The sequence below is a fragment of the Salvelinus fontinalis genome, chromosome 8 (genome assembly GCF_029448725.1).
Source record: "Salvelinus fontinalis isolate EN_2023a chromosome 8, ASM2944872v1, whole genome shotgun sequence".
Taxonomy (NCBI): domain Eukaryota; kingdom Metazoa; phylum Chordata; class Actinopteri; order Salmoniformes; family Salmonidae; genus Salvelinus; species Salvelinus fontinalis.
Window position 1 is genome coordinate 10516584 of NC_074672.1, and position 144179 is coordinate 10660762.

At 43.5% G+C, this 144179-nt stretch overlaps 4 protein-coding genes across 8 annotated transcripts in view; 3 read left to right on the forward strand and 1 right to left on the reverse strand.

Moving 5' to 3' along the window:
• Positions 1 to 2103: 2103 nt before the first annotated feature.
• On the reverse strand, positions 2104 to 14815 carry LOC129860520 (ceramide kinase-like). Its single transcript, XM_055930969.1, has 13 exons — positions 14335 to 14815; positions 13039 to 13137; positions 11790 to 11927; positions 11313 to 11441; positions 11032 to 11095; positions 10610 to 10755; positions 10278 to 10352; positions 9448 to 9600; positions 7185 to 7290; positions 6212 to 6315; positions 5736 to 5932; positions 5242 to 5528; positions 2104 to 2593 (listed from the first exon to the last, which is right to left on the reverse strand). The coding sequence occupies exons 1-13, from the start codon at positions 14459 to 14461 to the stop codon at positions 2473 to 2475; spliced, it is 1746 nt and encodes a 581-aa protein (XP_055786944.1). The 5' UTR covers positions 14462 to 14815; the 3' UTR covers positions 2104 to 2472.
• A 23235-nt stretch (positions 14816 to 38050) lies between these two features.
• LOC129860521 (N-alpha-acetyltransferase 10-like) lies at positions 38051 to 41497 on the forward strand. Its single transcript, XM_055930971.1, has 8 exons — positions 38051 to 38240; positions 38643 to 38741; positions 39334 to 39392; positions 39477 to 39522; positions 39712 to 39827; positions 40105 to 40149; positions 40421 to 40504; positions 40887 to 41497. Exons 1-8 carry the CDS (start codon positions 38220 to 38222, stop codon positions 41071 to 41073), a joined length of 657 nt encoding a protein of 218 aa, XP_055786946.1. The 5' UTR covers positions 38051 to 38219; the 3' UTR covers positions 41074 to 41497.
• A 4539-nt stretch (positions 41498 to 46036) lies between these two features.
• LOC129860522 (SLIT-ROBO Rho GTPase-activating protein 3-like) lies at positions 46037 to 67109 on the forward strand. The gene is made up of 22 exons (XM_055930972.1): positions 46037 to 46213; positions 51480 to 51563; positions 52029 to 52200; positions 52464 to 52629; positions 52905 to 52967; positions 53157 to 53261; positions 53365 to 53493; positions 55846 to 56067; positions 56161 to 56262; positions 56434 to 56667; positions 56836 to 56920; positions 57338 to 57365; positions 57477 to 57576; positions 57662 to 57722; positions 57844 to 57921; positions 58463 to 58591; positions 58727 to 58832; positions 59560 to 59787; positions 59895 to 59932; positions 60094 to 60250; positions 65597 to 65645; positions 65897 to 67109. The coding sequence occupies exons 2-22, from the start codon at positions 51503 to 51505 to the stop codon at positions 66059 to 66061; spliced, it is 2478 nt and encodes an 825-aa protein (XP_055786947.1). The 5' UTR covers positions 46037 to 46213; positions 51480 to 51502; the 3' UTR covers positions 66062 to 67109.
• Positions 67110 to 125596: 58487 nt separating this feature from the next.
• LOC129860523 (vasopressin V2 receptor-like) overlaps positions 125597 to 144179 on the forward strand; it is a 51559-nt gene continuing 32976 nt past the window's right edge. For 4 of the 5 annotated variants that reach the window (XM_055930976.1, XM_055930973.1, XM_055930975.1 and 1 more), the window contains exons 1-2: positions 125597 to 126081; positions 126808 to 126848. The gene's annotated coding sequence lies outside the window, so the exon portion shown is untranslated. The remainder of the gene's footprint in view (positions 126082 to 126807; positions 126849 to 144179) is intronic. The other variant, XM_055930974.1, reaches the window with a different exon arrangement.

The window sequence follows — 144179 nt, forward strand, 5'->3', positions numbered from 1 at the left end:
TCCTGGGGCTGGCTGAGGGTCAATCTCATCCTCTTCTTCCAACTCACTGTCAGACTCCAAATTGAGAGACATGATCCTCATATTCTGAAAATTCTTAATCTTCCAGATTGGAAGATGCTCCTTCCACACTAGCTTCTCTCTCTGACAAAATTATTTCTAAGGCCCTCTGAGCAGAGATTATTTTTGCCATACTGATTGATTGTGGTAAGGAAGCACACATGCAAAGCTATGTATTTGTTGTGTCCCTTGCCCAATTTGCATCTGGCTGGGGTAGTGTGGGAAAATACAGATTTTTTATACAATGTATCAAAATAATGTATTGTAATAACATTGTGCAGGTTCCCGCAAGACATTTTGTAGTTTCACACACTACAAAGGGTAAAGAGTGCGAGAAACGCAGGAGACAGGCAGACAGACTGTAAAAGGTATGGGTGTACCTGGTGCAGAGGAGTCAGGCACAGGACAGCGGAGATGATTAATAATAGTAACTTTACTCAAAATTACCAAATACATGTAGTAATACCAAGCCCACACAAAAGGACCGAAATACATAAAACAAACACGCACAAAAACCATGGGTAAAACAGAGGGTTACATAATGAACATGTAATTGGGGAATTGAAACCAGGTGTGTAAAACAAAGACAAAACAAATGGAAAATGAAAAGTGGATCAGCGATGGCTAGAAGGCCGGTGACGTTGACCGCCGAACGCCGCCCGAACAAGGAGAGGGACCGACTTCGGCAGAAGTTGTGACACAGACAGGTTCTTGGTGCTATGTTGAAACAGCAGGCCCAGGGAGGAGGAAGACAAGAGCACACAGCAAACTTTTTTCTTATTTTCAGCTACAGTGGACCTGAACACCACATATGTAATATAAATGTGTAGGGGGTGCACAGTGTGTACTCAATGAAAATGTGTTCTTTTACACGTTCTTCACAGAAAATGAGCCAAGGCTCAGGTCTCAGGTTGATTTTTTTTAAAAATTGTATCATTTTTCTTTTGGTAAACATTGAAAATGGGTCCCACAGACCCGAACACCACACAAGGGTTAATGCCTGTGAGGCTGTGTTCCAAAACACAGTGGAGAGCCTGAGCAGAGGAGATAACCCACTGGGAAACAACTGGTTGAATTAACATTGTTTCCATGTAATGTCAACTAAATGAATTTATGTGATGACGTTGAATCAATGTGTAAAACTGATTGGATTTGCAAAAAGTCATCAAAGTAAAGGCATTTAGATTTTTTATCTAACTTTTTACCTAAATCCTATGGTTTTGTGAAATGTTCAGTTGATTTCATGTTGAATCCACATTAGTTGACAACTCAACAAAATTTGTATCAAAACTAGACATTGAACTGACGTCTGTACCCGGTGGGAAGAGTGCAAACCATGACCCAGCAAGGTAAAAAGTTCTCCACTGTCTACTCAAATCCCCCCGTTGAAAATCACTTAGTTGTCTTTAACCAAATAATATATTATATATAATCAGATAACACCATCCAAATTTGCAAACTCTCTTTTCTAAACTAGAAACCTGACTATATATATTTCCATCTACTGTTCCTACATTCATATCACTCAGTCCAGGCTTGGTCTAGGCGTAAGTTGCTCCGCTGTGATTGGCTGATGACTGACACCATTTTCTGTTCCTCTCTCTCCAGGTATATGGCCCAGCTCTGAGTATTCCTTCACTCTACAGCCCACACACAACACACACAACACACACACACACACACACACACTGCTCCAGTCATTTCACCAATAAACAGACACAGACAGACTGACTGACTGACTGACTGACTTCTGGGGCTGGAAGCGCCAGAGGAAGGAGAAGGACTGAAAGACCCCAAATGTATGTTACTGACTTAACAATGACAATAGCTGATTCATCAAGCTGCACTGAATGGAATGTTTGTTTGTTGGTTCATCTGCCCTGCTTCTCTGCTAGTTAGATCAACACTGTGCTTCAAGGAGATGATCTTAAGATTCAAGAAAAACAGGTTTGTCCTATTGTATACATACAAAGCCACAAATTCCTCAGGTAAATGTCATTGTTAAGCCAGAGGGATGTCAGTTCTACCATAAACAATAAATCATGTGGAGGCTCAACATTCTGCATAGTAAAAAGGTGTGTACATTTATTAGGTTTTCAATTGTGTGTGTACAACATTTTCATAACTGCAAAAAACTGCTCAAGTGAACATAACACATTTACAGAAGACAATGTCATAGAAGATGTCATAGGCTACTGGCATCGAGGCATTTTATGTAGAAAAAAGTATTCCTTGAACTGCCTTCAAATTCAAATCTCCATCTTAAGACTTAGGTATTGAAATATTTACACTGGAAACAGAAAGGAAGCCATTTCATTGGTCGGCAAAATCATTGATACCAATCATTAATGTCGTCATCTCTGGCATAGTGTTTTTCTCTGCAAGTAGTGTGAACGGACCCTAACTCAGCCTTCCTCAGTAGTTGAGGACACATCTCCCTTTGCAGTTCCTGTGTCCGTCTTGGCACTTCCTGGTGGGCGTGGCTGATCCGTCCTCAATGCCCCGGGCATACAGACGCACCAGCTGACCATGAACCCTGGGAGGGAAGGAAGGAACAGGACAACAAGAGAAATGAGGACAGGGTCAGAGTTGGAAAACGTGGCATTGACACTTCAAACTATCGTGCTGATCCTAACAATACTGTGCTGGCTCCAATTTATTTTTCTCACAAAGTCCTTTCCAGCACGATTTCAGCTACTATGGTGTATGTATTACCAGGCCAGAGCAATACAACTCTGCTCAGCTCAGTAGTGCCCTCAATAGTGTCCTGATGTAATAATGTTTTATTACATAAAACTAGCAGGGGAGAGGCGATTCTGGAATATGTTCCTGGATTCATCCGATGGCATTGAGGAGTTTACCACATCAGTCACCGGACTCATTAATAAGTGCATCGACAACATAGTCCCCACAGTGACTATACATACATATCCCAACCAGAAGTCATGGATTGGCAACATCTGAGCTAAAGGCTAGTGGGGTTGGGTTAAATGTGGAAGACACATTTCGGTTTAATGTACTCAGTTGTGTAACTGACTAGGTATATCCCTTCCCTAGAGCTCCTGCTTTCAAGGAGCGAGACACTAATCTGGACGCTTCTAATAAATCCTGCTATGACCTCTGACGAGCCAATAAAACTGTCAAAGCATCAATAGAGGACTAAAATCGAATCCTACAACGCTGTCTATCACGGATTACAAAGGGAAACCCAGCCGCGAGCTGCCCAGTGATGTGAACATACCAGACGAGCTAAATTCCTTCTGTCGCTTCGAGGCAAGCGACACTGAACCATGCATGAGAGCACCAGCTGTTCCGGAGGACTGTGTGATCACGCTCTCCATAGCCGATGAGAGTAAGACCTTTAAACAGGTTAACATTCACAGGGCTGCAGGGCCAGATGGATTATCAGGATGCGTACTCAGAGCAAGTGCTGACCAGCTGGCAAGTGTCTTCACTGACATTTTCAACCTCTCCCTGACCCAGTCTGTAATAACTACATGTTTCAAGCAGACCGCCATTGTCCCTGTGCCCAGGAACGCCAAGGTAACCTATCTAAATGACTTTTGCCCTGCAGCACTCACATCTGTAGCCATGAAATGCTTTTAAAGGCTGGTCATGGCTCACATCAACACCATCATCCCAGACACCCTCGACCCACTCCAATTGGCATAACGCCCCAACAGATCCACAGATGATACAATCTCTATTGCATTCCACACTGCCCTCTCCCACCTGGACAAGAGGAACACCTGTGTGAGAATACTGTTCATTGACTACAGCCCAGCGTTCAATACTATAGTGCTCTCTAAGCTCATCATATGCTAAGGATCCTGGGACTGAATACCTCCCTCTGCAACTGGATCCTGGACTTCCAGATGGGCCGCCCTCAGGTGGTAAGGGTAGGCGACAATACATCCGCCACCCTGACCATTAACACGGGGGCCCCTCAGAGGTGCGTGCTTAGTCCCCTCCTGTACACCCTGTTCAACCATGACTGGGTGGGTGAGCAGGGAGTACCATCATTAAGTTTGCTGACGACACAACGGTGGTAGGCCTTATCACTGACGACGATGAGACAGCCTATAGGGAGGAGGTCAGAGAACAACAACCTTTCCCTCAACGTCAGCAAGACAAAGGAGCTGATGGCGTAGTGGGGTCGAGAGATTTAAGTTCCTCGGTGTCCACATCACTTAGGATCTATAGCGGTCCACACACCCCAACACAGTAGTGAAGAGGGCACGACAACTCCTCTGCAACCTCAGGAGGCTGACCAGATTCTGCATGGGCCCTCAGATCCTCAAAATTCTACAGCTGTACCATTGAGAGCATCTTGACTGGCTGCATCACCGCTTGGTATGGCAACTGCTTGGAATCCGACTGCAAGGCACTACAGAGGGTAATGCGTACGGCCCATTACATTACCTAGTCACTTTATTCCTAATTTTATGTACATATCTACCTCAAGTTACATCGTACCCTTGCACATCAACTCAGTACTAGTACCCCGTGTATATAGCCAATTTATCGTTACTCGTGTATTTATTATTACGTGTTATTACTTTTCTATTACTTTTCTATTACTTTTCTATTATTTACTCCGTAAATAAGCATTTCACTGTTTAGTCTACACCTGTTGTTTATGAAGCAAGAGCCAAATCAAATTTGATTTGATTTTAAGCAAGGGACAAGGGATTTTAAGCAAGGGACTGTCGAATTTGGTCAAGATAAAAGTGAATTACTATTTTGATAGGTTAGGCTTATTTTATTGGATAGAAGTTTTATAATGCTTTGTTTGTTTTAGAGTGGTCAGTCTACCATCTTGTTAATATAATAGATCACATTTTATAAAACCCTGTTTGTTTACTCTAGAGACTTCCTGTTTTTTTGCATGGGCTGCGTCACAGTCCACTGATAACTCCTTTATCGGTCATTCACATATGCGGTAGATAGGCTATTGTCAGCCCCTCGTGTTTGTCAGACATGAGAGGATGCCAAAATAGTTACTTTTCACGTAATTGTCTGTCTAGTCTGAACAGTTTGAGCTAGACTTTGAGTCAAGAGGGTTAAAGGGTTAGTAGAGTCTCCAGATAATGCCTAAAGCAGACTACTAAATGTACACTGAATCTTTAATGTCAGGTAAGCCAATAAGTAGTGATTGACATGATCTGATGAGTCATCCCTTACCTGCAGGAGATCTCAGTGTGAGGCAGTATCTCTCCGTCACAGTTCCACACAGACACTGTAGGAGCCTTACTGCAGCACAAACCACACAGGAAGTCTTTCTGCCCTCGCTCATCTCCTCTTTCTACCAGGTGCTTGTGGGAACTGCTTCGGCATGGTCTCTTTCCTTCCTCCGTCATCCCTCCATCATTCACTCTCTCCCTCTCTTCATCCTTGTCCTCCTCTTCTCCGGTAGGGAAAGAAAAGCGTACTGCCTTCACTCGGTGGACGTCCACGAACGGCAAGTCAAACTAAAATACAGCAGATAGGAAAGATAATTTATGCATCTATTGAAATATTTCTGTCTCAGATGACTGATATTTCCATACTGCTGTGCAGTACTTGAAGCCTGGCAAGCCAGTCCACGTACGATAGAAATGTAGCTAGCAATCATGGCTGCAGGGTTTGGATTTTGAGTCTGGCTACATTTCTTGTGGCCTCGCTGAGGTGGTCTTCACCTGGTCCTGTGTGCTGGTGTGTCTGTGTAGGAAGGTGAGGAACCCTAACGGGTGTGTGTCCCGTACGATGATCAGGTCACCTGTCCCATCGGCCAGGTGTGCGGAGGGGGACAGACCCAGGGGACTGCGAGGACAGGAGCTGGACATACAGGTGAGCGACACAGCCCTGAACCGGCCCTCCACACTCACCCACTCACCTGCAGCACGGGGCAGAGAGAGCAGAGGAAGTTCTGTGACACACCAGGTTTTGAACTCTGCTCTCCTGCATGCCACAAGACTGTTAGCCCACTGAGCTAAAGCCTAGGCATTAACTCTGAGAGCAAACATAAGACTTCCGGTCTCAGGCAAAGTTACCCACCACCACAGTGTGGTTCATTGAACCACCTCCATGCATTACATCGGATGTGTGTAGACTGGGTGTACACTGTGTAGACTTTACAGTCGTCTGTGTAGACTTTAAAAGGTAAGGGCCTTACCTTCAGTGTCGCTGCTAAATTGACTAAAGTGGGAGCTGTAGAGGGAACTAGCACCTGGAGACTGGGGGAACAGTCTCTCTGTGCCATTAGAACACACACTGCACCTGGAACACACAGATTGCCAACTATTACTTGTTTTACACATGATTTAGGTATAGTGTAATATACCCAGTGATGTAACAACAGCACATGTTCCTGACAGCCATACATTCCATTCATATGTGTATCATCAACTCGCAATCCCTCGTAGACCCTTGGGGGTAGCTATCCATCACATACAAAAGATAGGTACAGTCTGTCAAAGACACCAGCGTCCTGTACTGTAGCATCTCACAGTCCCTTACACTCCCTCACAGACCGTGGGGCAGTTATTTCAGACAAAAGACATTGGGTATAGTCTTTCACAGAGGTAGGCTACGCTCTTCTTTCACAGACACCAGCGTCTCTATCCTCTCCCAAGGAGGTGCTGTCTCTCCTTTCTTCCGGATCAGCTTGCTCTACGTTGGCATGGGAACTGCCCTCCTTAAGGTACAGATGTACACCCAACACCTGGGTCTCTGTTGCAGGTGGAAGTGACTGTAACTGAGGCAATTGAGGCTGTGTCACTTTCGCCTTCTGATGATGTAACCTAGCTCCCAGAACAGTTTCTCTCCACTGGACTGGGATGGTTGAGGTACCATGAAATCGAAGGCAATTATTTTCTTTCAGGACCTTATATTTGAGATAGGTAGCGATATCAGAACCCCCTCTGTTACCATCAGTGAGTTGTTAATGCTGAGCTTTTCAATATGCGGTCAAGAGTGCACTCTCCCAATCAGAGGAGCATGTGCTACGTCTTTAACAGGTAAAGAGGGCCATCCTTTCCTTCGTCCCTTGATCAGCCTCATCTGATGTAACTACCAGTTTGTTGTTTTGGATCTTTGTACCAGGCAGTGAGTGTCTTTATTCTCTAAGAAATATAGTTAGTTGTTACCCAGAGAGGCAGCGTGTTTTGTCCCTGGGGTTGGAGAGCTGGGAGTCTGCTGGTAGGTACTGAATTACGCCTGCATAGCTCCTGTTACTTAGGTACACCATAGCACCTGGGGGAAGAGTGGTGTTAGCAGCCATCATATGTCTCGAACTCATACTGTTAACACATGGAGACCTAAACACACAGAGGGAGAGAGGATGTATTTTCTCTAATAATTATTATGTAACATGTATACACAGTACCAGTCAAAGGTTTGGACACACCTACTCATTCCCAGGATTTTTCTTGATTTTTTTACTATTTTTTACATTGTTGACTAATAGTGAAGTAAAACATATAGAATCATGTAGTAACCCAAAAAGTGTTAAACAAATCAAAATATACACTCTTTGGCATTCTCTCAACCAGCTTCATGAGATAGTCACCTGGAATGCATTTCAATTAACAGGTGTGCCTTGTTAAAAGTTCATTTGTGGAATTTCTTTCCTTCTAAATGCGTTTGAGCCAATCAGTTGTTTTGTGACAAGGTAGGGGTGGTACACAGAAGATAGCCCTATTTGGTAAAAGTACATATTATGGCAAGAATAGCTCAAATAAGCAAAGAGAAATGACAGTCCATTGTTACTTTAAGACATGAAGGTCAGTCAATGTGGAAAATTTGTACATTTGCAAAAACCATCAAGCGCTATGATGAAACTGGCTCTCATGAGGACCGCCACAGGAAAGGAAGACCCAGAGTTACCTCTGCTGCAGAGGATAAGTTCATTAGAGTTAACTGCACCTCAGATTGCAGCCCAAATAAATGCTTCACAGAGTTCAAGTAACAGACAAAACATCAAGTGTTCAGAGGAGACTGCGGGAATCAGGCCTTCATGGTCAAATCTCTGCAAAAAAAACACTACTAAAGGACACCAATAATAGGAAGAGACTTGCTTGGACCAAGAAACATGAGCAATGGACATTAGACCTGTGGAAATCTGTCCTTTGGTCTGATGAGTCCAAATTTTAGATTTTTTGTTGCCATGTCTTTGTGAGATGCAGAGTAGGTGAATGGATTATCTCCGCATGCGTGGTTCCTACAGTGAAGCATGGAGGAGGAGGTGTGATGGTGCTTTGCTGGTGACACTCTCAGTGATTTATTTAGATTTCAAGGCACATTTAACCAGCATCTCTACCACAGCATTTTGCAGCGATACACAATCCCATCTGGTGCGCGCTTAGTGGGACTATCATTTGTTTTTCAACAGGACAATGACCCAACGCACCTCCAGGCTGTGTAAAGGTTATTTGATCAAGAAGGAGAGTGAGGGAGTGCTGCATCAGATGACCTGGCCTCCACAATCACCTGACCTCACCCAATTGAGATGGTTACGGATGAGTTATACCGCAGAGTGAAGGGAAAGCAGCCAACAAGTGCTCAGCATATGTGGGAACTCCTTCAAGACTGTTGGAAAAGCATTCCTCATGAAGCTGGTTGAGAGAATGCCAAGAGGGTGCAAAGCTGCCATCAAGGCAATTTTATTTCATAGTTTTGATGTCTTCACTATTATTCTACAATGTAGAAAATAGTCCAAATAAAGAAAAAACGTGGAATGAGTAGGTGTGTTAACTTTTGACTGGTACTGTATATATTTGAATATTATGTCTTGATACAGCTTGACATAATAGACGTGACTTACTTCTTAGAGCTTGATAGTAGTGATACATATAAAGACATTTCAGGTTTATGTGGGACACAGGTGATGTGAGATATTTGTTTCTGACTGAACATTGATTTAAGATGTAATTAGTTTGTAGGTTGTGGTCGGGTAAGAGAGGTATTATCCTCTGACCTCCACCTTGGTCTAGCAGACAGTGTTAAAGGGATACTTATGGATTTTGGCAATGGGTCCCTTTATCTACTTCCCCAGAGTCAGATGAACTCATGGATTCTATTTTAATGTCTCTGTGTCCAGTATGAAGGACGTTAGAGGCAGTTTCGTGAGCCAATTCAAAGAAATCCCGAATTACCAATCCCTTTAAGAAGTATTGCAGTAACAACTCAATATAATGACATGTCTCTGCTTTAGGTTCCATTTCATATACTTGAGTCACATTCCATATACAGTTTAATTTAGTAGTCCTGTCTGTGAGGCACTATCTATGATATGTCTGCAATATTAGACCATTCGCCTCATACATAGTGACCGCATCACATTGTGCCAATAATTACATGAATGCAAACCTCCTCGGGTGTTATTGCTTTAATTTTCCATTACATATGTACCTGAGTAGTCATATCTGAGAGGCCCCATCCAGCGGTGTCTCTCGCTCTCAGCCAGCACGTCACCATAGAACCCGTACCCCACCAGAGACACAGAGTAACGCACCAGAGACGAGCGATGGTGGACAGAACACACATCCAGAGGCTGAGAGTCTCCTGCAATGGTTTGCGGGAAGGTGAAGAACAAGGAGGGTTTAGAGGGGCGTCAAACTCATTTTGCCCCGGGGCCCGCATTTGTTCTTCAACGAGGTCCAGAGGGCCGCACTGAAAATGCGCTATATTGCATTATATTAGTCAATAAAATAAAACTAGTCCTCTATCCATCATTTTGAGAGTTTTCTATATTCCCTGACTCTCTAGCTTTCCTTTCAGAGATTATTAGCGAGCTGGACAGTCAAACTGTAAGGTCAATTATCATTTCTGCACAGATTCGATTTGGTTTTAGTCATTTAAAGGATATTGAGTTTGTTTCCCCTCCCCTAAAAAATATTTCATAAAAAAATATGTTTTACTCAAACGACCGCGGGCTGGTTTGGACCCCCTCGTGGGCCGGATCCAGCCAGCGAGCCTTATGTTTGACACCCCTGGTTTAGATCATGATTTTGAATACTGGCATGAACATCACAACTCTGCCTTTGTAAAATTGTGTTGCTGCTTATGACTGCCAAAGTGGTTGCATATGGCTCCAGTAAAGTGATTCTGTTAAGTTGGCTAAAATGATTTTAAGCAACACCAGAGTTGTAGATGATACTGTATAACAAAGTCAACTACAATGTCATCTAAAATGTGTTATTATGTTTTAATAAATGTGTTCATTTATGATCATATCTCACCAATGATAATGTGCAGAGCAGAGGTCACTGGGTCGTTGACTCCCACAGTGGCGAAACACACACAGTCTGTAGAGCCTGAGGAGAGAACACACAGACTCATATCGGACACAACTCTATAGTCAGGGTGAATCTCAAGTCTTTCACGATTCCTTGTGTCCTCCCTCCTCACCGCCGCCTCAAAACTTCAGAAGGACACGAAGAGAACATACACTTCCTTCTGAAATTTTGAGAAGAAGGTGGGAGAAGATGTGAGGAGAGAAGCAAAAAATTGAGTCAGAAATTTTTATATCAACCAAATGACTTTAATTTTTAACCAATAATGTCTATCTCACCCGCAGGAATGATGCCAATGTGAAGATCACATGACTGTAGCGTTAGGGAGGGGTCATGCTCCGATAGCCCTGCCTCCTGCTGTGTTCGGCCAATCACACCGTGCAGCAGCTCACTGAAAATTCCGTCCCCGCCCACACACACCACACTGAGGTAGAGACAAACATTAACAGTCAGTGATGTGATTCAATCCAATCCCAGGTATGTGCGAAATGGCCTCCTATTGCTTACACAGTGCACTACTTTTGACTAGAACCCACCATAGGGCTCTTGTCAAAAGTAGTGCACTATATAATGAATAGGGTGCCAAATAGTATACTTTTGGGACAAACGCCCAGTTTAATATTATTAACAGATTGTTTTGTGTGGGTCTGACTGGCATAGTGTTACTGTTTACATGACAACATTGTAATGTCTGACGTACCCATCGAAACCAGTCAGGTCTTTCTTCAGTATGTGGTCTCTCGCCTGGTTGGCCCGTTCTGTCACTAAATGACAAAAAACAATCAGAATTTGTTTTACTACTAGAAATACAGCAATAGACCATGTTAGTATGAGCATAATCATGCCAATATCAAGCCAATGTCAACACACAATGCACTTTCAATGCGCCTTCTATAGACAAAATACACTTAACTACCAGTTATACCAGTTTAAGTAAGTCACAGGATTGTCGGCATTACTATTGTCTCACATGGGTCTCACCTACAACATGAGAGCTGATACCTGCCAGCTCAAACAGTGGGGCCACTAGAGAGTGATAGATCTGCCTCCCTTGTTTCTTTCCTCCAAACGGGTTGATGAACACCAACAACCTGTGAGGACGAGAGGGGCCTGAGAGAGGAGATGAGAGGATGGACAGATCGGTAGAAAGAAAGCAAATTAAAGGAAAAGTAGAGGCAGAGAGGAGGAAACATGAGAAACGACAGAAGGCAGACATTCACACTACATAAGCACGTGTAAATAAAAGTATGCCTGTGTTTATGGGCCATAAAGTCAGGCTGTATAGTATATTATATGTAGTGGATAAGTACGAATGCCCACAAGGGACATCCTATTACAATGTTAATACTGGAGGACATGATCTTGCATTGCCTTTAAACCTAAGGGAATAAATACAGTTGAATTGTTACATTTAATTTAATTGGTGTCTTATCTCAGGACAAGTGAAGTTATCCTTACTGTGTGTTTTGAGGGCAATCCTCAGCTGGGTCATCCACTGGTCTCTGAGGTCCCTACTGGGACAGCAGAACTGGGTCCTGCCCAGGCGCCATAACAACCCATAGGACCTACTGCTGCTGCTGCGTTTCACATAGAACACTGCAGAACAGGACACACAGTCAGGAGGGGAGAGAGGGGGAGAAAGAGAGAGAGATTTCCCTCAGAATACATAGAACCACAATGAATTTAAAAACAAATCCAATTTTGATAAAATCCCATATCTATTAGGTGAAATACCACAGTGTGGCATCACAGCAGCAAGATTTGTGACCTGTTGCCACAAGAAAAGGGCAACCAGTGAAGAAAAAATGAAAACCATATTTATGTTTATTTTCCCTTCTGTACTTTAACAATTTGCACATTGTTACAACACTGTACATAGCCATAATATTTTGTGGGTCTAATGTTTACGGTTCATTTCTGATTGTTTATTTAACTTTTGCTTATTATCTATTTCACTTGCTTTGGCAATGTAAACATACAGTATGTGTCCCATGCCAATAAAGCCCTTTCGATTGAGAGTCAGCGAGAGAGATCAATCAAAATAAACCTAATTACAACACAGTCAAAATATAAGTACCTTACCGATTGGGAGACACAAGCACAAAGCAAAATGCTGTGCTATCTGGCCCTAAATCGACAGTACACCATGGCAAACCATTTGACTGATCAGAACCTTTAGAAAAACCTTACAGTACAGGCTCAGTGAGCACAACCTTGCCATTGAGAAGGATAGACACAGGAAAACCTGTCTCCCTGTAGAAGAAAGGCTGTGCAACCACTGCACCACAGTAGAACCTGAGATAGAGCTGCATTTCCTGACAAAACAATTTGTGTAATTTCCCCAAATTTGAAAGCTTTATTCAAGGTTTCAAAGACCTCTCTGATGAGAATAGGTTACCTGTCCTGTTGGGGGAAGACCCAGAGAGCTGTGCATTGGCAGCGCCCTACATTGCTGCCTGCCATAAAATGAGGGACAGTGTCTGACAGACCAACCTGCACATGTCCTCTATGCCATTATTATTGTTATTGTCCATTGTCTGGTTATTTTTACCCTTGATTATTGTTGTTACTGATTATCCCATTGACTCTTTATATGCACATTTCACTGACTTTTCCCCCTACAAATAACTTGTTTTAGTTGGATTTTGTATTGTGTTTAATATTGGCCCCGCTTATGTCTCTGACCTGGGGTAGTAACATAACTCACCTGTGAATTCTCTGTCTGTGTCTTTAGCTACTGACCTCTGGGGTAGAACCTGCACAAGCCCCTCCTCCACACCAATAACCTCCGATACTGGTACTGAAACTGTGATCACAGACAGACAGACAGACACACACCATTATGATATTTTGCCTTTAAAGGTGCAATATGCAGAAATCGCCTAGTTCACCTAATTTTAATTTGTGACAAAACAAGCAGTAATTGTGTAGAGAATCATTTTACCATCTAAACCGCTGTGAAATTACTTTTACATAACCAAAAATGTTGTATTTTCAGCTGTTTGAAGCTGGTGTACAAAACTGAAAGTAAAAGAGCAAAAAACTAAACTTACTGCAATAGGTAACTTTTTGAGCGACCCTACCAAATTCACGTGCTTATTGAAAATATATTTCACAATGGTTTAGATGGTACAATGAACTGAAATTAGGCAAACTATTAGTATATTAGCAACCAGGAAATGGCAGAGCAATTTCTGCATATTGCACCTTTAAGAATGGGAAGCAAAGAAATATCGCACATAGAACATATAGAACATACACTTCTTAGACTTGCTTTCAATGAAAATGACAGATCTATAGCTCATATTTCTATGTACATTTGGTCGGGTCACCCAAAAAGCTTTAACCTAATAATGCTCTGTGACTCTTGATTTGTGTGTGTGTACTGTGCGTGTGCATGTGCATGTGTTTTCTTTGTTTTGACTGTGTTAAGTTATCTGTAAGTTGTGTTTCGTGTTGGTGCTGTATAACTTGTTATTCACCTTTACTGGAAAAGGAACATTCTTCATGAGTACAGTGACTAATAATGTCTGTTTATACAATTTTTTATATAAAAATTTGGGTAAAAAGACGCACTACTTACTAACTTACTAACTTACATACAAAATTGATTGATTGATTTTTGTTTGTTTAAATAACTCTTTACATTTTACCACTAACATGTAGCCTGTCTACATCAGTCTCCACTTGCATGTTGTCTCCAAGACAGGTTTGGTGACTTTCTGTTAGTGGCGCATAGAACACATTCGCTCTACTTACAAGCACTGGTAACGCTGGTGTGATGGAATCATACCATATGAGGCTACTCAAGTGTTTCTTTTAATTTCCTTTAATCTCAGAGTGAAAGAGATTGTTATGCAGTTATTACCAGGCAATTTAAGATTAAATCCTATATAAATCTTATATAAGCCTTGCCTATATACAAGCCTATATACAAAGAGAGCGAGTCGCATAGATGCCGTGCATGATGAAAGTGATCGATTAAAGGATAAAAGGCACTCACCGGTCTTCTTATCGCGGTTCTTCTTATCAAGCTCAGTCCAGTTGAGGTGCCAGCCAGTAAGTGCTGCCCGGTAACGTTTCTTACCGACCCATAGACTGGACTCCAACCATACTGGATCTACGTCCATACTGGATCTACGTCCATAAACATATATAGAGAACTACAATCCTGTCTATCTCACTATCGCAGAAGAATGTCGGCAAGGGTAAAACAACGTATTCTACACATTACTCCAATAATTCCATGCAACTGATGAACTCTCAAGATAACAGCTCCATTCTGAGAACAATGTCTCGTTGTCTTTTTTTATTTAAATGTAACCTCTATTTAACTAGGCAAGTCAGTTAAGAACAAATTCTTATTTACAATGACGGCCTACATCTTAAGTGTTGTTCAGATACCATAAAGCTCTGATAAGACCAAAAAGATAGGGAACTAGACCCGCCAGCAAAACTTTTCAGGATCTGTAAAGTCCCTCCCTTTACAGTAACACGTTTGTCAGTGAATGCTGTTCTAAAAAATATGTTGTTTTCCTTATATCCCTCCCTCCATCTCACCTGTCTGCAACATTTGCATGCTGCTCTCTGATTGGATGTTGAAACCTGTGCTGCAGGTTAATTCGCATGAATTCTCATGTCAAACTATTGGATTCCTTTGACTCTTTAGTCACTTTTAAATGCTCTGTATGAATTAATACATTTCATAAGCCTTGTTTTCTTTCTAAAGCCAGGTCTAGTCTTTATTGCCTAATCTGTCTGAACTTGAATGCACATTGAATTGAGAAGTTGCCTATGATGTTGACTTAATAAGCCTATTTATATGTTTTAATCAACATAATACTCTGGTATTGCACTGATTATTGCCAATGCTAGCAACATTTTTGAATGAGCATTGTGCATAGATTGCGGGGAATTTTGATTTGCACTTGATTTATGGTAGCTCATCCTGCTTGCGCCAGGTAACACAGTTTTCCCTGTTACATTCAATAGCTATATTTCCATTACATTAACCACGGTACATGAAAGCTTAAGCTAAAAATTACATTTTGTGTGTATTACTTCATCACACACAGATTTTTTGTTGTGAGTGGAAACACATCACTGGCAGGAACATGCATATTTTCTTTATCCCTCCCAAAAAAGTATAATTAATTTGTTTGTACTTTCTCTTGTTTACTGTGTCATTTTTCTCACCTGTGGAATGTTGTAGGTGCCTACAGGGTAAAAAGAGCAATTCAACCAGTTTTGATACGAGAAAACAACATTTGGCTCCATTGCACTCCATTAGAAAAGGGCCACGGTACCAATCACGGCCTGCTCTAGCCTTTAGTGCACCCGTTCTTGACAGCGGAGAGAAAAATGTCAGTTTTAATGAAAATGTTCTGCAATTCTACACATTTTGCCATTGGGCGGAGAGAACATTTAGCAATTTTATAATGAATTTCATGCAATTCTACTCATTTTGCAATGGCACAGAGAGACATTTGCGCAGTCTTAAAGCAAATGTCCTGCAATTCTACCCATTTTGCCATGACTTATGCCATGCTATCTGAGCAAGAGTGACTAACAAAATCAATGGGGGGCCCCTGAAGGGTCGGTATTTGGCCATGATTACTACAAGTTTAGATAACAGGCTAGACTAACTTACCAATCTAAATATTGTTAACTGCTTAGCTGATTGAGTGATTATCAGTGACTGACAAAACACGATAAAAACTGCTGATGCACAGCCACATTTCCAACTTGCACCTTGTGTATTCTACTATTCTAACTCTCAACGGTAAATTGAGACCCTGACGGAGTTCCCACCAAAAGGATAATAATAATAACAAAACAAAAAATTGGGGGTTGGGGCCGGTTACGTTTCTTATGCCTGGAGTCGGCCCTGATGCCAATATATTTGACCGTCTGTACTCTAGTACTACCACGGACTACCATGTGAATTCTGTAGTTCCTCTTACTGTTCCTAAGTAGTGTCTAGCAACTGTTGCTACCATATGCGCCTGCCAGTGCAACAAGGATGAGTGAGTCTTAGGAAAGGACTGTATAGAATGAGGGTTCAGATGAATATATTTTTATCATATAGCATTTCCAGAAAGCATGGACTATTGAGTCATTATTAGTTTTACACTTAAGACATGACTCTGCCTTTGTGCTGGAGAATTTGTGAATTTTGTCTCTTGCATTATAAATTCTATACATTAGTTTATACTGGATTAAGCGTACATTTTCGTTAACTGTAATTTCGTTAGTTATGCTCCAACTTTTCCTCCATCTTGTGCCAACATCAGTTACTTTTAAGTAATTTCAGTATTTTTTTTAATGATTATTATAATTTTATGACAGGACAAGACAACCATAAGAACTGAGGACAATGTACTTAACAATACATAAACAGACAGACAAATACACACGATACAACACATTTGGAAAAGACAGTTATCATCAATGCAATGATGTAGCCTAATACAAAAAGAAATAAGGGAAAAACTTTGTTAGCTTACACTCCATGGCATTTGGAACATTTGCCTTTCTAATAACATATGTTTGCTTGAATTAATATTGTTCAATAGAACTCTAGTCGACTTAGTTTTTAAAAAATGCCGAAAGAGCAGAGGTGTGGACTTGAGTCACATGACTTGTACTCGAGTCAGACTCGAGTCACAAATATGATGACTTGCAACTCGACTTTGACTTTAACACCAATGACTCGTGACTTACTTGGACTTGAGCATTTTGACTCAAACTAGCTTGATACCCTCCCCAAGTCCAAATATTAAAAATTATGCTATTAAAAAAAGTGTGCAGCGCATCAACTCTTCATTTAACAGATTACAGTTTGAATCAAACAGCAGCCAATCAAATTGTGCCAGCTGAGAAAATGTTGCGCGTGGCAGTGCCGAGTGAACGTCATCGGGTGAATTCAGATGGAGCCCTTGGAAAGATGATACCCAAAATTATTATTTTCGGATATAAAGACTACGCTGTATCAACAAAAAAACAGATTGCAACTTGCAAAACATGTGGGAAGAAAATGACAGACGGAGGTGCAACTCTGTTCGACATTTGAAGCTGGCCATAGAACGCTAAGTAGTTGCTGATATAGCCAACAGCTATATCATTCATAACTTTGCTAGTGTAGCATGTTGGCTTACGTAACGTTAAATCAAGGAGCATCCACACAGTCAGTCAGTGCGGGAACGTGATCATTGCACCCAAGATTGAGCTACAACTGGTTATCTTATTAAATATCTTATTTGTTTACATGACCTGGTATGATGATGTGTTGATCAGTAAAGAGTTTAAAGTCGTTATTTTTTAGTTTCTGCCCAAAGTCGACCTTTAAGAAGAGAAATTGTAGAAATATGCAGGTTTAGCCATAATTCTAACTTTGTGGCTGTGGGAAGTATTGATGCTTTAAAGGTTGCTGTTTCGAATAGAGCCCTACAGTGGGCGCCTCATAATACCCATAAAACCTAGCGGTCAAACACAGAAACGGTTCGAATCATCTTTCCACCATTCATTTTTCACATCGTGAATTTTACAAACACTTCAAATGAAGTATGTGTTTGGTGTAGGCTTAACTTGGTTTGACGTTTTGATAACTGTGTAATTCTCTCTCGGACAAGGTGAGTTTTATTAATATACACTGCTCAAAAAAATAAAGGGAACACTTAAACAACACAATGTAACTCCAAGTCAATCACACTTCTATGAAATCAAACTGTCCACTTAAGAAGCAACACTGATTGACAATAAATTTCACATGCTGTTGTGCAAATGGAATAGACAAAAGGTGGAAATTATAGGCAATTAGCAAGACACCCCCAAAAAAGGAGTGATTCTGCAGGTGGTGACCACAGACCACTTCTCAGTTCCTATGCTTCCTGGCTGATGTTTTGGTCACTTTTGAATGCTGGAGGTGCTCTCACTCTAGTGGTAGCATGAGACGGAGTCTACAACCCACACAAGTGGCTCAGGTAGTGCAGCTCATCCAGGATGGCACATCAATGCGAGCTGTGGCAAGAAGGTTTGCTGTGTCTGTCAGCGTAGTGTCCAGAGCATGGAGGCGCTACCAAGAGACAGGCCAGTACATCAGGAGACGTGGAGGAGGCCGTAGGAGGGCAACAACCCAGCAGCAGGACCGCTACCTCCGCCTTTGTGCAAGGAGGTGCACTGCCTTATGTTAACTACCGTTGAAGTCGGAAGTTTACAAACACTTAGGTTGGAGTCGTTAACTTGTTTTTTCAACCACTCCACAAATTTCTTGTTAACAAACTATAGTTTTGGCAAGCCGGTTAGGACATCTACTTTGTGCATGACACAAGCAATTTTTCCAACAATTGTTTACAGACAGATTATTTCACTTAGAATTCACTGATTCACAATTCCAGTGGGTTAGAAGTTTACATACACTAAGTTGACTGTGCCTTGAAACAGCTTGGAAAATTACAGAAAATTATGTCATGGCTTTAGAAGCTTCTGATAGGCTAATTTATATAATTTGAGTCAATTGGAGGTGTACCTGTGGATGTATTTCAAGTCCTACCTTCAAACTCAGTGTCTCTTTGATTCAACAAGTTAAATCACAAAGGCTGGTCACAGTTTCATTCAGTAGTACAACACAATTCACATTGTATTTTATCATGGGCACAGTGGGAATTTATATATTTGATGTTTAAATGACGTCTTACTCCCAGAGTAAGAGAGAGAGAGTACACCACTTCCAGCAGATCTCCTTGCTGAGGGTGGCGTTGATCATGCACTGCTTCTCGTGGGGTGAGCCTGACGTTCCGCATGTCACGCCTCATATCTAAAACATGGAGAAAAAGGGACATAAAGTAAACATTTCGATACATCTACAAATTCAATGTTTTACACAATATTGTATCATATTTGATGAGTTACTGACCTGTTACCGTCTACAGGCTCGATGTTGGACAAATTCAGGTATGTTTATGCCCGTTTTGTTCGGTTTGCTTCCGTTTAAGAAAGGTTTTTCAACAGAATCGTCAGAATGAATACACCCCTGATCACATGGAAACAGTTCACTTTCATAGCAGCCACATACAAACAGCATGATCATTTTGGTCATTGTAGAATTGCTTCTTGCATCTACGTGCTCTCCTCCTCTCACCTTTTACCTTTGCTTGTGGACTTCACTCCACAGCACATCAGCTGCCTGTGACCAGGCAAAAAATATTTTCCAAGCCAAAACGTCATATCATAACCACTAACCACTACACACAGCTTACATCGTTAATGTCACCATATTAGCTAACGTCATAGCTAGTCAACATAGCTACGATAACTAACGCGTTAGTAAACATGCTACAATCATGCAATACCATGTACAGTCAGCAAGTAGTTTAGCAGTTACAGCGGCGGGCCCACGTGGCAATATATTAATAAAACCGAAAGCTTACCATGTCTAGCTAACATAGAATCCCTCTAGCAGCGAATGCAGGTAGCTAACATAGCATACCTCTCTGTTTGAACAGGGTATTTGAGTAGGCTAAACTAGCTAGCTGCATTCACTAGCTAAGTGAAAGTGAAAAGAATACAACAAAATATAGCTAGCTCTCTCTCTCTCTTGCTTCTCCTTCATTTTTAAATAAATACATTTGTTCAAAACTGTTATTCTAGTATCTTTCTCTCTCTGAGTCAACTACTCACCACATTTTATCCTCTGTAGTTTTAACTAGCTGCACTGTATCTTATGCTTTCAGAACTAGATTCATTCTCTGATCCTTTGATTGGGTGGACAACATGTCAGTTCATGCTGCAAGAGCTCAATAGACATTCTCCGGAAGGGGGTGAGAACCATGAGCCTCCTAGGTTTTGAACCCAATGTACCCAGAGGACGATGGAAACTATCTGTCCTCCAGCTACACCATGGTGCCACCATGGAGAGTGCTGTTGAGGCTACTGTATACCTTCATTGCAAAATAGTATGTTTTCAATTATTTGGTGACATGAATATATTTAGTATAGTTTTATCTGAAAAGGATAACTTTTTTAATTTTCCACTATTTCAATTTTTATGAAATTCACTGAGAATGATCCTCCCCTTCCTCCTATGAGGGTCTTCCACTGATGTGAGTGGGACATTTCTGCTGGGATGGAAGAATTATCTGGAATGCTCAACTAGATGATCAGGACAGTCTAAGGTACTATTTGCCTGAAGAGGTGAAGTATTGAAAGGAGGTATACGATTGTACTTTTGATCCTAATTCTCAAGAGGAAAGTAAAAACTGTCAGCCTTCAGATCACTGAGGAGAACCAACAGTGATAGGGGGATCGTTTGAAAGGGACTGACATGCAGGGATGGAACATAAGGATTTTGTGCACAGCAGATCACTATTTATACTAGCCCAGGTAACATTCAGGTCATAAATCTGTGGCATGCAATGTTTGTAAAGGCAAAATTTCACTGCTGTGTCAGGCTAGTTTGGCACATTGTCTACTAGCCCAGTCTGAAAAGTACTAGCCTTGGGATAGCTTAATTTCCATCCCTGCTGACATATATAACTAACTTCACAGGTCATTTGATTAGTCATGTACAATAGATGCACTCGTGAAACAAAACCTTGTTTTGTATGGGAAAACATTGAGCCCACAAGTCAGGTTGCTGAATCGAATCCCCAAACTAAGTAAAAATCTCTCGTTCCACCCCTGAGCAAGGCAGTTAACCCACTGTTCCCCGGGCGCCGAAGACGTGGATGTCGATTATCGCCTGTAGGGAAAGTCTAACTACACCACGGTATGAGAAGGTGCAATGTTAGCTAGCTAACGTTAACTAATGTAGTCAACTAGCCAAACAAGTTGCATAACCAGCTAGCCCACCAGGTGAAATTTAAGTAGCTATATCCCTGCCCTGGTAGGCTAACGTTAGCTAGCATGTCACCACGTGAAAAAGTATGACTACAAACCGTGAGCTAACGTTAACTAGCTGGCTAGCTCACAAAGGTCACAAGTCATTATGCTGGTTTTCCTTTACTTGTAAGAAAGGTAGCATGGGCCTCCCGGGTGGCGCAGTGGTCTAGGGCACTGCATCGCAGTGCTAACTGCGCCACCAGAGTCTCTGGGTTCGCGCCCAGGCTCTGTCGCAGCCGGCCGCGACCGGGAGGTCCGTGGGGCGACGCACAATTGGGCTAGCGTCGTCCGGGTTAGGGAGGGTTTGGCCGGTAGGGATATCCTTGTCTCATCGTGCTCCAGCGACTCCTGTGGCGGGCCGGGCGCAGTGCGCGCTAACCAAGGGGGCCAGGTGCACGGTGTTTCCTCCGACACATTGGTGCGGCTGGCTTCCGGGTTGGAGGCGCGCTGTGTTAAAGAAGCAGTGCGGCTTGGTTGGGTTGTGCTTCGGAGGACGCATGGCTTTCGACCTTCGTCTCTCCCGAGCCCGTACGGGAGTTGTAGCGATGAGACAAGATAGTAATTACTAGCGATTGGATACCACGAAAATTGGGGAGAAAAGGGGATGCAATTTAAAAGAAAAAGAGAAAAAAAAAAAGAAAGGTAGCATGCATTGTACATGTAACTACTGTCGGTGGTTATCTAGCTAATTTAAAAAGCATCTAGCTAACCACAGATCTTTGGCCTAACCAAAATAGCTTGTTAGCAACTAGCAAAGGCCTTATCTTATCACACAGCTCCAGCGACTCCTGTCACTTAGAGGCCAGATTTGTTTACAAATCAGTACATAGCACAGAACCATCCTCGCTTCTGATCGATGGCGAGACCTGAAGTTAGCTTGTTAGCAACAAAGGCCAGTGTAATTAAAAACATTCTAATAATTTTAAAAATGCTAAGGTAACTCGTTAGATAATTTGAAAAATGCTAAACAAGAATACACACAAGAAATAAAAGCTATCAATTATTTACACGATAAATTAAAAAGGCTATAATATCTACTTGCTACTTGTCGATGAGAGTTTGCATTAGAGAAATGTGGAGATTTTTCCCACCCCCTGCCTTGAGTAATTACGTCAAAGCTTGCGAGTATGACAGCCACATGAGCGGCTAATTAGCATTTAATTTTTGGTGAATATATTGATAAAAGTTACCTCGTTTGTGTAACGCCCTGATCTGTTTCACCTTGTCCTTGTCTCCACCCCCCTCCAGGTGTTGCCCATCTTCCCCTGGGTACTTATACCTGTGTTCTATGTTTGTCTGTTGCCAGTTCGTCTTGTTTGTCAAGTCAACCAGCGTTTTGTCTCAGCTTCTGCTTTTCCCCCGTCTCTCTTTTTCTCAACCTCCTGGTTTTGAACCTTGCCTGTCTTGACACTGAGCCCGCCTGCCTGACCTCTCTGCCTGCCCCTGACCCTGCCTGACATCCTGTACCTTTGCCCCTACTCTGGATTACCGACCTCTGCCTGAGCCTGCCTGCCGTCCTGCCCCACTATCTCTGGATTTTCAGTTTGCCTGCCCCTGTTGCTGTAATTAACATTGTTACTTCAACACCGTCTGCATTTGGGTCTTACCTGCATCGTGAAAGTCCGAGAGAGATTTGTGTGGTTATCAAAACGCCAAGCCAGGGTAAGACTACACAACACAAACCTTATGAAGTAGTTCTAAAATCCCCTATGGAAAAATCTATGATGGAAAAACTATTGGAACCATTTCCGGATTTTACCGCTAGTTTTAATGGGTATTATGACTCATACTGTGGTACTCAATACCTGAGCCAATAAGGTAGAAAAAAATGGTTGCTGTGTCCATGAGCAAGACACTTAACCCAAATTATAAACTGGTTGGTTCGAGTGCTGATTGGCCAACAGCCGTGGTATATCAGACTGTATACCACAGGTATGACAAAACATTTATTTTTACTGCTCTAATTACGTTGGTAAGGCACCTTGGGGATTTGTGGTATAGGGCCAACATACAGTACCACGGCTAAGGGCTGTGTCCAGGCACTCCGCAATGTGTCGTGTTTAAGAACATCCCTTAGCCATGGTATATTGGCTAAGGGATGTTGGGCAAAACTAAACATGGCGGTGTTCGCCTTAGCAATCTCACTGGAATAAAGACTTCCTCCATTCCTGCCATTATTGAAAGAGATTGTGATACCTCACATCTCAAAATAGGGCTACTTAATGTTAGATCCCTCACTTCCAAGGCAGTTATAGTCAATTAACTAATCACTGATCATAATCTTGATGTGATTGGCCAGACTGAAACATGGCTTAAGCCTGATGAATTTACTGTGTTAAATGAGGCCTCACCTCCTGGTTACACTAGTGACCATATCCCCCGTGCATCCCGAAAATGCGGAGGTGTTGCTAACATTTACGATAACAAATTTCAATTTACAAAAAAAAAAACGTATTTGTCTTTTGAGCTTCTAGTCATGGATTTATGCAGCCTACTCAATCACTTTTTATAGCTACTGTTTACAGGCCTCCGGGGCCATATACAGCGTTCCTCACTGAGTTCCTTGAATATCTATCGGACCTTGTAGTCATGGCAGATGATAGAATTTTTTGGGGTTACTTTAATATTCACATGGAAAAGTCCACAGACCCACTACAAAAGGCTTTCGGAGGCATCAACTCAGTGGGTTTTGTTCAACATGTCTCCGGACCTATTCACTGCCACAGTCATACTCTGGACCTAGTTTTGTCCCGTGGAATAAATGTTGTGGATCTTAATGTTTTTCTTCATAATCCTGGACTATCGGACCACCATTTTATTACATTTGCAATCGCAACAAATAATCTACTCAGACCCCAACCAAGGATCATCAAAGTCAAGCTATAAATTCTCAGACAACCTAAAGATTCCTAGATGCCCTTCCAGACTCCCTCCACCTACCCAAGGACGTCAGAGTACAAAAATCAGTTAACCACCTAACTGAGGAACTCAATTTAACCTTGCGCAATACCCTAGATGCAGTGGCACCCCTAAAAACAAAAAACATTTGTCATAAGAAACTAGCTCCCTGGTATACAGAAAATACCCGAGCTCTATAGCAAGCTTCCAGAAAATTGGAACGGAAATGGCGCTACACCAAACTGGAAGTCTTCCGACTAGCTTGGCAAGACAGTACCATATAGTATCGAAGAGCCCTCACTGCTGCTCGATCATCCTATTTTTCCAACTTAATTGAGGAAAATAAGAACAATCCTAAATTTATTTTTGATACTGTCGCAAAGCTAACTAAAAAGCAGCATTCCCCAAGAGAGGATGGTTTTCACTTCAGCAGTGATACATTCATGATATTCTTTGAGGAAAAGATCATGATCATTAGAAAGCAAATTACGGACTCCTCTTATATATAAAAAAAACTTTCGACCTATATCGAATCTCCCATTCATCTAAAAAAAAAAATGAAAAAGCTGTTGCGCAGCAACTCACTGCCTCCCTGAAGACAAACAATGTATATGAAACGCTTCAGTCTGGTTTTAGACCCCATCATAGCAGTGAGACTGCACTTGTGAAGGTGGTAAATGACCTTTTAATGGCGTCAGACCGAGGCTCTGCATCTGTCCTCGTGCTCCTAGACCTTAGTGCTGCTTTTGATACCATCGATCACCACATTCTTTAGGAGAGATTGGTCTACACGTACAAGTTCTGGCCTGGTTTAGATCTTATCTGTCGGAAAGATATCAGTTTGTCTCTGTGAATGGTTTGTCCTCTGACAGATCAACTGTACATTTCGGTGTTCCTCAAGGCTCCGTTTTAGGACCACTATTGTTTTTACTATACATTTTACCTGTTGGTGATGTCATTCAGAAACATAACGTTAACTTTCACTGCTATGCGGATGACACACAGCTGTACATTTTGATGAAAAATGGTGAAGCCCCAAATTGCCCTCCCTGCAAGCCTGTGTTTCAGACATAAGGAAGTGTATGGTGGCAAATTGTCTACAGAGATGCTTGTTCTAGGTCCCAAGAAACAAAGAGATCTTCTGTTGAATCTGACAATTAATCTTGATGGTTGTACATTCGTCTCAAATAAAACTGTGAAGGACTCTCTCTTTTGACGAGCATATCAAGACTGTTTCAAGGACAGCTTTTTTCCATCTACGTAACATTGCAAAAATCTGAAACTTTCTGTCCAAAAATGATGCAGAAAAAGGAATCCATGCTTTTGTCACTTCTAGGTTAGACTACTGCAATGCTCTACTTTTCGGCTACCCGGATAAAGCACTAAATAAACTTCAGTTAGTGCTAAACACGGCTAATAGAATCTTGACTAGAACCCCCAAAAATTATCATATGACTCCAGTGCTATCCTCTCTGCACTGGCTTCCTGTTAACCTGTTGGGGATGGGGGCGCTGTTTAGACTATTTATGCTAATGTGGCTAATTTTTTAAACGGCTTCCCACAAAATCCTTGATCGTACAATATGCATATTATTATTATTATTGGATAGAAAACAGTCTATAGTTTCTATAGGAGTTGAAATTTTGTCTCTAAGTGGAACAGAGCCCATTCTACAGCAATTTCCCTGACATGGAGTCAGATTTGAGAAACGTTGGCCACTTTTCTGAAGTCATTTAAAAGGGCTCTGTCGTTGCTATGACTATACGGACACTTCTTACGTCTTCCCCTGGATGCCTTTACGTGATGACGATTCCAACGGGCTCGATTGCTCGTTCACAGGCCCTACAAATGAAAAAAACCTTTAGCTAGCAAGTCTTTTCTTGCTGCGTAACGCGCGTGGAAGACACCGACCCTCTCCTGTTCCAAGCGTTAGTTTAGCCTGTTATATTTCTCCGGTCATCTTTTCACTCGTTATAGGAGTTACAAACATCACAAAGTAGTTAATTTAAAGCGTTTTATAGCAATTTATATCCGTTTAGTGCGATTTTGGGACATTTATTTTTGCAACGATGTGAAAAGTTGGGTGCGCTTTTCAGTTCATCCCGAACGTAGTTGACATTTCCACATGGCAAGAGGACAGCTTTCCACCAAAAGACGATTTCTCCCAAGAAAGGATCCTTTGCCCAAGATACTGATGGAAGAACAGCTCAAGGTAGGACATTTTTATTATGATAAATCGTGTTTCTGTCGAAACATTTTAGTGGCTTAGGACGCCATGTTTTTTGACGTAGCTTCGCTTGGCGCAAACTGTATTGAAAAGTAAGGATAAATTAAAAAATGTAATAACGCAATTGTATTAAGAATTAAATTGTCTATCAATCCCTGTCCACCCTATATTTTTTAGTCACGTTTATGAGTATTTATGTATAAGAGTAGATCACTGTCTAAGTGGCGCAAGGACGTTTTCTTTACCAGCTTGTCTACATTTCACATTGTCTAACCATGATTTTGGTGGCTAAATATAAACATTTTCGATCAAACTGTATATGCATGTTGTAATGTGATGTTACAGGAGTGTCATCGGAAGAATTCTGAGAAGGTTAGTGAAAAAATTAATATCTTTTGGCGATGTTGACTTTTATCGCTCACTTTGGCTAGAATCAATGCTGGGCTGCTAATTGCTATGTGCTAAGCTAATATAACGATTTATTGTGTTTTCGCTGTAAGACACTTAGAAAATCTGAAATATTGTCTGTATTCACAGGATCTGTGTCTTTCGATTCGTGTATGCTGTGTATTTTTACGAAATGTTTGATGATTAGTAGTTAGGTAAACACGTTGCTCATTGTAATTATTCTAGTCCATTTGTGATGGTGGGTGCAATTGTAAACTATGAAGTCTACCTGAAATATGCACTTTTTTCTAACAAAACCTATCCCATACCATAAATATGTTATCAGACTGTCATCTAATGAGTTTTTTTGTTGGTTAGGGGCTATAAATATCTTAGTTTAGCCGAATTGGTGATGGCTACTGGTGTTGGTGGACAAATAAAAGATGGTGGAATATGCTAATGTGTTTTTAGGTAATAGATGTACATCTTTACATATTGTGTCTTCCCTGTAAAACATTTTAAAAATCGGAAATGTTGACTGGATTCATAAGATCTGTGTCTTTCATTAGCTGTATTGGACTTTAATGTGTGAAAGTTAAATATTTTAAAAAAATATTTTTTTTGAATTTCGCGGCACTGGTTTTTCAGTGGGGGGGGGGGGGGTGTGCCGCTAGCGCCACGCTGATCCTAGACAGGTTATGGCAAGGGCTGATTTCAAGGTTTTACTGCTAATCAACAGAGCATTACATGGGCTTGCTCCTACCTATCTTTCCGATTTGGTCTTGCCGTATATACCTACACATACGCTACGGTCACAAGACGCAGGCCTCCTTATTGTCCCTATAATTTCTAAGCAAACAGCTGGAGGCAGGGCTTTCTCCTATAGAGCTCCATTTTTATGAAATAGTCTGCCTATCCATGTGAGACACAGACTCGGTCTCAACCTAAGTCTTTATTGAAGACTCATCTCTTCAGTAGGTCCTATGATTGAATGTAGTCTGGCCCAGGAGTGTAAAGGTGAACGGAAAGGCACTGGAGCAACGAACCACCCTTGCTGTCTCTGACTGGCCGGTTCCCCTCTCTCCACTGGGATTCTCTGCCTCTAACCCTATTACAGGGGTTGAGTCACTGGCTTACTGGTGCTCTTCCATGCCATCCCTAGGAGGGGTGCGTCACTTGAGTGGGTTCAGTCACTGACGTGATCTTCCTGTCCGGATTGGCGCCCCCCTTGGGTTGTGCCGTGGGGAAGATCTTTGTGGGCTATACTCGGCCTTGTCTCAGGATAGTAAGTTGGTAGTTGAAGATATCCCTCTAGTGGTGTGGGGTCTGTGCTTTGGCAAAGTGGGTGCGGTTATATCCTGCCTGTTTGGCCCTGTCCGGGGGTATCGTCGGACGGGGCCACAGTGTCTCCCGACCCTCCTGTCTAAGCCTCCAGTATTTATGCTGCAATAGTTTGTGTCGGGGGCTAGGGTCAGTCTGTTATATCTGGAGTATTTCTCCTGTCTTATCCGGTGTCCTGTGTGAATTTAAGTATGCTCTCTCTAATTCTCTCCCTCCTTTTCTCTCTCTGAGGACCTGAGCCCTAGGACCAAGCCTCAGAACTACCTGGCCTGATGACTCCTTGCTGTCCCCAGTCCATCTGGTCGTGCTGCTGCTCCAGTTTCAACTGTTCTGCCTGTGGCTATGGAACCCTGACCTGTTCACCGGACATGCTACCTGTCCCAGACCAGCTGTTTTCAACTCTAGAGATATTCTGAATGATCAGCTATAAAAAGCCAACTGACATTTACTCCTGAGGTGCTGACCTGTTGCACCCTCGACAACCACTGTTATTATTATTATTTCACCCTGCAGGTCATTTATGAACATTTGAACATCTTGGTCATGTTCTGTTGTAATCTCCACCCGGCACAGCCTGAAGAGGACTGGCCACCCCTCATAGCCTGGTTCCTCTCTAGGTTTCTTCCTAGGTTCTGGCCTTTCTAGGGAGTTTTTCCTAGCCACTGTGCTTCTACACCTGCTTTGCTTACTGTTTGGGGTTTTAGGCTGGGTTTCTGTACAGCACTTTGTGACATCAGCTGATGTAAGAAGGGCTTTATAAATACAATTGATTGACTTGTGCACAAAATCTCTTATAGGGTATCTCATGAATCTTAACTTTATATGAGAAGGGAGAGACTCTTCATCAAAGAACAGTAGCATGGATGAAGTGATCTTCTTTTCTCCGTCCACCATACAGGTCAATTAACATGCACCAACCACTCCATCAATTTCTTTAGTTATATCCCCTGCCTTTTTCTTGCGCCACCCGAGAAATAACCTCCTTGATAGGCGCCCTGCTATGAAAATCCATGCAGGAAACATTTCACTTGGTTATCTTTTTGAGGCTTAACACACGCTTCTTCTGCTCCGCAGACACACATTTAAAATAAAATATATATTTTTTTTTAAATACCACATCTTGTGACTCTCACCGACTCCACACTTTCTTCCAACACATTCCAGATTTTCCTAGAGACGTTAAATGGATTTGCCAAGTAGCATTGATCCAAAACCCTGACTCCGACCAAAAGCGAGTCTAGTGGTTTTGTAACGTGTGCGCTGGGAGTCGGGAAGCAAGTTCAGGGAGTGAATGATTTAATGAATAAATGAAAACATAATACAAAACGAACAACGCACAGGCATGAAACAGAAACACTGACGCCTGGGGAAGGAACCAAAGGGAGTGACATATATAGGGCAGGTAAGCAAGGAGGTGATGGAGTCCAGGTGAGTGTCATTATGCGCTGATGTGTGTAACGATGGTGACAGTCACCTTTCTCCATAACGAGCAGCCTGGTGACCTAGAGGCCGGAGAGGGAGCACACGTGACAGGTTTCCTATTTTCCAACATATCTTTACTTCTCTTGTTTCCCTTTTTCTTCGCCACTGTAACCCACTCATTCTCACTTTCTGTACTATTAGCTTCATTTGACACATTAGCAGTTTCAAACAAAACCTCAGTTTCCGCCATCTTCCATCCCACTACTTCCAGCTAATGTAATCTGGCTCCGGTCACTGATTTCGTCCGCGAAAAGAGCATGGAGGTGAGGAGGAGCATAAAGTTATTCTGAAGTTTAGGGAGGAAGGAGCAATTGGGGTGTAGAGTCCGATAAGGTTGATGGCTGTGATAAAAAATTTGATTGGGGTAGTTGTCAATACTAAAGTGTTAAGAGATGGGAGCTTGTTGGTGTTCTGTAAGGACATGGCGCAGAGGGAAAAAGCTCCCAGAGTGAAGCAAATAGGGAAGTGTAAGGTGGTGTGGAGCAGCTGGACTGATCAATGTCCATCCCTAACTATAACATTTTCTGACAAGATAGAACTGCCAAAGGGGGCGGAGTGGCAATCTAGAGCAGAGATAGCCTGCAGAGTTCTGTCTTACTATCCAGGTCTGTGCCCAAACAATTTCAGCTTCTACTTCTAAAAATCCACCTATCCAGAAACAAGTCTCTCACCGTTGCCGCTTGCTATAGACCACCCTCTGCCCCCAGCTGTGCCCTGGACACCATATGTGAACTGATTGCCCCCCCATCTATCTTCAGAGCTCGTCCTGCTAGGTGACCTAAACTGGGACATGCTTAACACTCTGGCAGTCCTACAATCTAAGCTTGATGCCCTCAATCTCACACAAATTATCAATGAACCTAACAGGTACAACCCCAAATCCGTAAACATGGGCACCCTCATAGATATCATCCTAACCAACTTGCTCTCCAAATACACCTCTGCTGTCTTCAACCAAGATCTCAGCGATCACTGCCTCATTGCCTGCATCCGTAATGGGTCTGCGGTCAAACGACCACCCTCAGAACTGTCAAACGCTCCCTAAAACACTGCAGCAAGCAGGCCTTTCTAATCGACCTGGCCACGGTATCCTGGAAGGATATTGACCTCATCCCGTCAGTAGAGGATGCCTGGTTATTCTTTAAAAGTGCCTTCCTCACCATCTTACCCCATTCAAAAAATGTAGAACCAGGAACAGGTATAGCCCTTGGTTCACTCCAGACCTGACTGCCTTTGACCAGCACAAAAACATCCTGTGGCGTACTGCATTAGCATCAAATAGCCCCTGTGATATGCAACTTTTCAGGGAAGTTAGGAACCAATATACACAGGCAGTTAGGAAAGCTAAGGCTAGCTTTTTCAAACAGAAATTTGCATCCTGTAGCACAAATTCAAAAAAGTTCTGGGACACTGTAAAGTCCATGGAGAATAAGAGCACCTTCTCCCAGCTGCCCGCTACACTGAGGCTAGGAAACACTGTCACCACCGATAAATCCACGATAATTGAGAATTTCAATAAGCATTTTTCTACGGCTGGCCATGCTTTCCACCTGGCTACCCCTACCCCGGTCAACTGCCTTGCACCCCCCACAACAATTCGCCCAAGCCTCCCCATTTCTCCTTCACCCAAATCCAGATAGCTGATGTTCTGAAAGAGCTGCAAAATCTGGACCCCTACAAATCAGCCGGGCTAGACAATCTGGACCCTCTCTTTCTAAAATGATCTGCCGAAATTGTTGCAACCCCTATTACTAGCCTGTTCAACCTCTCTTTCGTATAGTCTGAGATCCCCAAAGACTGGAAAGCTGCCGCAGTCATCCTCCTCTTCAAAGAGGGAGACACTCTAGATCCAAACTGCTACAGACCTATATCTATCCTACCCTGCCTTTCTAAGGTCTTCGAAAGCCAAGTTAACAAACAGATGACCGACCATTTCGAATCCCTCCGTCCCTTCTCCGCTATGCAATCTGGTTTCCGAGCTGGTCATGGGTGCACCTCAGTCGCTCTTGCTGCTGGTGATTCTCTGATCCACCTCTACGCAGACGACACCATTCTGTATACTTCTGGCCCTTCTTTGGACACTGTGCTACCTAACCACCTGACGAGCTTCAATGCCATACAACTCTCCTTCCGTGGCCTCCAACTGCTCTTAAATAAAAGTAAAACTAAATGCATGCTCTTCAACCGGTCGCTGCCCGCACCTGCCCGCACGTCCAGCATCACTACTCTGGACGGTTCTGACTTAGAATATGTGGACAACTACAAATACCTAGGTGTCTGGTTAGACTATAAACTCTCCTTCCAGACCCACATTAAGCATCTCCAATCCAAGTTAAATCTAGAATCAGCTTCCTATTTCGCAACAAAGCATCTTTCACTCATGCTGCCAAACATACCCTCGTAAAAGTGACTATCCTACCAATCCTCGACTTCGGCGATGTCATTTACAAAATAGCCTCCAACACTCTACTCAACAAAGTGGATGCAGTCTATCACAGTGCCATCCGTTTTGTCACCAAAGCCCCATATACTACCAACGACTGCAACCTGTGCGCTCTCTTTGCTGGCCCTCACTTCATACTCGTCGCCAAACCCACTGGCTCCAGGTCATCTACAAGTCTTTGCTAGGTAAAGCCCCACCTTATCTCAGTTCACTGGTCACCATAGCAGCACCCACCCGCGAACGCACTCCAGCAGGTATATTTCACTAGTCACCCCCAAAGCCAATTCCTTGTTTGGCCGCCTTTCCTTCCAGTTCTCTGCTGCCAATGACTGGAACGAACTGCAAAAATCACTGAAGCTGGAGATTCATATCTCCCTCACTAACTTCAAGCACCAGCTGTCAGAGCAGCTCACAGATCATTGCACCTGTACATAGGCCATCTGTAAATAGCCCATCCAACTACCTCATCCCCATACTGTATTTATGTATTTATCTTGCTCCTTTGCACCCCAGTATCTCTACTTGCACATTCATCTTCTGCACATCATTTACATACACTTAGGTTGAAGTCATTAAAACTATTTTTTTCAACCATTCCACAAATTTCTTGTTAACAAACTATAGTTTTGGCAAGTTAGGACATCTACTTTGTGCATGACACAAGTAATTTTTCCAACAATTGTTTACAGACAGATTATTTAACTTATAATTCACTGTATCACAATTCCAGTGGGTCAGAAGTTTACATACAAAGTTGACTGTGCCTTTAAACAGCTTGGAAAATTCCAGAAAATTATGTCATGGCTTTAGCAGCTTCTTATAGGCTAATTGACATCATTTGAGTCAATTGGAAGTGTACCTGTGGATGTATTTCAAGGCCTACATACTCAGTGCCTCTTTGCTTGACATCATGGGGAAATCAAAAGAAATCAGCAAAGACTTCAGAAAAAAAGTTGTAGACCTCCAAAAGTCTGTTTCATCCCTGGGAGCAATTTCCAAAGGCCTCAAGTTACCATGTTCATCTGTACAAAAAACAGTACGCAAGTATAAACGCCATTGGACCACGCAGCCGTTCTGTCTCCTAGAGATTAACGTACTTTGGTGCGAAAAGTGCAAATCAATCCCAGAACAACAGCAAAGGACCTTGTGAAGATGCTGGAGGAAACAGGTACAAAGTATCTATATTCACAGTAAAATAAGTCCTATATCGACATAACCTGAAAGGCCGCTCAGCAAGGAAGAAGCCACTGCTCCAAAACCACCATAAAAAAGCCAGACTACGGTTTGCAACTGCACATGGAGACAAAGATCGTACTTTTTGGAGAAATGTCCTCTGGTCTGATGAAGCAAAAATAGAACTGTTGGGCCATAATGACCACCGTTATGTTTGGAGGTTAAAGGGGGATGCTTGCAAGCCGAAGAACACCATCCCAGCCATGAAGCACGGGGGTGGCAGCATCATGTTGTGGGGGTGCTTTGCTGCAGGAGGGACTGGTGCACTTCACAAAATGGATGGCTTCATGAGGGAGGAAAATGATGTGGCTATATTGAAGCAACATCTCAAGAGATCAGTCAGGAAGTTAAAGCTTGGTCGCAAATGGGTCTTCCAAATGGACAATGACCCAAGCATACTTCCAAAGTTGTGGCAAAATGGCTTAGGGACAACAAAGTCAAGGTATTGGAGTGGCCATCACAAAGCCCTGACCTCAATCCCATAGAAAATGTATGGGCAGAACTGAAAAAGTGTGTGCGCGCAAGGAGATCTACAAACCTGACTAAGTTACACCAGCTCTGTCAGGAGGAATGGGCCACAATTCACCCAACTTATTGTGGGAAGCTTGTGGAAGTCTACCCGAAACGTTTGACCCAAGTTAAACAATTTAAAGGCAATGCTACCAAATCCTATTTGAGTGTATGTAAACTTCTGACCCATTGGGAATGTAATGAAAGAAATGAAAGCTGAAATAAATCATTCTCTTTACTATTATTCTGACATTTCAGATTCTTAAAATAAAGTGGTGATCTTAACTGACCTAAGACATGGAATTTTTACTAGGATTAAATGTCAGGAATTGTGAAAAACTGAGTTGAAATGTATTTGGCTAAGGTGTATGTAAACTTCCGACTTCAACTGTATATCGTAATTACCTCGCCACTATGGCCTATTTATTGCCTTACCTCCCTTATCTTACCTCATTTGCACACACTGTATATAGACTTATTTTCTCTACTGTATTATTGACTGTATGTTTGTTTATTCCATGTGTAACTCACCGTTGTTGTATGTGTCGAACTGCTTTGCTTAATCTTGGCCAGGTCGCAGTTGTAAATTAGTACTTGTTCTCAACTGGCCTACCTGGTTTTAATAAAGGTGAAATAAAATACATTTTTAAAAAGCAGGGAAGCAGTGGATTAAAGGGGTGATGGGTGTCAGCAGGCCTGTGGGTGTCAGCAGTAAAGAGGTAAGCAACAATTTGAGAGGTGTTCTAGTGGATGTTCAAAGATTGCAAGCAACAAGGGGTGGAGTTAGTGTAGATAGCCCGTCTATTTTGTTACACTTCAAGGACCGGGTACTGACAAATAAAGTAACCATAGGATATATGAGTTATTATGTGAGGGCTTATGTGAGGGCTTATGTACCAACGCCTTTAAGATGTTATAACTGCCAGAGGTTTGGGCATGTGGCAACAGCCTGTAAACAGAAAAAGAGGAGTGCAAGATGTGGAGGGGAGCATGAGTATGGGAAATGTGAGGATGGTGTACGACCAAAGTGCTGCAGCTGTGGGGGTGCTCATAGTGTGGCATATAGTGGGTGTGAGGCAATGAAGCAGGCAGTGGAGGTGCAACAAGTAAGAGTGGAGAGAAGGGTGTCATATGCTGAGACAGTGAGGCTGGTCCAGGTAGATACAGGTTCAAGGGAGAGATGGGTAGGAGCATCTAGACCGGGGGATTACGGGGCAGGTGGGCGGCGATATGGTATACATTGATAAGAGAAAGCTGGTGACGTTCATAGCAGGAGCTATCAATAGCACTGCTAAAGTAGAGTCTGAAACAGAGAGGATTCAGCTAATAGTGAAAGCTGCTGGGAGGGATCTGAGTATGACAGGGTTGACATGGGAAGAGGTTTGAGACTACCTCAATCAGCCGAGGGTGGAGTCATGTATCACTGGATCTTAGTTATGATGGTAATACTACAATGGAATGTTCGAAGCCTGTTGGCTAATGGGCAGGAATTCAAGCAGTTCATTGTAGATATGTCAGCAAAGGTTGATGTGATTTGTGTGTAGGAAACATGACTCAAACCGACTGTGGAGTTTATCATACAGGGATATGTGGGGAGGTGGAGTGCCACCCTCATAAAGCAAGTACTTCCCTATAGGATTTTAGGCAAAGGTATTGAACAGGAATATGTGGAGGTGTGGTTGAGAGGAGGGATGCTAGTGGTAGTGAACTACTATAATCCCTGTCAGATATTGGACCTGGAAGTGCTGGAGAAGGTGGAGGGCCAGGATAGAAGTACAGTAATGTGGTGTGGAGATTTCAATGCCCACAATATGCTCTGGGGGGGAAACAGATGGATGGAATTGGCCAAGTGATGGACAATCTGATAGTAATGAAAGATATGGTGTGCCTGAATGATGGCAGAGGGACCAGGATTGATGTAGCCACAGGGAAAGAGTCTGCCTCGGAACTCACTCTGGTATCTAGTGCGATGGCAGGAATCTGTGAGTGGGAGGTATGGGAGGAGTCGACAGTATGGAGTGATCATTACCCCATAGTATGCACAGCAGGCCAGAGGGAGGAGGAGGTGTCAATGGGTCAAGGAGGCAGGTGGGTGTTTGGAAGGGCAAAGTGGGATCAGTGTCAGGAGCTGAGTGAGCAGGTGATGGCTTGGGTGGATATGAGAGAGGATGTGGATAGTATGAATAACTGGGTGAGAACAGCGTTAGTGGTGGCAGCTACTGAGACTATACCTAAGAGTTCAGGGAGGAAGAAAGCAGTCCCATGGTGGACGGATGTGTGTGGGGCAATGGTGAGGAGTAGGAACACGGCATTTAGAGTACTGAAAAGGACGCATAACTTCCAACATCTGATTCTGTATAAACAGGCCCTGGTGAGGAGAACTATTCGTCAGGCAAAGAGGTCAAAGTTGGCATCGGGTCTATGACATCATTGAAGGGCGACACCTGTAGGAGAAGTATGGGGGATGATTAAGAGGATGAGTGGGGTCAGAAGGGAGTGGGATTATCCAGTGTTGACGAGTGGGAAGGATGTGGTAGTAGCAGATGAGGAGAAGGCAGAGGTGATGGCCTAAGCATTTGTCCAAGTGTATAGCTCGGGCAAATTTGTCAGAGGAGGGGCAGAGGGGGAGAAGGAGAACGAGAGAGGATTATCCTGGAGAGCTGGATAGGAGGGAGGAAGTAAATGATGCGTTGAATGCACCATTTACCATGGCAGAGGTGAAAAGGGAAATAGGTAAGGCTGGGTTAACTTCACCTTGGAAAGATGAGGTGTGTTATGTTGGCCCATCTTAATGATGAGGCACTGGATAAGGTATTGGTGTTGTACAACAGAGTGTGGGAGGAGGGGAAACTACCGGGCAGCTGGAAGGAGGCAGTAGTGGTACCAATCCGGAAGCCAGGGAAGGACCCAAGGAGGCCAACAAGCTATCGGCCAATAGCTTTAACATCACATGTATGTAAGATTATGGAACGTATGATTTCGGAGAGGTTAACTTACTTCGTGGAGAGCAGAGTGCTAGTATTGCCACATCAAAGTGGGTTCAGGAAGGGTAGGGGAACTATGGACCCAGTGCTCTGCATAGAAGCAGAGGTCAGGAAGGCGCAGGTGAACAAGGAGACTTGTAGCTGTCTTTTTTTATGTGGAGAAGGCGTATGATATGATGTGGAAGGAGGGGTTGCTAATCAAGCTTGATATTATGGGGGTAGGAGGAAGAACGTACAACTGGATAAAGAATTTCTGGTTTGGAAAGTCTATCCAGGTGAGGGTGGGGGAGGTACAGTGGCAAGAAAAAGTATGTGATGGCCATACTGTTGGCCTTGCAGTGGGTGGAGGAAGTCAAGCCAGACAGAGTAGTTATTTGCTCTGATTCATGTGCAGTGTTAATGAGTCTCCAGTCCTTTAGATCACGTAGCAGACAAGACCTGCTATATGAGGTGCTACAAACCCATGGCAGGATTAAACACATGGGTATACAGATAAGATTTACTTGGGACACAGCCATGTGGGGGTGGAGGGGAACGAGGCAGTTGATGTACTGCCTAAACAAGCACTGAGTAGTGGTGATGTTGATGTTGTAGTTTCAAAGAATAGTCCCGTGTAGCTCAGTTGGCAGAGCATGGCACTTGCAGCGCCACGGTTGTGGGTTTGATTCCCACGGGGGACTAGTATAAAAATGTATGCACTCACTACTACTGTAAGTCGCTCTGGATAAGAGCGTCTGGTAAATGAATAAATGAATAAATGAAATGAAATGAATGAGCAATGCAGAGGCAAAAAGCCTGATATGGACAGTGATGGTGCAGAGATGGCAGGAGCAGTGGAATATAAATACTAATACTAATTTATTTAACGTAAAGAGGCAAGTCGGGGAGGGGAGAAGGGACAGAAGAGGGGAGGCTATTTTTTACAATATTAAGGGTGGGACACAGCCGGTTAAATAAGTGCTTAAATGTGATAGGAAAGCATCCAACAGAAAAGTGTGATTATTGCCAGGAAACCGAGACCGTGGAGCATGTATTGTTTGGCAGTATCATAGGGAAAGAAAGAGGCTGACAACTGATATGCGGGAGAGGGCATACAGGAAATTAGTTTAAAGAGTATATTGAATAGAACGTCATTAGATATTGTCCCAAATATTTTATATTTTTTAAGAGTAAAAAGGGGCTGGCAGGAAGTTTGTACAGTAGTTTCTCCTTGTATCTGGCTCACACCCCAGTACAGTAGGTGACGATAATGCACCATAATGCTAGATGCCAACCGCCGATAAACCCCACCGAAGATGAAGCTGGATTCCTTCAACCCATGACCCTAGAGGCGGGACTTACCTTTCATTCACTTCCGGTTAAGCGCATGCTTCTTCTTCGGTTTAACTAGCTAACTAACACTCCTGAAACAGAATCTAAGACAACGTTAGGAGTTCATAGCTTGAACACGTTACTTCCATTATTTATAATTTTCATAATCTGAACGTGTGACGGTCGAAGAAAACATGAATATTCGCAACGCAAGGGTAAGTGAGAAGCACTGTCGACCATGCAACACTGTGCTAGTTTACCATCTTAGCTAGATAGCCACCCATCGCTAATAATAACAATCAAAGGATTCCTGATAGCTCCACTTATGCATGTCATGTCCAACTGTGAGCCAACTAGCCTATTTAGCTAGCTACTATTTAACTAGATTGCTTATATGGTAACTAGCAACAAAGTAAACAAGAGAAGTGTCACTTGAAGTGTAGTTAACGTTAGCCTACTATAGTCAATAGTGATATTTTGACTGAATCAGTGTCCCCACTCCAGACATCTCTTCTTGTAGTCTCTTTTCTGACGTGTACTAGCTAACTAACGTTAATGTAATGGTTTCAGTCAGTATCCATACCATTGACAGGATATTCCCGGTTCTGTTTCCTCAGCCAGAGGACCTTATGAACATGCAGCACTGCAACCTGCTGTGTCTCCCAGAGAACTACCAGATGAAATACTACTTCTACCACGGACTGTCCTGGCCGCAGGTTAACATGGCTTCCTCTTCAGCAGACATCTCCATCACCACTTGACTCAAGTCTTTGTTTGGCATTCAATCCGTCACAAATTTACATTTACATTTACATTTTAGTCATTTAGCAGACGCTCTTATCCAGAGCGACTTACAGTAGAGTGCATACATTTTATTACATTTACATACTGAGACAAGGATATCCCTACCGGCCAAACCCTCCCTAACCCGGACGACGCTATGCCAATTGTGCGTCGCCCCACGGACCTCCCGGTCGCGGCCGGCTGCGACAGAGCCTGGGCGCGAATCCAGAGACTCTGGTGGCGCAGCTAGCACTGCGATGCAGTGCCCTAGACCATTGTGCGTTGCCCCACGGACCTCCCGGTCGCGGCCGGCTGCGACAGAGCCTGGGCGCGAACCCAGAGACTCTGGTGGCGCAGCTAGCACTGCGATGCAGTGCCCTAGACCACTGCGCCACCCGGGAGACCCAATTTAATCTAACTCATCAAAAGGAATGACGAGTTAGATGTAGGCCCAGTTGTTACCTGATGTCTGTGTAACTAAGTGTATCTATCTCTAACATCACCTCGTCTTTGTTCGTCTTTCAGCTCTCCTACATCGCAGAGGATGAGAATGGCAAAATAGTGGGATATGTTTTGGCCAAGATGTGAGTATACCTGAACTACAGATCTTATCTCATGCCATTGTTTGTCAGTCTCTATCAAGCCCTCACTTTTTATGTGGTATGCAGGGAGGAGGATCCAGATGATGTCCCCCATGGTCACATCACATCCCTGGTGAGTCTTGGTTCTGTATTGTTCATTGTAGTACTTAATTGAATCAATATGGGAGAGGCAGAAGAGGGGGGGGGGGGTGCGCGCGCACACGCGCGCTATCATCTGCAGCACTTGTCAGGTTCTTTAGTTGCGGTTGTTGAGTAACAGAAAGGATTATTAACAAAGGTTTGGATTGTCTCTGTCGCTCAGGCTGTCAAGCGCTCTCACAGACGTTTGGGACTAGCTCAGAAGCTGATGGACCAAGCCAGTCGAGCGATGATTGAAAACTTCAACGCCAAATATGTCTCACTTCATGTCCGGAAAAGGTAGTGCAGTGTGCTGGATACCTGTGTTGAACTTCAATGAGATGGTTCTATTTCGAGTCGCTTTTATATGACTCTTCGATAAGAATTTCTACATTAGTTGTTGTAAAGGAATGCTGAATACATATCACTCTTCGGTTCTCTAGAAGTGTAGCCAGAAGATAATTTAACTACAGGGAGACGTTGTTCGTTTCAGATCATTCTTAAATGGTATATTGAATGGTGTTTGTTTGTTCACAAATAACTTGAATTGCATCCATCTAATTTTCTCCTACTGCAGTAACCGAGCGGCCTTGCACCTGTACTCAAACACACTGAAATTCCAGTAAGATCTCCTTCTATCCTTGTGAAAACAAACCCTCTTAAAGCAAATGCATATGTAAATACAGATGTTCCATGTCAGCCTCCTATTCAAACAGATGTTTATTCAGGATCTGTGGGTCATATTCCCTCATATTCCCTAATAATACTCTTTGCATTCAAATTCATTTATTTTCCCCCTTATTTAACCAGTGATACAATGTACATGTATAATATGTTGTTGGTCCTATTCTCACTCATTCACTTGAGTGAATCATTTCCTTTCTCTTTCATAGGATTAGTGAAATAGAGCCCAAGTACTATGCAGATGGGGAGGATGCATATGCCATGAAGAGAGACCTAGCCCACATGGCTGATGAGGTGAATTTTTTTTTTTACTCTTTCCCTTTACCCAGCAGCATGGCTTTTATGGGTGTAATCCAGCCACCTTCGACTCACCCAGTGTTTTGCATACAGTCGCTTTGATCCAATTCTTTACGCTTTTCCCGAGTGGTGCGTCCTACATTCTATTCTCCCTCATGGATTTAAAAGTAATAGACTGGTGTGAGCAGTATGGTGCAAACTCCCTCCCGCCGGGCTTGCTTTTAAATGCATGAACTGTAGTGAACAAGTGCACACTTCTGGATGAAGGGTAGCGAATCGTAACGCAGTCATAAGACACTCTCTTTACCTGAGGGTTAAGGTCATCCTTTCCTTTTTGTCAACTGCATTTTGACCGTTTGTCTGTTGTTTCTGTCTATGGGTCCCACAGTTGAGGAAGCCAGGAATGAAGGCCCTGGGTCAGGAGGCACCTACCACTACGACCACACCTGGTGACCAGGAGAAAGAGGGAGAGGGGGACAGCGGAGGAGAGAACAAAGACCTCAGTGAAGTTAGCGAGGCCACAGAGAGCACAGACGTCAAAGATTCATCCTCTGATTCACAATGACTCAGCCATCTTTAGTAGCCATTTTTAAATTCGCCATCAAAGTTACTTACTACACTTTTTATCTCACAGAAAGGGAAAAATGATACCCAGTGGCAGTCAGCTTCTCCATTCACTTTTGTTACTTTTACAGCGTAAAGTCAAATAGATTTTTTTTACTAAAATATAATTTCTTTCTCGACATTAGTGATACACTGTGATTGAAAGAAATGATTTTGCAACTGGAATGAAAAGTTGATGTTGAGCTCAAATTCACAACTGGTTCTATAAAGGTGGTTTTGGGCTTGATGCTGTCACTACTACTGTTTTCGACCCCCCCACTCACCCATGAAATCAATACATTTTGAAAATATAACCTTTTGGGTGTGACTTAATGAGATCTGTGAAGTATTCTTCAAAATGCTGAAAATAAAAGTTTCAAGTAATACTTTTTTGTAGTGTCATTCTTTTTTTCTAGGTTTGAAATTGCAACTATTTAAGGTTGAAATTCTAAGAATGACCACTAGGTGGTACTATTGTGAGTATAATACATACAACGCTTACAGTAGTGAGACTTTACAACTAGTAAAAAGACTAGGCATATTTAGACCAGGGTTTCAGTTACCTGGCTAAATTAGGCAGTAGGCACTTCGAAAACATACGGAATTGTTTGAAACCTGAATATTTATTTAATGTTATGAGGCAATTCTTCCCTTGCTTCAAAGTCGCCTATAGGCAAAATATGACCATTTAAACATGGAGGCAATTATTTTATCGACTGCATAGGCAACACGAGTTTCAATTTTGGGGAAGCTTACAATTTATCCTTGTACCATTTATGATTTTCATATGCACATTTTCATAGAACAGTTTAATTTCAATAATGTTTTTGTTTCTCAATCATTGTCATGAATTAAAATTATTTAAAAAAACAGACACTCATTACTCACATGGATCACTCCAAACAAAAGACAATGAAACAAATTGACAAATATTGTAAATGATAGTTATGAAATAAACCAAAACTTGTTTCTCACATATGTAGCAGGTTGTGACCTCTGCAAACAATGTTTCCACTCAGAATGAGAACAGTAAATGACTGTAATTAATACATGCATTAACAGAAATGTACTGCATGTAACCAAATGACTGTGATTAATGGTACACTTACTACTGGGGACATATGTAATGGAGAATTGATATGAATAAAATGAAAGGGTAAACAATACACACAATTAAACAATGAATGTGAAAGCATTGGCGGGAGACAGCTAAGCCCTTCTGGAGAGAGACTCCTATGTCTTCGCCACATACTCCTCCCCTTCTTGTCTCAACATTTTTGTTCGTGGATGCCAAGGGAAGCCAGACTTGCCCAAAGAATTGACCAAGAAAAAAACTCTGCTTCATAATTTTCTTTCAATTCGCAAGAGGCTGAACGCTTATCACCTGATAAAGCATCCGAGCGAGCAAAACAGCACCCCTCTGTCTCTGTGTGTGTAGCCAACCTGATTGATGCTGTCTGCTCAAAAAGAGTATGACATTGTTGCCACCCGTAGCAGACCGTTTGTTTCATCAAGATGAAAGAGCGGAAGATGGCATTGGCATTTCTCTAGAAGCAGACCTAGGGTGAATCAACATGTTTTTTCTACTTGCACACACACAGACATAAATATGAAGATAGATAGGAGTGATTATATAATTTGGGCAAATTTATTTCCAATAACTTCCCTATTGGACCCACAGCTATGCCACTTCTCTCCTGTTCTATTGTTTTTCATATCAACTTTCTTTCGTTTTCCAGAAGCCAAATGCACAGTCCTAAAAATATTAGCAACCCATTCTCGTTGTGACATCTTTAGACTCCCTCTTCCTAAATTTCGAACAGAGATTTTCATCTCCGTCGCAAATGGAACCGCGTTATCAGGTGCACTTTTTAGAATGGTGTTTTTCCGCAAATTGCATTTTGGCAAAAGTTTGAAAACTGTCTGCTTCCTTACAGGAGTTGCATGTTCTGTTAAGATACATTACCATAATCTAAATGTGATTTCTGTCATTCTGAGCACCGCGGGTGGACGCCCTAATGGGATATGCATATGGGTCCGGCAAATTTCTCAAATGGCCAGTAGGCTAAATTAAAATCTGTTGTCCAGGGCCACATTTCCTTAACGAAAACCCTGATTCACACTAGTGATGTTTTAAATGTTGCAGATGGAAATGTAATATATAGAGCTTACAATTCACTATTCTATCTGACAGTCATTTCTGTTGTACACATTTCTATCTGAATTTTCTGTAATGTTGCGATCTTATAAATGAGCCCCTGAGCCAGTAACTCTGTTCCTGTCTTCATTACAATTGACAGCACAGACTGATAGATACCATGGTAACGTCATCAGAAGAATTGACCTCCAGGACTGGACTGATACCATGGTAACATCATTATCATCATTAGAAGAATTGACATCACAGACTGAACTGATACCAAGGTAACACATACCCGAAGCATCTATCACCCTCACGCTGTTGTATTTAGCCTGCCTTGTGGTACCATCTCTCTCACATTCTACAAGGTGTTGAAGTACACCAACATGGTGTCTTAAACAGGATGTCCTGAGATACATATTAACAACAGATACAGTACCAGTCAAAAGTTTGGATACACCTACTCATTCAAGGGCTTTTCTACAAAGTAGAATAATAGTGAAGACATCAAAACTATGAAATAGCACATATGGTATCATGAAGTAACCAAAAAAGTGTTAAACAAATCGAAATATATTTTATATTTGAGATTCTTCAAAGTAGCCACCCTTTGCCTTGATGACAACTTTGGACACTCTTGGCATTCTCTCAGCTTCACCTGGAATGCTTTCCAACAGTCTTGAATGAGTTCCCACATATGCTGAGCACTTGCTGGCTGCTTTTCCTTCACTCTGCGGTCCGACTCTTCCAAAACCATCTCAATTGGGTTGAGGTTGGGTGATTGTGGAGGCCAGGTCATCTGATGCAGCACTCCATCACTCTCCTTCTTTGTCAAATAGCCCTTACACAGCCTGGAGGTATGTTGGGTCACTGTCCTGTTGAAAAACAAATGATAGTCCCACTAAGCCTAAACCAGATGGGATGGCGTATCGCTGCAGAATGCTGTGGTAGCCATGCTGGTTAAGTGTGCCTTGAATTCTAAATAAATCACTGACAGTGTCACCAGCAAAGCACCATCACACCTCCTCCTCCATGATTCATGGTGGGAAATACCGTTCACCCACACCACATCTCACAAAGACATGGTGGTTGGAACCAAAAATCTCAAATTTGGACTCATCAGACAAAAGGACAGATTTCCACCGGTCTAATGTCCATTGCTCGTGTTTCTTGGTCCAAGAAAGTCTCTTCTTCTTATTAGTGTCCTTTAGTAGTGGTTTCTTTACAGCAATTTGACCATGAAGGCCTGATTCACACAGTCTTCTCTGAACAGTTGATGTTGAGATGTGTCTGTTACTTGAACTCTGTGAAACATTTATTTGGGCTGCAAATTCTGAGGCTGGTAACTCTAATGAACTTATCCTCTGCAGTAGAGGTAACTCTGGGTCTTCCTTTCCTGTAGCGGTCCTCATGACAGCCAGTTTCATCATAGCACTTGATGGTTTTTGCAACTGCACTTGAAGTTCTTGAAATTTTCCGAATTGACTGACCTTCATGTCTTAAAGTAATAATGGACTGTCATTTCTCTTTGCTTATTTGAGCTGTTCTTGCCATAATATGGACTTGGTATTTTACCAAATAAGGTTATCTTCTGTATAGCACCGTCACACACGTGTGTATATAGTATGTCACACACAACTGATTGGCTCAAATGCATTAAGAAGGAAAGAAATTCCACAAATTAACTTTTATCAAGGCACACCTGTTCATTGAAATGCATTCCAGGTGACTACCTCATGAAGCTGGTTGAGAGAAACCCTGGCCAATATAAAATACATTTTGATTTGTTTAGAAAGAAAAAGAAAACTATGGAATGAGTAGGTGTGTCCAAACCTTTGACTGGTACTGTACATTTTCTCAGAAAACTGGAAAAAAAACTCTCTACTCTCTTTCATGGAAATAAAAAGCATTTTAAGAAGTTTCATTAATGGAATTGTGCACAAAAGGAAAAATGTGTTTAATGTTGCATAGCTTACAGTTTTAGAATTAAACTCTAAAGAAGGTTGGACTTCTTGAGAAAGGGGAAGAAATAAACGTAGCAATGCGTCAACATTTAAACCAACATTTATACCATATAACATTTATACCGAAAACTACAGTCAAAACAAAATATAGATCAGTTAGAAGCCACTTTCAGTTAACAGTCAGCTATTTAATGTGTCTTAGTTGGAAGGGAGGGAAGGAAATACACAGGAAGTTAGAAGTGAGAAAGAAGTTCTCTGCTCGTACAGCAATATTTTTAAGACATTCAGTCAAACTCTTCCCTTCTCTTAACCACAAGCATACAGTTCTGTTTTCACGCATTATCTGGTATCTTCACACCTTGCAAAGGCATGACAACACAGTCACTTCACTCTGCACCGTTGTTTCTGGTAAACAATATTAGCTAACTACTGCTTTCTAGTCATGTATAGTATCAGCATTATGTCATGTTATATGTGGAGAACTCGTTCAGTGAGATGATATGAATGTGTTTTGTCATGACATGGTGGGTGGATTTGGCACCACCATTTTAGGACGTGTTACACAATTAAGTGCAATGCTCTCATCAAGTATATTAGTTACTCAAAGTAAGAGATCGGTGGTAAGACTTAATACGGTAATTATAGATGACAGCGCTTACTCTTACTCAGCCTATGTGTGTTACTTCTATACACATGAACTCATAGGGGAAAGTGGATGGATGACGAGGGAGGGGAGAAGAGGGGGATGATGAGGAGGAGAGGGTGTGGCTTGAATTAGAAGCTTTCACTCTTCACAACTCTTTCACAAGCTGTCACAGGATGTCTCAGAGAGTGTGTCAGAGGGCAACAGAACAGAGTGTGTGTGTCTGTGACAGAGAGAGAGAGCACCCAGGTTTAAGTATTTAACGTAAGGAGGAGGAGGAGAGAAGTTATCGTTTGGAGATAATTAAATGTTACTCACTGTGGAAAAGAAGAGTATTAAAACTCATTTCAGCCAGGTAAGAATCACATTTTCATGACAGAATAACTAGGCTATTTATTTCACATTTTGTGAGGTTACCTTTTCTCTACTTCCTGTGAATGTGGTTTATTTACTGTTTGACAGTTATGAATACTGTATTTCTCAATTTGTATCTCACCCCACTGTGACCTTTATGTGTGGTTGTGGTTGGACCATAACTTGGGAAACACCTTTAAACTGACCAGTGAATGTCAGTTAAGAATTGGTACCCTGCCTATGTCCTGATGATTATGGCAATACACTCCAATTCCTGTTGGGTGATTCAATGATGATCACATAGTGAAGGAATGGAGAGAAGGAGAAAGGAAAGGGTAGCTGTAAAAACAACATGCTGCATGTACAACAACTGCTTTCTAAAATGCATTTTATTAAGATAGATGAGTTACAAATTCCAAATGGAGATGCAATAGACCTATAGCTAACCTACAGGCACATACATAGATTAACCTATAGGCATGCCGATCTAGATGGACTGAAGAAATCACGGGCAAAAGTTGTTTTGTTTAAAAGAAATGAAAGGGAGTGAAATTGGGAAGACTGTAAAACAGCTGTGTGACATGTAGAAGTGAATTGTAAGTTAAGAGAATGCTTTTTGAAAAGAGAAGAGGAAGTTAGTTGCCAGTGAAGAGTGAGAGAGTGATGAGACAGACGGAGAGAGAGAAGTCAAGTGACTGGTTAGGGAGGTCAAGTGAGTCCTAATATGCTCCTCAGTGTGTGTGTGTGTGTGTGTGTGTGTGTGTGTGTGTGTGTGTGTGTGTGTGTGTGTGTGTGTGTGTGTGTGTGTGTGTGTGTGTGTGTGTGTGTGTGTGTGTGTGTGTGTGTGTGTGTGTGTGTGCCCCTGACACAGGAAACACCACCCCTGTCTTCCCCTTTCAAAAGATCACTAGAGGTGTCTCTATGTGATAGACAGACAACAGAGAAACAGAGAGGCAGGACAGATGCCAATAATTTGAACTACTAACTTCATGAAGGGCAATTCAAATGCAGTTCATAACCATAAGTCCAGGCAGTGATCATGTACTGACTGGTTAAGCTCTCAATCAATCATTCCCCTAAAGGTGACCGCATTCCCCATGTTATTATTTTTCTATTTCTTTTTTTTTTCCCTCTGCATTGTTGGGAAGGGCTCCTCAGTAAACATTTCACTGTTAGTCTACCAATAATACTAACTTCATAAATGGAGGTTGAAGTGTAGTTAATTGATCCACCTCTCAGGCATTTGACAGTACTTAACATAAGGAATAACAAACAACACAAATCTATAAAGACTTCTCTTTTCTCTCATCCACTGGACAAGTTAATGACTCTGGATCCAATGTAAAGAGGAAGAAGGGAAAACGATGTTGGATCATCAGATCACTATTATGCCAACAACACCAGGCCTATGCTATTGAACAGAAAAGCAACATGGATGATCTGGGTCTGACTGTCATGAAATTATATATTCATAAACCAGTAACTCTAGTTAATAGTTTATAAACGGATATAATCTGCAAATCATGTCAACTAGAATTGAAGGATTGTGTGTGCTGTGTCTTGTCTGTCTACTGCCGCGCAGAAATATCAGGCCGCAGAGAGAAACAGGAGATTGAACTTCACTCAACTTTCTTGAGCAGTGGTCACCAACCGGTCGATCACGCTCGAAAGTCGATCTCCAAGGCATTCTTAGTCGATCGGCAAACATTTCTGTAAAAAACACAACAATAAACATAGTTCCATTTTGAACCATGTCATGTGTCTGAAGGTACAAGCTGCCTTCCCGGCCCAGAAAGCAAATCAAGAGCACTAAAAGACTTCCTCTGGCCGAAGGATGGTTCAGATGACCGTGTCTGCAGTAATGTAGCAGGCATAAAAGAAAGCTACAGCAAAGTTGATGCTGTGAGGTGTCAAAATGTTTAAAACCATGACTAGAAAGCGACTGTCAACGAACACAGCAAAGATCTGATGTTTTTATGACCGAGTTCATGTTTAAGTTCTTACTCAGCAATGTCAACACTTTGTATTCAACACTTTTATAAGCCATAAAATGCACATTCTTCCTATTTCCAATCAGCACTACAACAAGCACTGCAGCAGTAATGAATGAGTAGGGAGGCGAATCAATATGGTTGAGTTGTTGTTATTATTAGCGGCTTGGGTCTTTTTTAATATCGAGGAATATTTCACTTTCTCTGGTCATAGGAGTAACAACATGAATGTGTGCATGAGGCAGAAATAATGTGGTGTGACTCGAGTTTCTCCATCAGCTGGAAGACTGTGTCCCTTTTTGGTCAGTGTCAGTGGAGGAAAGAGAGAGCGGAGGGATGATGAGAGGCGAACCCTCAGTCTGCTGTTCTCTCCATCAGCTGAGACTGACCATCAGATTCAGGCACCATTAGCCCAATAAAAATAGAAAGCAAATTATTTAAATGTATGCTCACTATATGATCACACTATTACCGTTGTGATCATATAGTCTACCTCAAATGTTGAAAAATAATTGAAAAAAATGGCCCGAACAGCAATTGGTAGGGCAATTCAAGCAAAGCCAGTATGCGGTGATAATATATTGGGCCTATAGCTCACTTCACAAACCTCATTGCTACAGAACTGTTTTTCATTGGTTAATGTTGCATAGGCTTACATTTTTTAAGTCATGTATAAAACAAAATCTCAGCAGTAGATCTCAGCTTGCATTTTGATTTAAAGTGATCTTGACTCAGAAAAGGTTGGTGACCACTGATCTCAAGTTTTCCCTGTTAACACTATCAACGTTTCCTTTTACTGTGGCAATTGTGATCGAATCGATGCAATATTAGCCACTTTCAACGCAACATACCGAAACAAAACAAACTATGCAAGAGATTTTGTTGTAGGCAGAACACATCGGAGAAGGATTCTATTACATTGACACACACTACTCAGCCCATAGACCTGTGTGGCCATTTACAGTGCCTTCAGAAAGTATTCAAACCCTTTGACTTTTTCCACATTACAGCCTTATTCTAAAATGATGGGGTACACACACTACCCCATAATGACAAAGTAAAAACTGTTTTTATTTTTATTTTAGCAAACATATTAAAAATAAAAAACAGAAACACCTTATTTACATAAGTATTCATACCCTTGGCTATGAGACTTGAAATTGAGCTCAGCTGCATCCTGTTTCCATTAATCATCCATGAGACGTTTCTACAGCTTGATTGGAGTCCACCTGTGGTAAATTCAAGTGATTGGAAATGATTTGGAAAGGCACACACCTGTCTATATAAGGTCCCATAGTTGACAGTGCATGTCAGAGCAAAAACCAAGCCATGAGGTTGAAGGAATTGTCCGTAGAGGTCCAAGACAGGATTGTGTCGAGGCACAGATCTGGGGAAGCGTACCAAAACATTTCTGCAACATTGAAGGTCCCCAAGAACACAGTGGCCTCCATCATTCTTAAATGGAAGAAGTTTGGAACCACCAAGACACTTCCTAGACCTGGCCCTCCAGCCAAACTGAGCAATCGGGGGAGAAGGGCCTTGGACAGGGAGGTGACCAGTAACCCCATTGTCACTCCGACAGAGCTCTAGAGTTCCTCTGTGTAGATGGGAGAAACTTCCAGAAGGAAAACCATCTCTGCAGCACTCCACCAATCAGGCCTTTATGGTAGATTGGCCAGACGGAAGCCACTCCTAAGTAAAATACACATTACAGCCTGCTTGGAGTTAACCAAAAGGCACATTAAGACACTCAGACCAAGATTCTCTGGTTTCATGAAACCAAGATTGAACTCTTTGGCCTGAATGCCAAGCGTCACGCCTGGAGGAAACATCAACCATCCCAATGGTGAAGCATGGTCGTGGCAGCATCATGCTGTGGGGATGTTTTCAGCAGCAGGGACTGGGAGACTAGTCAGGATCGAAGCAAAGATGAACGGAGCAAAGTACAGAGGAAGAAAATGATTTAATCAATTTTAGAATAAGGTTGTAACGTAACAAAATGTAGAAAAAGTCAAGGGGTCTGAACATTTTCCGAATGCACTGTACATTGAACTGGACTGTGTTTAGATCAGTCGTGAGTAGATGCGCTTGTTTTGAGATCAAAGTGAGAGCTGCATATAGTCGCGTGTGCACATTTTGTTAATATCCTTTACTTGTTAGTGAGTTATTAGCCCAGTTATAGATCACTTGTAGTCAGAAATAGGGGAGTGATTGCTTCCTACAAGAGCACAAATGTGTAAATTACTAGACATCTTTGAAAAGCGAGTCAGTTAGAGCTTTTTTTTGTATTTTGAGACAGACTTGATTAAGCTAAGTAGCCAATAGGCAGAGGGTACCGTAGCACGATGTGTCTGATCCTCTGTTATAATGTTATGGGAATAATAACAGCTATTTCCATGTTAAAATGTTATGGGATGCATTTTCTCCATTGTTTTTGATGTTTGGCCACTTTGGTAGGCCTACATTATGATCAAATAGCCTACAAGGCCACTGTTAAAACTGTAACTTAAAGTGGGTACATCAGTGTTCACAGTAAACTCACGCATAGAATTTTCACACAGTTCAAGTTTGCGCTCAGCAGACCTGAAATTTGCTCAGTGCCGAAAATAATTAGAGGGAACATTGGTTACAGTTACTAAATCTATTAGTGAAACCACCTGTAGCTTGTAAAACAAACATCCCCTCAGTGACAGTGCTGTGTACCATGTGGCAGTGGCAAAGTACTATTTATAGAGCAGCTGAAATGTTTCTGCTGCTATTTTTGCAAAGCATACTACAGTTATGCAGCAGCTAGAGCAGAGCGGTGCGTTACATGCCAACTGGCTTTCTACGCATCTATCCTTCAGAGGCAGGCTGGCTTGAACTAGGAGATGTGTTACAGTAAGAGAATACTGTTTACAGTCACTCTATTTCAGTCAGTCTATCTCAAGTCAGTCTATCTCTAATACGTGGATACTGTGGAGTCTGTCAGTCTGCATTGTAAACACAGAGTGTCACAGAGCGTTGTTCCAAAGTGTTTGGGACAGATTGTATCAAGACGCAGCAGGGTAGTGTACACTACAAGTATAGACAGAAAGGTTTTCAAGAGTTAGGTCAATAATCAAGTGGACTTTGTCCCGGAAGTGGGGTCATTAGCTGCACACATACATATACTCTCTAAGAAGCATGGGTACAGTGAGGGGTTTTGCCAGGAACTAGGTAGCAGGTTGGTTGTAACGTTTCAGGTTGAACTATCGCAGAAAACCTTGTGGAATTATTGACATCTCTTTGCAACAGGGTTTCACCCTGTCAGAGCAACAATGACGTCAAATGTGAAGCTGAGAAAAGTGGGTGTTCTAGACTATGACACACAAATCAAAGGTAAGGGAAATCCTTGTTACTGTTTTTACTCTCTAACATTACTCTACTGTACTGCTCATCTTTAATGTTTCTCTTCTCACCGCCCTCCGGTTGGTACAACATAGTTCTAGTTCCATGCATGTCTGTCTAGTCACAGACTGAGTCCATATTAAATGCTTATTGACTGTAAACACATTGGACTCAATGGTACAACACAAGCGTCACCTTCAGCATTTGGTTGAAGGTCTACATGTTCAGGACATGGAAGTGTAGAACTCATTCACTATTCAAAGTCAGTAAACAAAATGGAGGCATCCCTCTGTATATCACTCTCAACTTCCCTCTTTCTTTCTCTCACGCGCTCTCACGCTCTCTTTCTCCCCCCTCACTCTCTCTCTCTCTCTCTCTCTCTCTCTCTCTCTCTCTCTCTCTCTCTCTCTCTCTCTCTCTCTCATCTCCCTCCCACTCTCCTGCTCCCACCCCAAGAGGTGCGTTGTCAGTTGTTGGACCAGTTGAAGGTGTTGGACCTGCAATTGGAGCAGAAATCTCAGCAGCTTCAGGACCTGACAGACTACCTGCGTAGACGCAGTGAGGTAGAAGGGGAGTATGCACGCTCGCTTGACAAATTGTCCGAGAGGTTCACCTCCAAAATCAAAAGGTAAATTGCTCCAAGCTCTGTTTGTGCTATGTCTGTTAGTCCTATGGTCATTGAGTTGGCAAGACGTCACAAACAGATCTGAGATCAGGCTAGAGTTGAGATGGTCTTTGTGTCTCTGAATCCACTCTACAAATGACATGTTTCCCAGACACAGATTAAGCCTATTCCAGAACTAAAAACCAGTGTTTTTTAATTTTCCATTCTATGGTTAAACCATGTCTATGTTTAAACCATGGCCCATTCCCTGTGCCTCTATCTTTCAGGAAGGAGCCCTGTAGTGGCCAGTCTGTGGCCCAGTGTTGGGTGGTGCTCTTGGCTCAGACCAGACAGGAGAGCAGAGACCACAGTGGTCTGAGTGAAATATGTAGGACCACCCTAACCGAGCCCCTTACTCACTGTCTGGACATCACACAGCGCCTGGCCAAGAGGGTACTGCTCCATCTTCATTTGATTCCTTCAGCCAGGATAGTCCGCTCAGTAACATTTGCACTATTTTCCAGGGAGTCCTGGGGAGTCATATTCCTATGTCTAATCTGTACATTTCTCAATCTCTAATCTGTCTCTATCTCCATCTCTAATCTGTCTTTATCTCCATCTCTAATCTCTCTCTCTCTCCATCTCTAATCTGTCTCTATCTTTGCCTCTGCCTCTGTTTCATTCTCTAGTCATCTAACACATGTATTGGTTGATCTCTTTATTTCCAGAGTAAAGATGTCTGTACCCAGTTACAGGATGGTCTACTGAAAGTCACCACAGAGCTACAGACAGTAAGTCCAACATGTGTGGGAAACAGACACCAGTTAAGAAACAAAGTATGGCATATTTTCTAAAATAGGAGACGGTGAGATGTAAAGTAGTCGTCTTGGTATTTGCATGATATGACGTGTTGATGAATGTTCTCTGTGTGTGTGTGTGCGTGTCTGCTTCAATGTTTGTGTGTTTCTCCTGGCTTGCAGGCATGGAGGACCTACTACCAGTACCATTCAGATTATGTGTCTGCAGAGGGAAAGCTGAAGGAAGCAGAGAAACAGAAACAAGGCGCTTCTAAGAAGATAGAGAAAGTAAAGAACAGCTCACATCCCTTTTTTCAAAATGTGTGTGTGTGCGTGTGTGTGCGCGCGTGCGTGCGTGCGTGTAATGGCTCATTCTGATGTGTGTTTCCAGAGACAGTGTAAAGTGCAGGAGATTCAGCTGAAGTGCACCAAGGCTCGAAACGACTATCTCCTCAACCTGGCTGCAGCCAACGCTTCCATGAACAAGTACTATCTCCAGGACATCTCCTCACTCATAGATGTGAGTGGTGCTTCACAGCTGCTGTCTGGCGCCAATAGGGAAGACACTGGATTGTACTGAAAAGTACCAGCCATAATACACAATGACAGCAATGCAATGATGCAAACTCAGCGGCCTTGTGGTAAGAGTATCTGCCCTGAGATTGGAAAGATGGAAGTTTGATCCACGGCCGAGTCATATCAAAGATTGTAAAAATGGGATCCGAGGCGTCTCTGCCTGGCACTAAGCATTAAGGAGATAGATTAAGGGTAAGGCCCTGCGATAGACTAGCGTCCTGTACAAGGGGTGTACTTGTACATCACACTACAGAAACAAGAGATGGGCTCCTGTTTCTATGAGCCGTTCTGGCTCACACAAGCCAAGGTTTACTACAATACTTTACAATACAATGTGCATCCAACATGTTATCTACAAGCAGGGTTGGGGTCAAGTCCATTTAATTTAATTAAATTCAGGAAGTAAACTGAAATACGCCATGAAAGTGACCCGGCAAGTAGTTTTGAACCTTTGTGTGCTTTTTGAATAGCCTTTCATGGGCAAAAATGTAACGCAATGCTCTTCAGCACAAAAATGTCAAAAAAGATGTCTGGCAGAAGTAAATTTGTCCACAAACACAAATATAATTTTAGATTTACGCTACCGGTCAAAGTTTTAGAACACCTACTCATTCAAGGGTTTTTCTTTCTTTTTAATATTTTATACATTGTAGAATAATAGTGAAGATATAATACATATGGAATCATGTATTAACCAAAAAAGTGTTAAACAAAATATATTTTATATTTGAGATTCTTCAAATAGTCCCCCTTTTCCTTGATGACAGCTTTGCACACTCTTGGCATTCTCTCAACCAGCTTCATGAGGCAGTCACCTGGAATGCATTTCAATTAACAGGTGTGCCTTCTTAAAAGTTAATTTGTGGAATTTCTTTCCTTCTTAATGCGTTTGAGGCAATCAGTTGTGTTGTGACAAGGAAGGGGGGTATCCAGAAGATAGCCCTATTTCATAAAAGACCACGTCCATATTATGGTAAGAACAGCTCAAATAAGCAAATAGAAATGACAGTCCATCATCACTTTAAGACATGGTCAGTCAATACAGAACATTTCAAGAACTTTGAAAGATTCTTCAGGTGCAGTCGCAGAAACCATCAAGGGCTATGATGAAACTGGCTCTCATGAGGACCGCCACAGGAATGGAAGACCCAGAGTTACCTCTGCTGCAGGATAAGTTCATTTGTGTTACCAGCCTCCAAAATTACTGCCCAAATAAATGCTTCACAGAGTTCAAGTAACAGACACATCTCAACATCAACTGTTCAGAGGAGACTGTGTGAATCAGGCCTTCATGGTCGAATTGATGCAAAGAAACCACTACTAAAGGACACCAATAAGAAGAAGAGACTTGCTTGGTCCAAGAAACTCGAGCAATGGACATTAGACTGGTGGAGATTTTTGGTTACAACCGCCGTGTCTTTGTGAGACATGGTGTGGGTGAACGGATAATCTCCGCATGTGTATTTCCCACGTGAAGCATGGAGGAGGAGGTGTGATGGTGTGTGGGTGCTTTGCTGGTGACCCTGCCAGTGATTTATTTAGAATTCAAGGCACACTTAACCAGCATGGCTACCACAGCCTTCTGCAGCGATACGCCATCCCATCTGGTTTGGGCTTAGTGGGGCTGTCATTTGTTTTTCAACAGGACAATGACTCAACACACCTCCAGGCTGTGTAAGGGCTATTTTACTAAGAAGGAGAGTGATGGAGTGCTGCATCAGATAACCTGGCCTCCACAATCCCCTGACCTCAACCAAATTGAGATGGTGTGGGATGAGTCGGACCACGAAGTGAAGGAAAAGCAGCCAACAAGTGCTCAGCATATGTGGGAACTCCTTCAAGACTACATTCCAGGTTAAGCTGGACGAGAGAATGCCAAGAGTGTGCAAAGCTGTCATCAAGGCAAAGGGTGGCTGTTTGAAGAAAGTTAAATATAAAATATATTTCGATTTGTTTTACGCTTTTTTGGTTTCTACATGATTCCATATGTGTCATTTCATAGTTTTTATGTCGTCGCTATTATTCTACAATGTAGAAAATAGTATAAAGAAAGAAAAACCCTTGAATGCGTAGGTGTTCTCAGAATTTTGACCGGTAGTGTACCTTATTTGACCGCATTTTCATGGATTTCTTGAAATAATCTTGAAGTCCATTCAAACGACCTGAATGACGTATTCCAATTCGCATTTTTCAGTTTGCTTCTTGAATTGACTATTGAAATGGATTTGACCCCAACCCTGCCTACGACATAAACACATCATCTTATCCCAGTGTCATCTCTCTGTGTCTCTCTCAGTGTTCAGATGTGGGCTACCACCTGTCTCTGTCCCGTGTGCTGTCGGCCTACCTGTCCAGCCGGTCCTGGGGTCAGCAGAACCTGAGTGTAGGGCTGCAGCAGCTCCAAAGTGCTGTGTCTGGACTGGACCAGAGTCAGGACAGAGACAACCTGCTACAGACACACACCAACACCTTCTGTCTGCCCCTCCGCTTCCACTACCAACCACACGACGGAGACCAGGTAGGGTGTGTGGGTTGTGTGTCTCAACGTCACATGTCTTTGCTCCCACCTGTCTGATATCCCCTGATTATTCCCTGTCCCTGTTCCTCTCAGGTGTTTGAGGTGAGTGCAGAGCAGGAGATTAAGGGTGAGATGGAGACCAGGTTACAACAGCTACAATCTAAACTCACCGGGTTCACCCAGGAAACGGAGGAGGTAAAGTCCAGTCCACCCAATCAATCAAATGTATAAAGCCTTTATCAACTGTTGTTATCAACACAAAATGCTTTACAGTAACGGGCCATGACTCCCTCAAAAGCTTAAAATCGACCTTGTAGTGGATAAGATGGATTCCAATATATTCACTACACACTTTCTCCCTCCCAGGCAGATAAGACTCTACGGGCGACCCGCGTTACCCTGCTGGAAGGTATCAGTGATGATGACCTAGATCCTCCACCCTCCAGCAGCCAGACCCAGGGCTCCCAGGTCCATCTTCAGTCCCCGTCTCATACCCAAGGTCAGGGGGGAAGCAATGAAAGCCTGGCCAGCAGCAGTAGCAGACCTAATCTGGCCAGACGCAGAGCCAACCTGCAGGAGACTGAGATCCTCTACTGTACTGTGAGTCATTATTAAACTGACTTACACATAAGGGTCAGGCCAAAAGGAGCGCACTATAATAGTGGGGGTTACGGTAATGATGAAAATGAAATGACAGTGGAGGTGATGATGATGATGACAATGACGATGATGATGACTTTTTTGAATTGTGTTTGATTCTTCTCTCAGAAAGTGAAGGAGTATCTCTGTAAAAGCTCTCTGGTATCCAAACTACAGGCTAAACATGATTTGCTTAAAGTGGCTGTAGAGAAAGGTACAGCACTAACCACCTTTACAAGCTTGGGACGATAACTTTCTATCTGCATTTCTGTCCAAATGTAGTTATTGACATAGCCTTGTTCTGTTCAATGGTCTCTACTTATACAGTACTCTAAATGCCCCAATTTATGTTGTAAAGTTCAAAAGAATACAAGAACAAAAATAGCGGACACCATTTAAACCCAATGAGGGTTCGGAACATTGAAGGCAGAATCCTATTTTTTCAGATAGAACCTTAAAGTTCCAAGCTCTCGAATACACACACAACAGTTCGGCATGACTTTGTAGTATAGCCTCATATACAGTACACTCATTGTTGTTCCTTAATTGCCCAAGTGTCATTTTGGCTCTTCATTTCCTATAATACAGCTGTTACAGCTATCCTAATTGTTGCTTTTTCTTCCCTTCCTAGCTGAAGCAACCAATGGTCATCAAGACAGGTAGAGTTACATTCCTCTGTAAGACCTTTATAACTGCCTCATAAGAGTAACATAACAGTTTAGGGCACTGTCTTATAGTCAACTGACTAGTGTGTCTTCTCCCCCCTGTAGAGAAAACTCCAGGAAGTCTGTTCGTGTGAGGATGAAGGGTCAACCTAGCATCCATTTCGCCCACAAACTCTTCACTGGAGACATGCTCTCGTTCATACAGGTACCAGCCTACTGTTGCTGTCTGTCAACATCTCATTCTCCTCCTTAGTATCCTGATTTCAATAAACTTCTCCCAATATTCTCAGGCATCGGGGCAAGAGATCCCAGTGGTTGTGGAAAGCTGCATTCGCTTCATCAACCTCAATGGTGAGCCATTATTGTGCATGTTTGGTGCATATTGATACTGTATATTACAAACAGCTAATGGACTGTAGCGTGTATCTATGAAGGTCTTCATGTCTGTCTGTCAATCAATCGTAAACTGTAGGTCTCCACCATGAGGGTATCTTCAGAGTACCAGGGTCTCAGGCCGAGGTCAACAGTCTGAGAGATGCGTTTGAGAGAGGTAGGCCTGTCTGCTGTCCCTGTCTGCACGTTGGCATTTATTGGAATGAATCTTGTCCGGGAGGCAGCTCTGCAGGGTGGTCACTAGGATTTTAAACCTAACCCTAATCTTAACCACACTGCTAACCTTGTCTAACCCTAACATTAATTGTTTGTTTTTATATGATATAGCCAATTTTGACTTTGCGGCTAGCCCATCTGGCAGAAACCGCTCAGTGCTGCCTCCAGGACAATATTCATCCCAATAAACATCAACCTGCTCCTTGCCTGCTGCTCTAGCTGCATCTAGTACAGACCTGGGTTCAAAGTATCTGTTTCAGATCATTTGTCTTTACTGGATTAAGCTGGCATTGTGGTAAATGTAACCAATGGTATAGTCCCAAAACTGCAAGCTCAGGCAGGCTCAATTGAACAGTCAGAGTATTTAGATAGAAAGTTAATATTATTTTAACCTAGGTCTGGTGTCTATGGAAGCCGTAGTCCAGTGCTGTAGTATTGATAATTAATAATGTTGGGCAATGTGCCCTTGGTGTTCCCTGTAGGAGAGGACCCCCTGGCAGACAGCAGGTGTGACATGGACTTAGTTGCAGGAATACTGAAGCTCTACTTCAGAACCCTGGAGAACCCTCTCTTCCCTCAGGACAGCACCACTCAGCTCCTGGAGTACGCAGGTAAGTGTGTGCGTGGGGGGTTGGGTGTATGTATGTGTGAGGGTGGGGAGTGGGGGTTGTTTGAGTGTGTGTGTGTGCATTGGGTAGCTTTTCATATGCTTTTCCTTAATCTTTCTCCTTGTTGCACCCTTCCAGAGATTGACAACGAGACAGAGAGAGCAGCTAAACTCAAATCGGTCATCTCCTCCTATCCTCCACCTGTCATTATCGTCATGAGATACCTCTTTGCATTCCTCCATCAGTAAGTATCTTCGTTCTATTTCTAAAACATTGTCCACAAAAAAACACTTATTTGGGATTTCTTTACTGTCATTGTCAAGAGGAACTAACCATACACGTACCATACTTACCACAAAGCCCTTGCAAATGTCAGTATTGCAAAGAAAACCCTCTGTTCAAAGAAGAGAGAAGCAGCCATTTGATGAGATAGGCCCTTTTCTAAAACACACTTAGGTTGCGTCCCAAATGGCTATTCCCTATATAGGCTCTGGTCAAAAGTTGTGCACTACACTTACAAAAAAAGGGTTCCAAAAGGGTTCTTCGGCTGTCCCCATAGGATAACCCTTTTTGGTTCCAGGTAGAATTCTTTTTGGTTCCAGGTAGAACCCTCTGTGGAAAGGATTTTTCAGGGACCCCAAAAGGATTCTACCTGGAACCAAAAAGAGTTCTTCAAAGGGTCAGGGAGCCATTTGGTTCAGCACTAAGAGATTGAACTGTGAAATTTCAGCTGTCTTATTATGTTATTCTTCTTCTTTTTGCCCTCTTCTCTCTTTCTCTCTCCTTCCCTCTTTCCCCCTCTTCTTCTCTCTTTCCCTCCCTACCTCTCTTTCTCTCACTCTCTCTCCCTCCCCTCACTCCCCCTCTCTCTCTATCTGTCTCTTTCTCTCCTTTCCCTCTCCCACACTCTCGCTCTACCTCCCTCCCTCTTTCCCTTTGCTCCCCTTTCTATCTCCCCCCTCTTCCCCCAGTGTATCCCAGTACAGCGATGAGAACATGATGCAGCCCTATAACTTAGCCGTGTGCTTCGGCCCCAGTCTGGTGCGAGGGTTGCAGGATGAAGATGTTGTTACCTTGCAGCCTCAGATCAACTCTCTGGTGAAGGACATCATTTTGCAGCACGAGAGCATCTTCCCCAGCCCGACCGAGCTACAGGGACCGGTGTATGAGAAATGCATGACGCTGGAGCAAGACGATTGGTGACAGAAAACACATAGATAAATGGACAGCGACCTAGACAAACATACACGCAAGCACATACTCAGGCACATACACTTGATGTTGATTGTCTGTGTTTATTTTGCAGTGAGGAGGGAGAAGGGGATTCAGAAATCCTCAGTAAAGGTGAGAAGGGGCCGGCTGCTAACTTCATGTGTGTTTGAGAATCAGTCATTTGACACAGGGATATTGTTTTTCCGTCTATGCTTTATGAGAAACAGTAACTGAAATCTTGATTGATGTGCATTGTCCCAGTCAAAAACATGTAATAACTCTTTGTGATCCAGAGTCAGAGTCAAAGGGAGAGCGATCTCGATCCAATAGCAGCTGCAGTTCCAGACAATCCACAGCAGGTGGGAGTGTGTCCCTTGGAGAAAAGTTCACCATACAGATCCCCATGGCTCTACATGGCAGGCCCCGCTCCCCCCGCTACATACGCAAAGAGTAAGTACTGTCGTGTAATCAAACTTGTCTGTATGTGAGTAAAATAGCTACTAACGGTGTATCTTCATGAAGGCACATGTATTGCTAACATCAAGTTGCTTCACATTACAAGCCACATGAGAGAGAAAGATGCTTTCCTCACGAACCGCTACATTCCCACAGGCCCTCATTAGCATATGCCCAATCAGGATGCAATATTCAGAACACCACATCTTCCCTTTTCAGAGAACAAAGATTAGACTTCCTTTGTCTCAATAGACCTCAAGAGATTATTTTTGCTCTTATGTCAGTAGGTCTGTTACTGCCTAGTTATTCTAGAACGTTTCTACATAGTCATGAACATCAAATATTTTCTGTAAACTTTAACCCAAAATGTCTAATTTCTTTAAACACAAATCTACCCCACAGGTAAGTTAGAACTGTAACAACTTGACAGCTGTTGTTTTATCTGATTTATTTGTTTTAACTTTGAGCTCAGTCTTTTGTTCTTGATGCTCTGGCTTATAAATCCAGTCCTTAAGGTTTACCTATTGCTCGCCCAGACCTTGCTCTGGGTGTAAAAGGTACAATGCAGAGTGTCGGAGTGGTGAAGACACTTGAATCTTCTCCTGCGTAGCGTTGTTGTTCTCAGGTCCTCAGGTCCATCCATAGGAATGAGGTGATGTCTGTTTCTGCGGAGTGAGGACATAATTTTGTAAGGCTGATGGAATGACAAGTCTTGTTCCTTTAAACACAAGACCGTCGTGCACTGTGAGAAAAGCTCGTTCTGCCCAGTACAGTTTCAGCGGTCCTTCGCATCCGCTGAACTCAGACCATCCTTCCTGACACATTGTCATGATGTTTAAGCACACACTGTCGGCTTAGATTTGTTCTCTCAGATTGTCCGTGTAGGAAACACTCGCTGGAAGCTGTTCCATGATGGCCTCCACATATGTATTTGTGCTCTCCATGTGCTTCTTTTCTGCAGCAGTAGCTTTTGCTTTGACTGGCGTACGTGACAGCGTGTCTGCAGTCCACAGACTCTTTCCACTGACATGAGCAATCTTGTAGGAATAACTCATAAATCTCATCCTGAAGCGTTGGATTGGTGGAGGAAGGGTGTCCAAGGGTTGGTTCCCCAGAAAGCTCAGGAGCGGTTTGTGATCAGTTTCCAGCTGAAAGTGTTTACCGATGAAAAAGTCTCTGAAACTTTCACATGCCAATGTCAGCCCCAGGGCTTCTTTTTCCATTTGAGCGTATCTCTGCTCGGTCGTTGTGAGAGGCCAGGAAGCGTAGGCAACGGGTCTCCATTCCTCGCTCTTCTTCTGCAGCAGCACTCCTCCTAGTCCGTAGGAAGACGCATCGACTGACACTTTGATCTCTTTGTTTGGGTCGTACAGGGCTAGCACGGGTGTGGATGTCAGCTCCTCCTTCAGCTCTTTGAATGGTTTTCTTTGAGAGTAGGTCTCTGAAAGGTTTGTCCTTTTTTGCTAGCAGAGGGATGAACTTTAACAGTTGGTTCACAAATCCTAGAAAACTCTGTCGCTTGCCGATGTTGGATGGCTCCGCACTTCAAGACAGCCTCTGTCTTTGTTGGGTCGGGCTGTACTCCTTGGTCCGAGATAATGTGGCCCAGGAACTTCACTTCCTCCTTTGACTGGTCACATTTGCCCATGTTCAGAGTTAAGCCGTCTTTTTCCATCTTCTGCAATGCAGCATGAAGTCTTGCATCATGCGCTTCCTGAGCTTGGCCCCAGACCAACAGATCATCCATGTGACAGACCACACCTTCCTGGCCTTCAGTGACCTCAGTCACCATTCTGTTCTGGAAGTGTTCAGGTGCTGAAGCGATGCCAAAAGGCAGACTGTTGAAGTAGTAACATCCGAAAGGTGTGATGAAGGTTGTTAGCTTAACTGACTCCTCGGCTAGCGGGATCTGCCAGAAGCCCATGTTCGGTTCGAGCTTGTGGAAGATCTTCGCCCCGGCTAGTGAGCCAAAGTTCTGCTCGACAGTTAGAAGTATGTATTTTTCTCGACACACTGACTCATTGAGACTGGTGAAATCAACACATATCCGCATGTCCCTCTTCTTCTTTGGGACAACCACCGTGCCGGCGCACCAGTCCGTGTGCTCCTCCGCTCTGGCGAAAACCTTTCCTGCGCTCTAGCTCATTCTTGAATTTTGTCAGCCGGGTTTCAGCTTGATGTTATTTGGTTATTGTACTGTGCCAAGACCACTGCACAGCTTTGGATAGCTTTTTTTCAGTGTGTAAAATCAATGTTGTGGAGTCGAGCAACTAGCTCAAGCTTTGTGATCGCTGGTCTGCCTAGTAAAGCTGTGTAGATCTCTGAGGACATACACCTCCTCCAGTGTCTCCTTTTCTCCCTTTCCTAGAACCAGACGTGTGACGCTGATCACGTCCAGCGGCGCTCTTCCTGGTCCTAGCAGAGGTTTTGTTGGTTTTTGCAGAGCTGGCTTGCTGGTTCCCGTTGAAAATGTGATTGAACACATTGTATGGGATAACAGTCTCACCGGCACAAGTGTCTATTTTGAATTTCACATTTCTGTTCATCACTTGAATGTCAATCGTCCATGGGTCACCTCCTGATATTATTGTTCCTAGGAAAAGGCTATCATCTTCTTCTTGAATCTCGTTTAGGGCTTTTGATGACATACACACACGTTGGTAATGCCATTTCGTCCCCACAGGAGTGACACACTATTTCATTAGCTGCACACTGTGATCGTGGATGTGCAGGGATTTAGCCACAGTTTTGACAATGACTGCTTTTTGTCATTAGCATTTTCATGGCTAGCTTTCTCACGCTGGAATTTCTGTGTCCACTGGCTGCCTTTCTGCATAACTCTATCCACTGGGCATGCCTCTTTTGTTGTTACCGTGTCACCTCGCAGGCAACTCTGATGCTGTTTCACTTCTTCAGTCTGCCTTGCCATCTCAATGACTCTCTCTAGTGTGAGATCTTTATCTAGCTGCATACGTTCTGATAGATGCACGTCTGCTAACCCAATGACTAGCCTGTCTTTAATTAGTTCATCATACAGAAGTCCATAGTTGCAATATTCTGCTAGGGCATATCTGTGACAAAATAATCCACTGTTTAATTTTCCCCCGGTCTCCACATGTTAAAGCTCTCTCGCTCATAGATCACATTCTTTTTCACAATAAAGAATGCATGAAATCTGTCTCTTATTTGTCCATACTGTTTTTGCTCGAGTTCGTTTAGGTTTAGACCCTTCAAAACGTCCTCTCTCATACAGTACATGAGAGTGTTTACCTGGTTCTCCTCGATAGATTTGTGAAGATTCTCCAGCAATGTCTTCCATGCTGATTAGCCTCCTCGATTTTCTTCCCAAAAGTTTTCAACCAGGTTCTGTAAGCTAAACTCTGTTAGTAACTCGTTCTAGTCCACTTCTAACACCATGTCGTGTAATCAAACGTGTCTGTATGTGAGTAAAAAAACTACTAACGGTGCATCTTTCTGAAGGCACATTTATTGCTAACTTCACGTTGCTTCACATTACGAGCCACATGAGAGAGAGATATGCTTTCCTCGTGAACACCTACATTCCCACAGTATATGGCCAATCAGGATGCAATATGCAAATAACACCACAAGTACCATCAAATATATTTCACCTATTACTGTGGTACCTGTACCACTGAGACTTTAAACCACATTGTAGCCCAGTGGCGGTCAGTGCCGTTTAAGATGAGGGAGGAATCATTTTTTTCATGAGCATTTTTTCTATTACAGCATATTGGATGACTGTTATTCAAATTTCATTCACCCAGTTCAATGTAACAGTGATACGTTTAGGCTACTATATGATACTCTGATTTCCCTTATACCCATCATGAGGTTGCTACAACCTGCCTATGAATGAAGTTTACAACGTAGTCGCACACAGGTCGAGGGGAATTTGAGGTGACAGACAGTGACACATTCAATACCGCCTTGCACACTCTTGCCTGCCTCTAGATGATATAGGGTGTAATCATTAATCCAACCGTTATAAACGAGAGTTTCTATTGGACAAATTCAGGTATGTTTATCCCAATTTTGTCCCGTTTGCTTCCGTTTAAGAAACGTTTTTCAACAGAATCAGCGGAATGAATACCCAGTTCACTTTCATAGCAGCCAGATTGTATTCCTTCTCACATCTATGTGATCTCCATCTCTCACCTTTTCCCTTCGCTTGTGGACTTCAATGCACAACACATCAGCTATATGTGACCAGGCGAATAAACCTTTCCAAGCCAAACTATATCATAACCGCTACACACAGCCTACATCATTGTCACCATGTTAGCTAAAGTAACATCATAGTCAACATAGATAATAGAACTAACTCGTTAGTAAACTCGCTACAATCATGCAGTAACGTTACAGTGTACAGTCAGTAAGCAGTTTAGCATTTACAACGGCGGGCCCCAGAGGCAATAAATTAGGAAAACCTTGACTTCGAAGAGATACAGTGTTGCGTTGGATAGTCATAGCCAGCTAGCTTTCATAGCAGCCTCTGTTTGAGCAGGGTGTTTGAGTAGGCTAAACTACCTAGCTGCATTTGCAAAGTAAGTGAAACTGAAAGTGAAAAAAATTCATGATCTCTCTCTTTCGCTCTCGCTTTTTCTTCATTTAGGAAGAAATTAATTTGTTAACTGTTCAACTATTGTCTTTCTCTCTCTTTGACTCAACCTCTCACCACATTTTATGCACTGCAGCGCTAGCTAGCTGTAGCTTATGCTTTCTGTACTAGATTCATTCTCTGATCCTTTGATTGGGTGGACAACATTTAAGTTAATGTGCAAGAGCTCTGATCGGTTAGAGGATGTCCCCCGGAAGTTGTCATCATAATTACTGTGTAAGTCTATTGAAGGGGGTGAGAACCATGCCTCCTAGGTTTTGTATTGAAGTCAATGTACCCAGAGGAGGACGGAAATAGCTGTCCTCCGGCTACACCATGGTGCTACCCTACAGAGTGCTGTTGAGGCTACTGTAGACCTTCATTGCAAAATAGTGTGTTTTAATCAATTATTTGGTGACTATATATGTGATTATATTTAGTATAGTTTTATCTAAAAAGGATAACTGTTTAAATGTTGTATTTGTATGAAATTCACTGAGGAGGATGGTCCTCCCCTTCCTTCTCTTAGGAGCCTCCACTGCTGTAGCCATAACTTTGGTAGTAATATGTACCATCTACTCTGATATTCACAGGGTATTTTGACTTGTTATTGTTGTATTGTTTTAGCACTCATTGTCATAAATTGTAGTGACCTAAATAAGCTTAAGCGGGGGAACTGAAATTCTGAAATTCTCTCTCTTTCTCTCTGTTTTTCACAGAGCCCAGGACCTGTCATCCAGTGAAGATAGAACAGTTCAGGTTGACAAGGTCTGACATGTTTTTCATTAAGCTAATATTGAATATTTTATTTCTGTAATTACCGGCAGCAGCTGTTGCAATTACTGTTGTCATTTTTGAACTCACTAAGCGTGCATAATAAGAGGTTTGCGACCACGCTAGAGGGAGTCCACTCCGGTCCAGTGAAGAAAAACATCTCTGTCCTCTATTCTTCTCTTTTTTTCTTCCCTTCATCATTGTCCCCCTCCTCTCCTCCCGTCTTCCCTCTTTTCATCTCACAGGAGGTCTGCAGCCAAATGAGCTCTGTCTTCAAGGAGCTTATTGCTCGACAATCATTCCCTCCTTCATCCTCCTCCACCCCCTCGGTCACCTCATCCCGCTCTTCCCAACCTCCTCCAGAGCAGAAGAAAGGAGGGGTCGGGCGAAGAAGGGAAAGACCTGTTTAGATCTGACCAACTGGACTGGTAAAAAGAGAGAGGGGACCAGAATGAATTAATGGCTAGATGGATGAATAAATGAATGAGAGGGAATGAAAGGAAGGAGAGAGACGAAAGAGACGAGAAACTTAGATGAGATGACACAGTGTAGGATGACAGGTTGTGACAGCAGCCTTTGACAGTGGGATTACAGATGGCTGGTTTACAGGAACCGCAGTCAGTTCACTGTACTGTATGAGTCTGCTCAGACAGCAGCCTTCATTGTGAAGCCTGTGAATGGACAGTCACAGACAAAAGGGTTTGACTCCTACTGTGAAGCCTTTTGTTCGTGTGTTTGATACAACACACCCCAATGACCCCCACTCTGATTTTCACTGTAGGGCTGTGTCCCCATTCTCCACACTTTTTCCAAAGTGTGCACTTGCACACTCCCCGCCATGGATTTGAAAAGCATTGGATGGTATGCATTAAGAGGATTCTTGCTATTGCAAGTAGACAGACAGGTTTTGATTCCCACTGTGAAGCCTTTTTTTGGTTAGCCTGATCCCAGATCTGTATCTGGGACCAGGCTGTGTTTGATAGAACCCCAGTGACCGCAGTGCCAATGCTACACAGTCAATGGCAGGTTTTGAGTTGCTATATCATAACTTATTTTACCCACGATGACTTGGAATGTACACTATTATCAGTGCTGTTTGTATTCTATGCTCTTGTGGTTATGGGCCTATGGAGGCCCTCTATGCCCAATGTGTGCAATGCCAACACCAAGACAAGCGCTCACTATCTGATTTGGTCAGTTCACGGTTCATGTTTGGGTAGGCCTATAATTATGAACATTCAACGGCCATATGGTCGTTATCATAGAGATCCTATAAGACATATGTTCTATCAACCTTTATCAGATGAAATGTACATTTTAACCTGTACCAGCAAGATCTCCTGTCTGTGATTGAGTCATTGAGCTACTGATAACGAGGAACTTTTAAATGTTGTATTGCTATTTTTATATAGTTTTCTGAATCTGATGATTGTTTGAATAAATGTTTTTGTCGAATTAGTTCAGAATTTCCCATGTTACTGTAGGTCTGTACTTCACATTGTACTGGATACTGAGAAGATATTTGCAGTTAGACATTTGCTCACTAGATGGCAACACCAACTCACAGAGAGGATGCAGTATGTTTGTGTCCTATGTTGTAGGAGTACTGTATGTTCTGGATGGGGGAAACTAATGGGACGTGGCTGACGTGCAACTGATATTTCATTTCTGAATTGGTTAAAATTAGGTTTGGGTTTGGGAAGATTCCGTTTTTAGGTTTGGGCTAGTCATGCTGTCAATGGGAAGCTGGACAGAAAGGTCAGCTGTAGTCTGTCCCGTTCTTGAAATGTCCTGCACTGTCTTCAGCACGCTGTGCTCCAACAACATATGCATCCCATTATTAGCTGTTTGACAAGGAGAAATGCCATGATGTAATCACTGTGACTCTTACACTGTAATTATCTGCGTTTGGGATTAGGAAACGGCACAGGCTTGAAACACTTTGAGCAGCAGAGAAAGTGTGAAACGTTGCAGGAAGTTTTCGTCAAGACAAACACATTGTGAAACGTTGCAGGAAGTCTTCGTCAAGACAAGGCATGTGGCAAACCTGCAGAACACTATCTGCAGCAGATAGTAGCCTAGTGGGTAGAGCGTTGGGCTAGTAACCGAAAAGTTGCAAGTTCAAATCCCCCAGCTGACAAGGTACAAATCTGTCGTTCTGCCCCTGAACAAGGCAGTTAACCCACTGTTCCTAGGCCGTCATTGAAAATAAGAATTTGTTCTCAATTGACTTGCCTAGTTAAATCAAAATATCTAGCTAGCTGAACACACATAATTATTTTTTTTCAATTTCTTTTAAAGAACCACCAGTCAGGGAGGATACAGACAGCTCATTATACCGAAAAATTGACATATATATTTTTTTATATTTAGAATAATCATAATGATTATGGCTCTAGATCGCAGGAAAAATCGGGGTCTGGTGAAAGATGCTACATTTCCGGCACAATGTACACAGAGGTACTGTCTCAGCCATCACAGTCACTCCGCCCCTGTGGTTCTTTCGGCCCTGCAGTCCGAGAGGACAGAGACCCCTGTCCAATTCATCATGGCTCAGTACACACACTCAGATTGCACAACTGATGTACGACACATTCGACACAACAGTTGGGATACAACAGAGAGTTTTTCACAAAAGCTTCGCCGGGACACTGCACAATGGTGGTGTAATAATTTTTGCACAGACAAACTCTCAGTTGTATCACAACCATTGTTTGAAACAATGGTGTATGGTGTATATCAGGTGTACAACGGGGCCAGACGTACTGTCTAAACAATCACTTTCACTCCGCCCCTTTGGTCCTTCTGTCCCATGCAGTCAGAACGGACAGAGACCCCTGACCCTTGAGATCCACTGTTGGCCAATTCCCCAACTGTTTGGATTCTGTGGGAAAATTGTTCCCTGCGATTTATTCATCTGCATATTGAATAAAGAAACGTGTTTATGGAGCGATTTCATGTAAGAAGATTTAATGTAAGGTACATAGGGAGCGCTGCGTTGGGGAGCGACTGAAGGACTGGATGAGTGATATATGGTGTGTGAAGTGGGTCGGGAATTACCCTCCGGTGAATTTTGGCTCTATCGCCATCTCCATCACATATTTGGCCCGCAAAGACCTGAAATTGGCTTATACACTCTTTTGCGTTTCTTTCGTTTGTCGTTTAAGATTGATGTTATGAGTACATCCTCTCCAGACCAGTTTGCTCAAACTTACCCCACTCAATTTCCTTGTGTGTGTGTGTGTGTATGTACTCAATACTCTCTCTCTCTTGCTCTCTCTCCTTCATTTTAGATTGATGTCTCTGCTCAATACTCTCTCTCACCCCCCTCTGACTGTTCACCCCAACACATTCCCCATGTTCTCCCTCAAGCTCTTAATCACTGCATCATGCTCCCTGCGGTCCTTCCCCCAGTCCCCCCTCTTCCCCCTCTCTCCTCCATCGCTCTCTCTCCACCATACCTCCCATGTTGTTTTCCCTAATGCTGGTCAGTTCTCCCTGCGCTGAGCTCTATCCCCTGATTCCCCCCATAACTCCACCTCTACGCTCTATCTCCCCATACCTTCTCAACCTCTCCCCTCTATCTCCCCATACCTTCTCAACCTCTCCCCTCTATCTCCCCCATGCCTTCTCAACCTCTCCCCTCTATCTCCCCATACCTTCTCAACCTCTCCCCTCTCTCTCCCCTCTATCTCCCCAATACCTTCTCGACCTCTCCCCTCTATCTCCCCCATACCTCCTCGATCTCTCCCCTCTATCTCCCCCATACCTCCCCTCTATCTCCCCCATACCTTCTCCACCTCTCTCCTTTATCTCCCCTATACCTTCTCCACCTCTCTCCTCTATCTCTCCATACCTTCTCCACTTCTCCCCTCTATCTCCCCCATACCTTCTCCACCTCTCCCCTCTATCTCCCCATACATTTACATTTAAGTCATTTAGCAGACGCTCTTATCCAGAGCGACTTACAAATTGGTGCATTCACCATACCTTTTCCACCTCTCCCCTCTCTCTCCCCCATACCTCTTTCTCCTTCCTCACTCCTATCTCTTTCCCCTATACCACCCTCTCTCCCCATACCTTCTCTCTCCCCATACCTTCTCTCTCCCCATACCTTCTCTCTCTTAATGCTGGTTCGTGCTCCCGCACTCTTACCCTCTTTCTCCTCCCTCACTCCCATCTCTTTCCCCTAAACAACCCTCTCTCCCCAATCTCTTCCTCTCTCTCCCCCATAAATCTTCCCCCCTAATGTCCCTGTGGTTGAGCCGGAGCTAGCATGTGATTCATGTGGTCGGGAACTCATGCTTGATGATCTGTAGAGAGAAAGAGCTTTAAAAGAGAACAGACACCTGATGGAAAGGTTGCGAGCTCTCTCCATGTGTTATCATTCAATAGACCAACAGGGATTGAGCCCATAACCCCTTCAGCAGAGCCACTGGAGTTGCCTGGGAAACAAATCAAGCAGGTTAGTGTGGATTTCATTTCAGCCATTTTATTAATTACAGACAGACTCCCCTACTCTTTCCCTCCCCTCTGTCGCTCTCTCTCTGCCTTCCATCGCTCTCTCCTGTCGCTTTCCTTTCTCTCCTCTGTAGCTCTTTCTGACCATCTTTTTGGTCTGACCAGAGGCCCAAATACCCTTCGTTGTCCTCTCCCACCCTTGTGGCAAATTTATATCCTGTCTCTCTCAATCTCTCTCTCTCTCTCTCTGTCCTCTCTCCTCATATCTCCCTCCTGACTCTGTCATCCTCTTGTATTTGAAAACCGACTCCTTTCTTCCATGACAAACTAAGTGTTGGTTTTAGAGGTTGACCCTAACAGTGAGATATGGAAATGATATTCAACATGATGATGTTAGTTGACATAACTCTTGCTCTCTTGTGACTCCCTCCGGCTATATCTCCTCATTTCTCCCTCTGTTCGTACAGGTCATTTCCCTTATATTCAGGCCATAAATTAGTAGGCGTGAATGTGTGAGTTTGTTTGTGCACATGGCTGCGTGTGTGTGATTGCGTTCCAGTTCTTCCCTTCCTGTGTGTTTGTGTGTGTGTGTGTTCCTTCGTTCTAATTTTGATCTTCTCTCACTACTCAAAGAACGCAGCTCAGCGCTGCTCTCCAGGTGATAGTAATCAATCGGGCTGTCTGGTCAGGCCTTTGCCCACCACAGCTGGCTCCAGTCATTTGCTGCTCTGTTAGTAGGCCTGTTCAGAGCCATATGGTTTAGGTACATTACAATACGTCAGGGGTCAGCTATTCCCTCCATCACTTAACTCCTAGTGTCAGTACAGTTTTTCTTTTTGGCTGCAGTACAGTTTTTCTTTTTGGCCCTACAGCTGGATTTTAATTCGATCACACTGTTGCAGGATAACTTTTCTGCAATGCCGTCAAATTAATTATGTACTTGCTATACTGTAAGTCGCTTATGATAAAAGTGTCTGTTAACTTCTTATGGCTGGGGGCAGTATTGAGTAGCTTGGATGAATAAGGTGCCTAGAGTAAACTGCCTGCTACTCAGACCCAGTTTCTAATATATGCATATAAACTTATCTGAAGTTTCTAAAACTGTTTGAATGATGTCTGTGAGTATAACAGAACTCATATGGCAGGCAAAAACCTGAGAAAAAATCCAACCAGGAAGTGGGAAATCTGAGGTTTGTAGTTTTCAACTCATCGCCTATCGAATATACAGTGGGATATTGGTCATATTGCACTTCCACTAGATGTCAACAGTCTTTAGAACCGTGTTTGATGCTTCTACTGTGAAGGAGGGGGGAATGAGAGCTCTTTGAGTCATGGGTCTGGCAGAGTGCCATGAGCTGACCACGCGCGTTCGCGTGAGAGTTAGACCTGCGTTCCATCGCATTTCTACAGACAAAGGAATTCTCCGGTTGGAACATTATTGAAGATTTATGTTAAAAACATCCTAAAGATTGATTCTATACTTCGTTTGACATGTTTCTACGAACTGTAATATGACTTTTCGTCTGAACTTTCGCATGGACTTGCCTGCGCGTCGTGAGTTTGGATTGTGTACTGAACGCTCAAAAAAAAGGAGGTATTTGGACATAAACGATGGACTTTATGGAACAAATCAAACATTTATTGTGGAACTGGGATTCCTGGGAGTGCATTCTGATGAAGATCATCAAAGGTAAGTGAATATTCATAATGTTATTTTTGACTTCTGTTGACTGCACAATATGGCGGATATCTTTTTGTCTTGTTTGGGCTCTGAGCGCTGTACTCAGATTATTGCATGGTTTGCTTTTTCCGTTAAGCTTTTTTGAAATCTGACACAGCGGTTGCATTAAGGAGAAGTTTATCTAAAGTTCCATGTATAATACTTGTATCTTTTATCAATGTTTATTATGAGTATTTCTGTAAATTGATGTGGCTCTCTGCAAAATCACCGGATGTTTTGGAGGCAAAACATCACTGAACATAACGTGCCAATGTAAACTACGATTTTTGGATATAAATATGAACTTTATCGAACAAAATATACATGTATTTGTGTAACATGAAGTCCTATGAGTGTCATCTGATGAAGATCATCAAAGGTTAGTAATTAATTTTATCTCTATTTCTGCTTTTTGTGACTCCTCTCTTTGGCTGGAAAAATGTCTGTGTTTTTCTGTGACTAGGTACTGACCTAACATAATGAGATGTTGTGCTTTCGTCATTAAGCCTTTTTGAAATCGGACACTGTGGTAGGATTAACAACAAGTTTATCTTTAAAATGGTGTAAAATACTTGTATGTCTGAGGAATTTTAATTATGAGATTTCTGTTGTTTTAAATTTGGCGCCCTGCACTTTCACTGGCTGTTGTCATGTCGATCCCGTTAACGGGATCCCGGCATATATACATATAACTTTTTACTACTCTTCCACTCCAGATCAACTGTACAGTAATGGGATTAGGAAACAGCTGACTGAAGTTTGATTCTTTATCTGTTGCTGTTGTCATCGGGAGGGAGTTAATGGGTTTGTTCTCAACTGTGTGTGTGTGTGTGTGTGTGTGTGTGTGTGTGTGTGTGTGTGTGTGTGTGTGTGTGTGTGTGTGTGTGTGTGTGTGTGTGTGTGTGTGTGTGTGTGTGTGTGTGTGTGTGTGTGTCAGCAGGGATACCACCCGGGCTTACCACCTAGGGACACTCTTTCCACTGGCTGTAGATAGATCTCTCCTCTTATCTCCTGAGCTCGATGGAAGCCCCTATGGGACAGGAGCAAGAGGGTCAAGCGGGCGTTTCCCCCTATAGTGATCCTATATTTTCCCCCACTGATATTACACACAGTCATAACTTGGTAATTAGCTACATACTATACATTACATGTCTATTGCATCTAGGTGCCACATACAGTGTAATTTGATACCATCATGTCAGTGTTGTGATGACACACATACACACGCACACACACACATACACACCCCTACCCACACACACGCGCTCACACAGGGAAATGTATCCCACGTGTATATCCTACACTAGGCCGTGCTTTCTGGCCTCTTGTGCCCCGGCGCTGGTAATCAGAGCTGTCAGAGGACTTAGGTGATCATTGTTCTTTTAGGGGAACAGATGAGGCTAGCTGGGGGGGTGGCTTGGACCAGCTGGGGCGTTATTGGATCACGTCCGTAGGGTGAGTGGGCGCCCCCACCCCCTCGTTCCCCAGTCAGCTCTCTCTGGGCTTTTATTTCTGGCTGAAAGCCTCCTGGCTGGGCCGGTTAAGAGGGTTGCGAGCCGGTGGGAGAGCGGCATTAAACTACGTGCTATTTCTGTTTGGTTTAATGTCAAATTGGTGGAGTTGTTTTCCTTGAGAAGGGATAGACCTCTGCGGACCACAGAGAAATGCAGCTGCTAATCATCAGGGGTTAAACTTCAGCGATCATTAGCAGGATGTATAGACAGACTAAAAAGAAAGAGAAGGGTAGAGAGAGGGGGAAGAGAGAGTGGGGAGAGAGAGAATAAGTGAGAAATAGAGAAAGCGAAGGAGAGGGAGAGGGGGGGGGGGCGAAAGGAAGCATGGGGGTGATTGATTAGATATTGATGGGATGCTTGTTCTATTTGGACCCGTTGTGCCTTCTTTCAAACTATTCCTCCCTCTTCCTCCTCCTCCATCCCTCACAAGTGTTCTACCTCCTGGGTTCTTGGCTTGATTCAGGGGGAAATGCCAAAGCTGCATTACATCAAGAAATGCACACAGAGATGACCTACATAACATGACTGTGATGTCATCGTGGTTTCATCCCAACATAATTACCCCCATGGCATGGTGCCAGCTCCGCGCCTCCCATCAGTCCTCCACTTATTCAGTCAAACCCCCAGTTTTATTTTTATTTTACTCTTTTACTGCCAGGTGTTACTAAAGCAACAGACCACATTCCTTGGGGAGGTTGATGAAATGTCTTGTGATAAATGATCTTGTCTCCCATCTACTACCTCGTGCAGACCCAAGTTCGAATACTATGTAAAATCATTTCAAATACTTTAACTGGGCTTGCATGAACGAAGGCCTCGATTCAATCAGATCCGCTTTAGCCGACATTCACATAGCGGTTGTTTTGGTGGTTCGGAGATGGAACTGTGTTAGAGCTGTCAAATCCACAAGCGTCTCCTGTCATTATACCTAAACCGGACATTGCCATTGGCTGCATGGAGTCCATTAAGAGAAATCCCATGCAGCTTTGTTGATCATTTCAAACACCAGAATGTGAAACGTAATCTACACCTCGATTAGGATGATAGTAATCATTGTTATTTTGTTTCATGATTTTCTATTTGAGCGTATCTATTTCTATATAGCCTACACTTTCTCATTCTGAACTGATGCAAGTGGGACTGTGTGGCTTTGTGACAATGATCAAGAGCAGCTGGTAGATTTACGGAAAAATCTGTTTTCTTCAAAAGCACTTGAGAAACGGTGCACCTGGAGAGAATGAGGGAGGGAGGAGGGAGGGCAGACATGCAAGAGAGAGAGAGAGAAAGACAGACAGAGTCCAGGAGGATAGTATGAGAGCGGAAAATATCAAAAAGAAGAGGGGAATGTGATGTGAGCGGAATGGTCTGTGTTGCAGACAGCTACCATGGGAGGAAAGACAGAGGGAGAGGAGGAAAGACAGAGGTAGAGGAGGAAAGACAGAGGGAGAGGAGGAAAGACATAGGGAGAGGAGGAAAGGAGGAGCGGTGGAAATATGTCTAGATTCTGGACTTGGTTGAGAATTTGTTTTGAAAATCTGATCTATAAATGTCCAACCTCTCATTTCGGGAGGATTAGAAGGATTGCAAGGGTCTTTTAATGTGACAATATTTTCTTCCCTAATAGCAGTCTAGACAAGCCCCTGACAAGGCGAGGAGGCTGAGGTAGGCTACTCCCAAGACCGGGATGAGACCTCACATACGGAGAAGGTAGCAGACCTGGGTTCAAAAACGATTCAAAATCTTTGTAATTACTTTAACGTTTGCTTTAGCCTGCCTTGAGTGCCAGGTGGGCGGGATTTGCAGTTTGAGCTTTTCTATTGGTTCCATTGCATCAGGCTATAGGTCTAGATTCAATCAGATCAAGCGTTAACCGGCGATAGCCGACACACGCATAGCTGATGTGTCATAGGTGTAACTCTATTTGAGCTGTCAAATCGGTGAGCAGCTGCTCTTGATCATTGTCACAAAGCCACACCGGCCCACTTGCATCAGTTCAGAATGAGAAAGTGTAGGCTATATAGAAATAGTTACGCTCAAATAGAAAATAATTTAACAAAATAAAGATGATTACTATCATCCTAATCGAGGTGTAGATGACGTTTCACATTCCGGTGTTTGAAAACACAGCTTTGATTATTTTTCTCCTCTTGCTATGACTACAGCTTGAAGTTTTTATCTCAGTAAGAGAATCTTCATAGCATCTCTCTAATATACAGTGCATTCGGAAAGTATTCAGACCTCGACTTTTTCCACATTTTGTTGAGTTACAGCCTTATTCTAAAATGTATTAAATTAATTGTTTTCCTCATTAATCTACACACAATACCCCATAATGATTTTTTACTAAATTAGAATAAAAAAAAGAGAAATACCTTATTTACTTAAGAATTCATACCCTTGGCCATTAGACTTGAAATTTAGCTCAGGTACATCCTGTTTCCATTGATCATCCTTGAGATGTTTCTACAACTTGATTGGAGTCCACCTGTGGTAAATTCAATTGATTGGACATGATTTGGAAAGGCACACACCTGTTTATATAAGGTCCCACAGTTGACAGTGCATGTCAGAGCAAAAAACAAGCCATGAAGTCGAAGGAATTGTCCGTAAAGCTTAGAGACAGGATTGTATCGAGGTACAGATCTGGGGAAGGGTACCAAAAAATGTCTGCAGCATTGAAGGTCCCCAAGAACACAGTGGCCTCCATCATTCTAAAATGTAAGAAGTTTGGAAGCACCAAGACTCTTCATAGAGCTAGCCGCCCGGCCAAACTGAGCAATCGGAGGAGAAGGGCCTTGGTCAGGGAGGTGACCAAAAACCCGAATGTCACTCTGACAGAGCTCCAGAGTTCCTCTGTGTAGATGGGAGAACCTTCCAGAAGGAAAACCATCTCTGCAGCCCTCCACCAATCAGGCCTTTATGGTACAGTGGCCAGACGGAAGCCCTTCCAGGCACATGACAGCACGCTTGGTGTTTGCCAAAAGTCAACTAAAGAACTCAAGACCATGAGAAACAAGATTCTCTGGTCTGATGAAACCAAGATTGAACTCTTTGGCCTGAATGTCAAGTGTCACGTCTGGAGGAAACCTGGCACCATCCCTATGGTGAAGCATGGTCGTGGCAGCATCATGCTGTGGGGATGTTTTTCAGCGGCAGGGACTGGGAGACTAGTCAGGATTGAGGGAAAGATGAACAGAACAAAGTACAGAGAGATCCTTGATGAAAACCTGCTCCAGAGCGCTCAGGACTTCAGACTGGGGAGAAGGTTGACCTTCCAACAGGACAACGACCCTAAGCACACAGTCAAGACAACGCAGGAGTGGCTTCGGGACAAGTCTCTGAATGTCTTTGAGTTGCCCAGCCAGAGCCCGAAGTTGAACCCGATCTAACATCTCTGGAGAGACCTGAAAATAGCTGTGCAGCGACGCTCCCCATCCAACCTGACAGAGCTTGAGAGGATCTGCAGAGAAGAATGAGAGAAACTCCCCAAATATAGGTGTGCCAAGCTTGTAGCATCATACCCAAGAAGTGCTTCGACAAAGTACTGAGTAAAGGGTCTGAATACTTATGTAAATGTGATATTTCAGGGTTTTTAACCTCTTGATGCTAGGGGTCAGATTTTTTATTTTTATTTTTTTTAAATAATGTTCCCAAGGTAAACGGACTATTTCTCAGGTCCAGATTGTAGAATATGCATATAATTTACAGATTAGGATAGAAAACACTCCAAAGTTTCCAAAACTGTCAAAATATTGCCTGTGAGTATAACAAAACTGATTCTGCAGGCGAAAACCTGAGAAAATCTAACCCGGAAGTGATTTTTTAAAATTTAAATCTGTGTTTCCTGGCCCGTCTTTCTTCCATTTAAAGGGGTATCAACCAGATTCCTTTTCCAATGGCTTCCTCAGGCTGTGACCAGGCTTTAGACATAGTTTCAGGCTTTTATTTTGAAGAATTAGCGAGGTTTTTCAAAACTAGTCAGGTGTCCTCTGATTAGTTCCTGCGCGTGAGAGGGTAGCTCTCCATTTTCTTTTTCTCTCTTATTGAATAGGTTACGGTCCGGTTTAGATATGATCGATTATGTTTGTTAAAAACAACCTGAGGATTGATTATAAAAAACATTTGACATGTTTCTACGACCATTACGGATACTTTTTGGAATTTTCGTCGAACGGAACAAGGCTTTGGTTTTCTGAACATAACGCGCAACTCAAATGGCGTTTTTTTGTTATAAAAGTAATATTTATCGAACAAAAATAACATTTGTTGTGTAACTGGGAAGCTCGTGAGTGCAAACATCCGAAGATTATCAAAGGTAAGCGATTCATTTAATTGCTTTTCTGACTTTCGTGAAAAAGCTAACCAAGCTAATATAAGGCTAACTGTTCTAGCATTGATTGATACACTCACAAAAGCTTAGATTGCTTTCGTTGCCAAGCATATTTTCAAAATCTGACACGATAGTGTCACACAACATAGAATTCCCACCCAGCTCACGTCCTGACCAACACTAAAACAAGCAAAACACATAAGCACTATGGTCAGGACGTGAGCTGGGTGGGAATTCTATGTTGTGTGTCTAGTTTGTCTGTTTCTGTGTCCAGCCTAATATGGTTCTCAATCAGAGGCAGCTGTCAATCGTTGTCCCTGATTGAGAATCATATATAGGAGGCTTGTTTTGTGTTGGGATTTTGTGGGTGATTGTTTCCTGTCTCCTGTGTCAGTGTTTGTGCCACACGGGACTGTGATGGTTAGTACGTTTGTTGTTTTGTATTCTTGTCTAGTTTTCATGTCATTAAATTATGGAAACTTACCACGCTGCACATTGGTCCTCCGATCCTTCTCGCCTCTCCTCGTCCGATGAGGAGGACGACTTAGACTGCCGTTACAGATAGAAGGATTAACAACAAGCTAAGCTGTGTTTTGGTATATTTCACTTGTGATTGCGTGATTATAAATATTTGTAGTAATATTTTTGAATCTGATACGTTTGGAAATTTTCTTCTGCCTTTCAGCACCGGAACGAGGCTGTAGTTTTCTGAACATAACGCGCAACCCAAATGGCGTTTTTTTGTTATAAAAGTAATATTTATCGAACAAAAAGAACATTTATTGTGTAACTGGTAGTCTCGTGAGTGCAAACATCTGAAGATTATCAAAGGTAAACGATTAATTTTATTGCTTTTCTGACTTTCGTGACCATGCTAATTTGGGGCTAGCTGTTCTAGCATTGATTGATACACTCACAAAAGCTTGGATTTCTTTCACCGTAAAGCATATTTTCAAAATGTGACACGATAGGTGGATTAACAACAACCTACGCTGTGTTTTGGTATATTTCACTTGTGATTGGATGATTATAAATATTTTTAGTAATACTTTCCGCCCTGCAATTCAGAGGTTGTTTAGGAAAATGATCCCGTAAAAGGGATCCGTAGCGCAGAGAAGTTTTTAATATATATTAGCAAAAATAAAAAATACAAAATGTTTTTGCTTTTTCATAATGGGGTATTGGGTGTAGATGGATGAGAATTATTAATATTTTTATACATTTTGGAATAAGGCTGTAACGTAACAAAATGTGGAAAAAGTGAAGGTGTCTGAATACTTTCCGAAGGCACTGTAAATAAGTCCATAACACATAATAAACAAATATATACAGCATAACACATTACACTGTTTTGGCTTCACTATAGGCAAGGATGGACCAAATGCCTGCAAGAAAAAAGGTACAAATAAAGCAGTTGTGGGAATAACTTGAACACCACAATATGAAATAGTTTCAACACGTGGACTAATGGTTCTGGAGGGAGAGTTGGTTGAACACTCCATATATACTTTACAGGTGGTATATGCAGTGCATTCTGAAATTATTCAGACCCCTTGGTTTGTTCCACATTTTGTTACGTTACAGCCTTATTCTGAAATTGAACTGTGGGCCTATTTTTTATACATTTAAAAAAAAATCTAAAAAGCAGATTTCGCTTTGTCATTGTGGGGTATTGTGTGTAGATTGATGAGGGGAAAAAATATTAAAATCAATTTTAGAATGAGGTCTGAATACTTTCCAAATGCACACTTTCAAGTATTGTAAACAAAAAGAAAGAAAGAAAGCTTTCTTGTGACAGGCTATCTGTCTTACTACAGCACATACCTGCTGTGACCCAGCACCAAAGAGGAGCAAGGCCAAGCCAGGCCAGTACATGGTTAAATGAATAGCAGTGTACAGTAGTAATTGTAGTAGAGACACTTTAAAAGGGGAGTTCTGGTCCACACCTGCTGTGATCTGGTGCTAAGATGATTCAGACCACTTATTATATTAATATTACCTGCTGTGAAGGCTATCCATCTTACCTATCAGTCTTACTACAGTACATACCTGATGTTGAAGCTATCAGTCTTACTACAGTACATACCTGATGTTGAGGCTATCAGTCTTACTACAGTACATACCTGATGTTGAAGCTATCAGTCTTACTACAGTACATACCTGATGTTGAAGCTATCAGTCTTACTACAGTACATACCTGATGTTGAGGCTATCAGTCTTACTACAGTACATACCTGATGTTGAAGCTATCAGTCTTACTACAGTACATACCTGATGTTGAGGCTATCTGTCTTACTACAGTACATACCTGATGTTGAGGCTATCTGTCTTACTACAGTACATACCTACTGTGACCCAGCACTAAAAGGGGCCAGGTCAGGTCAGTACACTTGTGAGTATTTAGTACAGAGTGAACACTAGTGAGTGGCTATCTGTCTTACTTTAGTGCATACCTGCTCTGACCGAGCACCTAGACAAACCAGGCCAAGTCAGGCCACTTTTTTTTTTTTATTCATTTTTCTTGTGGGGGCTACATGCACAATACACAAATTCTTATCATTTAATAGCTAGCTCACATCACAGATCCAAAAGTAACAATACATTTAGTATGTCATGAGAGAGAAAAAATAAGTGAGCCTCCACCCCATTCCCCCATCCCCACCCCCACCCATCCAAAACGTCCCCCTCCAACCACCCACCAAGAGACCCTGTTTTTCCACCCCTCCCACTCCCCTAGCAACTAGGGTGTTTTTCCACCCCCACCCCTTCCCCATGGGCCTGAAAGCAAAGTAAGTAGAAAACATTAAAATAGGTACATACAGTGCCTTCAGAAAGTATTCACAGCCCTTTACTTTTTCCACATTTTGTTGTGTTACAGCCTGAATTTAACACACAATAGCGCATAAGCAGTCACTATCTTTGTAAGGAGCATTTCAACTGAAGTCTTGCCATTTTGGTTTGGGCTGTCGTGGAACCTGGAGAGAGTTATAACACATTTTATTTTCTTGGTGTTGTTGTCTCCCAAAATCCCAGGTGTTTTTCCACTAGTAGATGATGGAACCAATGACTAATGGAGCAGCTGGGAGCCTGGGACATGGCTGTGAAGTTGATATGTTAAAGTATATTGAGGCTGTACATCTGTCTGTGTGTCTGGCCATGTTGTCTTTCATATGCTTGTTAAGCAGACAGGTAGTACATCCAGCCTCACTGATATTACACAGTCCTAACATAGTCATTAGATACATGATATTCCATGCCTATTGCATCTATGTGCCTGCCACACAGTGAAATGTAAGCTCATCAATGTCAGTGTTGTGAGCAGAAAAGTCCATTTCTTAAGCTACTTTATTAATCAGAACTGATAAAGCGTGAGGGAGAGAAGGTATAGAGAGGTGACGCTCTAGCAGGAGCCGTGCTGTGTATGTAGGCTACTGTGAGTGTGAGCGAGTGACATGGAACAGGGAGGAAGGAGGGAGAGATAAGACACAGCAACCCACCAAGCCGACTCACCCTATAGTAGACTAATACCTGCCATAGCTACAGTAGGTTCTTTATCATCCAAAAGGATTACATAGTACCTGTCTTGACTGCATCAAACTGGGAAAAGCTAGCTAAGCTAGCTAGCGTTAGCACCCTACCTGCAACCTACCTGCTGGCTCTTGGTTGTTGTAGCCTATCTTTCTCCTTTAACTTTTAATTACATCTTCCATTGATTAAAAATCCCATAACCTTTGCCCCCACTCTTGCCTCACTCTATGACTGTAGCCAATTGCCGCTTTGATGACGATTGGCCAACAACAACAAGAAAAGAGTAGCAGCATAAATGATTAAAAATGTCTCTCTCTCTCTCTACTGCAGCAGTCGTGTTCAGATCTATATGGGTCCTTCTGGACAAGTCAGTTAAAATGACACATACCTGAGACTCATGACAATCATATCAGATCCGACTAAGACCCATGACATTATTTGGAATTCTGGATCTGGACCCGCTCGGGTCCCGGATCAGGTCTCGGGTATTCGGGTACAGGTGATTCCGTGAAGACCTCTCCTGCTGCTGCCTACAGTTATTCATCATTCCCGCCACCGCCAGAAGGAGAGAAGACAGGAAAGACACCACCATTTACTTACCTATAGGCTGGTATAGCCTGCATATTTATTTTGTTTGTCATTTTATCATTAACCTGTTTGGGCTGCAGGGACAGTATTGAGTAGCCAGATAAAAGGTGCCCATTTCAAACGGCCTCGTACTCAATTCTTGCTCGTACAATATGCATATTATTATTACTATTGGGTAGAAGACACTCTCTAGTTTCTAAAACCGTTTGAATTATATCTGTGAGTCAAACAGAACTCATTTGGCACAAACTTCCTGACCAGGAAGTGGAAAGTCTGAAATCGATGCTCTGTTCTACTTCCTGCCTATACATGGGCCTGATACGTATTAGTATACGTGCACTTCATACACCTTCGCCTGGATGTCAAGAGGCGGTGAGAGAAGAGATTTCGTGTTTATCTTGGTCTGAAGTGGAATACAAGCTCCACTTACTACAGTGTCCGCCCATTTCCTGTTTTCTGGAGAGCGCGAAAGGGGACTTGGATTTGCCTTCTGTTTAGCTGCCGTTATAGGCGACTAATATCTCCGGCTTTGATTTTATTTGATACATGTGACCATATCATCGTAAAGTATGTTTTTTCAATATAGTTTCATCAGATGATTGAACATTTTTCGGGAGTTTTGCCATGTTCCGTTCTCTTCCGTTTGTTGACATGGAGAGCTTCGAGCCACTTGGCTAGTGCGCTTGCTAAATCGAGAGGGAAAATGAACGTTCTAAATCCAAACAACGATTGTTCTTGACAAAGGACACCTTGTCCAACATTCTGATGGAAGATCACCAAAAGTAAGAAACATTTTATGATGCTATTTCATATATCTGTCGTGCATGTGAACTAGTCGCCGGCGCCCAACTTTGGGGTACTCAGCTATACCGAAGCTGGATGTCGTAATGAAGTTATTTTTTAGAATTCTAACACTTCGATTTCATTAAGAACTAATGGATCTATAATTTCCTATACAACATGTATTTTTTAGTTATGTTTATGAATAGCTATTTGGTCAGAATATGTGTGTCAGAAAACGTGTCAGAAAAATATCGTTGCTGTTTAGACGTTGTGGAAAAAGTAGCTAAGATAGCAACATGTATAACCACTGATTTCAGCTCTAAATATGCACATTTTCGAACAAAACATAAGTGTATGTATAACCTGATGTTATAGGACTGTCATCTGATAAAGAATATCAAGGTTAGTCAAAAATTATATATCCTTTGCTGGTTTGTTACGATCGCTAACTTTTACTGCTGGGAAATGGCTTGTCTTTCTGGCTATTGTGGTAAGCTAATATAACGCTATATTGTGTTTTCGCTGTAAAACACTTAATAAATCAGAAACATTGGCTGGAATCACAAGATGCATGTCTTTCATTTGCTCTACACTATGTATTTTTCAGAAATGTTTTATGATGAGTAATTAGGTATTTGACGTTGGTGTCTGTAATTATTCTGTCTGCTTTCGGTGCAATTTCTGATTGTAGCTGCAATGTAAACTATGACTTATACCTGAAATATGCACATTTTTCGAACAAAACATAGATTTATTGTATAACATGTTATAATACTGTCATCTGATGAAGTTGTTTGTTGGTTAGTTTGGTTGGTTCTTGGTTAGTTAGGTTGGCCTTGTGCATGCTACCTGTGCTGTGAAAAATGTCTGTCCTTTTTTTGTATTTGGTGGTGAGCTAACATAAATATACGTGCTGTTTTCGCTGTAAAACATTTTAAAAATCGGACATGTTGGCTGGATTCACAAGATGTGTACCTTTCATTTGCTGTATTGGACTTGTTAATGTGTGAAAGTTAAATATTAAAAAAATATATATTTTGAATTTCGCGCCCTGCACTTGAAGTGGCTGTTGTCATAAGTGTACCGACGCCGGGCTGCAGCCATAATTAACATGGAACTTCTGTAGTAATTTTTTGTACTCATTTATTTCCATGTGCGAGCATGCGTTTCTTGTATCACCGCAATGGGAACGAGAAAGCACGCGCATGCTCGCATATGGAAAAGTATTGCTTGAGTCCAACAAAATGGAATATAACCTTGCAGATAAAGTTCAGAATGACACAATTTCATGTGTAACAACATCTAAAGACCTGCATCACTATACTGAGAGGTTTGCTGTTTCTAAAAGGACTTATATGGGGTGTTTTCGGAGCCTTTGTTCATGCTTCTCCTTGGCCCACATACTGACGAACGCGCAACGATGAAGTCTATTGATGGTGAATAAGTTTCTCAAAACCAAGTGAAATCGTAAAAATAGTGTCTGCACACTTCTTTAACATGCCCTTTACATAAATGTTTTTGATTTGGTTAAAAAAAAAGTGAACCACTCCTTTAACAGTTCTAGAACAGTGGGCACTGAAAATATATTTGAATAAACTTCTGGAACTTTATTTCACAGTTCTAGAACAGTTCTTGAACCTTTCATGATATTTGACGGAGGTGTTAACTCTCAAGAGTCATGGAGACAGTAGTCTGACAAACACCTCTGTAGCTCTGCCGCCTTCCACACCAGATGCAGAAGGCCAACATCAGTGAATGCGTGGATTGACCAGGCAGATCGCTCAAGAGTGATTTCGAAACTGGACGTCTATCCATGTCATGAGGACTTCGGAAATTCCTTTAAAACCGGCCTCTAGGGGTAACAGTGATCTGGCTCTGGATAAGAAGGTTAAGTGTTCGATCACAGCGTTGTACATTTGTTTCATTTTGTTTTGTTTTAACCCTATCACAAAACGTAACTTCGAAATTTGACATTTGGAGCAACTTCGATATTTGACGTTTGGAGAAATGGAACAATACTGAGCAGGAGAAGTTAGCCAAGGGTGTCAAAATCACTTCAACATTTGACGTTTGGAATAACTTGATGTTTGGAGGAACGTGGATAAACATCTATTTCTGCAGTGAGACTGTGAGAGCTTGTTGCAGAATTGAGACACAGCTCATGCAAAAACGGATATATCTCTAGTTTAAGCAGACATATTTTGATGGGGACTTTGTATTATTATGCTTATTAGATTTGTCTTAATCCCTGTTCAACTAAACCACTAAACAAGCCGTAGCAAAAGACAAGGGCTTTGAAAACACAAAGACCCACAGTCTAATTTCATCCCCTCCCCCTCATTATTTCCCTGTCTCTTTATTATTTAGGCAAAGCATTTAATACTAGCCTGCCCTACGCTGCTGGGGTGCCTCAGACACACACACACACACACACACACACACACACACACACACACACACACACACACACACACACACACACACACACACACACACACACACACACACACACACACACACACACACACACACACACACAGTCTTGTACAGCTAACCTTGTGGGGACATACAATTCAGTCCCATTCAAAATCCTATTTTCCCTAACCCCTAAACCTAACCCTAATCCTAACCCGTACTCTTACCCTAACCCTAACCCTAACCTTAACCCTAACCCTAACCTAAAAACCTAAACTTTATCCCAACCCTAAACCTAACCCTAGCTCCTAACCCTAACCCTACAACTAACCCTAGCTCCTAACCTTAATATTTAATTTAATTCTAACCCTAACACTAATTCTAACCTTAACCCTAAACCCCCTAGAAATAGCATTTGACCTTGTGTGGACTAACAAAATGTCCCCAGCTGGTCAACTTTTTGTTTGTTTACTATTCTTGTAGGGACTTCTGGTCCCCACAAGAATAGTTAAACACGTCCACACACGCACACACACACATGCACACAAACACATACACACAAACACACAGCGGCTGCTGGAATACCTCATGAAAAGCTAATGTCAAATCAAATCACATTTTATTGGTCGCATACACATATTTAGAGATGTTATTGTGGGCATAGCGAAATGCTTAGCTCCATATATGCAGTAATATCTAACAATACACAACAATATACACAAATCTAAAAGTAAAATAATGGATTTAAGAAATATAGAAATATTAGTACAAGTAATGTCGGAGTCCGGATTATAAATATATATATATACACTACTCAAAAAAATAAAGGGAACACTTAAACAACACAATGTAACTCCAAGTCAATCACTCTTCTGTGAAATCAAACTGTCCACTTAGGAAGCAACACTGATTGACAATACATTTCACATGCTGTTGTGCAAATGGAATAGACAAAAGGTGGAAATTATAGGCAATTAGCAAGACACCCCCCAAAACAGGAGTGATTCTGCAGGTGGTGACCACAGACCACTTCTCAGTTCCTATGCTTCCTGGCTGATGTTTTGGTCACTTTTGAATGCTGGCGGTGCTCTCACTCCAGTGGTAGCATGAGACGGAGTCTACAACCCACACAAGTGGCTCAGGTAGTGCAGTTCATCCAGGATGGCACATCAATGCGAACTGTGGCAAAAAAGTTTGCTGTGTCTGTCAGCGTAGTGTCCAGAGCATGCAGGCGCTACCAGGAGACAGGCCAGTACATCAGGAGACGTGGAGGAGGCCGTAGGAGGGCAACAACCCAGCAGCAGGACCGCTACCTCCGCCTTAGTGCAAGGAGGTGCACTGCCAGCGCCATGCAAAATGACCTCCAGCAGGCCACAAATGTGCATTTGTCAGCATATGGTCTCACAAGGGGTCTGAGGATCTCATCTCGGTACCTAATGGCAGTCAGGCTACCTCTGGCGAGCACATGGAGGGCTGTGCGGCCCCACAAAGAAATGCCACCCCACACCATGACTGACCCATCGCCAAACCGGTCATGCTGGAGGATGTTGCAGGCAGCAGAACGTTCTCCACGGCGTCTCCAGACTCTGTCACGTCTGTCACATGTGCTCATGTGCTCAGTGTGAACTTGCTTTCATCTGTGAAGAGCACAGGGCGCCAGTGGCGAATTTGCCAATCTTGGTGTTCTCTGGCAAATGCCAAACGTCCTGCACGGTGTTGGGCTGTAAGCACAACCCCCACCTGTGGACGTCGGGCCCTCATACCACCCTCATGGAGTCTGTTTCTGACCGTTTGAGCAGACACATGCACATTTGTGGCCTGCTGGAGGTCATTTTGCATGGCGCTGGCAGTGCACCTCCTTGCACTAAGGCGGAGGTAGCGGTCCTGCTGCTGGGTTGTTGCCCTCCTACGGCCTCCTCCACGTCTCCTGATGTACTGGCCTGTCTCCTGGTAGCGCCTGCATGCTCTGGACACTACGCTGACAGACACAGCAAACTTTTTTTGCCACAGTTCGCATTGATGTGCCATCCTGGATGAACTGCACTACCTGAGCCACTTGTGTGGGTTGTAGACTCCGTCTCATGCTACCACTAGAGTGAGAGCACCGCCAGCATTCAAAAGTGACCAAAACATCAGCCAGGAAGCATAGGAACTGAGAAGTGGTCTGTGGTCACCACCTGCAGAATCACTCCTGTTTTGGGGGGTGTCTTGCTAATTGCCTATAATTTCCACCTTTTGTCTATTCCATTTGCACAACAGCATGTGAAATTTATTGTCAATCAGTGTTGCTTCCTAAGTGGACAGTTTGATTTCACAGAAGTGTAATTGACTTGGAGTTACATTGTGTTGTTTAAGTGTTCCCTTTATTTTTTTGAACAGTGTATGTGATGGGATGTATAGATGTTATGGACAGTATGCGGATAGTATATCGGAAAAATACGTAGGACAGAATAGTATATGTACAGCAATAGTTGCATAGCATGGCATTGACTAGAATACAGTATATACATATGAAATGGGTAAAACAGTATGTAAACATTATTAAAGTGACCAGTGTTCCATGACTATACACATAGGGCAGCAGCCTCTAAGGTGCAGTGTTGAGTAACTGGGTGTTAGCCGGCGAGGTCCTTCATGATCTTCTAGGCCTTCCTGTGATTCGTTGGGCAGACTGCACCACCCTCTGGAGAGCCCTGCGCTTGCGGGTGGTGCAGTTGCCGTACCAGAAGGTGATGCAGTCTGACAGGATGCTCTCAATGGTGCATCTGTAAAAGTTTATGAGCGTCTTAGGAACCAAGCCACATTTCTTCAGCCTCCTGAGGTCAAAGAGGCGCTGTTGCGCCTTCTTCACCACCCTGTCTGTGTGGGTGGACCATTTTAGATTGTCAGTGATGTTTAACACCGAGGAACTTGAAGCTTTTCACATTCTCCACTGCGGCCCCATCAATGTGGATAGGGGCATGCACCCTCTGCTGTCCCCTGAAGTCCACCACCAGCACCTTCATTTTGTTGACGTTGAGGGAGAGGTTATTTTCCTGGCACCACTCCACCAGGGCCCTCACCACCTCCCTGTAGGCTTTCTCGTTGTTGTTGGTAATCAGGCCGACCACTGTTGTGTCGTCTGCAAACATGATGATTGAGTTGGAGGCGTGCGTGATCACTTTGCAGGTTTCCTAACCTCTGGTTCTTCAGTCTGGAACTGTCCGGATACCACAGTGACTGACATTCTATCTTGACTTGTGTTAAGTCATCCTTACATCTTACATGCCTATCGGAACTGTCTTGTTACATGACTGCAGCATTACAGCATTTGAATGGTAACTGCTTACATGCTTGCCTTAGCATCGCATAATGTTCTCACTAATCGACTGTTTACTATACTGCATGACTGCGGACATCCTTCCAGTCGCAGATTAGGCTTACAGTATAGCAATACCAATCTTGTTATTGTGTCTGCTGTTTAGTGAGCAAGTTGTCTCATGTCTGAAACAACAGATACAGTGGGGCAAAAAAGTATTTAGTCAGCCACCAATTGTGAGAGCACCAAAAAGATGAGAGAGACAAAATGAGAAAAAAAAATCCAGAAAATCACATTGTAGGATTTTAAATTAATTTATTTGCAAATTATGGTGGAAAATAAGTATTTGGTCAATAACAAAAATTTATCTCAATACTTTGTTATATACCCTTTGTTGGCAATGACAGAGGTCAAACGTTTTCTGTAAGTCTTCACAAGGTTTTCACACACTGTTGCTGGTATTTTGGCCCATTCCTTCATGCAGATCTCCTCTAGGGCAGTGATGTTTTGGGGCTGTTGCTGGGCAACACGGACTTTCAACTCCCTCCAAAGATTTTCTATGGGGTTGAGATCTGGAGACTGGCTAGGCCACTCCAGGACCTTGAAATGCTTCTTACGAAGCCACTCCTTCGTTGCCCGGGCGGTGTGTTTGGGATCATTGTCATGCTGAAAGACCCAGCCACATTTCATCTTCAATGCCCTTGCTGATGGTAGGAGGTTTTCACTCAAAATCTCACGATACATGGCCCCATTCATTCTTTCCTTTACACGGATCAGTCGTCCTGGTCCCTTTGCAGAAAAACAGCCCCAAAGCATGATGTTTCCACCCCCAAGCTGCTTACCTATTGCCGATTCAGTCTTCCCAGCCTGGTGCAGGTCTACAATTTTGTTTCTGGTGTCCTTTGACAGCTCTTTGGTCTTGGCCATAGTGGAGTTTGGAGTGTGACTGTTTGAGGTTGTGGACAGGTGTCTTTTATACTGATAACAAGTTCAAACAGGTGCCATTATTACAGGTAACGAGTGAAGGACAGAGGAGCCTCTTAAAGAAGAAGTTACAGGTCTGTGAGAGCCAGAAATCTTGCTTGTTTGTAGGTGACCAATTTGCAAATAAATTCATTAAAAATCCTACAATGTGAATTTCTGGAGAAAAAAAATCTCATTTTGTCTGTCATAGTTGGTGTACCTATGATGAAAATTACAGGCCTCTCTCATATTTTTAAGTGGGAGAACTTGCACAATTGGTGGCTGACTAAATACTTTTTTGCTCCAGTGTATATCTATCAGGTCTGTCTGTCCATGTCTGTCTGTCTGTCTGTCTGTCTGTCTGTCTGTCTGTCTGTCTAATTAACAATAATAACATTTCATTTGTAGAGTGCATTTCCCATGCTCAATGTGCATAAGTAACCATCAATAATCATAACAACCACATTTATATTTAGAACAGCCCAGTCCTCCAGACAGTCTGTAGCTTGGGCCATTCAGACAGACAGAATAACTACTTTACAACTGTCAGACACACAGCAGTAGTTCCCATAAAAAATAATTAACTAGAATGGACATCTCCGTTCAAGTCAATATGCCATGATGGCTTTGTCATTTCTCGTAGTTCTATTTCTAATATAGTTCCACTGCTCTGCTCTTCAGATCCACACAGAGAGAACAGCTAATCCAAGGTCACGAACCCACATATTTCAACAAGCTCTCACAGTTTCACTGCAGAATTAGATGTTCATCCATGTTCTCCAAACATCAAATTTCAAACAATTTTTGTTGCTCCTGCTGCTCCGTATCATTCCATTTCTCCAAACATCAAATTTCGAAGTTAAGGGTTAAGTTCAGGCACACATTCCGAATGGTAAAGGTAAGTGTTTGGGATTGGGCAAAAAACTAAAAAACAGTGTCCATGTCACGTTCCTGACCTGTTTTCTGTTAGTTTGTGTATGTGTTAGCTGGTCAGGACGTGAGTTTGGGTGGGCAGTCTATGTTTTCTGTTTCTATGTTGGTTTAAGGGTGACCTGATATGGCTCTCAATTAGAGGCAGGTGGTTTTCATTTCCTCTGATTGAGAGCCATATTAAGGTAGGTGTTTTCACTGTTTGTTTGTGGGTGGTTGTCTCCTGTGTCTGTGTGATGTTACGCCACATGGGACCTGTTACGGTTTTGTTTGTTCGGTTTATGTAGTCTGTTCCTGTTTTCATGCGTTCTTCGTTATACGTAAGTTCTTATGTTCAGGTGCGTCTACGTCGTTTGTTGTTTTGTAGTAATTCAAGTATAGTTCGTTTTCTGTTATGTCGTGTCTTGTTTAAATCAATAAATCATGTCATCATACCTCGCTGCATATTGGTCTTCAGATCCCTCTCTCCTCTCCTCGTCTGAGGAGGAGGAGGATTTAGAGTATCATTACAGAACCACCCACCAAATTACCAGAACCAAGCAGCGGGGAAAAGGGCAGCGAAAGCAACCGCAGAAATCCCAGGATTCATGGACATGGGAGGAGATCTTGAATGGAGAAGGACCCTGGGCACAGGCTGGGGAGTATCGTCGCCCCAAAGCTGAGCTGGAGGAAGCGAGTGCTGAGCGGCGGCGATATGAGGAGGCAGCACGGCAGCGGGACAGGTACGAGAGGCAACCCCAGAAATTTTTTGGGGGGGGGCTAGAGAGGAGTGTGGCTAAGCCAGGTAGCAGACCTGAGCGCACTCCTCGTGCTTATTATAAGCAACGCGTCACTGGTCAGGCACCGTGTTATGCGGTTAAGCGCACGGTGTCGCCAGTGCGTGCCCATAGCCTGGTGCGCTATAGGGCAGCCCTCCGAAAGTGTCAAGTGAGTGTGGGCATCCAGCCGGGGCGTATTGTGCCTGCTCAGCGCGTCTGGTCTCCGGTACGCAGTTTCGGTCCAGGGTATCCTGCGCCGGCTCTGTGTGCTGTGTCTCCGGGGCGCTGGGAGGGTGCAGTGCGTCCTATGCCTACGCTCCGCTCGTACCGGGCAAATGTGGGAGTGGAGCCTAAGGGAGAAGTGCGCGTAGTAGGCACTAGATCTCCAGTGCTCATCCACAGCCCGGTTCAACCTGTGCCTGCACTCTGGAGGGTACGGGCTGAAGTAGTATGCCAGCCTGGGGGAGTGGTGCCAAGGCTGCGCACCAGAGCTCCAGTGCTCCCCCACAGCCCGGTCCTTCAGGTGCCTTTTAACATCAAGCCTCCTGTAGGTCTCTCCAGTCTGGTGGGTCCTGTGGCAGCCCCACGCACCAGGCTGTCTCTCCGTCTCCTCCCTACAGGTGTGCCCGTCTGCCCAGCGGTGCCTGAACTGCCCGTCTGCCCAGCGGCGCCTGAACTGCCCGTCTGCCCAGCGGCGCCTGAACTGCCCGTCTGCCCAGCGGCGCCTGAACTGCCCGTCTGCCCAGCGGCGCCTGAACTGCCCGTCTGCCCAGCGGCGCCTGAACTGCCCGTCTGCCATGAGCCTGCAAAGCTGCCCGTCTGCCATGAGCCTGCAAAGCTGCCCGTCTGCCATGAGCCTGCAAAGCCGCCCGTCTGCCAAGAGCCTACAGAGCCGCCCGTCTGCCAAGAGCCGCCAGAGCCTTCCGCCAGACCGGAGCCGCCAGAGCCTTCCGCCAGACCGGATCAGCCAGAGCCTTCCGCCAGACCGGATCAGCCAGAGCCTTCCGCCAGACCGGATCAGCCAGAGCCTTCCGCCAGACCGGATCAGCCAGAGCCTTCCGCCAGACCGGATCAGCCAGAGCCTTCCGCCAGACCGGATCAGCCAGAGCCTTCCGCCAGACCGGATCAGCCAGAGCCTTCCGCCAGACCGGATCAGCCAGAGCCTTCCGTCAGACCGGATCAGCCTTCAGAGCCGTCCAGCCAGGACCAGCCTTCAGAGCCGTCCAGCCAGGATCCGCCAGAGCCAGCCAGCCAGGATCCGCCAGAGTTTATCAGCCGGGACCTGCCCCTTGTCCCGGTGTTGCCCCTTGTCCCGGTGTTGTCCCTCAGTCCGGAGCTGCCGTCCCTCAGTCCGGGGCGGCCCCTAAATCCAGCGGGACCCATGTCTAGGGTTCCCAGTCCAAGGTCGGTGGCGAGGGTCGCCACCTTGAGGAAGACACAGAAGCGGGGATTTATTATGGTGGGATTGGGACAGCGTCCGGAGCCGGAGCCACCACCGTGGTCAGATGCCCACCCAGACCCTCCCCTAGACTTTTGGTGGTGCGTTCGGAGTACGCACCTTGAGGGGGGGGTTATGTCACGTTCCTGACCTGTTTTCTGTTAGTTTGTGTATGTGTTAGCTGGTCAGGACGTGAGTTTGGGTGGGCAGTCTATGTTTTCTGTTTCTATGTTGGTTTAAGGGTGACCTGATATGGCTCTCAATTAGAGGCAGGTGGTTTTCATTTCCTCTGATTGAGAGCCATATTAAGGTAGGTGTTTTCACTGTTTGTTTGTGGGTGGTTGTCTCCTGTGTCTGTGTGATGTTACGCCACATGGGACCTGTTACGGTTTTGTTTGTTCGGTTTATGTAGTCTGTTCCTGTTTTCATGCGTTCTTCGTTATACGTAAGTTCTTATGTTCAGGTGCGTCTACGTCGTTTGTTGTTTTGTAGTAATTCAAGTATAGTTCGTTTTCTGTTATGTCGTGTCTTGTTTAAATCAATAAATCATGTCATCATACCTCGCTGCATATTGGTCTTCAGATCCCTCTCTCCTCTCCTCGTCTGAGGAGGAGGAGGATTTAGAGTATCATTACAGTCCATTGAATTTGGACACTCAAATTTCTGATCCAGAGTCATGGGATTACACCCAACCACCACGCCCTAGCAAATCCCAGGCATACTTGATGTAATAGTGCTCACTGTTGCCCCTACTGGCCGGTTTTGAAAGACGTCCAATTTCGACATCAATCTTGAACGACCTGGTTGCATACAGTGCATTTGTAAAGTATTTAGACCCCTTGACTTTTTCCACATTTTGTTACATTACAGCTTTACACTAATTGATTAAATTGTTTTTTACCCTCATCAATCTACACACAATACCCCATAGTGACAAAGTAAAAACATTGTTTTTAGAAACGTTAGCCCATTTATCACAAATAAAAAGTATTCAGACCCTTTACTCAGTATTTTGTAGAAGCACCTTTGGCAGCGAATACAGCCTCTTCTTGGGTATGAGGCTACAAGCTTGGCACACCTGTATTTGGGGAGTTTCTCCCATTCCTCTCTGCAGGTCCTCTCAAGCTCTGTCAGGTCGGATGGGGAGCGTCGCTGCACAGCTATTTTCAGGTCTCTCCAGAGATGTTCGATTGGGTTCAAGTCCGGGATCTGGCTGGGCCACTCAAAGATATTCAGAGACTTGTCCCAAAGCCACTCCTGCGTTGTCTTGACTGTGTGCTTAGGGTCGTTGTCCTGTAGGAAGGTGAACCTTCACCCCAGTCTGAGGTCCTGTGCGCTCTGGAGCAGGTTTTCATCAAGGATCTCTCTGTACTTTGCTCTCTTCATCTTTGCCTAGTCTCCCAGTCCCTGCCGCTGAAAAAACATCCCCACAGCATGATGCTGCCACCGCCATGCTTCACCGTAGGGATGGGGCCAGTTTTCCTCCAGACGTGACACTTGGCATTCAGGCCAAACAGTTTAATCTTGGTTTCATCAGACCAGAGAATCTTGTTTCTCAAGGTCTGAGAGTCTTTAGGTGCCTTTTGGCAAACTCCAAGCGGACTGTAATGTGCCTTTTACTGAGGCTTGGTTTCCATCTGGCCACTACCATCTGGCCACTACCATAAAGTGCTGCAGCGATGGTTGTCCTTCTGGAAATGTCTCCCATCTCCAAGAGCTCTGGCAGAGTGACCATCGGGTTCTTGGTCACCTCCCTGATCAAGGCCCTTCTCCCCGATTGTTCAGTTTGGCCGGGCGGCCAGCTCTAGGAAGAGTCTTGGTGGTTCCAAACTTCTTCCATTTAAGAATGATGGAGGCCACTGTGTTCTTGGGGATCTTCAATGCTGCAGAAATGTTTTGGAACCCTTCCCCAGATCTGTGCCTCGACACAATCCTGTCACGGAGCTCTAAGGACAATTCCTGTGACCTCATGGCTTGGGTTTTGCTCTGACATGCACTGTCAACTGTGGGACCTTATATAGACAACTGTGGAACCTTATATAGACAGGTGTGTGCCTTTCCAAACCATGTCCAATCAATTGAATTTATCACAGGTGGACTCCAAGTTGTAGAAACATCTCAAGGATGATCAATGGAAAAAGGATGCACCGGAGCTCCATTTCGAGTCTCATAGCAAAGGGGCTGAATACTTATGTAAATAAGGTGTTTAATCCATTTTAGAATACGGCTGTAACGTAACAAAATGTGGAAAAAGGGAAGTGGTCTGAATACTTTCCAAATGCACTGTATGTAATAGGGTCGGTTGATAGAGTATCAAACCCCTTTCACATCCTATCTTTATTGACGTGTGTGTGTGTATGTGTGTGTTTGTGTGCGTGTGTGTGTGTGTGTGTGTCTGTCTCCACTTCTGTGTTTGCCTGCTTGCATGCAATGTGTGTGTGTGTGTCTGCTGGTGGTGAGGGGGATCCAGGATCATAAGTCAAATCAAATCAAATCAGGTCTTAACTGTGTCTGTGAGCTCACTTTCCAGCTCTACTGGTAATACAAGGCCTAGGCTTCATCTGAAAAGACACCCTTTTCCCATAGGGCTCTGGACAAAAGTAGCACAAGTAGTATTTAGGGAATAGGGTACCATTTCGGACACAGCTCTAATCAGAGAGCAGTTTATCACCAGAGAATCCCCCAACTCTAAATGTGACTACAAATATCCATGGAGACGTCATGCACAATTACAAAAAATTCACTGTTAGAACCACCTGAGGACATAATGCTTGGTCATAGCCAGTGGTGTAAAGTACTTAAGTAAAAACACTTGAAAGTACTACTTACTTTTACTACTATTTTGGGTTATCTGTACTTTACTTTTTATATTTTTGACAACTTTTACTCCACTACATTCCTAAAGAAAATAATGTACTTTCTACTCCATACATTTTCCCTGACACCCAAAAGTACTCGTTACATTTTGAATGCTTAGCAGGACAGGAAAATTGTCGAATTCAAGCACTTAAAGAGAAAATCCCTGTCACGACCGTCGTATGAATAATTGGACCAAGGCGTAGCGTGAGTAGAGTTCCACATTTTAATGATAGTGAGACTTCCAAAACAACAAAGACATAACGATCGTGAAATACGTAGCGCACATAGGCACTCACACAAAATAATATCCCACATCGCATGTGGGAGAAAGTACACACTAAGTATGATCCCCAATTAGAGGTAACGATCATCAGCTGCCTCCAATTGGGAACCATACACACACACCAACATAGAAATGTAATACCTTGAACCCCCCCTAGTCACGCCCTGGCGTGACAATCCCTGGTCATCCCTACTGCATCTGATCTGCAGACTGACTAAATACAAATGCTTTGTTTGTAAATGATGTCAGAGTGTTGGAGTGTGCCCTTGGCTATCCGTAATTGGGGAAAAAACAAGAGAATCATGCCATCTGGTTTGCTTAATATAAGGAATTTTAAATTATTTATATTTTTATTTTACTGTCAATACTTAAGTATATTTGAGCAATTACATTTACTTTTGATACTTAAGTATATTTAAAACCAAATACTTTTAGACTTTTACTCAAGTATTATTTTACTGGGTGACTTTCACTGTTACTTGAGTCATTTTCTATTAAGGTATCTTTACTTTTACTGAAGTATGACAATTGGCTACTTTTTCCACCACAGCCAGGACAGAACAGGATCTGAACTCTATAACCCCAGTTGGTCCTCTCGTTCTTGGGAACAAACATAAGCATGTGTGAGCACACACACATACAAACACCATGGCCTGGGAACTAGGGGGGTCATATTTCCCTGAGGGTTTATGGGAAAGTCATCATAAACACATTCATTTACAGATACTGTACACATCCCTCCCTCCTCAGATTGGCATCGCGCTGCTGTTCTCTGAAAGTAGATCTGAATGAGAGCGAGAGAGAGATAGAGAGAGAAGGAGATGTCAATGGCAAGAGGGATCAGTGACACAGGGTGGATTAATATTGTTCTGTTGTGTACAGACCTGGTTTCAAATAGGATTGGTTTTCTCTCAAATGTTTTGTGCTGTGCTTGATTGAGCTTGGCTGGTGCGATGGAACCAATGGAATAGTCCCCAAAGTGCAAAACCCGCCCATCTCATCTGGCACTCCGGGCAATCAAACGCTTGACATATTTGAAAGGAAAACAAATACTATTTGAACCCAGGGCCCAGAGTGAGTGTCTCAGAGTAGTAGTGCTGATCTAGTATCAAGTCACCCCTGTCCAAGTAATCATATTCATTATTCAGTAACAGGCTAAACTGATCCCAACACTAACACACACTAAACTATGCTGACTGACACACTTAATGTTTCATTGACTGTAATGTGAGATGAACAGAATCTCTCTCCCTCTCCCTCTCCCTCGTTCACTGCCTCTCTCTTTTACTGTTTCTCTCTATCTCTCTCTTTCTCTCTCTCTTTCTTTTTCTCCCCCTCTTGTTCCCTCCTTCTCTCTCCCCCTCCCTCTCTCTCTGCTGCTACCTCTATTTCTCTTACTCTTGTTTTTAAAATATTTTTATTTCACCTTTATTTAACCAGCTAAGCTAGTTGAGAACAAGTTCTCATTTACAACTTCGACCTGGCCAAGATAAAGCAAAGCAGTGCGACAGAAACAACAACACAGAGTTACACATGGAATAAACAAGCATACAGTCAATCCCGCTACTGCCGGTGCCGACAGAGATGGCCGCCCCGCTTCGCGTTCCTAGGAAACTATGCAGTATTTTGTTTTTTTATATGTTATTTCTTACATTGTTACCCCAGGTAATCTTACGTTTTATTACATACAGTCGGGAGAAACTATTGTATATAAGAGCAACGTCAATTCACCAACATTACGACCAGGAATATGACTTTCCCGAAGCAGATCCTCTGTTTGGACCACCACCCAGGACAATGGATCGGATCCCAGCCGGCGACCCAAAACAACGACGCCGTAGAAGGGGCAGACAGAGCGGTCTTCTGGTCAGGCTCCGTAGACGGGCACATCGCGCACCGCTCCCGAGCATACTACTCGCCAATGTCCAGTCTCTTGACAACAAGGTAGACGAAATCCGAGCAAGGGTAGCATTCCAGAGAGACATCCGAGACTGTAACGTTCTTTGTTTCACGGAAACATGGCTCACTCGAGACACGCTACCGGAGTCAGTACAGCCAGCTGGTTTCTTCATGCATCACGCCGACAGAAACAAGCATCTATCTGGTAAGAAGAAGGGCGGGGGGGTGTATGCCTTATGAATAACGAGACGTGGTTTGATCATAACAACATACAAGAACTCAAGTCCTTCTGTTCACCTGACTTAGAATGCCGACCGCATTATCTACCTAGAGAATTCTCTTTGATTATAATCACAGCCGCATATATCCCCCCCCAAGCAGACACATCGTTGGCCCTGAACGAACTTAATTTGACTATGTAAACTGGAAACTACATATCCTGAGGCTGCATTTATTGTAGCTGGGGATTTTAACAAGGCTAATCTGAAAACAAGGCTCCCTAAATTCTATCAGCATATTGATTGTGCTACCAAGGCTGGAAAAACCCTAGATCATTGCTATTCTAACTTCTACGACGCATATAAGGCCCTCCCCCGCCCTCCTTTCAGAAAAGCTGACCACGACTCGATTTTGTTGCTTCCAGCCTATAGACAGAAACTAAAACAGGAAGCTCCCGCGCTCAGGTCTGTTCAACGCTGGTCCGACCAATCGGATTCCACGCTTCAAGATTGCTTCGATCACGTGGACTGGGATATGTTCCGCATTGCGGCGAACAACAACATTGACGAATACGCTGAGTCGGTGAGCGGGTTTATTAGCAAGTGCATCGGCGATGTCGTACCCACAGCGTCTATTAAAACATTCCCAAACCAGAAACCGTGGATTGATGGCAGCAGTCGCGCGAACCACTGCTTTTAATCAGGGCAAGGTGACCGGAAACATGACCGAATACAAACAGTGTAGCTATTCCCTCCGCAAGGCAATCAAACAAGCTAAGCGTCAGTATAGAGACAAAGTAGAGTCGCAATTCAACGGCTCAGACACGAGAGGTATGTAGCAGGGTCTACAGTCAATCACGGACTATAAAAGGAAAATCAGCCCCGTTGCGGACCAAGATGTCCTTCTCCCAGACAGACTAAACAACTTCTTTGCTCGCTTTGAGGACAATACAGTGCCACTGACACGGCCCGCTACCAAAACCTGCGGGCTGTCGTTCACTGCAGCCGAGGTGAGCAAAACATTTAAACGTGTCAACCCCCGCAAGGCTGCAGGCCCAGACGGCATCCCCAGCCGCGTCCTCAGAGCAGACCAGCTGGCTGGTGTGTTTACGGACATATTCAATCAATCCTTATCCCAGTCTGCTGTTCCCACATGCTTCAAGAGGGCCACCATTGTTCCTGTTCCCAAGAAAGCGAAGGTAACTGAGCTAAATGACTACCGCCCCGTAGCACTCACTTCCGTCATCATGAAGTGCTTTGAGAGACTAGTCAAGGACCATATCACCTCCACCCTACCTGACACCCTAGACCAGGGGTGTCAAACTCATTCCACGGAGGGCCTAGTGTCTGCAGGTTTTTGGTTTTTCCTTTCAATAAAGCCCTAGACAACCAGGTGTGGGGAGTTCCTAACTAATTAGTGATGTTAATTCATCAATCAAGTATAAGGGAGGAGCGAAAACTCGCAGACACTCGGCCAACCGTGGAATGAGTTTGACACCTGTGCCCTAGACCCACTCCAATTTGCTTACCGCCCCAATAGGTCCACAGACGACACAATCGCAATCACACCGCAAATCAAATCAAATTAAATGTATTTATATAGCCCTTCGTCCATCAGCTGATATCTCAATGTGCTGTACAGAAACCCAGCCTAAAACCCCAAACAACAAGCAATGCAGTTGTAGAAGCACGGTGGCTAGGAAAAACTCCATAGAAAGGCCAAACCCTAGGAAGAAACCTAGAGAGGAACCAGGCTATGAGGGGTGGCCAGTCCTCTTCTAGCTGTGCCGGGTGGAGATTATAACAGAACATGGCCAAGATGTTCAAATGTTCATAAATGACCAGCATGGTCAAATAATAATAATCGCAGTAGTTATCGAGGGTGCAGCACCTCAGGAGTAAATGTCAGTTGGCTTTTCATAGCCGCAGCAGCGCCTCTTCAACCTCAGGAGGCTGAAGAAATTCGGCTTGTCAAACTTTTACAGATGCACAATCGAGAGCATCCTGTCGGGCTGTATCACCGCCTGGTACGGCAACTGCTCCGCCCATAACCGTAAGGCTCTACAGAGGTTAGTGAGGTCTGCACAACGCATCACCGGGGGCAAACTACCTGCCCTCCAGGACACCTACACCACCCGATGTCACAGGAAGGTCAAAAAGATCCTCAAGGACAACAACCACCCGAGCCACTGCCTGTTCACCCCGCTATCATCCAGAAGGCGAGGTCAGTACAGGTGCATCAAAGCAGGAACCGAGAGACTGAAAAACAGCTTCTATCTCAAAGGCCATCAGACTGTTAAACAGCCATCACTAACATTGAGTGGCTGCTACCAACATACTGACTCATCTCTAGCCACTTTAATAATGGAAAAATGTTTGTAATAAATGTATCACTAGCCACTTTAAACAATGCCACTTTATATAGTGTTTTCATATCCAACATTACTCATCTCATATGTATATACTGTACTCTATACCATCCACTGCATCTTGCCTATGCCGTTTTATACCATCACTCATTCATGTATTTTTTATGTACATATTCTTATTCATTCCTTTAGACTTGTGTGTATAAGGTAATTGTTGTGAAATTGTTAGGTTAAATTACTCGTTGGATATTTCTGCATTGTCGGAACTAGAGGCACAAGCATTTCGCTACACTCGCATTAACATCTGCTAACCATGTGTATGTGACAAATAAAATTTGATTTGACAATAGAAAAAAAGGAAAGTCTATATACAGTGTGTGTAAATGGCATGCGGAGGTAAGGCAATAAATAGGCCATAGTAGCAAAGTAAATACAATTTAGCCGATTAACACTGGAGTTATAGATAAGCAGATGATGATGAGCAGATGATGGTGTGTAAGTAGTGATACTGGTGTGCAAAAGAGCAGCAAAGTAAATAAAAACAATATGGGGAGGAGATAGGTAGATTGGGTGGGCTATTTACAGATGGACTATGTACAGCTGCAGCCATCGGTTAGCTGCTCAGATAGCTGATGTTTAGTGTTAGTGAGGGAAATGTAAGTCTCCAGCTTCAGCAATTTTTCCAATTCGTTCCAGTCACTGGCGGCAGAGAACTGGAAGGAAAGGCGGCCAAAGCAGGTGTTGGCTTTGCGGATGACCAGTGCGCTGCACACTCTCTCTTCCTCTCCCTCTCTCTCTCCCCTTCCCTATATATCTCCATCTCTCTTCTATTTAACCTTGTATCACTACATACGGTAACCACTACATTTTCCAGATAAAAAACAAACAAAACAGCTCACTGTCCATTCAGTGTTTTTGATGCTCTGTGTAGCGCCTTGGTTTCTTTCCATTAGCCTCCCTCCTTCACTCCTCTCCTTCCTTTCATCCCTCCTCTCCTCCCTCCCTCTCTCCCTCCGACCCTCTCCTTCCCCTTTCCTCTCTGCTGTTGAATAATGAGAAACAGCTCTTCCAAGGCCTTAGACACAGGAAACTTTCAAATCTGCTCAAGAACATAAATTGTTCCCACATTTTTTAACCTCACTTCAAAGCCAGTATGTGTTTGCCTGAGATGGGCTATTTGCTGATACAAATCTTTATAGCAAAACGTATTATCGGGTTATGGTATTTGTATGTAGCCTATGCTTTCTTTGCATGATGGCAGTGCTATGAAAGCATGGTAAATGTAATGTTTGAAAATCACATTGATTTCTCTAAGATAGGGTAATTGCAGAGTTATGTCTGTTCTGTAATTACGTTTAATTTCCTGAAAGTTCGTCAAGTTGGCCTTTCTCTATTATGACGACACCTCTTGTTGGCTAACCCTGTTGTTTGTGTCTTCAATGGCACCATATTACGTATTCAGTGCGCTAATTTTATCCAGGGCCAATAGGGCTCTGTAGTTACTAGTAGTGCACTAAATAATGAATAGGGTGCCATTTGGGATGTGCACATAGTCTCTCTATCCAAAACCAGCACTAATGAGCCAAATACAGCTTAAATTTACACTGTCTGTGGGAGAGTGTTAGTATGTACAGGTAACTGCCAAAATAAAGGAAACACCAACATAAAGTGTCTTAGTAGGGCGTTGAGGCACCACGAGCCAGAAGAGCTTCAATACACCTTGGCATAGATTCTACAAGTCTTGGAGGGATGCGACACCATTCTTCAATCATTTGGTATTTTGGTGATGGTGGTGGAAAACGCTCTCTTAGGCATTGCTCCAGAAACTCCCACAAGTGTTCAAATGGATTGAGATCTGGTGAGTAAGACAGCCATGGTATGTGGTTTACATTGTTTTCATGCTCATCAAACCATTCAGTGACCACTCGTGCCCTTTGGATGGGGGCGTTGTCATCCTATGGGGGCATAGCCACGGTAGCCAAAATAATGTTCAAAAGAATGGCCTGCCCAGCATTTTTTACATGACCCTAAGCATGATGGGATGCTAATTGCTTAATTAACTCAGGAGCCACACCTTTGCGGAAGCACCTGCTTTCAATATACTTTGTATCCCTCATTTACATTATTTTGGCAGTTACCTGTAACTTTGTCCCATAGTAAGTCAAATTAGTGGAAAACGCAGGACTGGGCCTTTAAACGCACCTCGGCTTGTTTTCATAGGCCAGACATTTCTAAGGACATCCGTTGAATCATCGGGTGACATTTAGAACATTAGGCGTAACGGTTTGGAATAAATTATACACCAGAGGAGAACCCAGTAATTCAAGACGTAAACACGCGCAGACTCACACAGATGCAGACACAGAGGCACACAGACAGAGACACTGTCAGACAGACGGATGGACAGACACTCACAGGCACAAGCGCACACACATTATCACTCAGTCTTGGAACCACGCTGACGTGTAAAAATACCACAGAAGCCCTTCTCGTGTCTCCCTCTCCCCTCCCTAACAGAGCACTATCCCACTCCCTTTCCCACACCCCACTCCCTTTCTCTCCTTCTCCCTCTTTCCTTGTCTCTTCCTATTCCGCTCAGGGCTCCCACTGACAACACTCTCATTCAACTACAGCCACATTATCCACCTCCACTCACAAACAAACATAATCATCATCATAATTAAGTGAATTATATCAGCGCTCACATACATGTACTCTGGATATTAGAAGTATGTGGACTGTATGTGGAAAATGTACCGTACACACACACACACACACAGAGGCACGCACGCACACACACACACGGACACACACTGGAACACACACACCTTGGCACCAGATGGAACATTGGCCTGAACATTCTGTCGCCTCCTGTCACCTCTCGTAGCCTACAGACGTGAACATATTTATGATACAAAACACATCACTCACCTATGTAGCAATACAACTTGTGGAAAGATGAATTAGCTCGTTCAAAACCTCCTAATAGAACGTAAGGAATGGGTAGCTAAAGTCGACTTGACATAAACCATTAAATAAACTATTCATTAATTTCTTGGTTGTTTTTTTGTTTTTTTGGCTCAATCATTAATTCGTATTTAATTTGTTCATTCATTCATTCAGTTCGATGACGCGTAAGATAACCAACCCCAGGTTATAGCCTATGAGGAGGGCTAATTATAAAGTACATTCAAATACATGTATATATTCAGTGCAAAACAAAAAACAGCAGCACATCTACATCCAGGTGCTGGTTTTGGCAGGAAATTAAGCAAAGCCGGTTCAGTAGGGAAACCTGAGTGTGGTAGCATCAGCTGATTGCGTTAGCGGGAATTGCACCAATTGGATTCACATTGTACTTACAGTGCCTTCAAAAACTATTCACACCCCTTTACTTTTTCCACATTTTGTTGTGTTACAGCCTGAATTTAAAATGGATTACATTTCGATTTGTCGTCACTGGCCTACACACAATACCCCATAATGTCAAAGTGGAATTATGCTTTTCGAAATGTTTACAAATTAATAAAAAAATGAAAAGCTGAAATGTAAGTACTCAACCCCTTCATTATGGCAAGCATAAATAAGTTCAGGAGTAAAAAGTTGCTTAACAAGTCACATAATAAGTTGCATGGACTTTTTTTGAATGACTACAATGATACAGATAATTGTAAGATCCCTTAGTCGAGCATTGAATTTCAAGCATAGGTTCAACCACAAAGACCAGGGAGGTTTTCCAATGCCTTGCAAAGAAGGGCACCTATAAAATAAAAAAGCAGACATTGAATATCCTTTGAACATGATGAAGTTAATAATTACACTTTGGTTGGTGTATCAATACACCCAGTCACTACAAAGATACAGGCGTTCTTCCTAACTCAGTTGCCGGAGAAGAAGGAAACCGCTCAGGGTGGGCCAATGGTGGTCAATGGTGACTTTAAAACAGTCAACACTGTAGTTACTCCACAATACTAAGCTAATTGACAGAGTGAAAAGAAAAGAAGCCTGAACAGCATAAAAAATGTTGCTGTACAGAAACCCAGCCTAAAACCCCAAACAGCAAGCAATGCAGGTGTAGAAGCACGGCGGCTAGGAAATACTCCCTAGAAAGGCCAAAACCTAGGAAGAAACCTAGAGAGGAACCAGGCTATGAGGGGTGGCCAGTCCTCTTCTGGCTGTGGCGGGTGGAGATTATTACAGAACATGGCCAAGATGTTCAAATGTTCATAAATGACCAGCATGGTCAAATAATAATCAGAAGTAAATGGCGTTTTTTTGGTTTTTCATAGCCGATCATTAAGAGTATCTCTACCGCTCCTGCGGTCTCTAGAGAGTTGAAAACAGCAGGTCTGGGACAGGTAGCACGTCCGGTGGACAGGTCAGGGTTCCATAGCCGCAGGCAGAACAGTTGAAACTGGAACAGCAGCAAGGCCAGGTGGACTGGGGACAGCAAGGAGTCATCATGCCCGGTAGTCCTGACGCATGGTCCTAGGGCTCAGGTCCTCCGAGAGAGAGAAAGAAAGAGAGAAGGAGAGAATTAGAGAGAGCATACTTAAATTTACACAGGACACCGGATAAGACAGGAGAAGTACTCCAGATATAACCAACTGACCCTAGCCCCCCGACACATAAACTACTGCAGCATAAATACTGGAGGCTGAGACAGGAGGGGTCAAGAGACACTGTGGCCCCATCCGATGATACCCCCGGACAGGGCCAAACAGGAAGGATATAACCCCACCCACTTTGCCAAGGCACAGCCCCCACATCACTAGGGGGATATCTTCAACCACCAACTTACCATCCTGAGACAAGGCCGAGTATAGCCCACAAAGATCTCCACCACAGCACAAACCAAGGGGGGGCGCCAACCCAAACAGGAAGATCACGTCAGTAACTCAACCCACTCAAGTGACGCACCCCTCCTAGGGACGGCATGAAAGAGCACCAGTAAGCCAGTGACTCAGCCCCTGTAATAGGGTTAGAGGCAGAGAATCCCAGTGGAGAGAGGGGAACCAGCCAGGCAGAGACAGCAAGGGCGGTTCGTTGCTCCAGAGCCTTTCCGTTCACCTTCACACTCCTGGGCCAGACTACACTCAATCATATGACCTACTGAAGAGATAAGTCTTCAGTAAAGACTTAAAGGTTGAGACCGAGTCTGCGTCTCTCACATGGGTAGGCAGACTATTCCATAAAAATGGAGATCTATAGGAGAAAGCCCTGCCTCCAGCTGTTTGCTTAGAAATTCTAGGGACAGTTAGGAGGCCTGCGTCTTGTGACCGTAGCGTACGTGTAGGTATGTACGGCAGGACCAACTCGGAAAGATAGGTAGGAGCAAGCCCATGTAACGCTTTATAGTTTAACTTCTACTTCATCACAATCCCGGATCCGGGAGCACTCCCATCAGTAAAAAAGATGACTAGCATAGCCTAGCATAGCGTCACAAGTAAATACTAGCATCTAAATATCATTAAATCACAAGTCCAAGACACCAGATGAAAGATACACATCTTGTGAATCCAGCCATCATTTCTGATTTTTAAAATGTTTTACAGGGAAGACACAATATGTAAATCTATTAGCTAACCACGATAGCAAAAGATACAACTTTTTTTCCCACCATTTTTTTCCTGCATAGGTAGCTATCACAATTTTGACCAAATAAAGATATAAATAGCCACTAACCAAGAAACAACTTCATCAGATGACAGTCTGATAACATATTTATTGTATAGCATATGTTTTGTTAGAGAAATGTGCATATTTCAGGTATAAATCATAGTTTACCATTGCAGCCACCATCACAACTCTCACCAAAGCAACTAGAATAACTACAGAGACCAACGTGAATTACCTAAATACTCATCATAAATCATTTATGAAAAATACACAGCGTACAGCAAATGAAAGATAAAGATCTTGTGAATCCAGCCAATATTTGTCACGATCGTCTATGGGTGAGAGAGAGGACCAAAGCGCAGCGTGTGCAAAATACATTCTCTTTTATTTAGAGAAGGGAAAACACGAAACGAACACTGAATACAAACTAAACAAAACAACCGTGAAGCTAAATGACGTAAGTGCATAGACAAGCAACAAACGTTCAACATAAACAATTACCCACATTAACCTAATGCCTATGGCTGCCTTAAATATGGCTCCCAATCAGAGACAATGAATGACAGCTGTCTCTGATTGAGAACCCTTCAGGCAACCATAGACTTACCTAGACAACTACACTAGACACTGCCCCATACACATACAACACCCCTAGACACTACAACAACACATACATTCCCCATGTCACACCCCGACCTAACTAAAATAATAAAGAAAACAAAGATAACTAAGGCCAGGGCGTGACAGTACCCCCCCCCCCCCCCAAAGATGCGGACTCCGGCCGCAAAACCTGACACAGAAAGGGGAGGGTCCGGGGTGGGCCCCATCATGGCGGCGGCTCGGGTGCGGGACGTGGCACCCACTCCACCATTGTCAATACCCGCTTTGGTAGCCTCCTCCAAATGGCCACCCTCCAAATTAACCCCAATGGATTAAGGGGCAGCACCGGACTAAGGGGCAGCACCGGACTGAGGGGCAGCACCGGACTGAGGGGCAACACTGGACTGAGGGGCAACACCGGACTGAGGGGCAACACCGGACTGAGGGGCAGCTCCGGACTGAGGGGCAGCTCCGGACTGGATGGCTGATCCTGGCTGGCCGACGGCTCTGGCGGATCCTGGCTGGCCGACGGCTCTGGCGGATCCTGGCTGGACGACGGCTCTGGCGGGTCATGGCTGGACGACGGCTCTGGCGGGTCATGGCTGGACGACGGCTCTGGCGGGTCATGGCTGGACGACGGCTTTCTAGAGGTTTATTTACAACTTGGTCTATACTTTGTCTTCACAGTGTTTACATTGTCTTTACATTGTCTCCATACTCTAAAATGTCCAGGAGGAAAGTTTGGTCAGTCCATCAATATTGTTGGAGTCTTCCTGTTCGATTATATAGACCAGGGGGTGTCAAACTCATTCCATGGAAGGCCTAGTGTTTGCAGTTTTTTGTTTTTTCCTTCCAATTAAGACCTAGACAATTAGATGTGGGGAGTTGCTGACTAATTAGTGACCTTAATTCATCAATCAAGTACAAGGGAGCGGTGAAAACCCGCAGACACTCGGTGGAGAGTTTGACATGTGATATAGATCTTTGAGCTTCTATTTGTGTGTCTAGATCCTTTTGTAATGGTGATGTGAGATTGATACACCTTTATCGTATGTGCCATCTGGCCATCCATCTATCTCCACATCTGTCTTTCATTCGCCTGCTTTCCATCTCTCTTGATTTCTCTTTCTGCCTTTTATTCAGCTGTTCTCCCCCGGGTTTACTAATGCTGTAATGGGATTCAGACAGTTACGCTAGATCTAAACAAAGGAGTTCCTCTACCTTCATATCGCCTTTCCTCTCCTCTCTTCAGGCCTCTAATTGGTTGCAGCCAATAATCAGCATAGGAACTCCCTACAAGAAGAGACAGAAGACAGGACACACAAGCACGTGCGGACACATACACGCACACAAACACACGCATGTGCAGACACACACACGCAAGCAGCTAGTTTCGTGAATACAAGTGGTAGGTAGTACAGAGACCCAAAGATTTGGCTCTGTGAAATGACTCCCATTCACCCTCCCACAGCATCTGTATCTTGTGTCCCAAATGGCACCCTATTTCCTATATAGTGAACTACTTTGACCAGACCCCACAGTGCTTTGATCAAAAAAGTGCAGTATACAGTGGCTTGCAAAAGTATTCACCCCCCTTGGCATTTTTTTCTATTTTGTTGCCTTACAACCTGGAATTAAAATGTATTTTGGGGGGGATTGTATCATTTAATTTACACAACATGCCTACCACTTTGAAGATGGAAAATATTTTTTTTTGTTTAACAAACAAGAAATAAGACAAAAAAAAACAGAAAACTTGAGCATGCATAACTATTCACCTCCCCAAAGTCAATACTTTGTAGTATCTTTTGTACCGTTTGCGGCAATTACAGCTGCAAGTCTCTCGGGGTGTGTCTCTATAAGCTTAGCACATCTAGCCACTGGGATTTTTGCCCATTCTTCAAGGCAAAACTGCTCCAGCTCCTTCAAGTTGGATGGGTTCCGCTGGTGTACAGCAATCTTTAAGTCATACCACAGATTCTCAATTGGATTGAGGTCTGGGCTTCGACTAGGCCATTCCAAGACATTTGAATGTTTCCCCTTAAACCACTCGAGTGTTGCTTTAGCAGTATGCTTAGGGTCATTGTCCTGCTGGAAGGTGAACCTCCGTCCCATTTCCCTGTATTTAGCGCCATACATCATTCCTTCAATTCTGTCCAGTTTCCCAATCCCTGCCGATGAAAAACATCCCCACAGCATGATGCTTCCACCACCATGCTTTACTGTGGGGGTGGTGTTCTCGGGATGATGAGAGGTGTTAGGTTTGTGCCAGACATAGCGCTGTCCTTGATGGCCAACAAGCTCAATTTTAGTCTCATCTGACCAGAGTACCTTCTTCCATATGTTTGGGGAGTCTCCCACATGCCTTTTGGCAAACATCAAACGTGTTTGCTTCTTTCTTTCTTTCTTTCTTTAAGCAATGGCTTTTTTCTGGCCACTATTCTGTAAAGTCCAGCTCTGTGGAGTTTACGGCTTAAAGTGGTCCTATGGACAGATACTCCAATCTCCGCTGTGGAGCTTTGCAGCTCCTTCATGGTTATCTTTGGTCTCTTTGTTGCCTCTCTGATTAATGCCCTCCTTGCCTGGTCAGTGAGTTTTGGTGGGTGACCCTCTCTTGGCGGGTTTGTTGTGGTGCCATATTCTTTCCATTCTTTAATAATGGATTTAATGGTGCTCCGTGGGATGTTCAAAGTTTCTGATATATTTTTTTATAGCGCAACCCTGATCTGTACTTCTCCACACATTTGTCCCTGACCTGTTTGGAGAGCTCCTTGGTCTTCATGGTGCCGCTTGCTTGGTGGTACCCCTTGCTTAGTGGTGTTGCAGACTCTGGGGCATTTCAGAACAGGTGTATATATACTGAGATCATGTGACAGATCATGTGACACTTAGATTGCACACAGTTGGACTTTATTTATCTAACTATGTGACTTCTGAAGGTAATTGCTTGCACCAGATCAAAATTTACGGGTTTCATATCAAAGAGGGTGAATAGATATGCATGTACCACTTTTCCGTTTTGTATTTTTTATAATTTTTTGAAACAAGTTATTTTTTTCATTTCACTTCACCAATTTGGACTATTTTGTGTACGTCCATTACATGAAATCCAAATAAAAATCTATTTAAATTACAGGTTGTAATGCAATAAAATAGGAAAAACGCCAAGGTGGATGAATACTTTGCAAGGCACTGTATAGGAAATAGGATGCCATTTTGGGCAGACTGTTTTTCCTCATCTGCATATTCAATCCACACACTGTAAATACACTCCCTCCTGAATGCAGCACACTCTGCACAGCCTTTCCCTCCTACAACCATCACATTGTAGAAGCTGATTCATGTTGGTCTGATTTATCTTGATCATGTCATGTATAACACATGTATGTGTAGTAGAGTTAAAATGGTTATTCCATCAAACTTCAAATTATTAGAATAGTACACAACGCAGAACAGAACAACCAGTATTTTGGTACTGTCAACACTGAAAGCACCTAGCAATGTATTGGGGATGTGAGACAGGATATGTGTTTTACCTTTCTTCATGCTCCTGTGTAGAACAACTTGTCAGATGGTGCATTGGAGACTGATGTGTTCCTGTCCTGTCTTCTCACAAGACTATTGCAGATCAACATAAAAGCCAAAAAGACAGCTGTGGTGTCGCTCTTCATTTCTTGGTTCTCCTGTGGTAGATAAGAAACCCGCTACATATGCATACAATGTAGGAGATTATGAAGTCATGCATATATAATCAGAACCATACGAACGTATACGATTTACAATGACGGCACTAGAATCGCTCTCTCTCTCTCTCTCTCTCTCTCTCTCTCTCTCTTTTCCACTGTGTTCGATCCAGTTTTCATGCTTGAATTACTGTCTCTCTGGTTTGTCCTGTTCTTTCCCCTCCTGTTTACAATGGAATAGTTGCAGAAGGGGACAGACAGATGGGGGGATTGCAAGCGTGGAAAAAAAGCAAATTGTTTTGGGAGACATTGAAGTTCCAACAATCGTTTTTGGAGAAGCACGTCAAAAAACATGTCAAATTTGTAGTTTCACGTGTTAAAATCACATTTTCACATGTGAAATAGCTATTTTCACATGTTGAGCTTGAATTTCACACGTAAACCATATTTTCACATGTATTACATTTAGAGTTCACATGTTAACACCACTTTTCACATGTGAGGAGAATAACATGTCGTTTTTTACATGTGATTGTTTTTCACATGTAATCTTGCATTTGAAAGTGAAAATCTAATTTGCAGTTTCATATTTAAGAACTTCATATTTAAGAACTTCTCACTTTCACATGTGGAATTTCCATATTCACATGTGGGGTTGAAATGTAAGTATGCATTTCACTGTTGTATTCGGCGCACATGACAAATAACCTTTGATTTGTTATTCTCCTCACATGTGAAAAGATGGTGTTAACATGTTGCAGTAGTTTCACGTTTTAATGTCACATGCACAAGTACAGTGAAATGCAGGGGCACAACTTTGTCTTTAGAAGTGGGGTATGTATAGGGGTAAGGTGACTAGGCATCAGGATATACAGTGTATTCAGACCCCTTCTTTTTTCCACATTTTGTTACATTACAGCCTAAAAATAATTGAATAAAAACAAATCCTCATCAATCTACACACAATACCCCATAATGACAAAGCGAAAACAGATTTTTGGAAATTCTTGCAAATGTATTAAAAATAAAAAACAGAAATACCTTATTTATATAATTATATTTAGACCCTTTGCTATGAGACTCGAAATTGAGCTCAGCTGCATCCTGTTTCCATTGATCATCCTTGATGTTTCTACAACTTGATTGGAGTCCACCTGAGGTAAATTCAATTGATTGGACATGATTTGGAAAGGCACACACATTTCTATATAATGTCTCGCAGTTGACAGTGCATGTCAGAGCAAAAACCAAGCCATGAGGTCGAAGGAATTGTCGTTAGAGCTCCGAGACAGGATTGTGTCGAGGCACAGACCTGGGGAAGGGTACTAAACGTTTCTACAGCATTGAAGGTGCCCAATAACACAGTGGCCTCCATCATTCTTAAATGGAAGAAGTTTGGAACCACCAAGACTCTTCCTAGAGCTGGCCGCCCAGCCAAACTGAGCAATCGGGGAGACGGGCTTTGGTCTGGGAGGTGACCAAGAACCCAATAGTCACTCTGACAGAGCTCCAGAGCTCCAATCATCTCTGCAGCACTCCACCAATCTGGCCTTTATGGAGAGAGGTTTGATGGAAGCCACTCCTCAGTAAAAGGCACATGACAGCCCGCTTGGAGTTTGACAAAATGCACGTGAAGGACTCGCAGACCATGAGAAACAAGATTCTCTGGTCTGATGAAACCAAAATTGAACTCTTTGGCCTGAACGTCAAGCATCACGTCTGGAGGAAACCTGGCATAATCCCTACGGTGAAGCATGGTGGTGGCAGCATCATGCTGTGAGTCTTTAACGATTTTCCAGGCCTTCCTTTCACACTGCCTGATATTGAGGTCCTAGACGGCAGGGAGCTCGGCCACAGTGATGTACTGGGCTGTCCATACCACCCTCTGTAGCACCATGCAATCGAGGGTGGTGCTGTTACCATACCAGGCGGTGATGCAGCCAGTCAAGATGCTCTCAATGGTGTAGATATATAACTTTGTGAGGATTTGAGGACCCATGCCAAACCTTTTCAACTTCCTGAGGGGTAGAGGCGCTGTCATGTGTGTGTGGCCCATTTGAAGTCATTAGTCATTTGGACACAGAGGAGCTTGAAGCTCTCGACCCGCTCTACTGCAGCCCAGTCGTTGTGGATAGGGGCGTGCTCGAGCCCTCCATTTCCTGTAGTCCACGATCAGCTCTTTGGTCTTACTGACGTTGAGGGAGAGGTTGTTGTCCTGGCACCACACTGCAAGTTCACTGACCTCCTCCCTGTAGGCTGTCTCATCGTCACCGGTGATCAGGCCTGCCACAGTTGTGCCGTCAGCAAACTTAATGATGGTGTTGGAGTCGTGTGCAACCACGCAGTTGTGGGTGAACAGGGAGTATAGGAGGGGACTAAGCAGGGTCAGCCCGTCAGGAAGTCCAGGATCCAGTTGCAGAGGGAGGTGTTCAGTCCCAGAGTCATGAGCTTAGTAATGAGCTTGGAGGGCACTATGGTGTTGAATGATGAGCTACAGTAAATTAAAAACAATGTTTTAAGTGAGAATAGGCATTGGTCTGAAGCTGAAAAATGAAGGAAATTCACGAGCACCACAATGCTTATTCCACCCATGCTCTACCAAGGTTTTCCAGCATACAGCTTTGACCTACTACAGTAGCTATGTTGGTATTGTACTTTTGGATTATTCACACACCACAGTAAGACATTATCCCATTATGCTACTTTTTAATGCTTTTTTAATTAAATGAAAGCAAGCTTTTCTTTTAGACTAATAAGACCATCAGGCTTGATCTGTTTCATATTGTAGTAATGTGGTGCATCCCTGTATTTACTTAAACCTTTATCTTAGCAAAACATGTAATAGAAAAATGTTGTATCAGTAGGTGCCAAACATAACACCATGTTGGAGACAGTAGCGCAGATAGATAGAGCCTGTCTGTATTCCTGATTTCTGTCACTGTTAGCTTACCTGTGTAATATTGACAAAGCTCAGAACCACTTCTGTTTCAAACATGGTCCTGTTTTATCAATTGCTGTCCTGATCAATGGACAGTTCGTTATCTCTGTCAAAATAATGTGTAGCTTAAAGTGATGTTTGTCCTTGTATTTCCTTTTGCAATAAATACACATTTATAATAGGCCTATATCTAAAAATACATACAGCCAAATTATACATGAAAAACCCAGCAGCATTGCAGTTCTTGACACACTCAAACTGGTGCACCTGGAACTTACTACCATACCCCTTTCAAAGGCTCTTAAATCTTTTGTCTTGCCCATTCACCCTCTGAATGGCACGTATACACAGTCCATATCTCATATCTCAAAATCCTTCTTTAAACTGTCTTCGCCCCTTCATCTACACTGATTGAAGTGGATTTAACAAGTGAGATCAATAAGGGATCATAGCTTTCACCTGTATTTACCTGGTCACTCTATGTCGTGGAAAGAGCAGGTGTTCTTAATGTTTTGTATATACCGAATACATCATTTTAATAACAGGACACTGTAAAGTCCATTACCTGTAACAGTCCTGACCTATTTATGTTAGTTTTTATGTGTTTTTGGTCAGGGCATGTGTTTTGGGTGGGCAGTCTATGTTACCTGTTTCTATGTTGGTTTCGGTTTGCCTGGTATGGCTCTTGATTAGAGGCAGGTGGTTTGCATTTTCCTCTAATCAAGAGTCATATTTAGGTAGGGCATTATCACTGTGTGTTTGTGGGTGATTGTCTCCTGTGATGTCTTCGTGTTGTTCGATGTATTCACTTTTGGAGCTGTTTGGCTGTTCGTTCGTTTTGATGTACGTACCTGTTCGTGAGTTTACGTTTGTTGATGTGAGTTTATGTTCAGGTTCCGTTATACGTCGTTTTCTTATTTTGTAGTTTTGAAAGTGTTTTGTTTTGTTTAGTCTACGTCGTATTTGTAATAAAAATGGCTTATTTCCCTGACTCCGCATTTTGGTCCGAAGATCCTTCTCTCCTCACCTCATGTGAGGATGAGGAGAGCGACAGCTATTACAGAATCACCCACCAAAATACAGAGACCAAGCGGTATGGGAATGCTAAACGGAGTAAGGGACAGAAGAAGGAGCAATGGACATGGGACGATGTATTGAATGGAAAAGGTGTCTACACATGGGAGGAGATCCTAGCAGGTAGAGATCGCCTTCCATGGGAACAGCTGGAGGCACTGAGGAGAGCGGAGGCTACCGGAGAGAGGAACCGGAATTATGAGGGAACGCGTCTGGCACGGAAGCCGAAAAAGCCCGTGAGTAACTCCCTAAAATTTCTTGGGGGGGGGCTAAAGGGTAGTGGGCCAAGGGCAGGTAGGAGACCTGCGCCCACTTCCCAGGCTAACCGTGGAGAGCGGGAGTACGGGCAGACACCGTGTTACGCAGTAGAGCGCACGGTGTCTCCTGTACGTGTGCATAGCCCGGTGCGGGTTATTCCACCTCCCCGCACTGGTAGGGCTAGATTGGGCATTGAGCCAGGTGTCATGAGGCCGGCTCAACGCGTCTGGTCTCCAGTGCGTCTCCTCGGGCCGGCATACATGGCACCTGCCTTACGCATGGTTTCCCCGGTTCGCCTACACAGCCCGGTGCGGGTTATTCCACCTCCCCGTACTGGGCGGGCGACCGGGAGCATTCAACCTGGTAAGGTTGGGCAGGCTCAATGCTCAAGAGAGCCAGTACGCCTGCACGGTCCGGTATTTCCGGCGCCACCTCCCCGCCCCAGCCTAGTACCTACAGTGCCTACACTACGCACTAGGCTACCAGTGCAGTTCCAGAGCCCTGTTCCTCCTCCACGCACTCTCCATATAGTGCGTGTATCCAGTTCAGTGCCTCCAGTTCCGGCCCCACGCACTAAGCCACCTGTGCGTCTCCTAAGTCCTGTACACACTGTCACTTCTCCCCGTACTAGTCCTGAGGTGCGTGCCCTCAGCCAGGTGCCACCAGTGCCGGTACCACGCACCAGGTATAGAGTACGCTTTGAGAGTTCAGTGTGCCCTGTCCCTGCTCCACGCACTAATAGGAAGGTGCTTATCATTAGCCCGGTGCCTCCAGTTCCGGCACCACGCACCAGGTCTACAGTGCGCCGTATCCGGCCAGAGCCATCCGTCTCCCCAGCGCCATCTGAGCCATCCGTCTCCCCAGCGCCATCTGAGCCATCCGTCTCCCCAGCGCCATCTGAGCCATCCGTCTCCCCAGCGCCATCTGAGCCATCCGTCTCCCCAGCGCCATCTGAGCCATCCGTCTGCCAGGAGCCTGCAAAGCCGCCCGTCTGCCATGAGCCTGCAAAGCCGCCCGTCTGCCATGAGCCTACAGAGCCATCCGCCAGACAGGAGCCGCTAGAGCCGTCAGCCAGACAGGAGCCGCTAGAGCCGCCCGCCAGACAGGATCTGCCAGAGCCGCCAACCAGACAGGATCTGCCAGAGCCGCCAACCAGACAGGATCTGCCAGAGCCGCCAACCAGACAGGATCTGCCAGAGCCGCCAACCAGACAGGATCTGCCAGAGCCGCCAGAGAGCCATGAGCAGCCAGAGCCGTCAGAGAGCCATGAGCAGCCAGAGCCGTCAGAGAGCCATGAGCAGCCAGAGCCGTCAGAGAGCCATGAGCAGCCAGAGCCGTCAGAGAGCCATGAGCAGCCAGAGCCGTCAGAGAGCCATGAGCAGCCAGAGCCGTCAGAGAGCCATGAGCAGCCAGAGCCGTCAGAGAGCCATGAGCGTCGAGAGCCGTCAGCCTGCCATGAGCGTCGAGAGCCGTCAGCCTGCCATGAGCGTCGAGAGCCGTCAGCCTGCCATGAGCGTCGAGAGCCGTCAGCCTGCCATGAGCGTCGAGAGCCGTCAGCCTGCCATGAGCGTCGAGAGCCGTCAGTCTGCCATGAGCGTCGAGAGCCGTCAGCCTGCATGGACCTGCCAGAGCCGTCCAAACAGGACCTGCCAGAGTCCTTCAGCCGGGATCTGCCCCTTGTCCCGGTGTTGCCCCTTGTCCCGGTGTTGCCCCTTGTCCCGGTGTTGCCCCTTGTCCCGGTGCTGCCCCTTGTCCCGGTGCTGCCCCTTGTCCCGGTGCTGCCCCTTGTCCCGGTGCTGCCCCTTGTCCCGGTGCTGCCCCTTGTCCCGGTGCTGCCCCTTGTCCCGGTGCTGCCCCTTGTCCCGGTGCTGCCCCTTGTCCCGGTGCTGCCCCTTGTCCCGGTGCTGCCCCTTGTCCCGGTGCTGCCCCTTGTCCCGGTGCTGCCCCTTGTCCCGGTGCTGCCCCTTGTCCCGGTGCTGCCCCTTATTCCAGTGATGGTCCTTATCCTGGTGCTGCCCCTTGTTTTTGTGCTGCCCCTTGTCCCGGTGCTACCCCTTGTCCCGGTGCTGCCCCTTGTTCCGGTGCTAGCTGTTTATTTAGGGGAAGCTAATGTGGGTGGTCAGTGGAAGGGGTAGAAAGAAGAGGGGAGTGACTATGGTGGTGCGGGGACAGCGTCCTGAACCGGAGCCACCACCGTGGTCAACTGCCCACCCGGACCCTCCCCTGGACTTTGTGCTGGTGCGCCCGGCGTTCGCACCTTGGGGGGGGGGGGTACTGTAACAGTCCTGACCTATTTATGTTAGTTTTTATGTGTTTTTGGTCAGGGCATGTGTTTTGGGTGGGCAGTCTATGTTACCTGTTTCTATGTTGGTTTCGGTTTGCCTGGTATGGCTCTTGATTAGAGGCAGGTGGTTTGCATTTTCCTCTAATCAAGAGTCATATTTAGGTAGGGCATTATCACTGTGTGTTTGTGGGTGATTGTCTCCTGTGATGTCTTCGTGTTGTTCGATGTATTCACTTTTGGAGCTGTTTGGCTGTTCGTTCGTTTTGATGTACGTACCTGTTCGTGAGTTTACGTTTGTTGATGTGAGTTTATGTTCAGGTTCCGTTATACGTCGTTTTCTTATTTTGTAGTTTTGAAAGTGTTTTGTTTTGTTTAGTCTACGTCGTATTTGTAATAAAAATGGCTTATTTCCCTGACTCCGCATTTTGGTCCGAAGATCCTTCTCTCCTCACCTCATGTGAGGATGAGGAGAGCGACAGCTATTACATTACCCCTCTGAAGAGTATGAATTAGACTGTTTGAGAAGGTTTGAACCCTAAGCAACCTGCCTACACATAGTTTGAAGTACAATATCAACATAGCTACTGTAGTAGGGCATAGCTGTGTGCTGGAAAACCTTGGTGGAACATGGGTGGAATAGGGATTGTGGTGCTCGTGATTTTCCTTTCTTTTTTGGCTTCAGACCAATGACTATTCTCACTTAAAACATATTTTTTTAGTTTTTAATTTCCATGGTTTTTACACCGGAAGGATGATTATGCAACATTATTATACATTATATGATAATACAGCAACAGCTTTTGAACCGTCACAATGTCGTGCGTTGATTGATAAAATCCCAGCTCATAATCCTACTGATCATTGGCGAGAGCAAGGAAACAAATACTGAAGCAAATACTTACTACACAGTTATACAATGTAGCTGGCCAGATGACGACAGGAGTGTGAAATATGGATGAGCTGTTCTCGGCGGAAGGGTTCTGAAATATTCTCTCTCGCCAAGGCGAGGTGTGACCGTGAATATATCATAGTCATCCACCTCCGTGGAAACAATTTAGGACACACAAAGGGGACAGCCCTGGTGCGTCAGATGAGAGTTCATTTGAAGGTAGTCATCCAAATGTTCCCCTGGACAACGGTGGTCACACAGTGGAGGAGTTGGATGTTCCAGTGGGAGGAGGACGCCAAAAAGGGCATTGAGATGGCCCGGAGCTCTGCCAACCAGCTGGCGTTTTCATTTCTCTGCGACAGGCGCATGCCATAAATCTGCTACTCTGCCATTAATCACTGTATCCCTGGGCAGTACCGTAGGGCAGGGTTTCCCAAACTCGGTCTTGGTTGCCCCCCCTGGTAATAAAATAAAGTGCAGGCAGGCAGGGCCCCAGGACATTCACCCAGGCGGGCTCCAGGACATCCACCCAGGCAGGGCCCCAGGACAACAATCGAGGCAGGCCCCAGGACATCCATCGAGCACAATATGTCCAAATTCCACATATGTCTTTGCTATTTACCTCTCTGTGTGTGTGTTAGTGGTGCGCGTGTCAGGTGTTCGTTCACCCGCACCCGCCCGCAATTGCCAATAACCCATCCGCAACAGCAGACTATATATGATACAGTGAAAATCTGAGGCCTGCACCTCACCCTAACCAATACACTAATATAGAAAATGCCCAAGTTTTTTAACTAATTCAGATATGTTTCTGCTTATAATTTCCAACCTTTTGGTAGGCTATTTCAAGAGCTTGGGATGATAAGGTTCTATCTGCATTTTTGTCCAAATGAAGTTACTGACATCAGCCTTGTTCTGTTCAATGGTCTGTACCTATATGGTATTCTAAATACCCCCATTTTGATCAATTCAAAATAATAAAAGAAAATAGCTGACACCATTCTAACCATTTCCAAATGACATCAGTTTGATCGGTTGCGAGGAAATAAAAAGCTGTGGGAATGATATGTTTCTGATCATATTTCAGTTCAGCTTGGATGTATATTTTATGTGGTTGATGTACTATCAGCTTTTTATGATGCTGATAAAGATAGCACCTCTACAGATGTTGAAAGAAAGACATCCTATTTCTCCACTCCTGTTTCCTAGTCAGAACTTACATTTAGTGTATCATTTTACTGCAAGAAATGCTTAATTCTGCAGGAGTTAATATTAAGGCTATGTGAGAGGTTATAGACCAACAGTCAGTGTCCATATTTCAGTTTCAAGTGAACCCATCTGTTCAGTAAGCTACAGTTCCATTGACGAGCTATTTGAAGTCCCCGTCCTGTGACTGGCGAATTTGTACAGCGATTTGTATAGCGCCTCACAATCAATCAATCAATCGAATTTATTTATAAAGCCCTTCTTACATCAGCTGGTGTCACAAAGTGCTGTACAGAAACCCAGCCTAAAACCACAAACAGCAAGCAATGCTGGTGTAGAAGCACGGTGGCTAGGAAAAACTCCCTAGAAAGGAACCTAGGAAGAAACCTAGAGAGGAACCAGGCTATGAGGGGTGGCCAGTCCTCTTCTGGCTGTGCCGGGTGGAGATCATTGCGGAACATGGTCAAGATGTTCAAATGTTCATAGATGACCAGCAGGGTCAAATAATAATAATCACAGTGGATGTAGAGGGCTTGGATTAACACCTCAGAAGTAAATGTCAGTTGGCTTTTCATAGCCGATCAGGGACGGCATGGAAGAGCACCAGTAAGCCAGTGCCCCTGTAATAGGGTTTGAGGCAGAGAATCCCAGAGGAGAGAGGGGAACCAGCAAGGGCGGTTCGTTGCTCCAGTGCCTTTCCGTTCACCTTCACACTCCTGGGCTACACTCAATCATAGGACCTACTGAAGAGATGAGTCTTCAATAAAGACTTAAAGGTCGAGGCCGAATCTGCGTCTCTCACATGGGTAGGCAGACCATTCCATAAAAATGGAGCTCTATAGCAGAAAGCCCTGCCTCCAGTGTCTTGTGACTGTAGCGTACGTGTAGGTATGTAGGTGTAACAGTATAACTTTATGTCGTCCCCTCGCCCCGACACGGGCGCGAACCAGGGACCCTCTGCACACATCAACAACGGTCGCCCACGAAGCATCGTTACCCATCGCTCCACAAAGGCCGCGGCCCTTGCAGAGCAAGGGGCAACACTACTTAAGTCTCAGAGCAAGTGACGTAACTGATTGAAATGCTACTAGCGCGTACCCGCTAACTAGCTAGCCATTTCACATCCGTTTCATAGGACCAAATTGGAAAGATAGGTAGGAGCAAGCCCATGTAATGCTCTGTAGGTTAGCAGTAAAACCTAAAAGTAAAGCTGCGAAATGGAGAACTGAAAATAATGAAAATAGTAATCATCATACATAACACTGCTATCATCCTCTTTTACCACCTCACCAAATCTTTCCCAAACATTACGTTTCTGGCCCCCCTTGTCATTATTTTCCATTCTCCATTTCGCAGATTTTCTTTTATTGAATTCAACTCTGACTTTGTGTTTTTTTACCCCAGTGGATTAACTTTTTCTGCCTGTTCCTAAAAGCATTTGGTGTTTGGAGTGTAAGCTATTTGGCGCGCGTACAGTTAGGCCCTAAACCTTATAGGCTTACGCACTCATGCCAGATAGCCTAAAAAGAATGAAAGAAAAACCTCAATGTAGCCAATAGATATCAATTTCACAAGAATTTTACATTTATGGATGTTTTTATGTATTGTTTCCTCTTTATTCAACCACGCGCCCTTCATCCACATAATATTTCATGACCCCAAACACGCCCGGATTATGTGTCAACCCACTCATCACTAGTGTGTGTTAGTGTGCTACCTGGCATCCCTCCCCTCCTCAAGGCCTGTGGCCCACTTCTTGCCCCATCTGCTTGGATGAACTTTTCGCCCCTCGGCCCGCGTGGAGAATATAAAGTGTCTCGTAAAACAGTAATCATCTCTATGGACCGACGCTCTGTTCGCCAGGCAGCCATATTGGTTGGAGAACTCAAACGGAACTCGACTCTGTGTGTGTGTGTGTTGGTGGACTCAAGGCCAAGGGTTCTTAACTTCTTGGAACATCAGGCAGAAAAGCAGACTGACAGACTGGCTTTGGGTCTGGCTCAATGTATTCCACATCCCCCAGGGCGGGGAACGAATTAACTAAGGAACGTCCATCAGTCCAGGATTGACCACATGATTGATTTGTTGACCATTATGCAACGGAGTGTACTGCAGAGCTTTCAACACCACCATTAGAACGAGGAGGTCTGTGAGAGTAGCTGCTGAAAGGTTTTGCATAAGAGACAAAGGATATGTCCCAAATGGAACCCTATTCCTTACATCGTCCACCAACACACACTTGGGGAATAGGGTGCCATTTGGGATAACCATCTCAGAGGAAAACCGCTGTCATTTCATTTCTGGCCTCGATACCCTACTCCAATGCTGAGCTGGAAATGAGCCTCAACATGTGGGAGAATGTCCAGCCAGAAACCACAGAGTTCTGATTGAGAACATTGAGATGTTTGCACTTGGGTTTCACCATAGAAATAGAATGAGAAAAACTATGGGGACACTCAAAATGGCCACCAGTCCACCCATCATGGCATAATTGACCTGAATGGGGATGTCCATTCTACTAATTCTCAGTGGTGGAAAAAGTACTCAATTGTCACACTTGAGTAAAAGTAAAGATACCTTGATAGAAAACGACTCAAGTAAAAGTGAAAGTCACCCAGTAAAATACTACTTGAGAAAAAGTCTAAAAGTATTTGGTTTTAAATATCAAAAGTAAATTTAATTGATCAAATATACATAAGCATAAATCATTTCAAATTCCTTATATTAAGCAAACCAGATGGCACAATTGTATTGTTTTTTTCCATTTTTGGATAGCCAAGGGCACACTTCAACACGCAGACATCATTTACAAACAAAGCATTTGTGTTTAGTGAGTCTGCCAGATCAGAAGCAGTATGGATGACCAGAGATGTTCTCCTGATAATTGTGTAAATTGGACCATTTTACTGTCCTGCTAAGAATTCAAAATGTAACAAGTACTTTTGGGTGTCAGGGAAAATGTATGGAGTAAAAAGTACATTATTTTCTTCAGGAATGTAGTGGAGTAAAAGTAGTAAAATATAAATAGTATAGTACAGTACAGATACACAAAACAACCATTTAAGTATTTTTACTTAAGTACTTTACACCACTGGTTAATTATAATTCAATGGGTTCCATGTTGGTTGGTTCCTACTCAAGTAAAAAGTTGTGGTGGATCTAGAACTGGAACAAGAGCTGCTATATGCTTGGAAAATGGAGCATCACAGAGACACCTTTCAGTTGTGATGCTTAGCTAGCCAGCTATAGTTTGTTGACAGTTAGTTAGCAAACACTCATTCACTCTTTTGTTAAAGTGCAGCCCTGGCAATTAATTCACTTAAACTCAACTAGTAAACACACAATGTCAGGACGCGACAGTAAGCCGTGGTCCACCCTCCTTATCTTCCACAGTGATCAGCCGACCTAAGCTCTGGACGTTTTGGCAAGTACTGGACCCGGCTGAGATATGTGGGGGAAGACGAGGCCCCCAGTGGAGAATATGTTGGGGATAACCTTTTGTTTGAGTCTCATTGGATTAATACCAGTGACATCTATAGTTTCATAGCCTTAGCTAATAGGAAGGAACGTGAACTATTTTTCAAAGCAGAGACGTCTTTGCACCACTTCCTGGAATCTATGCAACCAAGTCACAGGATGAGAAGTGGAAGCACTGGCAGGTGGAATCCTCAATGAACATCGATGAGAAGAACCTTCATCAAAAGATATCGCACCATTCTACAGCCAGCTGTGAAGCCCGTCGATAAGTATAGGATCTGGTACGGAGTGAGAAAGTACAGGGTGAAGGTGAAGAGGGGAAGGACAGGAGAGCGGTTAAAGGTGCCGAACGCAATCGCTTTGGGCATCTACAGTGGTAGGGTTTCTACACCAGACAGGTAGCTGCTTCATCTGTAACCTTGCTGACCATCAAGCCAAAGAATGTACAACCATCAAGTGCTGGCTCTGTGGATCCCTTGGCCACAAAGCCAACACCACTCCTTCTAAGACAGGCAGCTTCCAGTGAAGAACCAGCAGAACAGGAACGCAAACAGCAGAAGGCCGAAGACAAGAAATCTGAGAGAGACCATTCAGTCATCGAGCGAGAAGGAGAGAGAGAGCGCAAAAGAAGAAGACAATTTTCGACTCTTTTCTTTCTGAGAGCGAGGTTAATATATGTGAACGGTCCTCCAACGGGGACCCAGAAGGAGCCGGAGACACAAGTACAATGAGAAATCACCCCCTGCCGCCAACCCCTTCTGAGATGGCCAGCACGACAGCTCAACCGGTCAAGTGACGTTACTCCTCACCATCTACAGGTAATGCAAAAATAAAAGATGTGAAACGTAGCCCTACATAGGATGTCACCCTATATTTTTTTATGAGGCCACACCAGTTTAACATCCTGAAGCATAATCTATGTGGCCTTTAATTGAAAGACATTTTTAAAAGAACTCTGCCTGAAAGATCTAACAGACACTAAACAATTTTTAAACGTACTCTTGAATAAAAGAAACGTCTGTGGTGGAACTTTTATCCGTAGGGTATACGGTCATTATAGAATGTTATCTTAATACTGTAATAGAAGCTAACGACCGGGAGGCAAGTTCGAACAAAACTAAAAAGGGAGAAGAACCATTGAAATGAAATGTGGAAGGGGTGAACAATGTGATATTCTTGTTTTGTGAATTCCTTCAAATCAATTCTCAGTCATTTGTGATGTAATGTATTGATGTTAATCAACTCTTTTGATCCCAAAAACTAGGGAAATATATAAAAAAACAAGCCTACTGAATATGAAATAAAGATATTTTTTGCACAAAAAAAAGTTACAAAAAGAGATGGTGCAAAGCAACTGTCTGTATCTCATGAAAGAGAAAATCATCTTAGAGCTATGTTTTTAATTAAAGCTGATAAAAATAAATAAAAATGTCTCCAAAAATGGTGCGATGTCTCCAGATGTGTTTATTGTTAAGCGCATACATGTGGTGGTGGTGTTCCAATGCAGTGCTTGACTGTCTAGTCAAGTGTGGTTGAATGAAACGTGTGTCTCACTGGTCAAAGTGTTATTATCGTGTCTCAATGGTTTTATTGTTTAGTGTTATTGTTTTCTTAGACACCAGACTACTCACACCCTCCATGTCTGAGTGACCAGGCTTAATCAAATGTTTCCCTCCTGCGTAAACTATCATCACAAGATGCCCCTTTCCCTCTCAGGGATTTACGCCAGTGCTTGACCTAAAGACTCATAGCTTTGCTTTTTATGGGCTGCCTGAGGTAATTTCATTAAGTTCTTTGGCCGGAAGCCTTCGTTCGGCCTCCCATACGCTGCTCACGCACTGCTGTTTAATTTGAATGGATCAGAAGTGGATCAGCGATTGATGCTGCACTGCAGCAATGTGACACATTGCAACGTCCAAATGGCACCCTATTTCCTATTTAGTGCACTACTTTTGACCAGGGCCCATAAGGCTCCGGTCAAAAGTAGTACACCATATAGGGAATTGGGTGCCATTTTGGACAAAGCCAATGTCCAAAGGAGACAGGATAATCATATTGCATTAACTTATGAGAACCATCGGTAGAACAATGGAATAGTTTGAAGGTGACGGTGGCATGTGAGGATAATCTGGCACTGTTCTAGTTCCATAGCTCTCTGGCTTCAGAGACCCTCTGGAACACTGAGTCTCTACAGATGCAGTGAAGAGGTCAACGGAGCTTGACCGAAACAATGGTAATGCCATGGAAACTTGTGTGGGAAAGATGTCTTGGGGGTTAAGATCCTGAATCTCCTCATTGCCCCCCAGAGAAATGTGCCTACATTTAGGCTAGTGTTTATATGTGTATTTCATACTATGTTGAGGTAAAAATCGCTTGCATGGATGTAAACCCCAATACATGTTCATGTCATCGTCACCCAACAAACTGCATTGCAGTTTAAAAAGACTGACTACTACCAGTGATTGTTGTATGCTAGCTATGCTAACCAGTAATAGGAACGGGCGTTAGCATTTAGCAGTCACTTCTTAACCTGAAAAAGAACAACTTCTAAATGTTATGCAGTGAAAACAGCCAAATTTATCCAAAATCGGACTTTAGTAACCACATTATGGGCCTGTTACAACACATCATTCATAACAGATTTGAAGATGACCACTTTGTTAGATCAGATTTGTTGAATGTGCGCAAATCCGATTCCGGCGTCCTTCTTCTATCCCCCACGGTCTGCGTTCCATGGAACTCTTTACTACATCGTTTGGCTCAGGGCCAGCTGAGCCATGCTGCTCTGGTATGGTCAGGCAGAGAAAGACAACACTCCTGGTAAAACCCTTTGTTTGCTGGTGGCGGTGACATGAAAACAGAGACAGTGTGCACACACACATGCACGCAGCAAAGTATGTGTCTAAAACACACCAACACACACTCACTCACTTTCTCTCTCTCTTGTATAGTAAAGTCAAATGTATTTAAAATGCATTTAACAAGGGTCACAAAACTTGACATAATTCAAAACAGGCCCCGATGGTGACCTACCTACCTACATGTGTGTTCAACCAGGTGGGTTGTGAACATGCTGTTGTTGACCAAGCTGACTCTGCCAATAGTTAGTCATAGACTGTGGTATTCATGACCAACAGGCCACTCCAGGAAGCCCCATAAAGAGATCAAAGGTTTTACGTGTTTAGTAACAATGTTGTTAACAAAGGAGGAATTAAGGGATGAGATGGCGTGAAAACAACAGTAAATGCCAATGACTCAGTAATCACATAACAACGACGTAACAACACCTTACTCAGTAAAGTATATTTATTCCTATGGTTGGATGTTTCTCCTGTCTATCTCTCTCTCTCTCTTCCCCCATCCCATAACAACAACAGTATAGGCTACATACAGTACAGTCAATCTAGCCTATTACAATGCGGTATCTCTCTCTCTCTCTAGCTCTCTCTGAGAGTTCATAGGTATGTATAATAACATTGGCCACCCTTCCTTCTGGCTATTAATTCCTCCTCCCGTTCTAGAGGACAGGTTGGTTTGAGCCAAGAGGAAGGGGAAGGGGGAGGACTGGGAGGGAGGGCGAGGGGGAAGGAGGGATGGTAAGAGCAGACGGAGCTCAAATTCAGTCCTGTCAGTGAGTAGCGGCACTCAGAAATAGCAGAGAAGAGAGGGAGCCCGGAAACGCATGGTGAACTAATGGATTACTCTCACAGACTCTTGTGAACTACACAGCATCGACATACCATCAACCACACAACCTGGCAAATACAGTACAGACATACAATATTCACACTGATTTCACTTCAGCCTCATACACTCAACAAGCTCTCTACAAATTTAAATCACACAGACTTTGAGACAGACAGTTCTAACACAGGTCTCTTAATCTACATTAGAGTAAATAGACACACGGATTCTCTGATTCTGACACAAACACAGACACAATGGAAATGCATGGGCTTCAGTGTTGAACTGAAGGACCAAAGATGTGAATTTCGGTGAGGATTCTGACACCTTTGTGAAACATCACTGAAGAGCACCACAAGCAAAAGTAAGTACAGTACTTTAGCTTTTAACTCACTTGAGCGTTTGTAGCTACCTTTACTTTTCCTTGTAACGTTATGATCAAGTAAAACAACACATTTCACAGCGCCTATCCGGTGTAAACATATGTATTTTTTTAATCCTCAGATGTTACAGTAGCTGTGCGTTTGTCTGAGCATGGCAGTTTACAACAATAAATATTCAGTGTGTGTGTGTGTGTGTGAAGCATGATGACAGGCATAATGAGATAAGATTATACTAAAAGCTTTGTGATAAACATGCTAGCCTATAGACATTGATGCAGAAAGTCAACAAAATTCTGCTATATGTACCTAGCCTATATGTCAACACTCTTGCCACACTTATCTTAGTTTGTTCATTCCTTGTATAACTGACCAATCCAAGGTCAGTAGCTGTGTATGTAGGGATTCTTATGGGAGCTCCTGGTCCTGGGAATTGCCACTGCGTTTAGACCAGCCAATCATCAGTCTAATACATTTTTATGGAACATAATGAGTCCCTCCTTTCCTGAGAAGGCCAGAAAGGCACGCTATATGCTCTGTATTTCACCTTCAATGACAATATTTGACTAATGAAGAACTTTTCAAACGTTTGCATCAAAGGCTGTATAAAGAGCATATAGTGTATGGACCTTCCTGTACTTTTCATTATGTCTTTGTAGCCTGTGGTTATGACTACAACTATTTCTCTCTCCTTCCTTCCCCTGCTGTAGCAGGACACGCATGAAGAGGTTGACCATGCACTGACAAAAAGGTGAGAGCCGAGACTGAGACAGGGAGAAGGGAGAGAAGATTTATACTCACCTTGGTTTGTTCTTCTCTTCTGGTGTGTACGTGCCTAGCCTACATTCTGTCACACTGACCAAAACTGTTTCGACGCTAATTAATAGATGTATGAACCCAGATAACTTTTCAAATATACACTCAAAGTATAAATTGTACACAGACAAAATCAAAAACTGAGGCTGACTCCATTTAGTCGACTGGTCGATTGTTTGGTCAATAGGCTGTTTGTCGACCGAGATTTCTTTAGTCGAGCAGTTGCAAATTATCAACAAATGTATAATGCTCAAGTCACATGTCTGATTCGTGCCTGTCTCTGTGGACTAATCCATTACAGAGCCCATGTGGATGGCACAGTCCATCACCCTAAGACATGTGCTACTGAAATTGTAATTGGTTATATTGGTGCAACACTAATAAATATAATATTATTTTAGAACAAATGCGCTACCTCCAGCGCTGTCTATGGTTCTTAAACATAATCTTCAGTGAACCGTTGAATTGGTGCCTTTACCGATATGTTGCTATGTGCATAATAGTGAGGGTTATTAGTGTTGAGAACAATGCAGCGGAGTGAGGAGACGAGGAAACAGCTCTTGCTAAAATTGTCTAAGAAAATTGTGTAGAGAGGAAATCAACTTAATTAGGTCTATAATCAATAGCCTAACTGTTAAACATGCATGGCTTTATAAATCATCCATATATAATCTACAAAAATAAGACAGATCCTGCCTCTGTTGCCTGTTCGTGTTAATAGCCTACTGAATCCGGTGAGCACCAAGCCTCACGCAACCGCAACATGTTGGATAAAGCCATTCACAAATTCGTCTCTTTTTCATTTTTGCAATGCTGTGCTAAAGGCTTTACAATTGTTTTTCGTTAGAACAGACTCTCTGATATTATTTATAATTTATTTAGTGTTTACAATGTTTACACTGTTCCAACCGGACAGAAAATATTATATTGTTATCGAACAGCACCTGTCTGTTTGTATACCCTAATTTTTCTTGATCTCCTTCTTCTTATTGTTATTATTACAATTATTATTATGATCATCATTATAATAAGTAATGTCATTAGTAGGTTTCTTACAGTAGTAGCCTTGTATAACCACCATCGAGCTGCAGTCCTAAAAGTGCGTCCGGTTTAATCTTAATACCATACCTTACCTATATTTCAATATTTAGGCTTCTGTATCAATCAATCATTCATTCGTTCATGTCAACACACAGCATACAAATCATTAATTCTTTGAAATGCAATTAAGCATTTTAGTTTTAAAATGAATTAGCAAAGGAAGCTTTGGATAAGTAGCTCTGAACAAAAAAATAAACCGCAATTCATGAATGTATGTAACTGTTTTAAGTCTTTGCTCTAATTAAGGCTTTATATATATTTTCTCGTCATAACAGACTCTCTGATACACTTCTAATTAATTTTGTCTTGTTTCACTGTTCCAAATGGTCAGAAAAAAAGTATAATATTGTAATCCAACAGCAGTTGTTTGGCACACAATACTCACTCAGCACTTCCTCCTTTTCTTGAGCTCCAGTAATTTCCACAACTAAGTCTAAATGTCTTCCACACATCTGACTTCCACATTCGCTCCTGAAAAACCAGTAAACATTCACCCGTTTCAAGTTTCTTTTTCACGTCCTCCGGATCCATTTTGCTGTCACGTGTTACGGTGTTCGAGTTTGTTATAACCAATTTATAGATGTCATTATGATAGGCTATAGGTCAAGCCCTAATGGTCAAGCCCTATTGGTCACGTGCATGTGATGCAAACATGTTTCACGTAAAGAGGGCAAGGGTTGAGGGAATAGGGAAAGTTTTTCCAAAACAAATAAGTCATTTCGGTAACATAACTTTTCATTCAGAGAAAAAAATAAGAAACTAAATGGCTGTAATTATGTTGCAGCTTCAGCACGGACAGTGTAATAAACACTTACTGTGCTGTGGTGCCTGTTCGATGCAGCAGGGAGGAGAGAGAGACAACGTGTTCCAGTCACACAGGGACTGTCTTTTTTTTTTTACAATGTGGCCATTGGGGTCCCTCCCGCTTGAGTCATTTGTGTGTCTTAATTATTTAATTACATTTGTGTGTCTTAATTATTATATTAATTATTTCAAACAGTGTGCTTAAAGAATCAGACAAGCTCAGTGCATATAGTTGATTTTATTCAAACACATAGGGTGTCTATATATGGAAAAATACAAGTTTCAAAATGTTGACTAATCGATTGGTCGAAAGAAGAGACGACGACTCTGTCAATCAAAATTAATTTTCTAGTCGGGGCCAGCTTAATCAAAAATGGCTTTAATGGCTTTCCATATCTTTCATCTAATAATAATACAACATTTAAAATCTTCCAACATAAAATTGTATTTCTGTGGACGACCAACCTTATGAATGGTTGTTTATTATTAAAGAGATTCTCTGGTACTTTTGTATACAAAAAGTGGTCCCAAAAAATGCTTACTATGCCACATTATGTGCATACAGTGCCCTTGGAAAGTATTCAGACCCTGTGACATTTTCCACATTTTGTTAGGTTACAGCCTTATTCAAAAATGTATTTAAAAAAACATTTTCTCATCAATCTACACACAATAAGGACAAAGCAAAAAAAAAACATTTTTGGTTGCTAAATTTATATAAAAATAAATATCAAATTTATATAAGTATTCAGACCCTTTACTCAGAACTTAGTTGAAGCACCTTTGGCAGCAATTACAGCCTTGAGTCGTCTTGGGTCTTTGCTACAAGCTTGGCACACCTGTATTTGGGGAGTTTCTCCCATTCTTCTCTGCAGACCCTCTCAAGCTCTGTCAGGTTGGATGGGGAGCGTTGCTGCACAGCTATTTTCAGGTCTCTCCAGAGATGTTCGATCGGGTTTGGCTGGCTGGGCCCCTCAAGGACATTCAGAGACTTGTCAGGAAGCCACTCCTGCGTTGTCTTGGCTGTGTGCTTAGGGTCGTTGTCCTGTTGGAAGGTGAACCTTCGCCCCCAGTCTGGGGTGCTGATCGCTCTGAAACAGGCTTTCATCAAGGATCTCTGTACTTTGCTCTGTTCATCTTTGCCTGAATCCTGACGAGTCTCCCAGTCCCTGCCGCTGAAAAACACCCCCACAGCATGATGCTGCCACCACCATGCTTCACCGTAGGGATGGTGCCAGGTTTCCTCCAGACATGACGCTTGGCATTCAGTCCAAAGAGTTCAATCTTGGTTCCATCAAACCAGAGAATCTTGTTTCTCATGGTCTGGGAGTCTTTAGGTGCCTTATGGCAAACTCCAATCGGGCTGTCATGTGCCTTTTACAGAGAAGTGGCTTCCGTCTGGCCACTCTACAATGAAGGCCTGATAGGTGGAGTGCTGCAGAGATTGTTGTCCTTCTGGAAGGTTCTCCCATCTCCACAGAGGAACTCTAGAGCTCTGTCAGACCATCAGATCTTGGTCACCTCCCAGACCAAGGCCTTCTCCCCCGATTGCTCAGTTTGGCCGGGCGGCCAGCTCTAGGAAGAGTCTTGGTGGTTCCAAACTTCTTCCATTTAAGAATGATGGAGGCCACTGTGTTCTTGGGGACCTTCAACGCTGCAGAAATGTTTTGGTACCCTTCCCCAGATCTGTGCCTCGACACAATTCTGTCTTGGAGCCCTATGGACAATACCAATATCAAGTTTTAGAAAAATCTCAAGGATGATCAATGGAAGCAGGATGCACCTGAGCTCAATTTTGAGTCTCAAAGCAAAGGGACTGAATACTTATGAAAATAAGGTATTTCTTTTTTTTTATATACATTTGTAAAAAAAATATTTTTAAAAATATTTTTTTTTTTTTTAAAAATCCGTTTTCACTTTGTCGTTATGGGGTATAGTGCGTAGATTGATTAGATGTTTTATTTATTTAATCCATTTTAGAATAAGGCTGTAAAAAAATGTGGGGAAAGTCAAAGGGTCTGAATAATCTCCGAATCATAAAAATACTTTAAAGTACTAATTAAGTGGTCTTTTGGGGTATCTGTACCTCACTTTACTACTTTTACTTTTACTCCACTACACTTCTAAAGAAAATAAGGTAATTTTTACTTAATACATTTCCCCAAAAGTACTCATTACATTTTGAATGCTTAAGCACGACAGGAAAATGGTCCAATTCACACTCAAGAGAACATCCCTGGTCGTCCCTACTGCCTCTGACCTGGCAGAATCACTAAACAGATGCTTTGTTTGTAAATTATGTTTGAGTGTTGGAGGCTATCCATAAAAAACAAAAATTGTATTGTGCCATCTGGTTTGCTTAATATAAGGAATGTGAAATTATTTCTACTTTTACTTCAGTCATTTTCTATTAAGGTATCTTGAATTTTTTACTCAAGTATGACAATTGGGTACTTTTCCCACCAATGGCTCGGTACATTATAATTCAAGTAGATACCCCTCAATATACACTTCATTATAAATAGACAAATCCTGTATAACACCTAGTAATAACATTGTACTTATGCAGATATTACATGTACTCTGTGGTGTACTAGTGTATTTATTCTCCCACTTGGATCTCGCATCCACAAGGTTTAAATTGAGTGCCAAGTTGTCAGAATGGGTAATGTACTGTAAAGGTACACATTAGTTACAAGTAAGTACCCCTCGAGATACACTTAATTTTAACTAGCTAAAACCTGCGGAACAACTAGCAATTACATTGTACTTAGGCAAACATTACATGTGCTTTGAAATAGTGTCTTATTCCTTATCTGGGATGACACTTGTATTAGATCTGTTTTCATCAGCTCAACCAAGTTAACCCTTTATTTTGAGGGCAAGTGCTAGCAACAATGCTGACTGGAGATATATTTTGAACAGTGCACATTCATGGTTTAGTAATTAGCGTTTATTGAGGCGATAATCTCTCAGACACGCAGTGCATCCACATGGGATCCCAACCTTTGTCACAACCTACCCATTGGTAACAAGCATGGTAACAAGCATTCATTGTTACACTTCTGTAATTACTACCAATTACATGTTGTTATCACATTTTATACAACGGGTGGGTGTAATCCTAAATGCTGATTGGTTAAAACCGCATTCCAGCCGGTGTCTATTCAACAAGTTACCACCAGCTAAATCTATGATGTTAAAATGCCTATTTACTCTGTTCAATCTCACTGCACAATCCACTGTCTCATCAGCCCAGCCAGGCAATTTATAAACTTGATCTCCACTATAAAAAGCATCTAGACATTATCTCACATTCTTTTAGACTTCAACAGTGGAGATTTGTATAAACCTTGCTGTCTGTCTCTGTGACATTTGCAACATTGTATAAATATTCAAATTAAATCTCCAGTTGTGCCATAGTAATGACCATGTCTGGAGTCGAGACGAGACAGACAGGCAGCGTTTCTCAGCCAGTCGAAATCATGAATCAGATGGCATAATTTTTTATGGATATATACAAAGAAATGTAAATTCAAAAAGGTCAAATTAAACTTCAGTTTGAAGTGATTATGTTAGCTGTGTTGTTGGCTAGCTCCTCTGAACAACAGTGTCCTGACGAGTGTGCAGATTTTCTATACCAGGCGAAATCGCACCTCATTAGCTCATTGTTATGAATGTATCCAAATAAATGTCACTAGAAAACTGCTTAAACGAATGCAAACGCAGCTACTTTGCTGTTATTCTGGCTGCCCTTTTTGTTTTGACTGTAAGTTTGCCGTAGTTGGCTAGCAAGCAAGATATAAGAACATTGCCAGCCGGTATGGCAATGGAACATTTAGAACTAATGACTGTGTCGCGTCCATAGATACAGAACAAAAAGACTGAACGACTGGGTCGCGTCTCTGGCAACGCTAGATTTGTGTCGGGACTATATCTTCTGGAAGGATGAAATAGTATGAGTAAATTCATCAAACTAAGGTTTTTAATAAAAATATGTCAAACATTATTTGAATATGTTGGCAAAGTGATAATGCCCTCGAAACCGGTGTTTAGAGGATATATTGGCACAGTTTGCCGGCCCTCAATGAACAACACCCATGCCAATATATCCTCTAAACACCGTCTTCGAGGGCATTATACTTAAATAACTATGAGTCGTTACGTTAACTACAATACTTGTTATAGTGTAATTACATATGTAATTAAAAGGAAGTGTTACCAAATATAGTTATTTTCCGGTTTTCGGTTCTGTTCCCTGAACCGGTTCCAAACCCTGCTTATGTGTTCTATGTTCTGTGTTATGTGTTCAGTTATGGACATAAGGCAGAGGTCTCAACAAACATAGGGTAATGTAGGCCAGTGATATTACTTGGGTGAATTTCTCCCCATATAATTTACTTGACATTTTGTTATGTTGTTTTTGACGTCAACAGAAACAAGTAACTTGCATGACCTTGTTAAGTTCTTATTTTTCAGAGTAAATAACTCACGGACATTAGAGAAGCTTAACCAAGTTTAAGAGGGTCAGTTTCCCAGCACGTGCAGTATGACAGTATAATGGCCCTATTGGTTAATGATATATTACAAGAACAACAGTCAATAGAGCTGTGAACAAGGCTTTATTGGTTTCAACTAGGACTTGGACCCTCTCTTCGGCAAGCAGGGACAGTAGAACACGGTTGAAGTTAATTCCATTCCGTCAACTCAGGAAGTAAACTGAAATTCCAAATCTCGCCAATGGTTCTCTATGACAACAATTTGGAATTGGAATTTCAGTTTACTTCCTGAATTGACTCAAATTTAAATGGATTTGAACCCAACCCAACAATCCTGCCTGCAAGGCCAGATGAGTTCGGCCTCCCTGGCCTGGAAGGTGTATTGTAGAAATAGAGAGATGTCTGTAAGTCTGTCAGTGCCAACCTTCATTGACTATGGCTCAAGGCGAGAACCCTCATTGCAAAGTCAAGCAGCAAGTGTGTCATTGCAATGCAGGTCAATGAGGTGTGGTCGGCCCCATTAACATTTTAATAGGTTGTTTTGGCAAGGTACGCTATTGTAGGACAAAGTGGTTACATAGAGATAGAGGGGAACCCAGGCTTCTTCATACACTCTTCAAAAAAAGGGTTCCATAGGGGTTCTTCGGCTGTCCCCATAAGAGGCCCCTAGTGGGTTCCATGTTGAATCCTCTGTGGAAAGGGTTCAATAAGGAACCCAAACGGTTCTTCAAAGGGTTCTCCTATGGGGACAGCAGAAGAACCCTTTAAGGTTCTAGAGAGTACTTTTTCCCCCCCAAGAGTGTAGAAGTTCAAGAGAAGCCTTTTGACTTTCAAAGTATAGGCTACATGGAGAATGTTTGGGACATGCCTCCCTCCGCAAATTGATAATGAGAAATATGGACGGAATGTTAATTTAACTTTAAATCGGCCGGACAAGGTTAGAAAAGGTAATACAACTCAAAATGTAAGTGAGTAGTCGGGGTTCTGATTAGTTTGTGTGGGAGAGTTGAAGTATAAGTGTGCAGCTAGAGGACAACTGCAATCTATAAAGTTAATTATGTTCCCATGTGTTCCAGAACAGAATACTGATCAAAGGCTCTAGAAGTGTAGGGCACCCATAGAGTGTGTCAGCAGCTGAATCTTCCTGCCTCGGCTGAATAATGTGTTATTGATTGGTATATAAATAAAGTCTTTGACAATACGGAGCGAGCTGAACAGAGCAGTATACAGCCGACTACTCCACTTCAACTCTGCTTGGTTCAATATGGCGTAAGACATAGCGCTCACCTACACACGGTTGAGTCATTCATGCATTATTGCGTTTTGTGTAACATAGAGGCAGGGTTGCACAAGAAGAGGATTTTTTCTTTTTGAGAACAGTGTGTCCGTGTGTGTGTGTGTGTGTGTGTGTGTGTGTGTGTGTGTGGGTGTGTGTGTGTGTGTGTGTGTGTGTGTGTGTGTGTGTGTGTGTGTGTGTGTGTGTGTGTGTGTGTGTGTGTGTGTGTGTGTGTGTGTGTGTGTGTGTGTACGTGCGTGTGGCGGGGAGAGAGAGAGCGAAAGAGAGAGAAACAGACAGACAGAAAACAAGAGAGAGAGATGGTCAGGCAGGGTAGAGAGAGGCGTGAAAGTTTAGCAGAGAATATTTCCAAGAATCCCTGTGTAGCTCAACTGTTAGTTTCTCTCTGATTGCTTCTATGACTCTCATTGCTGCCTGCTTGCTCTGCCAACCAATGTGTGTGTGTGTATGTGTATGTGTGTGTGTGTGTGTTTCCTTGCACGTGTGTGTGTGTGTGTGTGTGTGTGTGTGTGTGTGTGTGTGTGTGTGTGTGTGTGTGTGTGTGTGTGTGTGTGTGTGTGTGTGTGTGTGTGTGTGTGTGTGTGTGTGTGTGTGTGTGTGTGTGTGTTTCCGTGCGTGTGTGTGTTTCCATGCGTGTGTGTGTTTCCGTGCGTGTGTGTGTTTCCGTGCGTGTGTACCTGCCTGCATGCGTGCGTGTGTGTTTGTGAACAGACGGCATTTTGATCCAAGTCTCACAGCACATTTGTTCCAGTGAGCCTGATATGACGGATTGACACTCCAAAACGTGTGAGCAGGGAGAAAGAGAGAGAAAGAGATAGAGAGAGAGAGAACAAAAGGGGGAGTGGGGAACAGAGAGGTGTCTATGAAGGGGTGAAGTGGGACAGGAAAATGGACGGTTCCACACTCGTTTAACTCTGCAGAAGGAAAGCAGGAAGGAGGGATCTGGTCCATTCGTTTTAATCAGGATAAAAGCTTTAAGGTACAGAAGGCCGAGTGGAAGTTACAGGCTGAGGGAGTCTTTGGCTGGACCACAGTCCATCTTGCAAAATATGACAGAACAATTTGTACTTTGCGAGAAGATTGTGAATGGGAGTGCTTGCTTTCTGGCAGAGAGGTTTGCAGATTGGGTTGTATGACTCGCACCACTCTAATAACTCTATATATCAAAGATTAAATGTACAGAATGACTGATGTAAATAATGAGCGTGTGTGTGTGCATGTGTGTGTGGAGTGCAGTGTAGCGCTTCATCCCATTAGTCATCAGTGTATGAATGTGTGCAAATCATGCTTATCGTGTATTTTGGATGCACCTTCTATTATGTAAATGAGAATCTAAGTTCTGGAACACGGAACATGGTGGAAATCCTATAATGTCCGCAGGGTGCTCTCAAGAACTCGAAAACGAGGGACCAATTTTGGGGAAAACTTTTTTAGGGAAACTGCGGTAAACCGACATCTTGATATTCGCTCAAGGGATGATGTCTAGCAGTGATTACTAAACAGTACTAATAGAGGAGAGGACTGAAGACGCTTAAGCACCCTGGGAGGAGACCCCATTTAACACGTGTCACTTTACAGATTGATTAGATCTAACAGCGATGACTAAACAGTACGTGTTAGGAAGGAGTTTCGTCCACCGGATCTCTTACCCTGAGGATGAGGTTTAGAAGGAGGAGAGCACTGAGGACTTTTTTGGAGGAGGATGAGGAGGAAGAGTAGAAAGGGAGAGTATTGAAGATGCTTTATCAGCACACACCCGGGAGACCTCACACACACATTTGATCAATTTTGATTGAAAGTAATTACCAATTACCAGCCGTAAAGTCATCCTCATCATAGCCACATGTCTTGAAGTTAGTAATCACCACCACCACAAATGGGTGTTTGTTATTGGACAAATGCAGGCAGTACCTTCAGTTTTCTTCAGTTTGGTGCCTGATGAACATGACCCCGGCTAGAGCAGTGAGCTGTTCCTGGTTCAGCATCTAGGTTAAAGTTAACATCATTACCACATTTCTACCGTGGCCCAGTGTAGTCGATCCATCATGAGACCTTCCTCTGGAGGCTGATTCAGTCTAGGGATGTGACAAAAAAGATATTTACGTTTAAACAGAATTCTTTTTATCATTTAAATGTTTAAACAATAAGAACTAAATAATAAAATGACATGTGAATTCTTAATGCAGTTATGGGGTTGTGTATGACCACTAGGTGACAATACAGTTCTATCTACTGCAGGCTACCAGAAGGCATCTACTCAAGGCTACCTTACTGCTGTCCACCACCCACTCAGCAACGATGGTAGTTAATGCCATTTTTAGGTTCTCTGCTGTGTCCCTCTCCTCCATGTTCTCAATTGTCAGTACACGGGACTCCATGTTCCACTTCTCATCAGTGTGATGACTTGTTGCAGTGATATATGGCAGCGTGTTCATAGACATCGCACAATATGTTGTTAACGCCCCATATGGATGATTGAGAGCTTGGGCTTTGTACTTGCAGAGTAATCATTGTACAAACCAGACCATCACAGTTTTCAACATGGCATCTTGTAGTCTGGTTCTAGATATGCCATCAGGGCATTGAAGCCGACATCCTTTACCAGTGACAATGGCTGCATCTCAACTGCATCATTTCTGTAATCGGGACTTTTTTCGCATGAAGATTCCTATCTAATGTCTGTTGTTGGGGGCCTACGCAGCTGCTAGCAACAGTTAGGTATTTGTTTATAAAAAGAAATTGGACTTACTAATGCGCCAGCTATTTTCCAGGCCCTGGTTAATGACGTGCTGCGCGACTTCCTTCACCAGTTCATGTTTGTATACCTGGATGACATCCTCATCTTCTCCAGGTCCATGGTTGAACAAGTCCAACATGTACGCCAGGTCCTTCAAAGACTCCTCTCTCACCACTTGTATGTGAAAAGTGTGAGTTCACGTTCCTCAGATCTCCTTCCTGGAGTACATTGTGTCTCAAGGCTGTGTACGGATGGACTCCCAAAAGGTAGAAGCGGTGGTCAACTGGCCGCGGTCCAGCACTGTCAAGCAAGTCCAGCGTTTTTGGGGTTTTGCTAACTTCTACCGGAGATTTGTGAGAGACTTTAGTTCTGTGGCTGCGCCATTGACAGCGCTCACCAAGGGCATGTAAGGCTGGGCATGTAAGCTGGACCTCTGCTACTGAGAGGGCGTTCCAGGACCAGATATTGTTTTTCTGCACCCATTCTAGTTCATGAGGATCCTTCTCTACCCTTCGTGGTAGAGGTGGATGCTTCTGACGTTGGCATGGGTGCGGTTCTGTCTCAGTGCTCAGCTAAAGACCAAAAGCTTCACGCCTGTGCCTTCTTCTCCAGACGTTTCACTCCAGCGGAGCGGAACTATGATGTCGGCAATCGGGAGCTACTTGCGGTCAAACTGGCTTTGGAGGAGTGGCGGCACTGGTTGGAGGGTTTGGAACATCCTTTTAAGGTTTAGATGGACCACAAGAACCTGGCCTACATTCAGGAGGATAAATGCCTCAATGTCCGACAGGCTCATTGGGCTCTTTTCTTCACTCGGTTCAGATTCATGTTATCTTACCACCCTAAGAACGTGAAGCCGGATGCCCTGTCTCGCCAGTTCCCCAGCTCCAGTGAGGATCGGCCACTTGGATCCATCATCCCCAAGTCGCTCATCCTCGTGCCGGTGTCCTGGGGTATAGAGACTGTAGTGAGGGAGGCGCAAGGTAGGGAGGCAGTTCCTGACGGCTGTCCTTCTAACTGACTTTTTGTTCCTCTTTGGGCACGGTGGCACGTCCAAGGTCGCACCTCTCATCCGGGAGGACAGAACACACTAGAGTTTTTGAGGAGGAGGTTTTGGTGGCCCTCGGCAGAGGTGGACACTCGAACCTTCGTGGCTGCCTGTCCAACATGCGCCCGGAACAAGACTCCTCGTCAGCAGCCTCTGGGGCTTCTTCATCCGCTGCCAAAAACCTTCTCGACCCTGGTCTCATCTCTCTATGGATTTCATCATGGGTTTTCCATCCTCAGAGGGCCACACTATCATCCTGGTCATTGTGGACCGCTTTTCCAAGACGGCACATTTCATTCCGCTGCCTAAGCTTCCATCTACTCGTGAGACTGCTCAGCTAGTCATTCAGCATGTTTTCCGCATTCACGGACTTCCTCTGGACATCGTCTCCGACCGGGGTCCCCAGTTTGCCTCCAGATTCTGGAGGGCGTTCTGTACTCTTCTGGGGACATCAGCCAGTTTGTCTTCGGGCTATCACCCTCAGTCCAATGGCCAAACAGAGCGGGTGAACCAGGATCTGGAGACCGCCTTACGGTGCTGTGTGTCTGCCAACCCCGCCACTTGGAGTCAGCATCTTCCCTGGGTGGAGTACACACACAACACTCTCCAGTGTTCCTCCATCGGCCTGTCACCATTCCAGGTGTTGTACGGGTACCAGCCTCCTCTGTTTCCAGATCAGGAGATTGAAGTGGTGGTTCCATCCGCTGAACGTCTCATCTCTTGTTGCCGCTGCACCTGGAAGAGGGCTCGGTCAGTGATCCTGAGGTCCTCTGCTCAAGCTCAACGACAGGCCAACCGTCATCGTCGTTCTCACCCTCTCCTGCGTCCAGGCCAGATGGTCTGGTTGTCTACTGGGGATCTGCCCCTACGCGTGGAATCTAAGAATTTGGCACCCCGGTACTTTGGGCCATTCAAGGTTCTACGGCGCATCAATCCTGTGGCCTATCGCCTTCATCTTTCCCGGTCAATGAGGATTCATCCCAACTTCCACATCTCCAGACTCAAGCCTGTGGTATTCAGTCCTCTGGTTCCGGCAACTCGGACTCCACCTCCGCCTCACATGATAGTGGGACAGCCAGCCTACACTGTGCGACGCATCCTCTCTAGTCGCCAGTTCCGTCGTGGGACTCAGTATCTCGTGGACTGGGAAGGTTACGGTCCTGAGGAGCGATCCTGGGTTCCCGGACTCATTCGGGAGTTCGTCGCCTCTCTGCTACCCCTAGTGGAACATCAGGAGCCGTTCCTTGAGTGGGGGGGTCCTGTAACAGGTTACGTTTATTTGATTGTTGTTCCCTTGGGTTACCGCTGGAGGGCGCCCTTGCCTTGTGTTCTAGTTTCCAGGTTACCCTAATTATTACTTATTGGTTTCACATGGTTTTGATGACCTTCTCTGTTCACCTGGTTGCCTTGCTATTTATGTTCCTCAGTTGCTTGTATCTGTGCTTTGGTCTTATGTTTTGCTTAGTGCACTCTTGTGCTGTTGCCTTGTTTTTGTCAAGACTAAGTAAAGAGCTGAATTGACCTTTTCCTATGTTTGCTGTGTTTCTCTCCGACTGGGTTCGAGTTCGTACAAGCATCACTGTAACAGTTAGTGGTAGTTTTGTGATTCACTGTGATATGAATTTTGCGGAGAAAAAAACAACACAAAATATTCTTTGTTTTTCAGGTAGGGACTTCTTTCTAGACGTTAATGATCTCAATTTAATTTAAACATTTAAATATTCACACCTCTAATTCAGTCAGTTTTATTGGTCACAGTGAGCATTGAGTGAGAGAGAGAGAGGGGACTCGTAAATCAAATGTCTACTGTTTGCAGATGATCTGGTGCTTCTGTCCCCAACCAAGGATGGCCTACAGCAGCATCTAGATTTTCTACACAGATTCTGTCCTGTCCCAGGTCTGTACTGTCAGACCTGGGCCCTGACAGTAAATCTCAGTAAGACTCAAATAATGGTGTTCCAAAGGTATTCCAAAGGTATGGTTTCCAGGACAACAAATAGAAATTCTATCTAGACATCATTGCCCTAGTTCACACAAAGAATTATACCTACCTCGGCCTAAACATCAACACCACAGGTAACTAACACAAGGCTGTGAACGATCTAAGGGCCTTCTATGCCATCAAAGGGAACATAAAACTTGACATCCTAATCAGAATCTAGCTAAAAAATACTTCAAACAGTTATAGAACCCATTGCCATCTATGGTTGTGAGGTCTGAGGTCCACTCACCAACCAAGAATTCACAAAATGTGACAAGGGACAAACAGCTAATTGAGACTCTGCATGCAGAATTCTGCAAAAATATACTTTGTGTACAACGCAAAACCCACACATTCCACCACATGCCATGCCCACACATTCCACCACAAAGCCCTCACCTACAGAGAGATTAAACTTGAGAAGAGTCCCCACAGCCAGCTGGCTCTGGGGCTCTGTTCACAAACACAAACAGACCCACAGAGTCCCAGGACAGCAACACAATTAAACCTAACCAAATTATGAGAAAGCTAAATTATAACTATTTGACACACTGGAAATAATCAACCAAAACAGAGAACAAATTGGAATGCTATCAAATCAAATAACATTTTATTTGTCAATTGCGCTGAATACAACAGGTGTAGACTTTACCATGAAATGCTTACTTTACGAGCCCTTTCCCAACAATGCAGAGTAAAAAAAAATAAGGAAAAAAAGGAAAAAGTTACAATAGACTACACTGAGTGTACAAAACATTAGGAACACTTTCCTAATACTACGCTGCACCCCCTTTTGCACTCAGAACAGCCTCAATTCATCAGTGCATGGATTCCACAAGGTGTCGAAAGCGTTCCACAGGGATACATGTTGACTCCAATGCTTCCCACAGTAGTTTCAAGTTGGATGGATATCCTTTGGGTGGTGGGCCATTCTTTATACACACAGGAAATGGTTGAGCATGAAAACCCCAGCAGCATTGCAGTTCTTGACACTTCACACTCTGAATGGCACACATACACAATCCATGTCTCAATTGTCTCAAGGCTTAAAAATCCTTTAATGGTTCTCCTTTCCTTCATCTACACGGATTAAAGTGGATTTAACAAGTGACATCAATAAGGGATCATATTTTCACCTGGATTCACCTGGTTAGTCTATGTAATGGAAAGACCAGTTCCTAATGTTGTGTCCACTCAGTGTATAACAGTATACAAGGAGTATCAGTACCGAGTCAATGTGCAGGAGTACGAGGTAGTTGAAGTAATTGAGGTAATGTACATGCAGGTAGGGGTAAAAATGACAAGGTAATCAGGATAGATAATAAACAGAGTACCAGCAGCGTATGTGAAGTAAGTGTGTGTGTGTGTGTGTGCGTGCGTGCGTGCGTGCGTGCGTGCGTGTGTTGGTAGAGTCCAGTGAGTGTGCATAGAGCTGGTGCAAGAGTTAGTGCAAATAAAAATGGGGTCAATGCAACTAAAAAGGGTAGCGATTGATTAACTGTTCAACAGTCATCACTTGGGGGTAGAAACTGTTCAAGAGCCTTTTGGTCCCAGACTTGACACTCCAGTACCGCTTGCTGTGCGGTATTTATTTATTTATTTTTATTTTACCAGGTAAGTTGACTGAGAACACATTCTCATTTGCAGCAACGACCTGGGGAATAGTTACAGGGGAGAGGAGGGGGATGAATGAGCCAATTGTAAACTGGGGATTATTAGGTGACCATGATGGTTTGAGGGCCAGATTGGGAATTTAGCCAGGACACCGGGCTTAACACCCCTACTCTTACGATAAGTGCCATGGGATCTTTAATGACCTCAGAGAGTCAGGACACCCGTTTAACGTCCCATCCGAAAGACGGCACCCTACACAGGGCAGTGTCCCCAATCACTGCCCTGGGGCATTGGGATATTTTATTAGACCAGAGGAAAGAGTGCCTCCTACTAGCCCTCCAACACCACTTCCAGCAGCATCTGGTCTCCCATCCAGGGACTGACCAGGACCAACCCTGCTTAGCTTCAGAATCAAGCCAGCAGTGGTATGCAGGGTGGTATGCTGCTGGCTAGCAGAGAGAACAGTCTAAGAGTTGGGTGGCTGGAGTCTTTGACAATTCTTAGGGACTTCCTCTGACACCGCCTGGTATAGTGGTCTACAATGATGTACTGGGCCGTACACACTACCCTCTGTAGCGCCTTATGGTCAGATGGAAAACAGTTGCCATGCCAGGCGGTGATGCAGCCAGCCAAGATGCTCTCAATAGTGAAGCTGTAGAACTTTTCAGCCTCCTGAGGGGGAAGAGTTATTTTCACGCCCTCTTCACGTGTGTTTGGACCATGATAGGTTCTTAGTAAAGTGGACACAGAGGAACTTAAAGCTCTTGACCCGCTCCATGACAGCCCTGTCGATGTGAATAGGGGCGTGCTCGGCCCTCCATTTCCTGTAGTCCACGATCAGCTCCTTTGTCTTGCTGATGTTGAGGGAGAGGTTTTTGTCTCTTTGTCTCTGACCTCCTCCCTATAGGCTGTCTCATCGTCGTTGGTGATGAGGCCTACCACTGTTGTGTAGTCGGCAACATTAATGATGGAGTTAGATTCATGCAGACCACGCAGTTGTGGGTAAACATGGAGTACAGGAGGGGCCTACGCACGCACCCCTGAGAGGCCCCTGTGTTGAGGATCAGCGTGGCGGATGTGTTGTTACCTACCCTTACCACCTGGAGGCGGCCCGTCAGGAAGACCAGGATCCAGTTGCAGAGGGAGGTGTTCAGTCCCAGGGTCCTTAGCTTAGTGATGAGCTTGGAGGGCACTATGGTGTTGAACGCTGAGATGTAGTTAACGAACAGCATTCTCAAGTATGTGCTCCTTTTGTCCAGGTGGGAAAGGGCAGTGTTGAGTGCAGTAGAGATTGCGTCATCTGTGGATCTGTTGGGCGGTATGCGAATTGGAGTGGGTCCAGGGTGTCTGGGTGATGGTGTTGATGTAGGCCATGACCAGACTTTCAAAGCATTTTATGGCTACAGGACGGCTCATTATAAGCCAGGACGGCTCATTATAATGGCTGGAACATGAATGGAAACCATGTGTTTGATGTATTTGGTACTATTCCACTAATTCCGCTCCAGTCATTACCCCGAGCCCGTCCTCCCCAATTAAGGTGCCACCAACCTCCTGTGCTACAGAGTGCTACGGGACGACAGACATTTAGACAGGTTACCTTGGCGTTCTTGTGCACAGGGACTATGTTAGTCTGCTTGAAACATATAGGTATTACAGACTGGGTCGGGGAGAGGTTGAAAATGTCTGTGAAGACACTTGCCAGCTGATAAGCGCATGCTCTGAGTGCGCATCCTGGTAATTCGTTTGGCCTTGCGAGGGAGAGCTTTGTAGGCGTCTCTGTGTGTGGAGTAAAGGTGATAGAGTTTTTTCCGGCTGTAGTTGCACAGGTGACATGCTGGTAGAAATTAGGTCAAACAGATTTTTTCCTCCATTAAATTCACTGGCCACTAGAAGTACAACCTCCGGGTGAGTATAGATGAAATATAGATATGAGGTATTCTAATTCAGATGAGCAGAACCTCGAGACTTCCTTAATATTATAGAACGCACCAGCTGTTGTTAATAAAGAGAAACCCCCCAAATGTGCTATGTTCTTGTTCAGCCACGACTCAGAGAAACATAGTATATAACAATTATTTTTTTACATTTAACCTTAATTTAACTAGGCAAGTCAGTTAAGAACAAATTCTTATTTACAATGACAGCCTAGGAACAGTGGGTTAACTGCCTTGTTCAGGGTCAG

Bases quoted from the DNA above. Each gene is read 5' to 3' on its own strand.
- LOC129860522 (XM_055930972.1), top strand. From the start codon at position 51,503: ATGACGTCAAATGTGAAGCTGAGAAAAGTGGGTGTTCTAGACTATGAC. The intron at 52,968-53,156 runs GTAAGTCCAACA...CCTGGCTTGCAG, and splicing joins TCACCACAGAGCTACAGACA to GCATGGAGGACCTACTACCA. The intron at 56,668-56,835 runs GTGAGTCATTAT...TTCTTCTCTCAG, and splicing joins CTGAGATCCTCTACTGTACT to AAAGTGAAGGAGTATCTCTG.
- LOC129860520 (XM_055930969.1), bottom strand. From the start codon at position 14,461: ATGGACGTAGATCCAGTATGGTTGGAGTCCAGTCTATGGGTCGGTAAG. The intron at 11,096-11,312 runs GTGAGACCCATG...TTTGTCATTTAG, and splicing joins TATCAGCTCTCATGTTGTAG to TGACAGAACGGGCCAACCAG. The intron at 6,316-7,184 runs GTAACAACTAAC...TGTGTGTTCCAG, and splicing joins AAAACACGCTGCCTCTCTGG to GTGCAGTGTGTGTTCTAATG.
- LOC129860521 (XM_055930971.1), top strand. From the start codon at position 38,220: ATGAATATTCGCAACGCAAGG. The intron at 39,828-40,104 runs GTAGTGCAGTGT...CTCCTACTGCAG, and splicing joins TCACTTCATGTCCGGAAAAG to TAACCGAGCGGCCTTGCACC. The intron at 40,505-40,886 runs GGTGAATTTTTT...TTTCTGTCTATG, and splicing joins CTAGCCCACATGGCTGATGA to GGTCCCACAGTTGAGGAAGC.